Here is a 144,179-nt window from a genome sequence, read left to right as displayed (position 1 = left end):
GGGCCCCAGGCCTTTGCCAGCCCTGAGGCTCAGAACCCGGGATGTCAGGGCTGGGAGGGCGCTTAGAACATAAGGTGTTAAGGCCAGGAGAGCCCTTAGAACCTGGGATGTCATAGGTGGGAGAACACGTAGACCCAGGATGTCATGGGTGGGAGGACCTCAGAACATGGGATGTCAGAGGAAGAAGAGTCCTTAGAACACAGGCCATCAGAGCTCGAAGGGATCTTAGAACAGGATGTCAGAAGAAGGGTCTTTAGAACCCAGGAGGTCAGGGCTGGGAGGGTGGGTGAGGGTGTTTAGGACACAGATCAGGTTGGGGGGAGGTCTTAGAACAGCGCAGACCTAGCAGGAAATTTTGAGAAAATTATAGTCCAATATGGCCTCACTTTTCAGAAAAAGTTTCATTGAGGAGAAAGGACTTTCCCAAGGTCAAATAGCAAACCAGTGGAAGTTATTTCCAAGGTCTCTTCATCACCAGTGAAGGACTCTTCCTCCTCTACCACTCTATCTTTTGTCCAAAAACACTGATGGGGGCGGCTAGGTGGCGCAGTGGATAGAGCACCAGCCCTGGAGTCAGGAGTACCTGGGTTCAAACCCGTCTCACTTAATAATTACCCATTTGCCTTGCAAAAAGCTAAAAAAAAAAAAAAACAACACTGATGGGTTCATCATCTACTTTGCAGCCTCCCATTCCTCTCCTGTGCTTCCTGGGGCATCACTGGCCCTAACCATCTTCCTTTTCCCAGTCTCTCATCCCCCCCCCCCCCCCCCATGGATGTAACTCATAAAGCTCTGGCCAGGAAAATGAAGCCCCTAGAGAAGGAGCCTGGGATGCAGAGCTGAGAAGGGTGAGGTCAGATGTGAACACCTGCTGGAACTGGTCCCCAGGATGAATTGAGCTCACTCAGCTGACAGGGAAGGTCAGGGCCAGGGCAGACAAAGGCAGGGAGGTGGGTGAAGAACCTGCTGAGAGTCAGTCCTACCCCAGGGGAGACCCGGGAGGGTGGAGGGGCTGGATGGCGGGGGAGGAAGGTTACCTGGAAATTTCAGACATAGGAAGGTAAAGCCAAACAGATCTTAATTTAGACTGGCTAAGGGCTCCACCAGGAACCATCCCATCTCCCTGTTGAAGACCATAAGCTCACCCACTGCACCTCTGAGCTATGATGAAGCAAAGTCAACATTCCAAGGGATGCTGTGGGTGGGAATCCAGGGTAAAGAAGGGCAGATAGCCCCTTCCCAGGGAGGCCTTCTTTCCTGGAATCTATTTCTGAAAGTGACTGCACAAAATCCTGATCTCTGGGCAAAGATTCTCAAAGATCAGAGTTGGAAGGAACTGTGAGAACACATCAGAGCCATGGAACATCAAATTAGGATCCAAAAGTGTTTGGGTTCTCACCCAGTCCCAATCCTGCTGGCCACCCCTTCCCTCTGCCATTTTATAGAGTGAACATCTGGGCTCATGTCGACTTCTCCAAGGCCCTCGGAGTGCTTAAGAGCTAGCTCAAGGCAAGAATCTGGAACCCCTGAAGGCAAAGAACATGGGTGTGGGAGAGGGGTCCACTGGCCCCAGGTCTTTTCTACAGCTTGGAGAGGTCTCCAAAGTGGAAGGCCCCAAGCACCCATAAAGCTTTGAACCTAGCATGAAGAGCAGGTAGGATGAGGTCTAGGAAGTTCATTAGAAAGATCAGTGGCTCTAGGGAGGGTGAGCTCCCTGTCCAGAGGCCTATCGCAGGAAGCTTCAGTCAGAGGCTGCCTGGGAAAGTTGGCTTGGCTTGGAGATGCCCCACGAGGCCCCTCAGGCTCCCACCCAAAGCCTAGACAGGCCTTAGTGGGCAGCAGACCCCAGGGATGACAGCAGGAGGCGGGCACTTTAAACCAACCGTCTCACATCTTTATTTGAAAGGCACAGCTAGTACAAGCTTAGTACAGTGTCTCCATTCCTCCTTTGTATTAGGTTAATGAACACCAGAAGCCGACAAGTTTGTCTAAAGGACTATATACAAACACGAAATTGGGGGGGGGGGGCTTTTTTTTGGTGAATTTTTCTTTTTTTGTTTCTCCTTTTAAAAGACAGGCTAGCAGACTGAAAAAAACCAGACAAATGCGGTACCCTCATTTTTATTTGTGGGCATGGGGTGGGGGAAGCAGGTCTCCTAGGCCCTCTCCAGCCACCTCCCTTCCCCCACATGCCTGCGGCTGAGCTCCCCCCAAGGCCTGGCCAAAGTGAAAGGGCTCAGGGTAAGTGGGCAATGGCACAGACCCAGGAGGAGTCAGGCAGGCAGATGGTAGGAGGGATGGTAGGAGGGGGCAGGGCAGAGCCTCTACATGGGGGGCAGGGGGCACCCGGGGCCGGCTGGCATCCGTGATTGCATGCAGTACCAGGAGGGGACTGGGGAACTGCTGTGCTGGGTGCGCAGCAAACAGGCCGAACGGGAGGAGCGAGGAGGGGGTCAGTTACATATGTGCACGGGGAGGGGGAGGCGCTTGGAGCTAAGGTGGGTTCATTCTTTTCTTCCCTTGTGACCCGGCCGGTCCCATTCAACCCCAAGGGATTCGGGGGAAGGGGGCAGGGGGCTCAGGGGGCGGTCAAAGCTACGGGGCTGGGGGCCGCATCTCAGATGGGCCAGCTGGCTCCAAGGGGCCTGGGTGCCCGCAGCCACCACAAACCCCAAGCCTCTTTCCCCACCCCCAGGGCTGTGCCTCTAATCGGACTTGTCCCCGTCGTCGTCCTGGTGGGTATCTCCATCATGCCCGTTCTTATCCTCCTTGGAGAGGTGGGCCTGAGAGCCCAGGGCTGAGAGGGAGAGGAGGCCAGTGCCTGCGCTGACAGCTGGCAGCGATGGAGGCTGCAGGCCCACGGGCAGCGGAGTCAGGGGCAAGGCCAGGGCCTGGAGCTGGGACAGCTGGTGAGCCTGGAGCTGCTGCTGCAGGAAAGGAAGGTGAGAGATAAGGGCGGGAGGAAAATCTGGACTTGCATCCTACAAGGTAGTAGGGGATGGGGGCTGCAAGGAGCCGGCCAGTCAGCCAACTGCTGGGCAGGGGGCTGGATGCTAATCTTCCCTTCCTGTTCTATGCAGAGGCTCTGAACCAACTTCTCCAGAGATAGATGCAGGAACCCACTGGTAGCACTTTCCCTCCCCTCCAGCCAGCGGGACTTGTCTGCCCAAGTCACTTCCTTATGTCAGAAAAATCTATGTCCTGCTCCCATCTGGACCATTAAAATCAGCCCCTCTTAACATTCCCCCCTCAGATCCTCCCCCCTTCCAGAGGGGGGAAAACTCTAAATCTCTCTCCCCAAGAAGAGATGTTGTTCCTCTGCACCCCCAGAAGGCCTCTGGCTTAAGCAGATTCCTTTGGTCCATCTGAGGGGAAATCCTAGGTCTGTTTTGGTCCATCTGCTTGTCCAGGCGAAAACAGGACATGAACTAGACACTGGTCATCCGGCCTGACCCTCTATTTTCAGAGACCCACCAAGGGCTGGTGGTCTACCCACGGTCCCAAGTCCCCCAATTCCCCCCAAATCAAATGCTGCCCTTTTTCCAGTGCCATCCACACAGGGGCATTGTAGTTTTTTTTTTTTTTGCCTTCTTTCTTCTCCTGGCATGTGGACTTAAAGAGCAAACTTCCTCAACACCCACTAGATGGATGGATGGAGCGAAGTCAAGAGTGATCTGCTACAAGACTTGTCTGGGTGAGGGGCACAAGGTCCCATTTCTAGTCTGGTCCATCCTTCCTCAGATAGCTCTTATCAGCCCCCATTAGTCCCCTTGCAGATCAGCCAAGTGAGGTTGAATGAAATGCTGCTGAGTCTTTGAGCCCAAAGATTTTTCAGATGGGGAAACTGAGGCCCAGAGAAGGTAATTCACTATAGAGATCTCTAAGGTGGCCTTGGGCTTTTGGAAGGTCAGGGCAATTTTCTTCCTAGCGTGTGAATTAACATCTATTTTTGTCGATCCAAACAACCCTCCAAAGGTGGATATTACTGTTACCCCCATTTTGCCGCTGAGGAAGCTGCAGGAAAGTTAAGGAATTTGTCCAATACCACCAGCTAGGCATGGAAGGCAGGATTTGATCTGGGCTGTCCCACACCACCTCTCTCTCCGAGTCACCCCATGGGTCTGAGGACAAAAGACCAACTCTCATCTCTAGTTTGTAAGGCCCTGGGGCCAGAGAGACTGAGGCAGACTGAATGAGGCAGAGCTGGGCTCAAAGCCTCCCAGGCCCACCTCAGAAAGCTCAGGCTCCACAAAGAAGATGGTGAGGGATACTGGTGAAGGTTTCTGAAGCAACCTCCCACCTAGAGGTTAAATGAGGGGAAGGGGGAGCACTATGGAAACTGTAGCTAAGAGAGGACCTGCCCCCAAGGTTATGCTTGTTAAGACACATACCCGGATGATGGAGTTCAGCTCCGGAGCAGTTACCTGCTTGGCCCGCTCAATGGCCCCCAAGACCTGCTGTTGGTGCTGGGGGAAAGAGGAAGAGAGAAGAGGAATGCTGTGGATGGGAGCTGAAAGGGCACCAGCTGGCCGCCTGGGAGTAAGGAAGCTTTTCTACCACCTCCCTCACAACATACCTCACAGAGGACATCAGGTGGTTTCTTCTCCACCCCCCACAACTCATATTTCTACGGCTGGCGCCTTCAAGGTTTACAAAAAGCTTTTCCTCATTACCCTGAGAGGTGGCATCATTTCCATTATACAAATGACAAAATCTAGGCTAAGAATGGGCTTTTGACTAGCTCAACAACACACAGCTAGTAAGAGCTAGGACTCCAAGCCGAGTTCCACATTCTTTCATGACAGGCCCACTCTAAGTACCAGGAGAAGGGGTAGTTATCTCAGGCCCCAAAGTTGGCAGGATGCCCAGTAGAAATTCAGGAGAACCAGAAGCATCCAAGAGAAGATCCACAGGTCAGGGATCAATTTGGGGTTCTCATGACCCCCTTTTAAGAAATTATTCCTTTTAGAACAGAGTCCCCAATTATCATGCCCCACATTGCAGTGGTTTTACAAGGTAGACAGGAAAAACCCCCACAAAAACCTTCCCCTATGTGATAAAGTACCAGCCCTTTAAAGTGGGTGAAGCTTCCTAATGACCTTGAGAAACGGGTACTGGCCTCCCATTTAAAGAGAAAACTGAGACTCAATGGGACATAAGACTTAGTTCAGGATGACAAAGGCAGCAAGTGGGGGTGACCAGATCTGAACCCACATCTCCTTCCCACACTAGGAGCAGTGTCTTTCCAATACCAAGTGATTCCAGGGCCTCACACAGTGGTTGACAGAGAAGGCCCTTCACAAAAGTACAAATGATTGTTGACCAATTCTCTCAACAGATCACAAATTATCCACTGCAGGCTGGCCTGGGAAAACAAACTCTTCCTGACCCAAAAGCTAGACCAGGGTGGTCTGGGGTTCCTGGAGCCACTCTCTCTCCAGATCACCCACTCCCCCCCCCCCCAAGTGTCTTAGCCAGGGAGCTGTCCTCATCGACATTCCCCCGAAGTCTGTGGAAGGACCCTGCCCACAGTCTTGAAGGCTAACATCACCTAGGGAGGTAAGAGGGGGAGACAGCTGTGGCCAGAATCATCTTCATGGGGTCTGGGCTTCCTCCTGGGCTGGACAGCCAGACTTGGACCTGCCTCTATGTCCCTAGTAACATCAGTAGAACCTCCCATTTCCAGTGCTTAAGAATTACAAACTGTGTCTTGGGAGGAAGGCAGTTATTGACCCCCATTTTACAAAAGCGAGGCTCAGGGAGGAGGTAGTGACTGGCCCAGGGTCCCACAGCTAGTACTGATAATTTTTAAAAAGTTGTTTTCCTCTAACAACTTGAATGTTCATAAAGGCTCTTCCCTCAAAGTGATCCTGCAAGGTGGAGAGTGACACCATTACCATCTTCATTTGAGAGAGGACAGCAGGCCCAAAAAGGCCTCCCACGATCACCCCGCATGAATGGAACCTCTTGGGTTTGTTAAGCACTTGACACATGCCTCTTCTGATTTTCATAATAATCTTGGGAAACAGATGCTGTCATTATCCTTATTTTATAGATGAGGAAACTGGGCAAGTCACTTGCCCAGGATAACAGCTAGTGGTTGTCTGAGGCTGGATTTGACTTAATACTCATTCACTGGGATATGGAGCTAGTGAATATTCCCAAAAACAGGAAACAAGAATACCAAGATGGACAACAGACATTCCCCCTGAGAGTCAGAAAGCTGGAGTCCGAATGCTGACTGGCTCTCAGATGATCCCCCCTTCCCCTAGCCTCTTCCTGGTTTAGCTTAGTGGGTTGGGCCTGTGCAAGGTGATGTGCCCAGGGGGATGAGAGGTTGCAATGTGTGGTTTGATTGCCCCCTACTGGCCCAACTCCAGGAATCCTGGGGGCGAGGGGCTCCCCTTACCTCTTGTGAAAGGTAGGGCAAGACTTGAGCACAAATTCCATTGAGCCTCTTGACGATTTCAGCCTGAAACACAGAAGATCTTTGATAATGGGGGGAAGGATGGGGGGGGGGAGATGGGGGGAGGAGGCTGGAGGGGAGAGGAGGCAGGGCAGGAATCAGGAAAAAGTCTTCAAATTTGCAGCAATCCAAACCAACCAGGATTCAAACTTCCCTTAAAGATATGGACAAATAACCATCTGTATCCAGATAAGGAGCTGTGGCATTTGAACAAAGTACAAGGACTATTCCCTTTAATTTGGAAAAAAAAAAACAAAACCCCAGATGTCTTATGGTTTGATCTGGTTACCTCTGAGAATTCTGTTCTCTTTAAGGATATGATTTCTCTCTCATCACACCCAATTTGGATCGAGGTACAACATGGAAACAAAGTAAAGACTGACGGAGTGCTATCTGTGGGGTGGGGGTGGGGGGAGGGAAGCAAGATTGGGGGAAAACTGTAAAACTCAAATAATTAACAAAAATTCAAAAAATTAAATAAATAAATAGAAAAAGGATATGGACAAATATAATCTTTATTAGATTACCTGTTGTCTCAGGGAAGGGGAGGGAAGACAGGGAGGGAGAAAATTTCACAAAAATGAATGCTGAAAATTCTCTCTCCATGTAATTAGAAAAAATACTATTAAGATTAAAAAAATAAGATGGGCAGGTGGGAGGAGTGGCACCGAGACCCAAAGCCAAGGTATCTGTTCTCAGAGGGGCTGATTATGGGATGGCAGCATCTCAGAATCACTACTTCAGAGGTCAGTGGAGGTACCCTTCCTGGTCAGGAGCTGGCTAGTCACTCTGGGTCTCCCAGAGCTAATCCTCACTGGACTTGCCTAGAGAAAGTCAGAGAGCACTAGAGAAGGGTCTGATGGGGGTGGGGGTGGGGTAGAAGAGGGAGATGGTAGAAGGAAGAGACAGGGATGGTTAGACTGGAGAAGAGGAGGCTTCAGGAGGGCGGGGATGGCTAAGTGTAAACTGGGCCTGGAGATGCTCCCCCACAGGAAGACTGGCTTGGCTCAACTTGGCCTCAGATGGCAGAGCTAGGAGTTCCATGAGGAAGATGTGAAGGGGCCAACGGCAGCGGGACGCTGGGACAAGTCTCCTCACATGTGGAAGGGGTCTTCCTTCTGAGTGTGTCTAGAGGGAGTCCATTTCATTATGGGCTAGTCGATGGCTGAAACCCCCTCCAACTTAGCAATGTTGTTCTCCCTCTCAAGGATGGAGGTTTAAAGACTCGAGCTGAGGGGTACAGTAGGGATGGGTTCTCCGAGGACTCCATCCACTTGATATCACAATCTCAACCCAAAGACTTTTAGGGGGGCCCAGAAAACTTCCTTGAATCACATGCTGCCAAGTCTAATTGGCCCTTCAGATAAGTGAGAGCAGCTACCATGGGTGTCCTGGTCCTGGCCTCAGGGGCCTGAGGGCCAAACCCTGTGTGTGTTGGGGGGGGAAGCCTGGGTCTGAAGGGGCCCAAGAAATGGCCCATATTCTAGTGCCTTCACTATTGGAAGAAGCCAGGTTCTCAAAGCATCTACTAAGTAATCCCCTTGTTCCGAGCATGACACAAGAAATGGCAAAAATCATGATCCCTGCTCAGACTAGCAGACTTGCAAATAATTCCTTCTACACAAGATCTAGCTAGATAAAGGATAAAGGGAAGGTAATCTCAGATGACAGGTACTGGGGAACATCTCAGAGACCAGCACAGGGAAGACTTCCTTTCTGAGGGGGGAGGGGATATGAGCTCAGAGATCCCCATTTAATAAAGGAAAAGATCTTCCTAAAGACCTTTCCCTCCTCCAAGATCTTTCTGTGGGATGGGGGTGACCCTGAGATCTCAAAAGTTCTTGACAACCCATTGTAACCCCTAACAGGCAAGGACAGGGGACATGGAAGCATTCTCCCTCCATTCTCTCATTTGGTCTCACAACTGCCCCACTGGTGACCTGAAATTGTCACTATGCCCACTACACAGATGAGTAAACTGAGGCTCAGAGAGGTAGAGGGGATTATCCTAGGGTCAGGTAGCTCTGAGAAGCATGTCTGAGGGGGATTCAAGCCTGGGGCTCGACCAAGTCCTGTGCTCACTCCTATGTCCAGACCCTGCCCGTGGATAGACAGGCCCAGGTTACAGACTGATGCCTTATGTTTGCTCACATTGGTCATCTACAGCAACCCTCCATGGCCATCTGAGAAGCTGGGGAGCAAATCCTCACTGAGGAACTGGAAATCCCCAGAACAATGGAATAAATCAAGGGCAAGGGAATTGTGCTGCCTGAAATGGCTAGGAAGGCTGGCCATCAGGAGCCCACTCACCCAGGAGATGCTAAGACTACAGAAAAGATTCTATCCACCCAAGCCAAATCTACACCTGTTGCTCAGAGACCATTTGTCCAACTAGATGAGGGCTGGAGCAAGGAGAAAGGGTCAGTAGTGGAGTCTGTTCGGGAGCTGGGACTCAAATATACGACTCCTGTCTTCAAGTCTAGGACTCCTGAAACCTAATTTCCTTACTGAACCTTTATTCTCATCTATAAACAAGGTAGGAGAAGAGACATAACAAACGGAAATTTTAAAATGTCAAATATAGGGGGTGACTAGGTGGCACAGTGGACAAAGCACCAGCCTTGGAGTCAGGAGTACCTGGATTCAAATCCAGTCTCAGACACTTAATAATTACCTAGCTGTGTGGCCTTGGGCAAGCCACTTAACCCCATTTGCCTTGCAAAAAAAAAAACAAACAACAACCCTAAAATGTCAAATACTGGGTCTGGGACTGTAATTAAACACAACAAAATAGACTGTCCAGTTCTTTTTTTTTTGGGGGGGGAGAACCACAGGAGACTTAAAAAGTGAGGTTTAAGAGGGGAGAGGATATAGAAAGCAGAATGCCAGATTTGAGGGCAGAAAAAAAACGTTTGATGGGGAGGGGAACAGGAACTAGACCAATACTACTGAGCGGCTGATAAGAAGGACTAAGCAGCAGCCATCTAATCTAAACCAACCACCTCATTATATCTCTGGAGAAACAGGCCTGAGGAGCAGGGCCTGCCTACTTCTGAAGCCCAGGGTGGGAACTAGTCTGGCATCAGGACTAGAAGAGAAAAAGGGAGGAGGAATACCCTCATGCCCAGTAGAATAAGCTGGGCTCCTCAGAGCTTTTGTTGTAGATTAGTCTGATGGACCAGTACCCCAAGGCTTGGGTTCCCCTTCTCACTGGCCCATGTCAGAAGCAGGGAGAACCTCTAACCACATCGCCAGGTGTTCAGACAAGGAGTGCTTTGTGGGAGAGTCAGTTCTGAGGCCACTTGGCCACTGTCCCTGGAGAGACGCCCCTTGTCTCCCTCCCCCTTCCTATTGAGGGAAAATTCTCCAGGGGTGGCCAGAAAATCAACCCCAGGGGGCCCCAGGAACAGGGTGGAGGCACTAAGTAGAGCAGGGCTGGGGTGGCTGCCAAGGTGAGTGAGTGGTTCCTACCTGGAGGGAGGTGGGTGGGAGGGGAAGAGAAGGAAGGAGGGAGGGACTGATGGAGAAGGTTGAAAACCAGATCTTACCTGTTTGTGCATTTCAATGTTGAGGCCATAGGACATCTCATAATACTGCAGTAGAGATGGGGAAAGAAGCAGGCAACAGTTGAGGGCTGGCTCTTGCCTAGCCCCAGGAGCTCTGTCCAACAATCACAGGCCACAAGAACCCCAAGGGACCTGGGGACCACGCTGGTCCAAGCCTCTCTTCTCAGAGAGAGGCCCAATGGGACCAAAGGTCAGACACAGCTAGCTCACAGCAGAGCTTAGACTGACTTTACAACGGGGAAGTTGAGAATAAGAAAGGATGAGATTTGGCTGGGGCGATCCAGTGAGCCTGATAGGGGCATGCCTGGGATAATGATCCAAGATACCAGCTTCCAGGCCAGGGCTCGTTGCCTCCTACATGGGTATTTTTGATCAACTGTCTGGCACCAAGGGGTTAAGCGACTGGCAAAGGCAGGGGGGTGGTGGAGGGAGAGTGTGCTCAGACAGCAGAGGGCTGGCCCAGCAAGGTCTGAATTATTCATATCCGAGTGCCGGTGAGCTCACCCCACCCTGTCTCCGTGGTAGGCGGGCAGAGAGCCCAGCCTCCCAGGCAGAAAGGTCCAGGGTGAGCTGGCAGGCCTGCTCCACAGCCAGGCCCAGCCTGCCACGCCGTGGTTTGGCACTTGGGCCCAGGGCCCTACCCTGCTGCGCCAAGCCAGCCGGCTTGCCTGGGACTGAGGCCAGGGAGTGAAGGCCTGGGGTTTGGCTGGGGCCATTTCCTTCGACTCCTTCATCAGTGACTCCTGAAAACTTCCCAGCTCCCCCTCACCAAAGTTGATTCTACCCTCCTCTGGCTTTCTGGGGGCAGAGGAGAAGGCTCCCCAGGTAGGTGGCTGAGGCCTGAATCTCCCAAAGTCGCCCTTTGTTGTGCTGGGCCTGGGACTCTGAAATCCTCCCCTGGAAGCTCTGACTTAAATCAGAAACATCTGTTCCCACCACTGCCGCAGCCACCAGTGTGGGCCTCCAGTGTCGCCCTGCTCCTGACCTCACCTGAGGGAGGAGCTGGGGAATGACCCTGGCTCTGGGGGGGGGAGCCTGGGGGGCCTGGGACATACCATGACGTAGTGACGCTGCATCTCTGACTTCTCACTGGCCAGCTTGTCACACTCCAGTTTCAAGCTTTGGAAAGAGAAAAACAGGAGGAGGTATGGCAGTGGGCGCCATTTAAAAAGGACTCCCCAATCTACAAAGGTTTTTGAGGCAGGCCTCTGGTTTATAAAGTGTCTTGCTGGTTTACAAAGCACTTCATGGGATCTAGGGAAACTTGGAGTAAATTCAGAATGGGGGGAGTGGGGAAACTCCCCCAACAAAGCAGTGGGGGCTGTGCCAAGGATCTCTTGGATCTTCGGCAGGCCAAGCTCCTGAAGGCTTTCCTGGCATCAGAGATGGGTTCCAGAGCTCAAAAGCACCTGATGCTCAAGGAGGTGGGAGGGAAGCAGTCACCCTCTTATGGAGTACCTCCCCCTGCCCCAGGGGACCCTCGCTCCCCAGCCCAGGCCCTCCCATTTCTTTATTTAGAAATCAAAAAAGCCTCATTTCCATGTTATCCGGTGCAATAAACAAGCCCAGCCGTCTCTAGGGGCCCCTCCCAGCCTCTAGAGGACCATAATTCCTGGCCTTGGGGGGAGTGGAGAAGAGGAAGGGGGGGGAGAGGAGGGAGGCAGTGGGACACTGCTGCTGGGAAAGCCATGTCCTCTCCCTAAAATATATGTATTTTTTAACATAGGAAAGAAAGAGATTCTATTATCCTTGGGAAAATAACAACCCCTCATCAATTTCCTGGTAACCAAAGGGGGAGAGGGGAGCTTTCTATTGGTTAATCTATTTAAATTCAATAAACCAGGTGATTCTAGAAGCCAGCAGGGAGACATCTTCAGCTCTGGCCCTACCCAATTTGGCACAGGCTGGGGGTGGGGGAAAAGGGGAATATGATTAATGGTAATAATTTCATTTCTCTAATGCTTTAAAATCTCTAAAATGTTTTTCTAAACCCAAAAAAGGAGGGAACCTCAGGCTTATTATTCCATCCCTGTCTAAAAGACAGAGAAAATAAGACCTAGAGAGGGGAAGAACTTGTCTAAGGCCACAGACCTTGAACTCTAGGCCTCCTGAAAAAAGGAAGCTGAATTCACACCTGACCCTGAGTCCCTTCTTCCATCTCAGGACTCATCTCAGATCCTGGCTGAGCCGTCCCAAAGCCTGCTGCCTCCACTTTCCCTTCCCTACAAATGAGCTGGTCCCTCAGTGGTCCAAGCAAACAAGGCAGGAATCTGGGACTGAAGAAGGAAGATCTGCCCCTTAGCCCTAGGGTTTGATATGGGAGGCAAAAGGGGAGGAAAGTAAGAGGCTGGATGCGGGAGCATCACTCCCACCAGCTCCAGAAGTCAAAGAAGGTTTAGGTCAGACAGAAGAGTCGTCCTCTGGCAGCCTGCTCTAAGAATAGCAACATTTCATATTTATATAATGTTCCACACAATGGAAGGGAACCTTCCAAGGGAGGCGCTGGGAAGAGGGAGATGAGGACCTAGGCTTTAGATTCCTACTTTGTGACTCCAGACAAGTGTAAAGTCATTTTTGTATTTGTGGAAATAAGGAGAGGGTCAGACGAGCTGGCTTCTAAGGTCTTTTCCTGGCTCTAAAGCTCTTAAATCAGGCAACTTGAGGTCCAGGGAGGAAGAATCGATGCACCAAGGTCACAAAGCAAAGTCGAAAACCAATCCCAGTATCTGGAGGTCCCCTAATTCACACCCCCAGAGATGGGGGCCCCCAAGCTCAGGGACGGGACTGGGCCAAGGTCGCGCTCCCGGCGGGGCAGCCTAGCCCCGGGGTCTGTCCTGCGCTTCCTGTGGTCCCCACCGGGCCGGGGCAGCTGGCCGAGGGCGGGCCGGCCCCGCTGGGCTGCCCAGGCCGGCTCACCTGTGGTACTGAGCTTGCAGGAGCTGGAACTCGTCTTTGATCCGGTCGCAGGAATCTGAGGTCGTGAACTTGAGCTGCTGGGGCAGGTGTGAGGAGCCCTTGGGGGGGGAGGGAGGGTCAGCGGCGCCTCCCCTCCCAGCCGCCGGGCCCCGGGGCCATTCGGGGTGCGGGGGGGACTTCAGATTTCCGCAAGGGCAGCGGCTCTCCCCCCGAGGGGTGCCTGCGCGGCCCCGGGGCCCGGCGTGGGGGGCACTTCCTCCCCTTCCATCTTGCTTTCTTTCTCGGCGGGAGGCCGGCAGCGGGCGGGGCTGGGGGCGCCCCGGTCGGCCCCCTCCCCTCCCCCTCCCCGGCACTTCCTGGGCCCCGCCGGGGGCCCGTGTTTACACTCGGCGCAGCCCCCGCCCCCCATTTCCTGCTCCCCGTCCGGCCTCACCTCCCCCCAAGGCCGCGCACGCGGCGGGGGGGCTGCGGGGCCCCCCCCGCCGCGGCCCCCCGCTTTGTTTTGAAATAAAAAAATAATATCCCTTTCCCGACGGCAGCCCCCCCGCCCCCATCCCCCGGCGGGTCCCCACAGCGGGGGGCAGCGCCCGGAGAGGGGGTCGGGGTCTGCCCGGAGGGGCCCCACCCCGCCCCCGCCGCGCCCCCCGCCCCTTACCGAGTGCCTGCTTTGTGGAAACATCATGTCACTCGTGGGGGTGGGGCGTGGGGGAGGGGGGCCGCGGGCCCAGGGAAGGCCGAGGCCCGGCCCGGCTCCTCGGGCCCCGCCGCCGCCTTTGTCCCCGGCCCGGCCCCGCGCCGCCGCCGCCTCCGGGCCGCCCGGCCTGCGCCGCCTCCGGGCCCGCTCCCGCTCCGGGCCCCCGCCGGGCCGCCCGCCGCTCCCGGCCTCCTGCGGCCCTGCCCGGGCTGCCGCTCCTATTGTCCGCGGCCGGGGACGGGGGGCGGAAGGCGGCGGCGGCGGCGGCGGCTCGGGCCTGGGCCCCGCGGTCCGGCTCCGGCCTCCGAGCACCAGCGGCACCACCTGCTGCCGCCGAGCCGCGGCCTGCACTGGGCGCGTGCGCGGCGGGGCGCGCGCCGGCGAGGGGCGCGTGCGCGGCCAGGGGGCGCGCCGGCGAGGGGCGCGTGCGCGTGCGCGGGAGGGGCGCGCGCCCGCCGCCCCGCGCTGGGCCTCGGGCCTGCGGCCTGGGCCTGCGGCCTGGGCCCGGCCCCGCCGCCCCGGCCCGGCCCCGCCGCCTCCCCCCGGGCCCCCGCGGCCCTGGGCGCCGGGCCCCCTCCTCACCCCGCCCCCACCCTCCCGCCGCGTCCTCCCCGCCCCCTCCCCTCCCCTGACCTCATTCGGAGCCGGCCTCCCCTCCCCCTCCCGCCTCCTCCCTCTTCCCCTCCTTGCTTTCCCTCCGCTCCCCCTCCCCACCTTCTCCTCTCCCTCTCTCCGCGCCCTCCTCTCCATCGCTTCTTCCCCTTTCCCCTCCCCTCCTCTCCCTCCCCTTCCTCTCCCTCTTCCCTTGTCCTTCCCTCCCTCCTTGCCTTCCTCTCCCTCCTTTCCTTTCCTCCTTCCCTCTTCCCTCTCCCTCTCTCCATCCCTTCTCTCTCCTCCTCTCCCATCCCCTTCTCCTCCCCACCTTCTCCATTTCTTCCATCTCCCCTTTTTCTCTCCCTTTCCCCCCCCCTTCCTCCTCTCTTCTTCGCCTTCATCCTTTCCCTCCTCTGTCTTCCTTTTCTCTCCCTCCATCTCCTGACTGGGGCAGAATTCCATCACCCCAGGGCCTTAGATCCCAGGACCACAGAAAGCAAGCCTGCAGGTTTTCTAGTATCATATTTTCACCAACCACAGATAGGGACTTGAAGAAGGGAAAAGTCACAATATAAAAGTTAGCCATGGGGGGAATGTGGTGAGAAACTTGGTCTCCAGACTCTCAGCTCACTCTCCTGCACTCTTCCCAAATTATACCCTCATCCCAGCTCAATTTGCTGCCAGCCCCTCTTCCTGTAAAAAAAACTTGAAACCTCTCCCTATGTTGCAGCTGTGACTTCCCAGTGTTGATAGAAAGAATATAACAGGGTCTCAGAGCTGAAAGAGATGTTAAATGATAGAATGTTAGAACTGGGAGAGGATTCAGAAATACAAGGTTGGGGCTGATAAAGTCCTGAGAACATAGAACCTCAGAGCTGGGAGGCAGAGTTCAACCCCTTCATTTCACAGACAGGGTCCCGGGGAGAAAAAGAAGAACTCATATTTAAGGAACACAGACACATCTATTATCTCCTTTGATCTTCAACAGCAACCATGTGAGAAATAGGTACCACAGGCTTCATTCCCATTTTATAGATGGGGTAAGCGGGGCCCACAATGGTGAAATGATTTGCTTGTGGTCGTACAATGAACATCAGAGAGATTTGGTTTTTTTTAGATCTTGGTTCCTCTGATGGCAGGGGCAGCATTCTCTCTATTAGACTATACTGTCCATCAGGAGATTCACATAAGATCACAGGTCCAGGCAGAGATACAGCTGGAAAGCTTATCTGGCCCTCTACCCCAGACATGTCTGCCTTCCCCTTTCTAAAATTTAAGTTTGGGATTCATTCTAGAAAGCTGTCCTTCCCTAGGTCCCTAATAATGGATTTCTTAAGAGACAAGAGAAGTGACCCACATTTGAGGAGACCAAGACCTCCTTCACCAGCTTTTGTCAGATTTTTTTTTTTCTATCTGCCTGGGCCTAGGGTTACAAATTAAATTGGCTTCCTGGCAGGAGATCCCTGACTCCACTGTGGCTGGCTGTTAATAGATGGGTCCCTGGCTGGCTCAGAGAAGAGCAGACCCTTTAATCAGAAATTAGCAACTGTGCTATAACACCTAGAACAGCTCCTAGAACCCCAGCCGAGGGAGCCTGGCAGCAGAGGGATGCCTGATGACGTGCCTCGGCTTCCCAAGGACCCCCTTCTAAACTTCTTTGTACCTTGACTTTAACTATAGGCTCCTGTGCCTGCCCACCACCCCTCCCTGAGCTAAGAGATCTCTCCAAGCAGATTCCCTATTTCCCTTCCTCTAGGTCTACCTGCCAACCAGGGAATTCTAGCTAGGGACCAGTCCAGGGAACTCCTCCCCAGACCCACCTCTTTCTTTCCTTCCCATCTCTGTTTTCTATAAATTTATGGCAGCGAGAGGGAGGCTTTTTCTGTGGTTTATACAAACATACATTAAATGTCTTAGTAGATGTAGACATGCAGTTTAGGTAAGACAGAGTCCCTGCCCTTCTGGGCTTCACTTCTAGGTAGGGGTCAATCTTTTTTTGTGTGTGTTCTGAATTGCTTTCATAATCTGGTGAAACTCATAGACACCTCAGAATAATGTTATTTTATTTTATTTTTTATTTAAATTTTTTTTAGTTTTTTTTTTTTTTGCAAGGCAAATAGGGTTAAGTGGCTTGGCCAAGGCCACACAGCTAGGTAATTATTAAGTGTCTGAGGCCAGATTTGAACCCAGGTACTCCTGACTCCAGGGCCGGTGCTTTATCCACTCAGCCACCTAGCCGCCCCATGAATGATGGTTTTTAAATGCATAAAACAAAATGTGTAGTATTACAAAGAAACTAATAAGAAATAATTATCCTACTATTAAAAAAAATAAAACAAATTTGTGGACTCCAAGTTAAGAACCCCGGCCTAGTGGGACAACCTGACACTCAGTGGTAGATGAAGAATGCCTTGGAATAGGGCTCGATTCTTTTTTGTGGATCCTACAGCCTTTGGCAGTCTGATGAAGCTTATAGACCTCTTTCTGGAAGAAAATTTCTAAATAATCAGAGGAAATGTCCAATTTCAGTTGGAGGTCAGTGATAATAAAGATGTAATTTTTTTTTCTATCCTAGTTCCTGAAATCTATCCAGGTCCATGAACTTCCTGCCTTGAAAAGTTACAAAATAGTGTTTTCTGAAGTCTGATGTTAGCAGCTATTACTGAGAGGGCAGTATGAACAAAGGCATAGAGAGGCAAAGGAATAGTAGGAGCTTATGTTGGTTCAGTTTGGCTGTAAGGAGAGGCTAACCAGATGGTTAAGGGCCTTGAATGGCAGGGAAAGAAATTTGAATTTTACTCCTTGCGCAAAAGGGATCTAGGGTATCAGTCCTGGAGTCAGGAGGACCTGAGTTCAAACGTGAAATAGACCCTTACTGACTGTGAGACCCTGACACCCAAGTCACTTAACCTTGATTGCTTCGAGGCAAAACAAGGGGAGATATTGGAGGATTTGGGGTGCTTTTTTTGTTTTTTAGGTTTTTGCAAGGCAATGGGGTTAACTGATTTGCCCAAGGTCTCACAGCTCATTAATTGCCTGAGGCCAGATTTGAACTTGGGTCCTCCTGACTCCAGGGCCAGTGCTCCATCCACTAAGCTATCTAGCTGCCTCCATCAGAGGATTTTTGAACAGAGGAATGACATACTCAGATCTATACATAAGGAAGGGTGAGAGTGAAATAGATATTTATTGAGCACCTACCATGAGTATGAAGCACTTTTATCTCAATTGTTCTTATTTGATAAGAAAAATTATTCTAGCAGTGGTTTAAAATTGGGGGGAGCAGGGCCGCTAGGTGGCGTAGTGGATAAAGCACCGGCCCTGGAGTCAGAAGTACCTGGGTTCAAATCCGATCTCAGATATTTAATAATTACCTAGCTGTGTGGCCTTGGGCAAGTCACGTAACCCCATTTGCCCTGCAAAAATCTAAAAAAAAAATTGGTGGAGGAAGAAGGTGGAGAGACCGGGAAGGGTGGGCAGTGGATCCAGGAACCTACTTCTCTACACAGTTCTTCCCCTACCCAATCTCCAGCTTCTTGGTTCCAGTCACAGCAACAGAATGTTTCTAGTGGGCAAATAGTTTACATTTATACACTTTTTTTTTTTAGGTTTTTGCAAGGCAAATGGGGTGAAGTGGCTTGCCCAAGGCCACACAGCTAGGTCATTATGAAGTGTCCGAGACCAGATTTGAACCCAGGTACTCCTGACTCCAGGGCCAGTGCTCTATCCACTGTGCCACCTAGCTGCTCCTATACACTTCTTTAAGATTTACATCTCCCTTCTCAAAAAAAAGATTTACATATCTCTCTCTGTATGCACACACACACACACACACACACACACACACACACACACACACAAACAAAACATACATATATAATCTCATTTGATCTTCACATACACTTTAACCTCATTTTACAGATGAGGAAACTGAGACTGAGAGAAGTTCAGTTACTTGTCCAGGCTCATGACTCCTAACTCCAAATCTGGAGCTCTATCTACTCCCACCTGAAAGGGCATATTACAAGAGGAGGGATTTCAATCCCATGATTCTGGGATTAGAAATGATGCTGGGGGGGCGGCTAGGTTGCTCAATGGATAGAGCACTGGCCCTGGAGTCAGGAGTACCTGGGTTCAAATCCGGTCTCGGACACTTAATAATGACCTAGCTGTGTGGCCTTGGGCAAGCCACTTAACCCCATTGCAAAAACCTAAAAAAAAAAAAAAAGATGCAGCAGTGAGAAAGCTGATTTCTTGGATCAAGTCAGAGGAGACAGCTCTGGTGTGGGACGGCAAAGCCAAGCCCTGCTGTTCAGTGGGTCAATAAGCTTTTACTAAGCACCTACTATGTGCTCAGTGATACAAATTCCCCCCGCAAAAGTCAAAAGACGGGCCCAGCTCTCAAAGAGCTCCTAGATCTGTGATTTCATGGGCATAGAAAATTTCTTCTGCCAATGAAGGTTGTCACCTTCTCAATCCTTAAGAGTCTTAGAGAACTCCCTCAGAGCAGTGGAAGGTTAATCTGCTTGCCCTGACTATGTAGCAGAGGCTGGGCTTGAACCCCAGTTTCCCTAATGTCCACTCCCTATGCCACACTGCCCCTAATTCTGGAGAATCTTCTGGGTCCCTGAAGGTGCCCGGCTTCATTTTGGAGGCTGAGGGTACCTTGCTCCCAGATTTTTCCCTTTTAAGGAGAATCTCAGAGTGTTACAAGTCTGGAGTCATATACTGGTCTCTGAGGGAATAGGACTCACTAGAGAGGAGAGTTTGTTTTGACTGTTTATGAACTCAGGTAGGAGAGTTTTTTAAAAAGTTTTATTGTTGCTTTTTGTTGTCAAAGTGAAGTTATTTTCCCCTCATGCTCCTCTTCCCTCCCTGAATATTTTCCTCTAGCCAAAAAAGACATTTAAGCAAGGCCAACTTACATAGTGATAGTCTGAGAGTATATACACCTGGAGGTCATGTTTTGCATTTTCTCTTAAGGAAAATTAAGCTTGTCTATATGCTTAGTGTGTTGTTAACCTGGATGCTTACATGGGTGTAAGTGCCCTCTTTGACCTTTCTGGAGAGACTCACTGGTATCTACCAATTGTATTATGAGATTACCAGGAGGAGACACTCTGGGCTCTAGGTTAAGTCAAGAGTAATGTTTGGAAGAGGGTCCCCAAGTTTGTGGAAACTACCTAGGCTATGTATACTAGCAAAGTCTCTGAGTCATGGATCACGTAAACCCTCTAATCAAATCCTTGGAGCTTAAACTCCATTTTTTTAAATTTCTTAAAATTTTATTTATTTATTTAAGGCAATGGGATTAAGTGACTTGCCCAAGATCACACAGCGAGGCAATTAGTGTCTGAGACTGAATTTGAACTCAGGTCCTCCTGACTTCAGGGTCTGTGCTATAACCATCTAGCTGTGCCACCTAGCTGCCCCAGGAGCTTAAACTCCAAAGCTAACACAGTTCAGATTATAAATTCCATGAAGAGTAGAATTTTATAGCTCCTTCATCACCAGTCACAGAATTCTGTACACAGTAGGAGCTTGAAAAATATTTCTGAACTTTGTTGTTTTTATATGGACATTTGTCTCTGCTCCCTTGAAGAGTTCTTGGCCCTCAAGACTCTAGTAACTCTTGTTCATTGACTGACAAGGACACTTTAGAAGACACTCCCCTCCCTTAGCTCTTTAGTCCTCCACAATTGGAAGGCCTAGATCGAGTTTATTGGTCCATTCCACTATCCTGGGTTCATTCTTGGTCAACCTACTGATGGTCCACCATGCTTTTGGTTTGGGGAACCCATGCCTATTGCACCACAAGATTTAGTCAGCACCAATCAAAGACTGAATTGAAAGCAGATGTGGGCTTAAGGGTCCCTTTACACCTCAATCCCAAGCTTTAATCTTAGTTATCTCCTTCCTCACAACTATGGATTTATCCTATATCAAGTAACTTACTTTCTCAATAAGGGGAAATGAAGTGGGAGGAAGGGAGAGAATTTGGACCCGAAGGTTTTGGAAGTGAATATTGAAACTTGTTTTTTCATATAACAGAGAAAAAAATAAAATAAAATAAAATACATATAGCAACAGGACAAAAGTAATTATGAAGGAATAGACAGTGGGGAAAAAACCAACTATGGGTTTATATCCAATCAGTTGTGAAATGATGCCCAAGTTTTCCCTCTACTCCATTCCCACAGCCTGTCAACCCACTCCAGGAAGAATTCCCTCCTGGATTGCTTTCTTATTTCCCAACTGGACTGTCTCACAGTTCTCTCTTCCTCCATCCTTTCAGTACCAGTTAGCAGTTTCATTTTTTTTTTTAGGTTTTTGCAAGGCAAATGGGGTTAAGTGGCTTGCCCAAGGCCACACAGCTAGATAATTATTAAGTGTCTGAGACAGAATTTGAACTCAGGTACTCCTGACTCCAGGGCCAGTGCTCTATCCACTGCGCCACCTAGCCACCCCCAGTTTCATTTTCTTAAAGTTGAGTCTATCTTCCAGAGGCTACTCAAGGAGTTCAATCCAGTTTGAAGGGCCCCATTACTAACTAGATTGGAACTCCCTCTCCATATTAATTTCACACTATTCCATAAATCTAATTGTATTTTTCCTCTTTTTTTTTTGTTTTGTTTTTACAAAGCAATGGGGTTAAGTGACTTGCCCAGGATCACACAGCTAGTACATATCAAATGCTGATTTGAACTCAGGTCTTCCTGAGTCCAGGGCTGATGCTCTATCTACTGGGCCACCTAGCTGCCTCTTTAATATTCTCTTTTCTAATTCAAGCTCCTTGCCTTTTCTTGACACTTGAGCCAGGGTTAAATCTAAGGCAAAATGATTTCATACAGACAGAGGATGGGTAACCCATGCTGTTTGTTACTCCAAGGGTTGATTGAGGTTGAAAATATAAACAGCTCCCAAGTGGGACAGGGAAAATGTAGAACTAACAAAGCTGCTGCTGATATCTCAGGCAATCTGGACTGCATCTCATCTTTAGGATTGAGAGGTGAGGGGGGGATTTCATATTGCTGCCAGGTGAAAGAGGGCTGTGTGACCTCCAGGACTTGTATTTCTTTGTAAGTTAACTCAGAAGGTCAAAGCTGGAAGGGCAACTTAGAATATAACAGAATGCTAGAGGTTGGAGGGACATTAGAACATCAAATAATAGACCTGGGAGGGACCTTAGAACATCAAATATCAGAGGTAGTGGGATAAATCTTAGAACATCAAATTTCAGACCTGGGAGGGATCTCAGCACATAGCTTGTCAGAGCTTGGATGGAACTTAGAACATTAAATATTAGACCTAGGAGGGTCCTTAGAACATCAAATATCAGGACTAGTGGGATGAATCCTAAAACAACAAAATTCAGGAGTAGTAGAATGTATCTTAGAACATAGAATGTCAAGGGGCGGCTAGGTGGCCCAGTGGATAGAGCAGCGGCCCTGGAGTCAGGAGTACCTGGGTTCAAATTCTGTCTCAGACACTTAATAATGACCTAGCTGTGTGGCCTTGGGCAAGCCACTTAACCCCATTTGCCTTGCAAAAACCTAAACAAAAAAATCATAGAATATCAGAACTAGGGGAAAGAAACTCAGACTAAAGAAGGTCAGGGCTTGAGTATATGGAGGGGAAACCTTAAAACCAGAATGCCCTTGTAGTGGAAAGAACTGGCCTAGGTGGGAAACAGAGCAGGTTAAAGCTGCTGGGTAGGTCAGTATTGGGATTGACTGCACTTCCAGTCTGGACCAGATGGGAAGGCCCCAGCCTAAAAAAAAAAAAAAGAGTAGATGTACCTCACAAGTCCTTATGAGGAAAATTCTTTGTCAAGCTTAAAACTGAATGTAATAAGGAAATGGAAGCTGCTGTAATTGTTTGTAAATATTCCTAGAGGACTAGTGAAGGAATGTTTTTCTAATTCTATGGAACCCCCCCCCCATTTGCCTTCACTGGCCCCCTGGATTTCTGCTGCATGGTTGAGCTTTGGGGGAATTGGAAGTCCCTTTGATGAATGGTCTCTTGAAGTAGGCCATCTCCTGACATTCAACTCTGACTCTCCCAAGATTGGATCCCGGTACCCCAGTTTGATTTATTTGGCATAGGGGGAGGTGCCCAGCCTGTCTGGCCTCCTTGCCAGTTGTCCAAGAGTAGGCATCTGCCTTCCTTAGTACCCTCCCCTTCAGCAAGCACCAGGTGTCAAGGACGTGGCCCCTCCCTTCCCTTGCCCAAGCTAGCCCTCCTCCCCACCCAACAGATGCTCAGACCACAGGCATCTCCTAGTTTTCTACAGGCTTCTGGGCTGAACCGAGCAGCTTTAGGCCCTGGGGGAGTGATTAGGAAGGGGGGTTGTGTGGAAGAAGATTAAAGAGTGGAAGGCAATTGTTCTCTGTTCCATTTCTGCGGGCCAGTTCAGCCCAGTTTAGAGGAGGTGGCTGGGCAGGCTGACAGGCGGGCCACCACACCCATCAGCCTCCTCTCCCAGCAGCTCCCAGAGGTCAGCCGAGGACACTAGGCTAGTTTAACCCAACCCCAGCCTCACCTCCCTCTGACCCCCACATCCGGCAGGAAACCTTGAGGCAACCTCCAGACTCCCACGTTCCCAAGGATGGGGTGGACATGGGAGTTGAGGTTTGAGAGACAGATGGACACTGACCCAAAGTCCGAAAGGTCAAAGTCATATCTGCAAAGGGCAAGGGAGGTGGGCAAGGACAAGTCCAGGCTGATGGAAATAATAGCAGCAGCTCTCATTTCTTTTCCCTATAGGGGTTTCTAAAGTGATTTAGTTAGGAGCCTCAAGTCTGGGTGGTGGGTGCCCACCAATCCACTCATCTGTTTGATCCATCCTGTTGAATCTGACCCTCTATCTATGTGGAACAATGCCCTGGAATTTGAGACAATGTCTGGATTGATGAGAGGTTAAATAATCATAGCTATCAAAGTCCAGGGCAGCTTGGTGGCTCAGTGGAAGGAGTCCTGGGCCTGGAGTCAGGGAGAACTAACTATGAGGCCCAGAATAACAATTGATCAGTTACTCTAAGGTTTGTAAACTGATTTAGAAAGGCACTAAACCTCTATGCTCATTGTTGATCTTTTTTCAGTCATTTCAGACTCTTTGTGACCCTATTTGAGGTTTTCTTGGCAGAGATACTGAAGTAGTCTATCATTACAGATGAGGAAACTGAGGCAAACACAGGGCTAAATGACTTGCCCAGGGGAACTAGTTAGATTTGACCTCAGGAAGATGAGTCTTCCTGACTCCAGGCCTGGTGTTCTGACTGCTGTACAAGCTAACTGCCCAAATGTATATTATGTACTTGTATGTATGATACCCCAGTCTCTAATCTTCATGACAATCCTGGAAGGTAAGTGCTGTCATTATCTATTAATCTCTTTTGAGGTGACTTGCCCAAGAAAAGTTGAATGACTGGCCCAGAGTCTCACAAAGAGGAAGTATCTAAACCTGACTCCAAGTCCAGCCTTCTCTGTCACTATATCATAGCTGCCTTGAGTTAAGTGACTTGCCCAAGGTCACATAATCAGACAAAATAGCTCCAAAAATCAGGTCTATCCACTGCACCATGAGGGTAGGAGGTTAAGTGATTTGTCCAGGGTCACACTGGGTCAGATTCTGAACTGAAATCATAGAATTGGAAGACTAATAATCTAACCTAATCCCCTCATTTTGGAGATGGGGAAATTGAGGCCAGGGATGGGAAATGACTCATTCACCAACAGATTAGCTAGTGTCAAAGCCAGGATTCCAGTCTGGGTCTTCTAACTCCAAGACCAAAATTCTTGTTTGTTTGTTTTTGAATTTAACACTTCCCCCTTTTACAAGGGTTTTCTTTACTGTTTGAGTTTCTCAATCATTGCACCCTAGAACCCTAGAACTATAATAGATAGCCCTCTTCCACAACAGAGGGTCAACCAGGCCCTGCTCACACAATTCCAATAAAAACAAGCTCATTCCCTCCCCAGTCCTCCATCCCACAGTTGGACACCTCTCCAAGTGAGAAAGTTCTCTCTTTCGAGATAAATGTGGCAACCACATTTATCTTCTCATTTTCTTTTCTGGGGTGAATTCAACCAATATTTATTATTGTGCTTTTTGCTAGGTACTAGGGATACATAGGGAAAATCATCCCTGCCCTCAAGGAGCTTACATTCCATTGGGATAGTTGTTCTTACATTCTTACTGTATTTTGTTAAGAGCATGCAAGTGGGGCAGTAATTAGAAAACGAGGACTGGAGTTAAGAAGAAGTGAGTTTAAATTCTTCCTTAGACACTCTTTGTGTGACTCTAAGCAAGTCTCTTAATTTCTGTTTATCTCACTTTTCTCAACTGTAATTTCAGCATTTCCCTTTCAGAATTGTGAGGATCTGTGAGATAATGTTTATAAAGGTTAACACACATAATTTATAAGTGCACTAGCATTTAGAAAACTTGCTTGTTCCTTTCCTTTTGTGTCCTGGACTCATTTGGCAGAAGCCTAAAATAAAATGTGCATAAAATAAGATACCAAGGACTACAAATGAAATGGATTCTATTGAAACGTAACTATTGAAATAGTTCTACAAAGTTCAAAAAAGAAGAATCATCCTTATGTTAAGTGAAAATCTCAATGCCTATATTATTCATAAAGAGAACAATACAGGTGTGATGAGTGCAAAGGCGAGCTCTAGATGAAAGGGGGGTGGTGCAGTGGATAGAGCACCAGCCCTGGAGTCAGGAGTACCTGAGTTTAAATCCAGCCTCTGATACTTGATAATTACCTAGCTGTGTGGCCTTGGGCAAGTCACTTAACCCCATTTGCCTTGCAAAAACTGAAAAAAAAAATAATTAGCAACTTTAACAAAGTTGCAGGATATAAAATAAACCCATATAAATTATAAGCAATTCTATATGTTACCAACGAAGTCCAGCAAGAGAAATTCCATTTAAAATAACTGTAGATAATATAAAATATTTTGTAGTCTACTGCCAGGACAAACCTAGGAACTCCATAAACAATTACAATTACAATTACAAAACACTTTTTCACACAGAGAAAATCAAATCTAAATAACTGAGAAAATATCAATTGCTCATGGGTAAACTAACTTAAGACAATTCTACCTAAAGTAATTTATTTATTCAGTGCCATATCAATCAAGCTACCAAAAATTATTTTATAGAACTAGAAAAAATGATAACAAAATTCATCTGGAAGGACAAATGGTCAAAATTATCAAGAGAATTAATGAAAAAAAAATGCAAAGGAAGGTGGCCTAGTCATACCAGATCTAAAAACTATATTATAAAGCAGTAATCCTAAAAACTATTGTATTGACTAAGAAACAGAGTGGTGAATCAGTAGAATAGGTAATGTGCACAAGGTATATAATAAATGACTATAATAATCTAGATAAATTCAGACTCCAGCTTCTAGGATAAGAACTCTCACTCTTTGACAAAAACTGCTGAGAAAACTAGAAAATAGGAGGTATAAACTTGGCAAAGACCAATATCTCATATTCAATATCAAGATAAGGTCAAAATGTTTACATGATTTAGACATAAAGGGTAATACCATAAGCAAATTAGGATAACAAGGAATCTGTCATATTTCTGCTGAAGGAAAGAACTTGTGAACAAACAAGAGATAGAGAATATTATGATATACAAAATGGATAATTTTGATTACTTTAAATAAATGCTTTTGTACAAATAAAACCAATGCAATCAAGATTAGAAGAAAAGCAGAAACTTGGGAAACAATTTTAACAGCCAGTGTTTCTGATAAAGATCAAATTGCTAAAATATTTAGAGAATTGAGTCAATTGTATAAGAATACAAGATATTCCTCAACTGGCAAAGGATATGAATAAACAGTTTTCAGATGAAGAAAAGCTTTATAGACCTTTAAAAAATACTCTAAAAGATTATTGATTAGAGAAATGCAAATTAAAACAACTCTGAGATTCCAACTCACACCAATAAGATTAGCTAATGTTATAGAAAAAGAAAATTATAAATGTCAGAGAAGATGTGGGAAAATTGGAACACTAATGCATTGTTGGTGGAGTTGTGAAATGATCCAACTATTCTGGAGAGCAGTTTGAAACTATGCCCAAAAGGCAATCAAACTGTGTATATCCTTTGATCCAGCAATACCACTATGTGGTCTCTATCCCAAAGAAATTATATAAAAGGGGAAATGATTGAACATGTACTAAATATGAGAGTTCAAATCCAGTCTCAGACATTTGACAATTACTAGCTATGTGACCTTGGGCAAGTCACTTAACCCTGACTGCTTCACATCCAGGACCATCTCTACTCATCCTGATATATATCTGGCCACTGGACCCAGATGGCTCTGGAGGAGAAAGTGAAGTTGGTGACTTAGTGCAGTAGCTCCTCATTGAAGTCAAATATACTTGCTTGACATGACATCACCTCCCTTCTTCCAGAACAAAGGGCAAACATCATCAACATCATCATATACACATACTGGCAAAGAATTAGAAATTGAAGGAATGCCCATCAATTGGGGAATAAATTGTGGTATATGAATGTAATGGACTACTATTGTACTACAAGTAGGCAGGTTTCAGAAAAACCTGGAATGACTTACATGAACTGATGCTGAGAAAAGTGATCAGAACCAGGAGAACATTGTACATTGTAATAGTCATATTGTTTGATGAAAAACTGTGAAAAACTTTGCTATTCTCAGTCCCACATTGATCTAAGACAATCCCAAAAGACTCTTGATGGAAAAATGCTCTCCACATCCAGAGAAAAAAACAATGAAGTCTGAATGCAGATGAAAGTATACTATTTTCACTTTTTTTTGTTTTTTTTCTTTCTGGTGGTTTGTCTCTGTTTTGTTCTGTTCTTTCACAACATAACCAATGTGGGAATATAATTAATATGATTGTATGTGATAACCTAAAAAAAGAAAAAAAAGAAAATAGTGTATGGAGAGTGGTATTTTCAATTCAGAAAATATAAAGTGCCTACTATGTGGTAAGATTCAAAAAGAGGCAAAAGATAGTCTCTGATCTCAAGGAACTTTCAATCTACTGGAGAGACAAGTAAACATTATATACAAAATAAATTATAGACAGGATAAATAGGAAATAATTAAGAGAGGGAAAACACTGGAATAAAGAGGGGTTGGGGAAAGCTTCTTGCAGAAAGTGGGATTTTAGTAGGAAGCCAGGGAAGTCAATAGTTGGAATGGAAGATGGAGAATGTTTCAGGTATTGGGGGGGGAGGCAGCCAGAGAAAATGCCTAAAGTCAAGAGATGGAAGGTCTTGTGTGTGTGGAAGAGGCAGGAGGTGTCACTGATCAATGAGAATGTCTTAGGGAGTAGGGTGTAAGATTACTGGAAAGTAAGGTAGGAGGAGGCTAAATTCTGAAGGGAGTTGAATGCCAAACAACACATAGTATTTGTGAACAGGAATATTAAATAAGGCTGGGAAACAAAAGACTGAAGGGCATTGAATGCCTGCTGCAGATTTTGCATTTCCTCAAAGGCAATAACCACTGATTGATTTGGAACCTGGAAATAACAAAGTTAGGCTTTAGCCTTAGAGAGACATTTCTGGCAGTGCCATGGAAGTTGGAGCCTGAAGACCAGGAAATAATCTCCTGATAATGGTCTAGGAAAGAAGCAATGATACTAAACAAGCCCAGTTCCAAAGGACACATGAAACCAGATAGAGAATCAATGTTCCCAGAGTGCAGATTTCTTCCTTCCTTCCTCTTTCTTTCTTTCTTTTTCTTTCTTTCTTTCTTTCTTTCTTTCTTTCTTTCTTTCTTTCTTTCTTTCTTTCTTTCTTTCTTTCTTTTTCTTTCTTTCTTTCCCTTTCTTTCTTTTTCTTTTTCTCTCTCTTTCTCTTTCTTTCTTCCTTCCTTTCTTTCATTCTCTTTTCTTCTTTCTTTCCTTTTCCCTTTCTTTTTAAATGTGATAATGAGGAATTTGTTTTGCATCACTACACATATTTGCAATGAGTTCTATTTTTCTCAACTTCTTGATGGGTGGGGAGGAAGAAAGGGAAAGGAAGAGAGCTTGGTACCAAAAATAAAATATAATTGAATTTTTTAAATAGAAAGAAAGAAAGTTGATGAAGGCCTGAACTGAAGGGACAGCTGTTTGAATGCTTAGCATAGTGATTGACACGTGGTAGGCACTTGATAAGGGTTTATTATATTGCATTGAGTGGAAAAAGGATAGAGATATTACTGTCATTCATAACTATATAACCTCTGTGAATTCCTTTTCTGATCAAAGCTGCATTCTTTCCATCTCGGTCCTTCCTATTTCACCTTACCTCTCAAGCCCTCCCTCCTTTCTCATCCAACTTCCCTTCTGGTCTCATTTTCCCCCCACCACAACCTTGCCCTGTTTCCCCTTCTATTTTGCCAAATCCCATCCCTGGGTTATCTCTACCATCTTCTTTCCTTGTCATATTTGGATTCTTCTGAGTACCAATGGAAAAAGTCATACATATGTGCCAATTAGAGCCACTAAAACTTTATGTCCTCCAATGCCCATAGGGCTATGAAACTGGGCATACTCTTTGACCCAACAATATCACTATTATCAAAGAAAACGGGAAAGGATCTATTTGGACTAAAATATTTAGAACAGCTCTTTTTATTGTGGCAAAAAACTGGAAATTAAGGGGATTCCCATCAACTGGGAAATGGCTAAACAAAATATGATAATATGATTATTATAGACTACTCTTGTGCTATAGAAGTGACAAGGGAGGGTGGTTTCAGAAAAACCTGGGAGGATATATTAACCGATGCAAAGTGAAGGAAGCAGAACCAGGAGAACATTACCTGTGTTACAGTAATATTGCAAGATGATCAACTGAGAATGACTTGGCTACTCAGTGCAATAATTCAAGACAATTCCAAAGAACTCAGGATGTAAAAATGCTATCTATCTCTAAAGAGAGAACTGATGAACTCTTGAGTACGGACTGTATCATATTTTCAAAATTTCTTTTTCTTTTTAAATTTTTTATTTACATTTGTTTTATTTATATATTTTTTTATTTTCAACATGGATAATATGGAAAGGCCTTTTGTATGACTTCATATGTATAATCAGTATCAAATTGCTTGTCTTCACAAAGTCAAAGAGGAGGAAGTATAGAAGGGAGGGAGAAAATTTGGAACTCAAAATTTTTTTAAAGAGTGCTGGGGGCAGCTAGGTGGTGTACGGGGGCGGCTAGGTGGCCTAGTGAATAAAGCACCAGCCTTGGAGTCAGGAGTACCTGGGTTCAAATTCGGTTCTCAGACACTTAATAATTACCTAGCTGTGTGGCCTTGGGCAAGCCACTTAACCACAATTGCTTTGCAAAAAAAAAAACCTAAAAAAAAAGAGTGCTAAAAGTTGTTTTTACTTGTAATTGGGAAATATTTAATGAACTAAATAAAAATAATTAAAAACAATTTTATGTTCCTTGATCTCAATTGAGCCCTTACTGCTACATGGTAATCCCTTTATTCTTCCCAAATTGTTTCAAATTTCTCTCTTTTTTTTCAAATTTCTTCTCTCAACACAGTTTCTTACACTTCCCCCTTCTCCCCACCCTCTCAGCAGAGGTTTTTGAGTCTTAATTTTCTAAGAAAATAGAAGCTATCAGGGCGGCTAGGTGGCAGTGGATAAAACACCAGCCTTGGAGTCAGAAGTACCTGGGTTCAAATTCGGTCTTAGACACAATAATTTCCTAGCTGTGTGGCCTTGGGCAAGCCACTTAACCCTGTTTGCCTTGCAAAAACCTAAAAAAAACCCAAACAAACAAAAAAAGGAAATAGAAGCTATCAAGTATAAGTTTCCATAAAATGGAAATTTCTTAGTAGAGAATAAGTTCCTTGAGGGTAGGAAATGTTTTCATTTTTGTCTTGTTATTCTTGGTTCCTTCTTCAAGTGTTCAGCATAGTGGCTCAATCAATAAACATTGATTAAGTCAGGCCTGATTAACAAATGCTTGCTGATGGTTATAGATGTAGAGTCTATGTTACATTGCTTTCTGTTGAGGGAGGGGGGAAGGAAGGGAAGGAGGGAGAAAAATATAAAAAGTTGATTGTTGAAAACTACTCTTGCGGCAGGTAGTTACTACAGTGGATAGAGCACTTGTCCTGGAGCCAGGAGGACCTGAGTTCAAATTTGACCTCAGACACTTAATGATTTCCTTTGTGGCCTTGGGCAAGTCATTTAAACCCATTGACTTGCACCCAGAAAACAAACAAACAAAAAAATGCTTATAGACAAAAAGAAAACTAATCTTATATGGAGTTGGAAAAATAAAGAAATGAAAGTGAAAAAAATTGTTGAACTAAATTATTATGTTGTCATTTGTAAGTGATATTGTAGAGATACTATTTTCTAAAAATTTTATGTAAGGGGGAGGCTAGGTGGTGTGGTGGATAGAGCACCGACCCTAGAGTCAGGAGTACCTGAGTTCAGATCTGACCTCAGACACTTAATAATTACCTAGTTGTGTGGGTTTGGGCAAGTCACTTAACCCCATTTGCCTTGCAAAAAAAACCTAAAAAAAATTTTATGTAAGGCAATGGGGTTAAGTGGCTTGCCCAAGGTCACACAGCTAAAGCAATAAAGTGTCTGATGTCGAATTTGAATTCAGGTCTTCCTGACTCCAGGGTTAGTGCTCTATCCACTATGCCCCCTACCTGCCCAGTGGAGATACTATTGACAGGACTTCAAAATTGACTTGATGTGGAAGGTGAAGAAGAGAAAGAATGAATCAAAGATGATGTCATCAGCAGAAAGAGAAACTGAGGCGATGTGTGGAGCAGAATAAGACTAATCCCCCTTCTCTGATTTCATTAGACAGTTATATCGCTTTCTCCAAGTTTGCTCATCTCCAGTTATTCCAGCCAGGTCTCTGTTCTCACTCTACTCTCATCAGAGGATTCAGTTTGTCAGTCCTCCCTAAAGGACCTATTTGTATGTTCAAGGACAGGGGGTGGAAGAATCTTTGCCCAAATTAGTAGGCTGGTCCTAGGAGGGTCAGACTGAGTATCTTGATGCTTGGGTACTTGTACTTTTCTTCAATATTTTGGGATGGTTGACAGTTCCATCCATAAGCCTGCCTATAGCCATTGGCAGAAAAGGGTGCTTGTGTCTCCAAAGTGTGGGCAAGCCATGGTGTGGGCAAAGGTAAGGGCATTTGGGGGTTGTGGGTACAACTGAAAGGGAATGGACAGGACTGATTATTTATTGGAAGAAATGAATGGGGTTTTTTTTGTCATATTTCAGAATGTACATTAACTAGCCTGAAGGCATAAAGAAGAGGAAATTTAAAAAAACAGTTCATAGGAGAATCTAGTGTCTTTGGAGACAGATAAAGGTGTGGTTTAGCTTGGGAAAATAAATACTTGGGGGGAAAATAGGATAACTGTCTTCAAGTATTTGAAGGGCATCTTTGGGGATAGAGGGAACAGACATGTTCCACCTGACCTCAGACTAAGGAAGAGAATTGAAGAGCAATGTGTGGAGTTGCAAAGGGGTAGATTTCTATCTTTTGGAAAGAAAAAAGAAACAACAAAGAACCTTCCTAATCACTGGAGCCTACCCCAAAGTAGAAAGGGCTCTCTTCTGTCAGGGAGTCATACAAATGGAGATTGGTGGTTTTCTTAGAGGAAATCTTTGGTCAACTCATAGTTGATTCAGATGCCCCAAAGACTTTTTCTAAAAGAGAAATTCTCTCAGATGATTTTCCTATTTGGGGACAATTTCCCTCAGACCCTTTGTCACTAGCTGAACCAAGGTAGGAAGGGGTTTCCTCCCCAGGACCCAGTTCCTTTATCAGGGAGGCAGTAGCATGAGCTAAACCCTTCTGGCTATCTAGGTTTCTTTCCCCTCTTTCTCTCCTAAACCTAGACATCAGAACATAAAGAGGGGCTATTCCATAGGGAAGGGGGCAAGATCTTCACATCTGTCTATAAAGATTGGTAATTCTCCTTATAAAGAGGTTCTCCCCCATCCCCCTACTTCCATGCTTAGTTAGGAACACTACAATTTATTTTACATAATTAACATTCTTGGTTTTTTAGACAATTTGGGACAATTTGGTACCAAAAGCACACAGGTGCCTGAGGCTAGATTTGAACTCAGGTCCTCTTGACTATTCTAACTGCCTCCTTAGCATTCATTTAAAAATTTTGAGTTCCAGGTTATCTCCCTTCTTCCATTTCCTTCCTCAACCATCGAGAAAGCAAGCAATATAAAGCTCATTATATAGTTTTCCACAAGTTTTCTTTTTTATTTTATTTTTTTATTCTCATTTTTTACAAATTTTTTTTATACATTAATAAAATATTCTTGTTTAAGAGTAAACAAAATACCCCCTCCCCTCATGTATATAGACTTGCTTGAGCGATAAAGGGGAGAGAAAAAAATTAAAATTTAAAAAAAATAATAGTAATAATTGTAGGTATGGCCAGGTGGCGCAATGGACGAAGCACCAGCCCTGGAGCCACGAGCACCCAAGCCCACATCCAGCCCCATAGACCCAACAATCACCCAGCCGTGTGACATGCAAGCCACCTGATCCCCATTCCATAAGTTTTCAATCAAATCACAAGCAAATGTTTAAGTGTTTGTCACTTGCCAAGGGCAGCAAGGTGGCTCAGTGGGTAGAGCCCTGGACCTGGAGTCAGGTGCAGATCTGACTAGATCTGTGAACCTGGGTAAGTCACTTCACTTTGCTTCAGTTTTCTCATTTGTAAAATGATCTGGAGAAGGAAAGGACAAACTCCTTCAGTACTTGATCAAGAAAACCCTAAATGGGATCATAAAGAGTCAAAATAGCTGAACAACAAATAACAACAAATGATTGAACAAAAAAACCCCATTACACATCTGTACTGAGTCCTTGGTATACACAACCAAAAGTGAATTTGTCCCTGTCCTTAAGAAACTTATATTCCATTTGGGGAGACAGTAACCTAGTGAAGTAGGTATTGTCTAGATGTCTAGATTCCCCATTGTCTAGATGGGGAAACTGAGGGTCAGAGAAGCTAAGTGATCTGTCCAGAGTCACAAAGCTGAATAGTATCTGAGGCAGAATTGGAACCCAGACCTTTCTGACTCCAAAGCCTTATACCCTTATCAACTATGATGTGCTGCTTTCAATCTGAAAGTCATGGTGGGGCTAGACTCAACTGACTAATTCAGAGTTGAGCTCACATAACTCAGAACTCTTTATGTTTCTAAATATCTGAATGCTGGCCTATTTGAAACTCACCACAGTAAGCATTGCTATTCCCCAGTTTAACATGTGGGGAGCCTGAGACCTAGATCAGAGCATCATCAAAATTCTATAATTTGGTGGGGTAGAGCACTAGGTGGTACAGTGAATACAGCACCGACCCTAGAGTCAGCAGGACCTGAGTTCAAATATGATCTCCAATTGCCTAGCTGTGTGATCTTGGGCAAGTCACTTATGCTTTAAATTTTAAAAAATTCTATGATTTTTGGTGGTAGCTAAGTGACTCAGTGGGTAAAGCACCTGGACTGGTCTGATACTTAACTGTGTGATCTTGGGCAAGTCACTTAACACCACTGCCTTACAAAATTCACAAAAACCAAAACAAAACCACCCCAACAAACCCCAAAATACTCCACAAATTCTGTGATTTTTTGACCTAGATGAGGCCTTAGTGAATGAGAAGGTCTGACAATTCAGAGATGGAGAGGACTCTGGACATTTTCTAGGTCAATTCTCTTTATTTTACAGAGGAGGAAATTGAGGCCTAGGTTAGATGAATGATCTGCCTAAGGTCACACAACTAGGCATGGCACACCAGTACAGATCAGAAGGCAGCTGGCCTCTATTTCTGGCATGCATTCCAAGATCCTCCCTGCTACTTCCTCCATGAAGCCTTACCTGATTTCTCTGAGCTGATCTCCTCTCTCTCTTTCCTCAAAATTCCCCAATCAACTTGGCTGGCATCTCTCTTTTGCCCTTATCATAATAACTCTGTATCCTGGTTATTTGGGAGTCTGTTCTCTGCCCTGAAAATTGTTGCTTGAGGGCAGGGTTGATCTCAATGTTATAAAGTCACTGAACTGAATTGAACCATTGGATCTTTGGTGTGAACCATCCCTCTGAGACCAGTTTTTCCTGATAGGAGTCAGGGGTCCATTCTCCTGCTTGAACCAGGAGGAGACAGGTCAGCTCACCTAGGCTTCTAAACTGGCTCTCCTGCCTCTGAGCCCCAACTCTCCCCCAGCACCAGGTGGTGGATCATTTAGTCTCAACCTTAGTTGTTTTTGTCTCTCCTTTCTCCTCTGAGGCCCAGACTCTCCACGTGGTGTGTGGCCCAGGAGCCTGGGAGACTATAAGGTATTGAGCTAGGAGAGGTCTTGGGAGAATGGGAGCCCAGCTTTACTAAATTAAGCATTGTTGTGATATTTAAGGCCCTTTAAATCTTCCCCCCACCCCAATCCCCCCTCATTTACTGCTCTGCTGAGTAATTAGATGGAGCGATTGAACTATCTCAGTGATTAGCCTGCCCTTCTCCAGGGAGGGCTGGGGAAGCAGCTCTTCCTGCAGCAGCCTGGAAAACAGCTGCTTCTCCTGTTCAGATCTCCCCCATCCTTGCCTGCAGCTGCCGGGGCTCCCCTGCTCCCTCCTTCCTGGAAATGACTGCCAACCTTCTCTGGGCCAAATCGCTGGGATGGAAGGGCTAATCCCCTCTGGCAAAAACTGAGGCTGTGGAAAGAGCCCTGGGCTGGGAGTCAGGAGGGCTCTCCTTTTTTTTGGCTCACTCTGTGATCCCCAATGAGTTCCTTCCTCTCTCTGGGTCTCAATTTATCTTTCTTTAAAACCAGGAGCATGGGAGAAAAGATGGGGAAAAATACACCACCCTCTCTTTTTTTAGAGATGGGGAATGATGACTACAGAATAATGAATGCTCTGTCAGATATACTTGATACTGCCTTTCCTGAATTGCTTTTTCTTTCTTTTTTTAAAAATTATTTGTTAGGAAGGATGCTTATTCAGTAGGGAGAGATATATTCTGAAGGGATAATTATGGAAAAACAAAACTCAGTAAAAAAGATTTAAAAAAACCCACAGAGGGTCAGACTATTGTTGTAGATGCTTCATGACTCCCTTTGGAGTTCTTTGCAATCTTTTTTATCCCCCTTTTTTGTAAGGCAATGGGGTTAAGTGACTTGCTCATGATTACATAGCCCCATTGGGAGTTTTCTATGACAAAGAAACTGGAATGGTTTGCCATTTCTTTCTCCAGTTCATTTTCCTGATGAAGAAATTGAGGCAAACAGGGTTAAGTGACTTGCCCAGGGTCACCATGCTAGTAAATAACTGAATCCGAATTTGGACGGGGGTCCTCCTGGCTTCTAATTCTATGAACTTCCACAAACTAGAGGACCTCAATAAAGCCTCCCTGTTTTGATGGGCCATGGTCAAATGAAAGCTGTTCTGGCTTCTTAGCCTCAGTGATACATAAGCTCGGAACTTGGTCTAAGGTTGAATCATATATGAAATGTCTTGAATACTTATGATTCTAGTTCAAGCTATTTTATTTTCATTGCTTGTTGTTTTAAATTGAATTAATTTTTTCAGTTAACAAAAATTGATTCCCCTCCCCCCCACACCTTTGCTCACTAGCTGGTAGATGGGTAAACCCTTATAATTAATATACCCAGTTAAGCAAACAAATTCTTTCATTGGCAATGTCCCAAAATATATGTCTCATTCCAGATCAGCTACTTTGAAAGAAGAAAGGCCCTGGACATGGGCATTATCCTCTTTTATCTTTTTTTCTTTTTTTGGGGGGCATTATCCTCAATAAACCCCTCTAAGGACTGAAAGATGATTGGATGAGAGGCTGGTTGACTCCACCAAGTGACACTCCCAAAATTGGAAGAAATATGGAGCTTCCCAAGTAACCAGGATGCACAGATTCCCGATTCTGTACAGGGAAGGCTTGTGTCTCCTCCCTACCCTTTAGAATTGGGAGGCTGCCTCTTCCTCATCTACTACTTGTTAAAGTTCTCAGTCTCCTTTCTAAAACTGCTCTGTATAAAGTAATGCAGCTTTATCTGTGCATCTCCTCAGCAGAAAGGGAATTCCTTGAGGACAGGGTCTATTTCCTTTGGCAAACTTGTTGCTAGGTACTTCTCTCCCCACTTTCTTCTTCTTCTTCTTCTTCTTCTTCTTCTTCTTCTTCTTCTTCTTCTTCTTCTTCTCCTCTCTCTCTCTCTCTCTCTCTCTCTCTCTCCCCCCCCCCCTCTCTCTCTCCCCCTCCCACCATGTGTTCATTGACATAGGCAATTACTAGTAAGAAAGCTCTTATGCTTTCTACCTCTAATGCTCTACCCCCAGATTGGAACCTGTTCTGCACTTCTAGATTTAGAGAATCCTCAGGCACACCCAGGAGTGTTGACATGGCATGACCAGGGCTATATAGTCAGGAAGTGTCCTAGGGAGATTTTGAGCCTTGAAACTCCATCTCCCTGACTCCCAGGCCATGGACCAGATAGGAAGTGTACAATAAATTTTTGATGAATGGAATTGAATTAAAGCAGTTGGATAAGGTGATTTCTCAAGTCCCTCCCAGATCTGATCTTCCATGTTCTAAGTTTCCTGCCAGTTCAGAAATTCTGCCTTCTTGGTGATGAAGCAGAGTGTCATGACACCAGGTGGACTGGAGAAGGAGATGGGAAAAATGATTTGATTCCTAACCTCAGCCTTTATCAGCTAAAGCAAATCCACCCATCAATCAACGTTTATGAATAACCTACTATGTACCAGATACTATACTAAATACCAAATAAGGCAATCAATGAATCAGTTATTTATATAAATGGAATGAAGCAGTCTCTACCATATTGGAACTTAGACTCTAGCTGGAAGAAAGACACAGCCTATATATAGAAAGAGTACTGGACTTGGAGCTATGAGTTCAAATCTAACCTCAGATACTTACTAGTCTTGTGACCCTGGGCAAGTCAGTTAACTTGGTGGTAGGGAGCATATTTAGCTAAGGGAATTCTGCACTCTGAACCTGCAGGACCCCATGTTCTTTCCCGTGATCTATCTCCCTTGGCCTACATCTCTGCTGGACAGGTTGCTGGGGTTCCTGGGTCTGCAGGTTCTCAAAAGTCAACTCTCATCTTGGAGGAGATATTTTCTCTCCAATGGAGAGGAGGGGGGCGAGGAGGAGCCAAAGACCTGCTCTAGTCTATACTCTCACTCTGATTGCAGGGCTGGCTGCTTTAGCTATTCAATCCTAGCCTTAACTCTAAATGGACTCTAACCCTAACATTCATTTGTATATTTATTTCTTTATCTCTTCATTATTTATTTTTTACATTTTAATCAAATTTTATTGTTTATTGCTCTTTTTTGTTTAATCATTTTTTTCCCAGTAAAAAGATTTTCAGATAAATTGCCCTCTCAGTTGGATCTACCTTTATAACAAAGAAAATACAATTAAGCAAAACTAACCAACAAGATGATCCTACATTGTATGTAACATTCTAAACCTATGTTTACTTAATTTTTTAAAAATGTAAATTAAAATTTTTAATGAGCAAAAATGATTTTCTCAATTTCCCATTTCCTCCATTTCCCCACTGGGGGAAGAAAAGGAAAAACAAAACCCTTGTAACAATCATAAATAGTCAAGCAAAATAAATTCTCACATTGTTCATATCTTAATTTGCACCCTGAGTCCATTAAGTCTCTTTTAGGGAGGTGAGTTCAGACTTAGACATTTAAAGACCTCTAGTGGTTTAGATAATTTTAAGCGAGTCAATCTAAAACTTCCTTTTCAATTATATCAAAGAAATATTTTCACACTTTTATTTTTTTATTTTAGTTTAGTTTTTTCAAGGCAATGGGGTTAAGTGGCTTGCCCAAGGCCACACAGCTAGGTAATTATTAAGTGTTTGAGGCTAGATTTGAACTCAGGTCCTCCTGACTCTAGGCCTAGTGCTCTATCCACTGTGCCACCTAGCTGCCCTTTTCATTCTTTTAAGGACAGGATATCAGGAAGACCTGAGTTCAAATTCAACCTCAGACACCTCCTAACAATGTGATCCTAGACAAGTCACTTAACTTCTAATTGCCTAAAAAATGGATCCACTAAAGAATGAAATGGCAAATTCAATGTCTTTGCCCAAATGGGGTCAAGAAGGGTCAGACATGACTGAACAACACCACCAATAAGGAAACACAAGGCACTTAGTAGACTGTTAGTTCCCTAAGGTCAGGCAACATTTTTTTTGCCTTTTTAATCCCAATGCTTAGCACTATATCAGGCATAGGTAAATGCTTAATAAATTACTTGCTGATTTTACTTCCTTCCAATTAAAAACTAATTATCACCTCTACATATCCTTTACTTTCTTATTTATTTTTCTAATTTTTATTTATTTATTTAATTTAATTTAATTTTTTAAATTATTTAATTTTTATTTATATTATTTAATTAGTAATGTCATTTTGGTCTTTGATAGCAAAGGACAAGAACAATATTATTAAATTACTTTTAAAGTTTATATTATTTTATTCATTCATTCATTCATTTTTTTTTGAGATTTATTTATTTTCAGCTGAGGGGTCAGGGGTGTAGTAAAGAAATCAACTGGCCAATAGCCAACTACACTCTTTTACAAGTAAAGTAGAAGGCAGTATCTTCAGCTGGGAAGATAACAGGCTATGGAGAATGTTTTAATTTTATTTTATTTATTTAAGGCAATGGGGTTAAGCGACTTACCCAAGGTCACAGCTAGGCAATTATTAAGTGTCTGAGGCCAGATGTGGAATGTTTTAAGAAGAAAAGAAGTTTGGGATGTAGGGAATAGGAATGTGACCTGAAACCAAGTGTGTGATCAACCAACTGGGAGCTAGGAAGTCAAGTAATACCTCACTCTGATAGTGCTAGCCGATCTTGGGGTCAGTTTCCATCACAACCACATCTATGTAGCATAAATCTAATCTCTCTACTTCAGAGTTGTGTTGGCCCCTTAGGGCAGTTATAATCTAAAAACTAGCTACTTGAGGGAGGCTTGGGGGATAGAGCACCAGCCTGGAATCAGGAGGACCTGAGTTCAAATTCAATCTCAGACATTTGACCCTTGCTAGCTGTGTGTCTTTGGGCAAGTCACTAAACCCTTTACTGCCTCAGATCCAGGGTCACCTCTAGCCATCCTGATTCATGTTTGATCACTGGACTCAGATGGCTCTAGAAGAGAAACTGAGATTGGTGACTTAGCACAGCAGTCCCTCATTCAAATCCAATTAATGTGCTTGTCATGGCATCACCTCCCTGATGTCATGGTCTTTGAGAGTGCAATAACTGGGCTGGTGCCTTTGGGAAAATTCTTCTTGCAATCCTTGACCCCAGATCATCTTGTGACTGACAAGAATCCCTTAGAAATCAACTCTGTGCTTGAAGGCTATTGAAAAAGAGCTCCACTCTGCCCTTTAAATTTTCATGGGACAGAGTGATTCACATAGGATGACTATAGTTTGGATAATATTAAGTTATCTTCTCCCTGCCCCCTATTACTATCAGGGTCAATACTAGCCTTCTATTCACCTAGGTTTTCATGAACTCAATGTCATCCTCCACTCCTCACTCTCTCATCCCTCATCCACATTAGTTGCCAAATATTGTGGATTCTACCTCCAGATTTCTCACATCTATCTCCTTCTGTCTGCCTATGAATCCACTGCCCTAGGATAGGCTCTTCTTACCTAGACTCTGAGCTATTCCATTAAGTCTCCCTACCTCAAGTCTGTCCTTTTTGTAATCCAACCTGTCTTCAGAGGCCAAAGTGATTTTCCAAAGCATAGATCTAACCACATCACTTTGCTACTCAGTAAATATCAGTGGCTCCTATTCCCTCAAAGATTAAAAATAGTCTTAAGCTTTAATCATTTCAGAAATACGATAAATGCTATAAATTTACAAAAAAGCATAATTTGAAAGTTTATCTCTTTAAGTTTTTTTATACTTATTTAGTTTGAAGTTTTGATTTTTAAATTTTAACAATCTGGAGCACTGTGTAATTATATGTTACATGTAAGATAGTTTCTGGATGACACTTTCTTGGACCAGTGGATCAGTAGAGGAGGTCCTCTTGTTTGGTCACCTAGGGCCCCTGAAATATCATTATTAGATTTCTTCTTGTGGGGTCACATCAAATTTATCAAGTATGTACCAAACATCATTGTTTGAATCATCCAAATACAAGGGTTAAAAATGCTATCCTTTTGGTCACTGAGGAATGACTGATGAAAGAAAGTCCTTACAAAATTTGAAAACTAACTGGAGCACAAGTCAAAGTTATGTTGGATTTTAATAAGAATCATGTCAATATTTTTAAAAATTGAAATAATTAACCTTTTAAGTGATATTTTTGGTTAGAGTAGCATTTATGTGTCCTAAGCTATTAAAACTTAAAATGTCCTAGGAGTTTTTGAAACCCTTATATAATTATATCTTGATGGCAATCTTTTTAAATGCTTATTTTTTGGTGTGAGTTTCATAAGGTACATAATTATATAGTTATTAATTTATATAATATTTATATAAGTAATATGTAAATGTTGAAGGTTCATGCTCAAAAATGCTTTACTGATAGAGGTGCTTGCTCAAAAGAGCACAACGGTCACTAGGATAAAGAATTGATTAGAAAAAAGGATCGCTTTGCTGTAGGAAGCAAGAATAATTTGGGGAATAAAACAAAGGAAAAGATATAAATATAGGAGGATATGATCCTTTAAGGATGACACTTCTATCCCTATCTCAATTAATGCAGATCACGGGAGGTCTAGACATTTCCCTTGAATAAATCAATCAAAAGGGTAAATTAGGTATGAACAACCACTTAATCTGTTGGAAAGGTTCAAAGGCCATTTTGGGGGGGGCCTTTGGATATAAGGCAAATGACATCACACAGGAGGTATCCGGTGATTGGTTGAGAGGATCTAGTCTTGAATCTTAGATTACATATAAAAACATAAAATTAGTTTGAAGTCAATCAGTTCAATTGGAACAGGGCTCCCATTTGAGAGCTGAAGATTCTAGGCCCTGATAGAGAATCACTCTTTTTTTTCTTTTTTTTGGCAAGGTAATAGGGTTAAGCAACTTGACCAAGGTCACACAGCTAAGTAAGTATCAAGTGTCTGGGATCAAATTTGAACTCAGGTTCTCTTGATCCCAAGTCTAGTGCTCTATCTACTATACCATCTAACTGCCCCCCTGGGGAATCACTCTTAAAAAGGAGAGAGTGCCTCTTTCTCTTCTCCCTTCTCTCCCCATTATTCATGTTCCTATAGAACTGAGACTAGTAGGAGGCAAGGAGTTTAGCTGGGAGTAGAGAGACACATGACATCCTGAGAAAAGATAAGATAGTAGCAGAGATGGAATTCATCTTAAAAGTTTATAAAATCAGGGCTGGCTAGGTGGTGCAGTAGATGGAGTACCGGCCCTGGAGTCAGGAGTACCTGAGTTAAAATCCGACCTCAGACACTTAATAATTACCTAGCCGTGTGACCTTGGGTAAGCCACTTAACCCCATTTGCCTTGCAAAAAAAAAAACTAAAAAAAAAAAATTATAAAATTGAAAGCCCCAGAGATCTCATTTGGCATCATGAGCAACATTTTCAGAGAATTGGTTGACTGACAAGTGACCCACTGAGGCTAAACTAGACTCTCTAGTATCTAGATACACTAGAATACCAGAATTAGGAAGGATAGTGTCAGGATTCTATAAAGGGGACCACCCTTGGAACCTAGCTGAGAAATATACCTAAGGGAAACTTTATTTATTTATTTACTTGTTTATTTATTTTAGTTTTTTTTTTTTTGCAAGGCAAATGGGGTTAAGTGGCTTGCCCAAGGCCACAGGGCTAGGTAATTGTTAAGTGTCTGAGACCGGATCTGAACCCCGGTACTCCTGACTCCAGGGCTGGTGCTTTATCCACTGGGCCACCTAGCCTCCAGGGAAACTTTATTTAGACTACACAAAGGAAGAAAAAGTTATGAGTTACTCCTTTGCTTTCTATAATTTCCTACAAAAATACCATTCTTCTGTCTTTTAAAGTTTGAGCTCCCTCTCCCCAGTGATCTTTGTTCAAGGAGATAATGTCCCCTTATATTTGTTTCTGAAATAATATTCCGTGTTAAACAAGTATCTGTTTAGTTAATACTCTTTCCTTTTTTATTAAAAAAAATTCTTTTGTTTTCAGTACTCTTTCTAAAAACTAATAAAATCTAGGTGACAATGAATGGGAAGCGTACTAGTGGGGACTCATAGGTAATAGTATTAGAAAACCCTGAGAACCTTCGGTAGTTAGCTGCCCTTTGAGGATTCAGACTGCTAGTGTTACCGAGAGTTAGGGAAGTAGTCCCAGAAAGGAGAGAGGAACTACAATTAGATAAAAGAATTTCACAATTCTTGATTTTATAGTAGAATACTTGTAAATGATGTCAAGGTTATGGTCATTCCTGTGTGTAACTGAGGTAAAAAGAGGAGCTGTGGATATTGTTTAAGGGATCATCAATACATAAGGTTGGGATCTCCTATAATATAAAGGGACCTTCAGCCTCTTCTGTAAAATAGGAATAAATAACCATATCTGAGTGTTTCATAGGGGTGAGACAATTGTGTAACCAAGTATGTCAAGTGCTTTGTATCATTATTAGGATGGTATCTTCCTGCTCTGAATGTTTTTTCTGTGTTCTGACATCTCCTTATGCTCTAATTTGATTTAAATCTCTGTCTGGTCTAATAAGAGAGGGCCCTGCCCTTGACCATTGTTCATTCCTTACTTGAGGTGGGGCTGGCTGTCTTACATACAGGGATAGAGTTGAATAGGAATAGACCTGAGGTACATGAGGTACAAACACAACATGCATCCATAGATGGACTTGAATATTTGCATAATATTCAGGTACAAGTCTACACACAGAGACATGTGTATGTGGACATCACAAATATGGAGACATGCACATACCCAGAAATATAGATATAGGGGAAGCTAGGTGGCGCAGTGGATAAAGCACCGGCCTTGGAGTCAGGAGTACCTGGGTTCAGATCCGGTCTCAGACACTTAATAATTACCTAGCCGTGTGGCCTTGGACAAGCCACTTAACCCCATTTGCCTTGCAAAAAACCTAAAAAAAAAAAGAAATAGATATAGACAGATCCTCCTATGCATGCCCATATAATGTCATATAAGCAGGCACAACACACAGACAAGAACATACCTATGGAATCCTCAATGCGTGTGGGAACAGTTATGTGCTGATATTTAATCTGCTCAAAAATCTAGCCTCCCACTCCAACAACCAAAGAATTTCCAGGGTCCCCCAGTCCTGGGACAGGGGCTTCTCTTCAGAGGCAGTGGTATAGCATGTGTCCACTGGGAGGCAGAGTCTTCCCAAGAACAAGCTGCCAGGGCTGGGCTCTACAAGTTCTTTCTTCCTTCCCTTCTTTCGATTTTGGACAGATGCCTCCCTGCTCCTCCAGGATTCTTCTTCAAGGCTCAAATGGGATGGGAATAACAACAGAAGTCCAGCCTCTTTGGGGTAGGGCCTGGTCTCAGTTTCCCCCACACCACCTTTTTAATTTTCTCAGTTCAGATATAGCTAGCAATCGTGCCTCCTGGAAGCCTTCACAGATCGAACAGAAGATGGGAACCACCCCCTCCCTTGATTGATCACTCATTATATCTGAACATTAAACTCTAGTATTCCCTGCCTCCATCCTCACAGCCTCCCTATCCTGAACACACCTATTGGCATTCGCCTCTTCTCACTAGAAGGCAAATTTCTGCTTCATATAAAAAAAGATCAGCTGTGATCCCATTTGGGGTTTTCTGGAAGTCATTTGCCAGTTCCTTCTCCAGTTGATTTTACAAATGAGGAAACTGAAGTAAACCAGAGTGAAGTGACTTGTCCACAGTCGCACAACTAGTCAGTATTGGAGGCAAAATTTGAACTCAGCTCTTCCTGACCCAGTGTTCTATCAACTGTGCCACCTTGTGGCCCCAAAATGACTTTACTAACAGTAATTGTTTCATAGATCTGGAGCTGGAAGGAACCTCAGAAGTCATCTAATCCAATACCCTTATTTGTACAAATCAGAGATGTTCATTAATGAAACTAAGTTTCATCAAAACTTGAATGGATTGGGGAAATAGGCATGATCATGAGTTTCATGGCACTGGATAGTTTCTAAGCTCTAAATTATCTTTGAAACCCTAAGGATTCTATGTTCTCTGTTATCAGGTTCCTTCTAGCTCCAATATATAAAGTTCTGTGCTCTGGTGTCTCTCTTAGCCCTGACCTTCCATGTTCTAAAGGCTCTCTCAATTCTCATATCCTGTGTTCTGAGGATCTCCCAGCTCTGACATTCCATGTTCTAAGTGCCCTCCCAGTTCTAACATTCCATGTTCTGAGGGTCCTCTAGTTCTGACATTCTGTGTTCTAAACTGTGTCCTGGTTCTAATTTTCTATATTCTAGCGGCCTTTTCAATGCCAAGGCTCTTGGAGTCCTTCCTAAACTCAGAGACCAGTGGTACTTCACTCTGAGACCAGAGGGAAGTAATAGGCAATAGTTGGAATATATCTCTCCCCTCAGGAAGGAAACATCCCTGGGCTTTGGTATTCCTTCCTGAGTGGCTAGGTCTTGTTGGGACAGAATTGTTCGGACAAGAAGCCAACTAAGGCATAGGATCCTGTGAAGTGTATCTGTGTGCATGTGTGGTGTGGTGCTGGTTTGGGGGAAGATAATTAGTAGAAGGAATCAAGAAACTTAGAATAGGATTCCTAAGATCTCTTCTAATCAACCACCCAGGCTCTCTCCTATCTTCCCTCCTTTCTCTCAAGAAGAGATCTGTCCATGGCTCATTTCCAGGTCTACCACACTTGTGATCATGACATAATTTCCTATGATTCCAATAGCTACTGAGGGGATTTACTTGTTGAAGTAAAGTGTCGTTTTTTTTTTTCCTTCATTCAATTTCATAGATCCCCTAAAATTAATCCCTGGACCTTCCCCAAGGCTCCTGGCTTAGTAACACCTGATTTAGTCATTTAAAGCTCTCCCTGGCCCAGGAAACTCTATCAAGTCTACTTCTCTATTTACATGTAAGCACCCACTTTGGGAGATACCCCAATTATTACTTGTGGGTTGAGTCTCCCAGAATCACACCAACAAGACTTGGCCCCAGGTCTTCTTGACTGGGACAACTCTGTCTCCCTCTTACTGTCATTTATTCTCTGTTTGCAACTTGTTTATACAAGCATGCCACATCTCTATGCTAGTATAGACAGGCAGGAAAGTCAGATGTTCTTTACCTCTCCCCTGACCTGACCAGGGTTCTAGGCTATTGCAGAAATCCTTAAGTTGCTCGTCTTCCCTCTCTCCCTTCTCCTGACTAATAAATCTAGACTTTGATCTTCAATAACCCTACTTTATCTAAAAATAGTAGGGCATAGTGTGTAAGGGCTGGTCCAAAGGTGACTGCCTACTCAGGGAAAATGGAACCTTGGCAGGAAGAGGAAGGTACTTGGAAACTGGAGGACAAATCTGGGATGGGAGAGGAGAGGGTGTGAGGGATACATGAGACCAAGGTACAGGCAGAGGAAACGACCCTCCCTGGGAATCACAAAAGTAGCCAGTGTTGCCAGTGATGCAGTAATGAGATTTTGAGCTGGTATTTTCTTATTCCAAAACCTCAGTTTCTTCATCAGTAAAAGGAGGGATAGGGGGCAGCTAGGTGGCGCAGTGGATAGAGCAACCGGCCCTGGAGTTAGGAATACCTGAGTTCAAATCCGATCTCAGACACTTAATAATTACCTGGCTGTGTGGACTTGGCAAGCCACTTAACTCCATTGCCTTGCAAAAACTAAAAAAAAAAAAAAAAAAAAAAAAAAAAAGAGGAATAAATAAAATAAAATGAAGGAGGGATTCCAATCCTTAATCCATTAGGTCAGAGGTATTTAGCATTTTTTTTATGCTTTGTATCTCCTTGGTAGTCTAGTGAAGAATAGGGACCACTTTCTGGAATAAAGTTTTTTTATGCATAAATCAAAACACATAGATTTACAAAGGAAATCATTTTTATTGAGATACTTATAGTTGTCTTTTTTTTTTAAGTTCCCAGAACCCAAGGTTAGGAATTTCTGGATGAGATAAAGTTATGCTTTATGAAAATTGGTTACAAGAACTCAGGCTATGGAACCTGAGGAAGACAAGATTTAGGAGAGATGAAATAATTGCATTCAAGTATTGGAAGGGCAATCTCACTGAAGAAAGCAACTTATTTTGTTGACCTACTGTAGGAGCAAAGATTGCAGAAAGGTAGACAAAGATACTTGGCAGGAAGTATAGCACAGGCTGCCTCTGGGGAGGTCTTCAGACAAAGGTTGGACCACAAGATCTAACATGATTCAGGCATCAAGCTAGCTGAGTAGCTAGAGGAGGTAAAGCCAATTCTCCCCTAAAGCTTTTCTAAACAGATCTAGAAAACACAACAGACTGAAACTGTATGGGGGAAAATACAAGAAAAAGTCTCAGGGAGGCATTTTCCCACCTAGGTCAGCATAGAGAGACAAAGAGGTCTGTGGATCCTGGAAATGAGGGTCTGGTCAGGAGCTTAGGTCTGAAAGAGCACTCCATTGTCCAAGGAGCTGTGAACCAGGGTAATAGGAGGTACTAGGATCACCTCTTGTAGGGTACAGAACAAGTGACAAATGGAGGCTTTGTTTCCTACTGCCCCCTAAATACCCCAAGAAAGCAGCTAAAGAACCAGCTTGCACCTTCCCTCTGGAAGTTCTTAGAACCCAGCCCTAACATCAGGACATCAGGTCCAAATACAAGAAGGCTGAAAGGATGAGCAAACAAACAAACAGATTCCCTCCATAAAGAGATTTTAGGATAACAAGGATGCTCAAGACACACACACACACACACACACACACACACACACACACACACACTAAATAAGAGAATGACTTCAAACAGTTACAAAAAAGCCTTAAGGAAAAACAAAGCTCAAGTATAAATTCAAGTAGAATTGCTAGGAAAGATGAATCAAGAACTAAAAATGTTTCTATAAATAAAATGAGGGGGGGGAATGGAAAAGAAATGAGAGCCCTAGAAGAACTGGAAAGTGAATTAACAACTTGGCACAAGAGGTCCAAAACCTTGGCTAAGCAACAAACTACCTGAAAATTGGAATGGATCAAACTGAAGTCAATGACTCTGAGACAATAAGAAGGATTAAAACAAAGTCAAGTGACTGAAAAAGTAAAGGAAATCTTATAGCAGAACAACTCATGTGGGAAATAGATTGAGAAGTGTGAGGAATGTAGGGTGTTTGGCTTCCATAGAATGTAAGAGGAGATTGTTAGTTAAAAAAATTTATATATACATTACAAAGACTAGAGTCTTTGTGCTATTTGTGCCTATGTGTAGATATGTGAGTATAAGACAAAAGAAATGAATTTGAACAATCATTGAGCTGAGTGAAGTCCCCTCCCCTGACATCAATTAGCTTTACTGGGGGAGCATCAAAAACTATCTCCAACTAGTGGAGGGTTGACCCAATGTCCCTGTCCTCTACAAGTGAGCTTGCTTAATGAAGTCCATACAGATTACTGGACACCCCCACCCCCCCTCCGTGTTCATCAGGATAATGATCAGGTCAAGGAAAACACTGGAGAATGGTATGAAGTAAGTGTATGGATTAGATTGCAACCCTGTTGATTCAGACCTATGGCTGGCTTGAAGGGGAGGAGAAAACATATAAGAAGACTAGACATTGTTGCAATTTGGGGCCTTTCTCACTGGGGAAATGTCCCTTTTCTGCAGAAAAGTTAATTAATAAAAAGCTATTTTAATCATTCTGGACTAAGTTTTTATAATTATGAACCATTTATAACAAGAAGCAAGAATTTAAGAATCAATGGTCTATCTGAATGCCATGACTAAAAAAAAGTCCTAAATCTCACATTTGAAGAACTCTTAAAAAGAAAATTGTCCAGATCTCTCCAGAACTAGAGGGCAAAATGGAAATAGAAAGAAACCACCCATCACCTCTGAAGTAGGGGAAATATTTGGCAGAGAAATATGTTTTATAATGATTAATTTGTACCAATTTGTACCATCTGTATGATCCCCCCCCATCTCATTGTCCAAGCTATGATGTCAATGAACTTTTAGTTAAAAAGTTGCCCCTTTCTGGCAGGGACTCAATAAATTCTTGCTCCTGGGCACAAAACAAGCCTCTACCAACAAAACAATGGATCCCAGCCTTAACCTTCAAGGATTAAGTCTTTGATCTACCACCCTTCATTACCTTTCCTTTCATTACCCCACTATTGCTCTCTGAGCTACCCACCCCACCTACTTAAAAACTCAGTTTACACCTCAGCTGAACTGCTTCTCCTATAGCCTTCCTTACTACTTATTATACCCTGTTGCTCATCCATCTTTGGAGGAGCCCCGTTTTGGGAAGTGTTATCCCTCAAATAATGTTTCATACCCCTATGCCCTTCTGTTCTATTTATCTTGTCTACTACTTATTCTTGCTTGTCTTCCTGTGAAGGCAGCTGCTCTGTGGAAATGTGATTTTCCAAATAATCTCTCTCTTTCCCCCCCTCTTAACTGTTCCTGATGTTCTCACCAGCCCAGTTTGTGGCAGTTTGCCTAACTGCACTTCTACTGAAACTTAATATCTTGCTGCTTCTCCAAAAGATTTAATCTGTGAACTTTACAGCAACTTGTGAATTAAAATTTAAGTCTTTTCTTACCCCCTTCCCCAGTCAGAGAACTTGGTGAATTCTTCACCAAATGAACCCACATCTATCCTCAAGCCCTACTTCCCCCAAGTTCATGTCTCCAGTCTTCACCTCCTCAAAGAAATGCCAAAATGAAAACTTCTAGGTATATGATAGCCAAAATTCGGAGTTTCTAGGTCAGAGAAAAATTTCTGCAAGCATCCAGAAAGAAGGAATTCGAGTACTAAGGAGTGTCAACCTCTGTGAGTTTTGCCTTAATAATTAAATTAAATGTGTTAACCTCCAGTTTCTCTCCACAAGGGACAAAGAATTATGCTCAGCTGCATTACTCTGGAGTTTGGATCAAGAAAGAACAGACAATATTAGATTAATATATCTGTTTATTAGATTTCTCTAAACTTACAGATTACACATGGATCTGGTTAGAAAACTGGACCCCCAAATGGAGTTTTGGTGAAAAATATTTATATAATTCCACAAGCAGAAGGTAGCATCTGATAAAGCTGCTTCTGTGTTTATCCATTAAGGACATGGACCTCAATTCAGGATATGCTCCATGTCAAGTTCTTTAGGGGCAGAGTGTGCTATCAGAAATTCCATTTGGGGATGACTAGGTGGCGCAGTGGATAGAGCACTGGCCCTGGAGTCAGGAGAACCTGAGTTAAAATACGGACTCAGACACTTAATAATTACCTAGCTGTGTGGCTTTGGGCAAGCCACTTAACCCCACTGCCTTGAAAAAAAAACTAAAGAAAATAAAGAAATTCCATTGGAAGTGCTCCCTCTCAACTCAGGTTGCTCCTTATCAGTTATGTTAAAGACATCCACAAAGCATGGGGATCTTGCTCTTCTAGGATGACCCTTGATACAATGGGAAAATTCATTTGCTATTGAGAAAAAAAGCAGACAAAATTTATATTTGTTTTCATGTGATATCAACAGGAGTTACTACTCATGTATCATGATTACATGTGTTTAAGCAGCTTCTACTGCAAAGGGGTGGGGAGCTTAGAAGCTGTTATCCCAGAAGGCAAAGGATATATAGGCTTATGTCCTAGAATAATTTACCCAGTAAATACAATGTCACTGGGGGGAAAATGAACCTTCAAATGAAATGTTTTTAGCATTCCTGGTGAAAATACCAGAGATGTAGAGAAATTTTGAAGTTCAAATACAGGAGTTAAGAGTAACAAAAAGTTAAACTTGAATAAACCTTAACAAAGGACCAAACAATGATAAACTATTCCCATTCTAAGGGGAGATGAAACATATGTATCTTATGATCCTTCTGAGTTCTTGTAGGGAGTCCAATTAGACAAGGCCTAAGATTTGTCCTGCAATGTCTTGATGATCTTAAGAGAAGAATGGAAAGAGAAGGGAAGAGGAATACATTATGGGGGAGAAGGGAAAGGAAGGTTAGGGGAAATTACATAAGGAGGATATATAACTAGATAAGGAAGAGGAGATGGGAGAGACTGGATGACATCTGAACCTCTTATCTGAATGAACTGGTCCAGGTTGGAATATAAATATACACATAAAAAGGTATACAAATACATTTCACTCAATGGGGAAACAATAATAAAATAATAATAATAATAATAATAATAATAATAATAATAATAATTGTTTGTCCTTCATTTTTGAAAAATGACCATGATATCAGGGAGGTGATGCCATGACAAGCACATAAATTGAATGAGTGAATGAAGGGGAGCTGTGCTGAGTCACCAGCCTCACTTTCTCCTCCAGAGCCAACTGGGCTCTGTGGCCAAATATGGATCAGGATAACTGGAGATGGCCCAGGATGTGAGGCAATCAGGATTAAGTGACTTTCCTGAAGTCAAGTAACAGTCCAAGTGTCTAAGGCTGGATTTGAACTCCTGTCCTCCTGACTCCAAGGCCAGTGCTCTATCCACTGAGCCATCTAGCTGCCCCCAACAGGGAAACGGGAGGTAAAAGAAAAAAGGGAGAAAGTAGAATTAGGATAGATTAAGAATAATTAACAGAATGACAAAAATATGATTAAAGACAAAAAAATGAAAGGATTAGGGACTCTGATCAACCATAATTACAGAGGACTAATTATGAAGTATTACTACCACTTCCTGAAAGAGATATATATTTTTATTTTTGTGCAGCAAAATATACTATATATATAACCAACGATACATATTTTATTATGTTTGTAATGCAGAGGGGTTATTTTCTTTTGTTCTCAATTGGGGACTTAGGTTGGGGTGGGAGGTATAGAAGGCAAATTTTTGCTTATTGAAAAAAATAAAATTAAAATTGTTTTCAAGTAAACAGGGAAGAAAGTTACTTCTCCCATGTTATAAATAGCTCATAATTATAAAGACTTAGTCTGGAGTGATTAAAATAGCCTTTTATTAATAATTGATAATAATTATTATTTTATTAACTGTTCTACAGAAAAGAACCATTTCCCTAGCCTAGGGAGAAAAACTTCAAATTGCTACAATGTCTAGTCTTATACGCAGTTTGAAAGACTTTCTTCTCCCCTTGGGACCAGCCATTGGTCTGAATTTACAGGCTTACAAACTAATCAATATGCTCACCCCATATCACTTTCTACTATCTGGTCATTATACTGATGGGGGAGTAAATAGTAATATATATATATATATATATATATGGATTTCATTAAGCAGACTCACTTGCAAGAGGTCAAGGACCTTAGGGCAACTCAGGACCAGATAAAGCAGGCCCAATCTAAGATCTAATCTCAGGTCTGATCAGGTTGGGGTCAATTTTGTTTTACACTCACATACCAACACTTAAGGTACTACAGTCACTGACAGACCCTATTCTACATTCCTCACATCCATCTCTTCAAAGCTCTGGGACACAAAGGGTGTGAGTTCTTGGTTATTTTTGAGTAGTCAAAGTGAGTGATATGCTACTGAGCTTCCCTGAAATTAGTTCCTTTTTCATAGTGTTCCAAGTTAAATCAAAGTTTAAAGCCATATTTAGACTTTTGGGACACCCAATTTTTAAATTTAATTATTTGATGATATTCTTTGATAGACTATAACCTCCCCTGAGGGCAGGGGTTGGCTTGCTCCTTTCCTTTTGTCTTGGTATTTCCAAGGTCTAGTATAAAGCCTGGCAGAGAATAATGGTTTCATAAATGTTTGTTGACTGACTGATCAGTCCTAAGTCTGGAGAGGTTAAAAACAAGAAAAGATAGCAAGAAGAGGTAAATTTGGGGAGATTTATTTTTTTTTAAGCCAGGGATTTGATAGCCTTTTCTTCATATCTTAGAATAATTGGATTTTTAATATAAAGTATTATTTTGTTATTACTTCACTTTCATTTTCAAATTTGAATGAATAATAATGCACATATTAGATACTTGGAATTCATTCTTATCTGACTCCTTATAATCCTAATAGAGGTTTTCTTGGCAAAGATACTGGAGTGGTTTACCATTTCCTTTTCTAGCTCTTTTTACAGATGAGGAAACTAAGGCAAATAGGGTTAAGTGACTTGTTCATTAGTGATGCAGCTAGTTCACATCTTGAGTTGAATTTGAACTCAGGTCTTTCTGATAAATTTTCTTTTAGACCTCTTCTTTGGTTATTTCTGGATGATACCGCCAATCTGGCCACCCCTTCCATTACTGGCTGTACCTTCTTTTATACCCCCAACTAACCAAAGGTAGTGGAAGAGTTATATATAAGCTTTTCTTTGAGTGGAGTTATAAATAACCTCTGAATTTGGGCAGCTGGGTAGTACAATGAATAGAACACTGGGTTTGAAGCCAAGAAAGATTTGATTTCAAATCTGACTTCAGACATTTACTAGCTGTGTGATCCTGGGCAAGTCACTTAGTCCCTCTTGACCTTAGTTCATCATCTGAGTAAAAAAAAAAATTAAATGTCATAAAATAGAGTCTCATTGGAGAAGGAAATGGCAAATCATATCTTTGCCAAGAAAACTCCATAGATTTTTGGGCCCATAGGGTCACAGAGTTAATAACATCTGAACAATGACAATCTCGACATTATTACTCAATTCAGATTCCAGTAGCCATTATCTACCAACATGCAAAACAAATTCCTGCATTAACCACATACAAAGAAAAAAAGATTTAAAGAAAATAACATACTCTTTAATCCTCATTCTGGGTTCATCACCTCTTAGGAGGAAGGTATTATGTTTCATCATGAGACCTTTGGAATCCTGGTTGGTCATTGTGTTGATCAGAGTTCCCAAGTCTTTCACAATTCATTTTCCTTAAAATATTGCAGCTACTGGGTAAAATATTCTCCTGATTCTGTTCACTTCATTTTTCATCAGACCATACAGGTATTCAGGTTTCTCTGAAACTTTTTTCTTATAGCATAATGGTTTTCCATTAGTAATATATAACAACTCATTCCCTAAGTGATGGCTGTCTTCTCAGTTTCCAGTTGACACCACAAAAAGAGCACATTTGTATATATGGGTCCTTCTTTCTTTGATGTCTTCTTCCTTTCTCAATGAGGTCAGCTCCTATTTTCCCTCTCCTCCCCAACTTCTGCCTTTTTATTATATTTCAACATATTTTAAGTCTCTTCAAATACCTTAACTTCCTACTCAGCTCTCATGACCTACTTTCCTATTCCATTTCTGCTACACACTGGGATATGTGGTCACACTCTTCTTGTCATCACCCATAAGTATTCTATCTCTAAGTGTAAGGACTCTTAAAAGTCCTTTATTTGATCATAATTTTTTATCATTCCATCTCTTCGATGCCTATTCTTATTCTTCCTCTTCTATCTTGGTGATGAGATGACCTTGTAAACTTTAGAAGGCCATGAGAGCTGGTGTTCCCATTGGCTTCTATAATAAGTTGAAGCAATGTTCCTAGAACTACAGTGATTGGCAATAACTGCAAGAGGGGCTGAGATAGCTGAGGAAAGGCTGCTACAGGATGGTAACAGCTTGGAGCTCAGTAGAGAGCTTCTTAGTGAAGCTTCCAAGGCGGGAAAGGACATCTGGTAGCCAGGACCTGAGAGATTATTACCCTTTGGCCACAGGCACACTTTTAAGTTTGAGCTCATTTTCCCCAGAGGCTTAGGTATGCAAGGGAGAACACACCCATCTTGAAGGGATCTTTCTGTAACACCCATTCCTTGCCATACCAGCTGAGTAAATAACCTTTCTGAAAGCTAATTAAGTCTGGTTTATAATCAGTGGGAAGTGCACTAGGGAGATCTCCTGGCAATACTAGAGTCTCAGGCCTGAGGGGAAAAGTAGCCTTCTATCCCCAAAGGAAACTGTCTGTGGTAGGAGTGGGGAAGTAGCCCCGGAGGGTGTTCTACAAGTGTCTGAAGCCTTGCTTTTTTATATCACTCACATAGCTTTTACCTGAACTATTACAATAATTTTCTTACTATTCTTCTTGCCTTGTCTCCTCCTACTTTAATCTCCTCTCCAAAAGGACAGTCAAAAATTATTTTCCTAGAGGGCAAGTCTGACCATGTCAGTCCTTATTCAAACTTCAGTGGTTATCTATTTTTGGAGCCTCCAGAAGGCACAGTGGGTAAGAGTGCCAGCCCTGAAGTCAGGAGGACCTAAGTTCAAATCTGGCCTCAGAACTAGCGATGTGATCTTGGGCAAGTCACTTAACCCTGACTGCCTGGAATCCAGGAGGGCTATCTTCAATCTTCCTGATTCACATCCAGCCACTGGACCCTCTGGAGAAGAAAGTGAGGCTGATGACTTAGCACATCACTCCCTCGATGAAATCCAATCCACACGCATGTCCCTGATATGGTCTTCTTCAAGAGAAGGAGAGCAAACCTCATCATTAGGGCAGAAAAATGGTTGGACTGAAAGAAACATGATCCTAGGGAGCTCAGGATTGAGATAGTTCCCTGGAGGTCTTTTTTTTTTTTTGCTAGGCAATGGGGTTAAGTGGCTTGCCCAAGGTCACACAGCTAGGTAATTACTAAGTGTCTGAGGCCGGATTTGAAGGCTTTGAACTCAGGTATTCCTGAATCCAGGGCCAGTGCCACCCAGCTGCCCCTTTTTAAAAAAAAATTTAAATATTTTATTTAATTTCAGTTTTACAATTTCCCCCCTAATTTTGCTTCCCTGGAGGTCTTTCTAAAGATTCCTTTGCAACAATGTAAAGACTAACAGACTTGCCTTGTGTGGGGGGTGGGAAGCAAGAATGGGGGGAAAAATTGTAAAACTCAAAATCAAATCTTTCTAAATAAAAAAGAGATTCCTCCTCAGTCACTGTGTTGATCAGGGATCAAGGGATAACAAGGACTGAGTTCCGCAAAACTGGCCGTCCTATCTGCTGAGTCTGACAGCTCATATATCCCAGGTAGGATACCCACTTCTGTATTGTCTCTTTTCCAGGACATTGATAATTACATAGCAGTCGGGGATCAAGAATTTTTCAAAGGTGGGAATCTGAGTTCACCAAGTCCTCAGAGATAATCTAGTCCCCTTTTGGATTCACTAAGTATTTATAAAGCTCCTACTATGTGCCAGGCTTTGGGAACGCAAAGACACGGTTTTTGTTTTTTGTTTTAGGGCTCTTCACCTTCCATAAGAGGAGCTGATGATACCCAACCTTCATGGCCCTTTCAGGGCCATTATCTCATTTTCTATTATCTCCTGTGATCTCTACAGCCCTGGGAGGTATAGACTCTCGTGACCCCTATTTTTCAGTGGCTCAGAGACTTCCTCGGGGTCACCCAGGCTGGAACTCAAATGCAAAGGTCAAGCACGACTGGGCTCTGCTCTGCAGCCCGGGGTCTCGCGGCCAGGGAGGCTTGTGGACTTGACTCCAGCTGACTGTGACTCGGTGTTTTCCCGGCATTTTCTTCCGTTTCTCAGAAGGAGGAAACCGAGGCATATTAAGTCCGAGAAATCATTTTTTTAAAATTTCCGACCAAAAAAACCCAAACAAACAAGTCCTTTAAGTATGAATGGAAGAAAAAGCGGCGGAGGAAGGGAGGCGGCTCTGCGGGCTCCTCCGCCCCGCCCCTGCGCGGCCCCGCCGCGGCTCCGGGAGCGGCCCCGGGCCGGCGGCGGAGCGGGAGGAAGTGGCCGCGGCCCGTTCCCGCTCGCGGGGCTGGCACGGCCCTCCCGCCCGGCCTGGCCTGGCACGGCCCTCCCACCCCTCCCGCCCGGCCTGGCCCGGCCCTCCCGCCCGGCCTGCCCCCGGCCCTCCCGCCCGGCCTGGCACGGCCCCCTCCCCCCAGGCCGCGAAGGCGGCAGCGGGCGGGTCCTCCACGTTCCCACAATCCCGAGCGGCCACGCCCCGGAGCTCCGGCCTGCGCGCTGCCCCTTCCCCTCCCGGCCCGGGCGCAGCCCCAGCCGCCCGCAGCCCGCGGCCCCGGCGGCGCCCTGCCGCCGCCCCTCCCCCTCCCGCCCCGCGCGGCCGCGGGCACCGCCGCGGCGCCCCGCCCCGCCCCAGCCGTCGCCTCCCGCCGAAGGCCCGCCCCCGCCCGGCCGCTGGGGGCCGCCGCCGGCTTCCTATTGGCCGGCGCGCCTGCCCGTTCGCGACGAGGTTGTTTTCAGCGCCGCGGGGTTAGGCTGTCCGGCCCTGCTCCTCGGCGGCGGCGGCGGCGGCAGCGGCGGCGGCCCGCGGAGGGGGGAGGAGGACGGTGGCCGCGGAGGGCACGGCGCCCGGGGTGGGGGGAGGGAGGGGGCCTGTGCTGGCCTGAGGCGGCGGCGGCGGCGGCCGCGGGGTCCCCCCTCCCGGGCTCGGGCTGAGGCGGCGGCGGCGGCGGCGGCGGCGGCGGCGGCGGCGGCGGGGCCCGGCCAGGCCAGGCCCCGGCTCAGGCCCAGGCCCCGGGCCCGGGCCCGCGAGGGGGGGCGCCGCCGGCAGCGGGGGCGGCCCCGCGGGCCTCGGGACGATGACTCTGGAGTCCATGATGGCGTGTTGCCTCAGCGACGAGGTGAAGGAATCCAAGCGGATCAACGCGGAGATCGAGAAGCAGCTGCGGCGGGACAAGCGGGACGCCCGGCGGGAGCTCAAGCTGCTGCTGCTCGGTGAGCCGCGCGGCCCCTCCGGCCCCAGGGCCCCGGCCGCGGAGCCGGCCCCGGGGAAGCGCCGCCCGCGCGCCCCGAGGGTCCGGCGGGAGTCCGAGGGTCGCGGCGGGTCTCGCCCCCCCCCCCGGGCCCCAGCCCCCTCCCGCGCCCCGCGTCATCCGGGGCCCTGGAGAGCAGCCCCCCCTCCCCGGCACACCTGTTGCAGGTACCCGGCTTTGCCACCTGCCTGACTTGTCAGTGGAGATGAGGGCGAGGGGAAGGACTGAGCCCCCAGCCCCGGCCCAGACGCGAGGCCGCAGAGGAGGCTCCTCGTGGGCCGGCGGCCCCGCTGGGGGGTCTCTGGTCCGCCGCGGACGGAGCTCGGGAGGGCCGGGGTCGGAGCGTGTCCGGGGACGCCCCAGTCCTGGGTAGGCCCGAAACCAAAGCCCGCCCGGGCTGAAGGGACCCTTGGAGGCCGCCCTGGAAGGGCCTCGGGGCTCCGGGGTGCACCCCCTCGCGTGGTCCCTCCCGGGTCCCTCCCCTGTCCCTGGTGCTAGAAGGGAGCCCGGCCGGGCGATGGGCCAGTGCCTGCGGCCCCCTCCGGGCTCGGGGGGTGCCCCTGGCGGCGTGCTGGGCACGGGCTTGGGGGCTTCTCCCGAAGTGGGCCGGCCGCCTCGGGCAGCCCACCCCTCCGGGGGCTAGCCGGCCGCGCTTGTCGGGAAAAGCTCGAGTTGGTAGCCAGACTGCGTCGTTACTCACTGAGAAGAGGGAGTTTCTGAGCCTTGGGAAAGACACCTGGAGCTGCTGCTCACAGAGTAACGCCGGCTGTCCTTCCAAAGTGAGGTTCCCAGGAGACGGAGGAAGTGTGGGTGATGTGGTTTTGTTGGAACTTACTGCTGTCTCTCGCATGTGCTTTTGGCTTAACCTGGTGGTCCGATTCGGCCATTGATTTCTGCAGCCCTGGTGGGTGGCTAATGATGGGTCCACATTTGAATTGAAGAAGAGCCTCATAGAAAAAAGCTAGAGGGCTTTGGTAAGTAGAGTTGATCATGGCATCTTGAAGGATCTCTTGGAGTTGAGCGTAGCCAGCAGTGCCATTACCTGGTAGTGGGGGGGGCCCAACGGTTCAATTTTCTTTGGATTTTTATCTTCTCCCAGCCCAACAGGAAGACGGGTAATGGGGCCCATTAAAAAACAACAACAAACTAATGGCAGCATCTTAGGAATTGGGTTTCAGTCCTGATAGCCCGATATTATTGCTACCTTAATTGCTCCCTCATTTCCAGCAGTTTAGTTCCTTCATTTCCTCTCCTGAACCGAGTGGTGGATCAGGATGTCAGAGATGCTGCTTTTTTTTTCTCTCCAGGTGGTTGCATTAGTGGTTAATGGAACTTGTTTCACTATGCATTTTCAAGTCTCTATTCTTGAGAGGAAAAAGATTATAGAAATGCATTAGGTTAGTTATAGAATTGATGGTAGCCTGTTTTGAGATCAAAATGGAATAGATTCTTACAACTTAGTTTTCCCCCCTTCCCTTAGAGGCAGCTAAGCTGGGGAAAAGGAATGAACAACACATCATTGGTTTTAGGATCAGAAGAATCCTTAATATTCATGTGTGACTTAGGGAAAGTTGCTTAGCTTTATTGGGACACACTTTCCTCTTCTGAAATGGCCTACTGATAACTGTCAATGTTTTAGATAGTTCTTGGTATGTGTACTGGGCACTGGACATTTTATAAAGCCCAGGAAATAGGTGATCTTATTATCATCTGAATTTTACAGTTGAGGAAACTGAGGCAGACAGATTTAACTCATTTGCCTAAGATCATGCAACAACATAGTTTCTGAGGCTGGATTTGATGTCCAGTCTTTCTGACTCTCGACCCATTGCTCTAGCACATTGTGCCACCACCTTCATCACAGTGTGGTCTAGATGACCAAATGAGATGATATATGTTAAGTGCCTTATGTTGGGTCACGATTGGGTCTGTGATTTTGTGGGTGTAGGGAATTCTCAGGTGAGAACACTTCCTTGATCATTGAAAATTAGACTTGAGTGTTGCTTGGGGTTGTCCTAGAGCCAGTCTGGATCAAAAGCAAGACTTGAACTAAACTTAGTTCTCCACTGTACCAGGATACCTGGATAGAAATGAACTTTCATTTTTTCCTCTCTTTATGGTTCAAGGGTCCATATGTAGAAAACTTGCTTTATAGCTTACAGAGTATTGTTTTCATCAACACTGAGAAAGGTAATACAAATTCAGTTCTGTCATTTTTCAATTGTGTCAGTCTTTATGACCCCATTCAACATTTTCTTGGCAAAGCCCCTGGAATGGTTTGACACTTCCTTTTCCAGCTCATTTTACAGATGAGGAAATTGAGGCAAACAGAGTTACGTGACTTGGCCAGGGTCACCCAGCTGGTTAGTGCTTGCAATTGGATTTGAACTCAAGAAGAGTTTCCTGACTCCAGTGCCATCCCTCTATCTAGCTGTCCTGGTAATGTAAACATTGTCTCTATTTTTTTAAATGAGATATTTGAGGCTCATAGCTAGGGACTCATAGGGGTAGTCATGGTCAGAACTGGGACTTGAATCCAGGATTCTGAGTCTCTGTACTCCTTACCCTGTTGCCTGAAATGGTCTATTAAAGATTAAAACCGTTCATTGGAATCATTACTGATTCACTGTTTTATAACTTGATTATATTTTTATGTAACTGATCATTATGAGCTTAGCATTGGCATTCAATAGGTAAGGAATGCTGTTTCTAGGTTTCTACTAGTCTCAAGGAATGCTAGTTTCATTAAATTAAGTATTCTAATTAGTCTTCTTTTAGTTCCTTGTACTACTTTCCCTGGTTCCTCCTGAATACTAAAAAACATGGAATCTAGCTTGGGGTGTGGTTGGCCTAATAGGAAGGATATATATCAGAGGAATTTTTGGAGCCAGTAGTTTGCAGCCTTCTACCAAAGAGGCCATACTCTTCTTTTTCTTCCTCCTTTCAGTGTTTTTCCAAAGTAGTTCTCTTTTGTTAGTGTAGTCATAGTAAATGTTACAGAAATATCTATAAGCTGCTTTCTGACTATCTTCAGTTATGGGCAAATCATTCTTTCCTTGCTCACTTTCCCCTTTGGTAGTTGGAATGGGACCCTTAAAATGATTAGCCAAATACTCCAAAAACGCTGTGTTTTGTTTTCTTGAATTCATTCTAGGGCTCATAGGCTAATTAAGCTGGAATGATACCTTTTTTCCTCTTGTCATTTCAAATATAGTTCTGACCCTTAGAGTCTGAAACTCATAGCCCAAGCTATTGATATTTACCAATATCAATAATAGCAGGGCATTTAAGAATGTTGTGTTGGGTTTTCATTCAAAACAGTCCAGTGACCCAGCCCCAAAGTGAATTTTGGTGAATTATTCAAGCACTTTGGAACTCTGGGTCTGTTCTTTGCGTTTTTTTTTTTTTTTTTTTTTTTGTTCTGGGGTGGTTTTTGTGGTGAGCACGTGAGGAAGTATGTGCCACTAGATATTTAACCACAGAGGGTTTCATTTTCTGATTTTTGTGGTGTAGCTGTTCCTCTAAGAGACTAGGATCATCAGTAGCATTGAAAAGACTTTCAATTACTTTTAATTACCCTTTCTAGTTCTGGGAATTTGGAGGAGTGCTCAGTGAAATCAGCATTCCCTTGGTAGTGGTGCCTTCATTGTGCTTTTTTGATATCTTCTAGGTTTTGAATTAAATTTCAAATTCAATTACATATGCATAAAAATCAGGGAGGGGTGACTATTGGGTTGACAGAAATTCCTTTCAATTCATACAGAAAGTTCATTTCAATCAGGTATTTATTAAACCCCTACTGTATTCCGAGCACTACACTAAGCTGCTGAGGATCCAAAGCTTGGGGATGTTGGATGTAGAAGAAACTTGTCTGTTGTCAAGCAGTTTATATTCTGTTTGGGGCCAGGAAAAGCAGAGAGAAAATTAAATAGAAAATATATTTAAAGTGATTTTTTTTTGGGGGGGGGGAGAGTACTAGCCACTGAGTTGAATCATGATAGACTTCCCATAGAAGATGGGTACTTAACCTGACCTTTGAAAGAAGCTGAGACTCCTAAGAGGTGATGTTGAACAAGGAATAGATTTCAGAAATGGAGGTGAGCACATGCAAAGGTTCACAAAAGGAAGAGCAAGCAAGCCAGTTTGACTGGAATATAGAATATTAAACCTAGAAAGGCCAACCAGAAAAATTTGAGTTTAGAGGCAAGAAGAGATATTGAAGTTTCTTAAGCAGAGGGCAGGATGAGCACCTGAGAACTACCTTGCATATCTTCTCTTATTCAATCCCTGTGTATGGATTGGACATGATGACCACTGAGCTTCCCTTCCAACTCTCAAATTCTGTGATTCTCTAGTGACATATTGGTCTTGTGCTTTAGGGAATATCATTGAGAATGGATCGGAGAGGGGGAATATTTGACTTGGAGAAATCAATGAGGAGGCTGTTAGATTCTTTAGGTGGGAACTGATGAGGACTTGAAGTAGACAAGTAGCTTTGTGAATAGAGAGAGAGAAAGGGATGGATGGATGGATGAAGTTGTATGTATTATGAAAGTAGACTTGACAACTGACATGCTTTGAGAATTGAGGGGAGGAGGAGGGAAGAGTACAGATTTGAAAACCTGGATGCAGTACCTTCAACAGAAATTCTAAATTGCTAGCCTTCACATCAGTACCTTTCCTGAATATGTTGGCAAACATTCACATTTTGTTTATAAGCGTTCACTGAAGTGTTCCTTTTCCTGATTTGTGTTTTGTTTTCTTTTTTTCCTTCAGTCTTTTTAGTATCTAGTCTCTTTAGGCATTGGTAATGACCAATCTCCATAGCAAAGTCGTTAGTTTGCCTTAATACATTTGATTAACCTCTCTCCTCGAGCCATAGTTCCTAAATGTGGTTGAATGTGAACCCCATCCAAATTTCATTAATTCCCAAATAATCTTTTTTTTTTTAATTTTTGCAAAGCCATGGGGTTAAGTGACCTGCCCAAGATCACACAGCTAAATAAATATTAAGAGTCTGAGGCCAGATTTAAACTCAGGTCCTCTTGACTCCAGGGCTGGTGCTCTGTCTAGTTCCCAAATATTTATGGAGCATCTTTGGTGTACTGAAAGTGCTTTGCATGAGGAGTTGAAACCTGGATTTTAGTTAAGTCATCAGGTATTTATTTATTTAGTATCTATAATTAGCCAGGTGCTATGCTCATTCAGGTTATACAAAGAAAGGGAACAGTAGAGTTCATGGTTGACCTCTGAGAGCTCACAATTGAAAGGGAAAAGATACTATGCAAGCATCAATTTACAGACAAGATTTATGCAAGGTAAATTGGAGGTGGGGGTAGCTAGGTGGTGCAGTGGATAGAGCGTTGGCCCTGGAGTCAGGAGGACCTGAGTTCAAATCTGACCTCAGACATGGAATAATTACCTAGACCTAGTTGTGTGACCTTGGGCAAGTCACTTAACTCCATTGCTTTATAAAAAAAACTGAGGGGGAAATGAAGGTAAATTGGAGGTAATCTCAGAGGAAAGGTACTGACATTAAGAGGGACTGGGCAAGGCATAAGATGGGATTTTTGTCAGAGACTTGGAAGTTGCCCCAGAAGTAGAGGGAAAGAGATGAAGAGGGAGAATATTCCAGGTGTGGGGAACAGCCAGGGAAAATACCTGGAGTTTGGAAATGGAGGATCTTGTTGTGAGGAAGAGCCAGGAGTCACTGGTTCATAGGACACAAAGAAGAGTGAGGTGGGAGTGGACAGGTGAGAATGGCTGTAAGAGTTGAGCCAGGTAATAGAAGGCACTAGGGTTTATTTGACTTGTAGATGATTTGATCAGACAAAATCAGGGGATTTGTTTCTGGAAGATCACTTGAGCAGTGACTTGGAGGGGAGGACTTGAGGCATTAGTCCTTTTTCTGCTGCTTATTAGCCATATGTCTCTAGGCAAATCATATAATCTCCCCTCCCCTAACTTCAGTTTCTTCACTTGTAAAGTGGAGCTTATGACCCCTGTCTATAAATGATTATTTAATGAGATAATATGTATAAGCATTTTATAAATGAATACAAAGGGTTATTATTGCTAAATGCAATGCACACACTGTGTCAGCATAATGAATTTTCATTATAAATAGTAGTTTGGGGAGCTGTTGACAGTACTTTTGACTCAGACTATTGGAAATGAAAGGGACCTCAGAAGGGAGAAGTTACTATTTGCGTGTGAAGCAAATTTCAAAGGCCAGGATAACTCCTTCACTTGATTGGCAATTGATAATAGTAATAGTTAGGATTTATATAGTTAAAATTAGCATTTATTAAGTTCCTACTGTGTGCCAGCTAGTATGCTTTGTATCTAAAGGTGAAAGATAATCCCTGCTCTCAAGGAGCTTTTAGTCTATTGGGAGAGACAACATGCTAACAAGTGTGTACAACCAAGCTATAAAATATGATGGAAATAATCAACTAGAATTGAGGGGAATTGGGAAAGACTTCCCATAGAAGGTAGGATTTTACTTGAGATTTGAAAGAATTCAGGGAAGCCAGTTGGTGGAGATGAGGAGAGAGCATTTTGGGAGCCGCTGGAGTGTGAGGTAATTGACTTGAAAGGGAAATTTCTTGAGCTTTAGGAAGATCACTTTGGCAGCAGTACTTATGAAACTCCAGCTATGTGCTAAACTCTTTATTTTTTAGTTAATTTTATTTTAGTTTTAGCTTTTGCAAGGTATTGAATGGGGTTAAGTGGCTTGCCCAAGGCCACCCAGCTAGGTAATTAAGTGTCTGAGGCTGGATTTGAACTCAGGTCCTCCTGACTCCAGGGCTCTATCTACTGTTCCACCTAGCCACTCCATAATAGTGTCTCTTTTGATAGGAGATAAGTGCTGTTATTCTCTCCTTTGTATAATTGGAGAACCTAAGGCAGAGGCTAAATGACTTGCCCCAGGGTCATACAATAGCTGCTTAGTATCTGAGGCAGGATTCAATTCAGGCCTTACTGACTCCAGGCCTGTTACTGCAGTCACTTTGCTTGCTAAAAGAAGTCTCTGAGTAGAGGAATGATTGTATTGGCGGAGAGAATGGGGTCAGTCCTTTCCATAGTTGAACTGTGAGACAAGAAGGGGTGTGTGTGTGTGTGTGTGTGTGTTTAAAGCGCTTAAATATATATATATCAATTCACTGTCATTTGAGGAAGAGAGTTTCCACCAGCAGTGTCTGGATTGGATTAGTGTATAAGATCTGAGCTGAGCTTTTAAGAGATGAATTGGGAGAGCAGGTTGTGCCATAAGGAAGGTAGAGAGACCCTTAGAGAATGGTTGATGTGCTAGAATTTGTCTGGAGTGGAAGTATAAAAGATAGTAATATGGAAGTATTTTGGAACTATCTGTCATTATGCTAAATGCTTTAACAATATGATCTCATTTGATCCTCACAATAATTAGAGGTAGAAACTAGTATAAGACTCCTATTATACAGATGAGAAAACTGAGGCAGAGGTAAAGTGACTTGCCTAGGGTCACTCAGCTAGTAAAATATGAGATTAGATTTGCACTCACTTCTTCCTGACTCCTAGCTCAGTTTATCTGCTATACTACATGGAAATGTAGATCTAGATCTAGGAATGTAGACTGAATACCCTAAGAAATTATGATTGAAGAATTCAGAAAAGTAGAGGAAAACTTATGTGAACTGAGTGAAGTACTTAGACCCTAGGGAAAAAATATGCACCATGGCTGCAACATAAATGGGAAAGCAAAACTGAAAGCTATGAAATTTATTATTTGGCCCCAGAGAAGAATTATGAAAATGTACTTCCTCATTGTAGAGGTTGGGGATTATAAGTGTGGAATATTGCATATGCTATCAGATATAGTCTGTTGGGTAGGTTTGCTGATCTGTTTTTCATCTTTTATAAATCTTTGTTATAAGGAGAAGGAATATATTAGCCATCTGTAACCCTTTTAGAAATGAATGTGATGGAATATAGACAGCACTATACATTTTTTTTAAAGGTACATTAAAGCTAGACTTTGGAGGACTTTTAAATGTGCACCTGAGGATGTTGTATTTTTTCACAGAAACAAGGAAGATTTTGGATGGCAAGAGTGATATGAGAAGATTTTGGATGGCAAGAGTGATATGATCACTGATTCATAGACCTAACGCTGAAAGGGATCTTATATGTCATCTAATTCAGTTTTCTCTCTCTGTCTCTTTTTGTCATACAGGTAAATGTCAGATGCATGATTTAAATTCAGCTGTTTTCACTGTACATATAGTAGTATGTTACATCTGTGTTTTAAGATTTGTTTGGCAGGCAGGTAGAAGATGGATTCAAAGGGGGCAGAAATTGGAGGCAGAAAGACCAATCAAAAGGCTAACACAATAGCAGTATTTAGTATATTTAGAAGTAGATTTAGAACCCAGGTTTTTTGATACTCGGGCCAAGGATTTTTCTGCTATATCCCACTGCCAGTTAGAATGCTATAGTGAATACTGTGATACCTTGGTTGGCTTGTTTAAAGTTTTTGGCCTCTCTCTCTTGAAATGGGACCTGATAGTATTATCAATTGGCGAATTGGGCAGCCAGGTGATACAGTGGAATGCTAGGCCTGGAGTCAGGAATATCTGAGTTCAGATGTAGGCTCAGACACTTAGCAGCTGTGAAACCATGGTCAATAATTCTACCTCAGTTTCCTCAACTATGGAAGGAGTTGGAGAAGGATATGGCAAACTTATTCCAGTATCTTTACCAAGAAAACCCCAAAAGGTAACACCAAAAGTGCACACAAACAAAATTCTCAACCATCATAGAGTCTTAAGATTATTAAACTAGAAAAGTCTAAGAATGTGGTATCTTGGGATAGCAGCAGAAACTATAATAAGTGTTGAAAAAGAGACTGTAGGGTAGTATAGATCTGACTGAGCTTTTGAACCTCCTTGCCTTGGCAGACTCTTGACACTGCTCTAGGTGATAAGATTTATAGAGGTCAGAGGTACAATCCTTATCATTGGTCCTTTACCTTTGACTTTCATATCACCTGTAGGGGCAGGGAGTTTTTCCTAACTTGGTTCTTCTTTCTTATAATTCATCAGTTTTATCAGACTCTGGTTAGACAGGATTTATCTTCCCTGAACCTGCTTAGACAGTGACTGGAGAGTGCTTAGTGCCTGGCAGATTACTAAGGAAGATTTTTGTTTTCTTGAGAATGCTAAGGAGAATAGTCCTGATTAGAGTGTACAGAAGATACCCAAAAGGCATTGTGGAAGAGTGTACATGTGATCTCTGAGTAGTCTATGTTGTGTTAGCCTGAAAGCAGGCCTAGCTTTTAGTCCTTTTTCAATGGTCATGATGATGTTAATAGTGTTAGATTTCTGGGCTTTGCTTATAAGGGTTGATATCTTTAAAAAAAATTAAACCTAGTAAGTTAATCCATATTAATTCTGGCCCGAATTGTCTTGTTAAAGCTTAGCCTTCTTCACATCCCTTCCCTACTTAGTCACTTGTGAGGGCACTTTACTGTTGCTTTCAGAAGAAAGTCCAAACTTTTCAACTCAATGCTCAAGGTTTTCCAGTCTGGTTTCAGTTGGTTTTTCAAGTCTTATCTTCTGTTACTTCCTCTCAAATATTCAGCATTTCAGCTCTTTAGCTTTTCTATAGCTGGCCCCCTTATGCAAATCCTGTAGACTTTCACCTTTGCCTTTACTTATCCTTCCTTCCTCCCACCTCTAATTTAGTAGGCTCCCATTTTGTGGGGAGGGAAAGTTTTAAGAAAAAACTTCCAACAAACAGTTGGAGCTAATTAACTGTATGGTTAGTGAATTCCCCACCACTGAAGAAATTCAAATAGGGAAGTTTGGGACTCTGAAGAAGGGATTCCTACTTCAGGTTGGATTAGACAAGATGAACCTTAAAGTTCCTGCCAGTTTTGAGACTGGTAGACTTCTTGTCTTTGTATCTTTAAAGAATAGAATGTGTAATGAGCCTATGAATGGTATTTCAAGAAGAGGAATATGTAACAAATGTGAATCATAAAACACAATAATTAATTTTTATTTAATTCACCAATTGTTTGTTGTTCTCTGTGCACATGACCCAGTGCTAGTCTTAGTAAGAGACACAGAAATGAAGGACCCTGCCACATGGAGCTGAACTAGGCTAGTAAAACACATTGTACACTTTAGTGTCCTTTAGACTTTCCTCTGCCTCCACCCTTCCTGCTCCTCCCATTTTTTCTTGTAACAGGCTAGGAAGGTGTTTACCGAGAGCTCAGGGCTTTGACTCAATTCCTCCTGGTTAGTTCTCTTCCATTTTGACTCAGTGGCGGAGATTCTGAGAAATTTCTCACTTTCTTCAGAAGTTCTGTGTATTTTTACTGATAGAAATTAACTTTTAAGAGGAAGACTGTGGAAAATAGACTTTTTCCTTTCTCAGCTGTTGGATTTCATTAGTCATAGAATTTATTCTTTAAACATCAAATGAGTGAGTGCACAGAGAGTATATGACACTATACTGAACATTTATATTACTTAGCTAGCCCAGCTATCAGTGCAGTTATTCCTATATAAGGAGGGGCAGAACATATTGGAGGCAATTTATTGTCCCTAAGAACCATATAGATTTATAGTCTGAATAGCTTGATTTCAGCCCTTGTTTGGCCACTTTCTAGATTTTAACCTTGGACAAGAGATTTTTGCCTTTTCCAAAATGGGATAATGATTATTGTACTACCTGCATAACAGGATTGTTGTGAGGATCATTTCAGAATGAGAATATTTAGAAAAAACAGGAGTCTTAGACTTTTTAATGTCACTTAAAATGGACTTAAGAGACCATTCAGTCCCACCTAATCATTAAAAAATTATTATTTTCAATTTTCATATCTCCCATTTCTAAACCTATATCTTCTTTCCTTTACCCATTAAGCTATCACTTATAAAAAAGAATCAAAAAGAATATATATGGGGGTGGGGTGGGAGGGAGACAAATTTAGTGAAATCCGTCAATTTATCACTTAAGTCCTCTGGTATATGCAGCATTCCCCACAACATGTCAACACCAGTGCAAAAAAAATACCTTTTCAATTCTTCTTGAGGCTGACCTTGGTCACTGTAATTACACAGCATTTGGTAACAAATTTGTTATTTTTATTTACATGATGGTAGACTTATAGGTTGTCTTTGGGATTTTGCTTAATTTCGCAACACTTCATATAAATCTTCTCATACTTATCTGAATTCTTCATATTCACTCTTATATAGTACAATTTGTTTAACCATTCCTGAAATGATTTTGTTTTTTATTCTTTGCTCCCACGAAAAAGTGCTAGAGTAACTATTTGAGGGTACATAGGGTCTTTCTTCTTGTCATTGATGTTCTCTTTGGAGATATATGCCTAGTAGGGAAGGCTCTGCTTCAAAGGGTAGGTTCAGTTTGATGATGATATTTGTCCTTTGTCCTTGAAAAAGACCATGACATAATGGAGGTGATGCCATGACAAGCACAGGAATTGGATTTGAGTGAGTGAAGGGGAGCAGTGCTAAGTCACCAGCTTCACTATCTCCTCCAGAGACATCCAGTGGCCAGATATGAATTAGGATGACTGGAGATTCGAGGCATTGGCTTTGGAAGTCAGGTGGAGATTGCATTTGGCCTCAGACACTTGATTCTTACTAGTTGTGTGACCTTGTACAAGTCACTTAACCTTGATTGCTTCACCATCCAGGGCTATCTCTAGTCATCCTGATTCATCTGGTCCAGATGACTGGAGGAGAAAGTGAGGCTGGTGACTTAGCCAAGCACCTCTTTCACTCACTCAAATCCAAAGGTCAGTTTAGTTTCATTTCAAATTATTTTCCACAGTAATTGGACCAATTCACCACCAATTTTCTCATTTTTAAAAAAATGAATTGGGGTGGCTAGATAGGGCAGTATATAGGCTTTGGAGTCAGGAGTACCTGAGTTCAAATCTGGCCTCAGACATTTAATAATTACCTAGTTGTGTGGCCTTGGGCAAGACATTTAACCCCATTGCTTTGCCAAAAAAACTTTAAAAAAAAGAAAAGATGAATTGCTGCAACCACATAGTCAGTCAGTGTTTCAGCTAGCACTTGGGCCCTGGTGTCTTGATTTGTAGTCCAGCTTTCTTTCCATTACAGTAGGCTGACTTACATCAGAGCAGAAAATGTGAAAGTCCTTTGTAAATATAAAATATAATATAAAAATTATTCATTGCAAAAAGATAAAATGGATTTGATAGAGTTAACATGTGGGCCTCATAGAATTTATAGATAGCACAAATAATGTATGCCAACATGTATGTAATGGAAATATGTAAAAGGGGTAAATGAATCTGATGAGGGGAAAGACCATACCACATCCAGACTGAAAGAACTGGGAAATTATCCTGGAAAAAGAGAACTTAGGGGAAATATGATATCAATCTTCAACTGTTAGAAGGACTTACATGTGAGAGGATTGTTTGCTTGATTCCAGAGGACAGAAGTAGGACTTGTATATGTGTAAGCTGCAAGGAGATAGCTTAATTGACATTAGGACACATTTTCTTATATCCATAACCAGCCAAAGAAATGATTTGCCTGGGAAGGAGCAAGTTCCTGGTCACTGCAAGTCTTAAAGCAGAGGCTTTAGTCAGAGAAGATAGAGGTTTATTCATATTAGGTTTGGGCTGGACTAGATTCTATAAAAAGGAAAAGCTTCCTGGAGAGTAGGAATTTAAAGGAAATTACATTCTTAAATGGGAAGAGGAGTGTCTGGGATTCCTTTTAGTGTCCATCCATTTGGGAACTTTCCATGTGAGTGACTTTGGAGGTTAGAAGAATCTCAACAAAATATTTTCAAGCCTAAATAAATACTCAACTTTTTGGTACACATATATGAACTTCAGACATTTAGGTCTTGTTATAGTAAAGGCACACGATAGCTGTTTACTTATTGAGGTCTTAACTTTGGAGGGTCCCAAGGATCTGTGAAGGGTTACCTTTTGGATTGAAGAAGAGGGTTTAAAGGGCCTTAGTCTGCCACTTAACTTGGAATAATTGGCCTAAATTCGTGACTTGTTTTCCTTTTTGTAAAATGAGTGGACTAGGACTAAAGTTATGAGATACGAGAAAAATCATTGCATTTGGAATCTAAGAACTGGAAATCAAATCTCAGCTTGACCACTTCTATGTGACCTTGGTCAAGTCACTTCCTGTCCTCTGACCTTCAGTCCCCTCATCTATAAAATGGATGGGGTTGGACTAGGCAGACTTCACAAGACTTTCAACTTTAAATCTATGATCCTGTTTTTGAATTTTTTTTCCTTAGAGGACATTATTTAATTTTTAAAGCTCTCCATCTCAGATGAGGTGTTTTCTTTTGCCTGAAGATAAGAGGATGTGGTTGAGATGACCACAGGATTATTGATTAAGAACATTTCTAGGTGATAAAATCTTTATTTTTAAAATAAATGTTTCTTGATACTTTTTGTTTTTATGTCTCTTCTATTTCTCACTACAGTGGGTTTCTCCTTAACCCTTTCCAGAAGGCCATTTCTTATAGTAAAGAATTTCATTAAAGAGGAAGACAGAAAAAAGGTTTTTTCAAAATTTACCAACTTATCAAAAAGTCTGACTTTATATGCAGTATTGCCCACCCACTTTGCCTGATTTCTTCTGAGAAGCAGGGTAGATGTTTTTTCTTACTTCTTTTTTAGGGCCAGGTTTTTTGTTCATTCTAATTTCTCAAAATTTGGTTTAGATTGTGTTGTTTCCATTTACTTTGTGATAGTCACCTTGCCTCCTTTTTTTCCATCTGTAAAATGAAAAAACTGCCTTTATTGCAGAGATTTCATGAAGATAAAAATAAAGAATATACTTGGAACTCACTAGAGAAGCTGAATTGAAATTTTACAAGTTATCATTTTATGGAATATACTGACTAATATAACCAGAAGAAGGAAAAATGTACACCTTTTAATAGATTCAGATTCCATAGGATAAAAAGCTTTTGGCCATCTCAGCTCTGTTACATACTGTTCATATGACCTTTGATAAGTCACTGTTCTATAGACTTGTTTCCTCTTCTATAAAATGGGAGCAGTGAACTTGATTAAGATTTCCTTTAGGAAGCAATCTGTAGAAAGTTAATAAAATGTTTATACTCTGACTCAGGGAAGGGCAGGGGAATAAGTATCTATTAATCACCTACTATGTTTCAGATACTACGCTTTACAAATAATATGTTATTTGATCCTCATAACAACACTAGTAAGAGTCTGAGATGGATTTAAACTCAGGTCTTCCGGACTTTAGGTCCAGGGCTCTCTCTATTGTATTACCCAGCTGTCTCAACCCAGAGACTCCATGACCACAATGAAAAAAAAGCCCCATATTCACCAAAATATTTTAGAAGCAGGCTTTTGCATAGTGGCAAAGAACCAGAAACAAAAAAGATGTCCATCAATATGAAAATGGCCAAACAAGCTATAGTAATTAAGAAGCAATGATATGATAATACAGAGAAAGATGGGAGGATATAATATGAAGTGATAGAAAGTGAGGCAGAGCAGGAAAACAATATATTTTATGATGGTAAATTTTGAAAAAAACCTTTTTTTTTCTTCTTTTGAAAGGGTAGGGTTGGGGAGAAACCATTGTAATGAGAGGTAGAAATGACATAAAAATAAAAAGTAGTATCAATGAGAATTGGTTTTAAAAATAAAGATTCTATCACCTAGCCTCAGTTACCTCAAAATGAGCATAATAGCATCTAGGTCACGGGATTCTTCTTGTGAGGATCAATTGAGACATGTAAAGTGTTTTGCAAACTTTAAAGAACTATTTAAATGATTGCTATCATTATTATTATTATTATCATTATTATTATTATTATTATTATTTTACTACCTTCCTGGGAAAGCACTGTGAAAGTCATAGAGCACTCTAAAAACCATAAAACACTTGAGTTATAATTATTTGGTATTAAGAAATGACCCTTAAATATTTCAAGGAACATTATAGGGTTTTAAAGTTGTTTTTTTTTATATTTTGTAAGAGGTCACTCTACTCGGGAAAATCTGGTGCTAGGAACCAGGCTTGTATTCTTTTTTTTTTTTTTTTTTTGCAAGGCAAACGGGGTTAAGTGGCTTGCCCAAGGCCACATAGCTAGTAATTATTAAGTGCCTGACACCGGATTTGAACCCAGGTACGGGGTGGGTGCTCTATCCACTGAGCCACCTAGCTGCCCCTAAAATTGCATATCTTACCCTAGATCCTATCTGTCAGGAGATTGATGATATGCCTTATATCAGCCCTCTGGAATTGTGATCATTATGTTGATAAGAGTTGTAAAGTCTTTCAGAGTTGTTTTTATGTATAGTGTTATTAGGGTATAAAATGTTTTCTTGATTCTGCCCCCTTCCACTCAACACTGGATCATATAAGCCTTAATTTTTTGCTGATATCATTTATAATTTCTGTGACTAAATAATGTTTCATTAATATATTGCATTGGTTATAATTTGTTTAGATACTTCCCAGGGGATGGACACTCCCTTAATTTCCTTTTAATTTTAACTACAAAAAAACTGCTATAAATATTTTGATTTTGTTGGATTGTAAAGTCTAGTAGATTGTCAGTGGATATTTTAGTGATTTTGGGGATATAGTTCCTATAAATAGTTTCCAGTATGGATTAGTATGCATATTTCCCTGTAGTCCCTTCAATAATTGCAATTTTCCTTTTAAAAAGCTTATTTTGCCACATGGTCAAGGTGGGACCTCAAACTTGCTTTAATTTGCATTCCTTTAATTATTTGTGATAAACATTTTTTATATTGTTGATAGGAGCTTAGATTATCTTCCTTTGAAAACTGCCTGTTTATATCATTTGACCATTTCTTTTATTTTTATTTTTAATTATTTTTAAAGATTTTATTTATTTTGGGTTTTACAATTTTTCCCCTTATCTTACTTCCTTCCCCTCACCCCCCCACAGAAGGCAATTTGTCAGTAGTTACATTGTTTCCATGGTATACTTTGATCCAAATTGAATGTGATGAGAGAGAAATCCGATCCTTCAGGAAGAAACGTAAAGTATAAGAGATAGCAAGATCAGACAATTTGATATCAGTTTTTTTTTTCTAAATTTAAGGTAATAGTCCTTAGTCTTTGTTCAAACTCCATAATTCTTTCTCTGGATACAGATGGTATTCTCTGTTGCAGACAGCCCAAAATTATCCCTGATTGTTGGCAGTGATGGAATGAGTGAGCATTTGACCATTTCTAATAGGGGAATGGCTCAGTCTTATAAATTTGAATCAGTTCCTGATGAATATTGAATATGAGAGAAGTTTGCTGCTAAGTTTTTTTCCCCTCCCTAGTTACTTGTGCCACTTTAAGAAAATTTTTAAAATTAAATTATTTTTCATAGTCAACAAAATTTAGCCAGGCAGTTTTGCTAACTATTTAGGGATACAAAGGAAGGAAAGACAATCCTTGCTTTCAAGTTTACAGATGAATATGGGAGACAGCATGCAAACAAGCATGTACAGTTAAGCTGTATAAAGAATAAATTGGCTGCTCCCCAGGGTTGGAGGGGCAGCCGGTCAGAGGGGCGGCCAGCCAGAGGGGTGGCCTGCCAGAAGGAAAGAACTTCAGCCTCCTGGAGGCAGCCCCAGGGCGCTGGGAGCCACGGCTCCCAGCAGTGGGGGAGTCTCCTGAGCTATACCCTGGGGAGCACCAGGCACAAAGTGGGAGAACAGTGGGGGACCTCTGCCAGAGCAAGCATGTGAAGCCCAGCCCTCAGGGCACACAGTAAGCAACATGGTCTTTCAGCTGCCCAGATCCAGTAACAGAAGCAGGTGGAGCCCTAAGCAGGAGCCCCCAGGGCATGAGCCCATTGAACCTAGGGAGGGGAGGGGAGGGGAGGGAAGAGAGAAAGAGAGAGAGAGAGAGAGACAGAGACAGAGACAGAGACTGCAGAGCTCTGTCCCTGGAACAGGACTCTGGGGCTCTGACCACATTCAGATCCTGATTGCAGTCTAGGCCCCCCAATAGAACAGCAGGGGCCCCCCACCTCGCCCCATGGCAGAGGGGGCCGCTTATGGTCATTCAGAGACCAGGAGGGAGGACAGAGCCTCACACACTGAGACCCTTGTGGGAGTGTCCCAAAAGCTCAGGAAGCACCTGAAAACCAGGCCCAGGCTGGGAAAATGAGCAAGCAGAGAAATAAGAGGAACACCATTGAGAAATATTTTGCAAATGAGCCCAAGAAGGATCAAAACACTCAATCTGAAGATGAGGAAGCACAAGCTCCTGCATCCAAAGACTCCAAGAAAAATAGAAATTGGGCTCAGGCTATGACAGAGCTCAAAAAAGACTTTGAAAATCAAATGAGGGAGTTAGAAGAAAAACTGGGAAAAGAGAGAGATGCAGGAAAAACATGAAAATGAAGTCAGCAGCTTAGTCAAGGAAATCCAAAAAAATGCTGAATAAAATAGCATGCTAAAAACCAGCTTAGGTCAAATGGATAAAACAGTTCAAAAAGTTATTGAGGAGAATGCCTTAAAAAGCAAAATTGGCCAGATGGAAAAAGAGATAAGAAAACTCTCTGAGAACAAATCCTTCAGACAAAGAATAGAATTCAGGGAGATTGAATTTACCAGAAATCAGGAATCAATACTTCAAAACCAAAAAAATGAAAAATTAGAAGAAAATGTGAAATATCTCATTGAAAAAAACTGATATGGAAAACAGGCTTAGGAAAGATAATTTAAAAATTATTGGAATAGAGGAAAAGAGCCTTGACATCATTTTCAGGGAATTACTACAGGAAAATTGCCCTGATATTCTAGAAGCAGAGGGCCAAATAGAAATGGAGAGAATCCACCGATTCCCCCCGAGAAAGGAGATCCCAAAACACCAACCCCTAGGAATATTATAGCCAAGTTCTAGAACTCCCAAGTCAAAGAGAAAATATTACAAGCAGCCAGAAGGACACAGTTCAAATATTGTGGAGCTGCAATCAGGTTCACACAGGACTTAGCAGCAACTACATTGGAAGCTCATAGGGCTTGGAATACAATATACCGGAAGGCAAAAGAGCTTAGAATGCAGCCAAGAATGAACTACCCAGCAAGGCTGGATGTCCTCTTCCAGGGAAAAAGATGGACTTTCAATGAACCAGGGGAATTTCAAATGTTCCTTTTGGAATGGCCAGAGCTGAACAGAAGGTTTGATCTTCAGATACAGGACTCAGGTGAAGCATGGAGATTGGAGGAGAGGGAAATATGAGGGACTTAATGAGGATGAACTGCATGTATTCCTGCATAGAAAAATGACACTGATAATACTCACAGGAACCTTCTCAGTTAATAGAGCAAGTAGAGGGAGCTTTTATAATTGAAGCACAGGAGAAAGCTGAATTCGAAGATAAAATATGGTGTAAAAATGGAGTCAATAGGAAAAAAAGGGAAATGGAAAGGGAGAAAGAAAAAGGAGAGGGGGAATAGGCCAAGATATTTCATATAATAAGATTTTTCTTTATTACAATGAGCTATTGCAATGATATGGAAGGGGGGAGGCAAGGGGGAATGAGGGAACCTTTGCTCTCATCAGAGGTGGCTAGGAGAGGAATCAGCATATATACTCAATGGGGTATAGACATCTGGAGTAAGAAAGGGGGGAGCAGGGGGAAGGGGTGGGGATGTGAATGAAGGAGGACAGGATGGACCATGGGGGGAGAGTGGTCAGATATAACACATTTTCTTTTTTACTTCTTGCACGGGGCTGGGATTGGAAGGCCTGCCCAGGACCATAGGGCCAGGTGGATGCTGGACCTAAGGGGTGGTATGGGGGCTCAGGGCTTCTTGGCCCCAGGATCAGTGATCTGTCTGCTGTGCCACTCAGCGACCCTACAGCAGAGTCAGAGTGAAAGGAGAGAGAAAAATACGAAAGGAGGGTGTTGTGATCAGCAATGGCAACGGTGGAAAAATATGGAAGTAATTTTTGTGATGTTTTTATCATAAAGAATGTGATCCACTCACGACAGAGTTGATGGTGTTGGAACAAAGACTGAAGCACATTTTTCATTATTATTATTATTTGGGGGGGGGTGCAGGGCAAATGGGGCTGGGTGGCCTGCCTGGAGATGCATAGCAGGGTGATCTTTGGTTGTCTGAGGCCAGATTTGGACCCGGGTGCTCCTGGCTCAAGGGCCAATGCTCTGTCAGCCACCCCTACTATTATTACTATTTTATTTTATTTTGGGTCTTTTTTTTTCTTTTTTCTTTTTTGGTTTTTGCAGGGCAGTGGGGTTCGGGTGGCTTGCATGTCACAGGGCTGAGTGATTGTTGGATCTACGGGACTGGATGTGGACTCCGGTGCTTGTGGCTCCAGGGCTGGTGCTCTGTTCATTGCGCCACCTGGCCATACCTACAATTATTACTATTATTTTTTTATTATAATTTTTTCTCTCCCCTTTACTTCATCGCTCAAGCAAGTCTATATTTATGGGGGAGGGGGTATTTCGTTTACTCTTAAAGAATATTTTATTAATGTAAAAAAACCTTATTTGTACAAAATGAGAATAAATATTAAAGACTGATTAAAAAAAAGAATAAATTGGGAATAATCAACAGAAAACAATAGAATTAAAGGTTATCAAGAAAAACTTCCTGGCTGGGCGTGGCTAGGTGGTGTGGTGGATAAAGCACCAGCCCTGGAGTCAGGAGTACCTGGGTTCAAATCCAGTCTCAAACACTTAATCATTACCTAGCTGTGTGGCCTTGGGCAAGCCACTTAACTCCATTTGCCTTGCAAAAACCTTTAAAAAAAGCTTCCTGGAAAAGTTGGAATTTTAGCTTTAGAATTGAAGGAAGCCAGAGGGAGAGCATTCTAAGTAAGCCTGGGGGCCTAGAGTTGGGAGATAGAATGTCTGAGAAACTGCAGGCCTTTATATCTTTCTTCCTGTTTCATTAAGAAAAAAAAGAAACCCTTGCTTGAAGTCTACATAGTCAAGTAAAACAAATTCTTACATTGGACTTGTAAAAGTAGAGTGTCCTTTTTGTTTCTTCCTTAAGGGTATGATTTGTCTCTCACCACACTCATTTGGATTAATGTACAACATGGAAACAAAGTAAAGACTGACAGATTGCTTTCTGTGGGGGTGGGGTGGGGGAAGGGAAGTCAAGATGGGGGGGAAATTGTAAAACTCAAATAATATCTTTAATAAAAAAAAAAGTAGAGTCTCATTCCTCATCTTGAGTCCATTACTTTTCTGACCACAGGTGGATATGTGATCTTCTGGAATCATCCTTGGTCATTGCATTTGATCAGACTTCTGAATTCTTTCAAAAACAGTGTTGTATAAATTGTTTTCTACTTGTTTCCTTCTGCAGCTGTTCATAGAAGTCTTTACAGATTTTTCTGAGACCATCTCTTTTGCCATTTCTGTGGCACAATGTTATAGCATTCATATACCATTATTTTTCAGTCCTTCCCTACTTGATTGACACTCATGTTTCATCATGAGTCATCTTGAATCCGATTGGTCATTGAGCTTTGATATGGTTTCCCATCCTATTTTTAAAAATTTTTAAATTTAATTTATTTTTCCATCTGTATGCAATGGTAATTTTAAACAATCATTTTTTGCAGGGTTTTGAATTTGATATTTTTCTCCTTTATTTCCCCCTTTCCCTGACAGTAAGCAGTCTAATATGGGTCCAAATGTATAATCCCCATCCTGTCCTTAAAAAGGATAATATGGTAATGAATGAGAAAAGAATTCAGTACCTGTGAGTTAGGTTTGGTATAATTTGCTTCTTCTCCTTTACCTCTCTTTTCTTTCCTCACCCAAGACCTAATCATAGTTTCTTATCCTTTCTTTCCTTTTAAACTCTTTGTCAGTGTTTAGAGTTTGTTTTTCTTAGGACAAATCCCACTCTTAATTTACTGTTTCTAATTCCCTTCTTCCTTTTCTTCCTTATCTCCTGTTTTTCTCTTGTATGAAATGTATTGTGTGGTGTGAATGTATGCATATGTACACTTATATATATATTTTTTGCATTTCAAATTAAAGTGAATTTCAGGCATCTTCCCCCCTTCCAAACCATACCCCCCTTCCCCTTATTTGTAAAGGATATACCAAAAGACAGTACAATTTTGAAGATATTAAAGCTTAAAACTGCACTAAGACTTTGGGAACACCCTTTATAATAGTCTTCTACTTGTGGACCCAAATTACCTTCTCCTAATCTTCCTTTGTTTTCTCTACCTAAGGTATTCTTTTGCCCCGAGTCATTAAAACAAAAAGAATATTTCCAGATTCTCTGTCTTATTAGACTTCTGTGATGTCTGATGATTTAATAAAATTCAGAGGGGGCATGTATTATCTCTCCTTATTGTAATATAAACAGTTCATTCTTGTTTAGTCTCGTAAGATTGCTTGTTCATATTTCATTTTTAAGTTTCATTACTGTAACTGCTGGGCATTTGTGGTCTTTCATCAGGAGGGTTTAGCGACCTATTTAATTTAAAAAAATTTTTTATTTGACTTAAATACTGAATTTTTGCCACAGTGTATTGGAGATTTCTTTCAGAAGATAACTGGTGGATTCTTTGTATTTTCACTTTTCTCTCTGGTTCTAAATGATTTGGATAGCTATGAGTTTTTAAAAAAAACGTGTTCCTCCATCTCCCCCTTTTTATAGGGCTTTGACTTTCAAGCAGTATGGTGATTATTAAGTTATCTTGCCTTGATCTGTTTTCCAGGTCACTTGTTTTCATTTGACATATTGACTTCTAATTTTTCATATACTTAAACTTTTATTTGTTCTAATTTTCTTTCTTTCTTTTTTTTTTTTTGCAAGGCAAATGGGGCTAAGTGGCTTGCCCAAGGCCACACAGCTAGGTAATTATTGTCTGAGACCGGATTTGAACCCAGGTACTCCTGACTCCAAGGCTGGTGCTTTATCCACTACACCACCTAGCCACCCTTATTTGTTCTAATTTTCAAGAAATCTGTTACTTGGGTACAGTTTTGTTGCTTGAGTAAGTAAAATTTTATACTTCTTGTGCTGAGATGTTATTCCCTTTCCAATTTTTCTATAATTCATTTCTAGTTTTTTTCCTCTTTTCCTCATTTCTTTTCTAGTTGGTCTCTATAGTCTTTCAGTTAATTTATGAAATTTATTTTAATTCTTTTTAAAAATGACTTCTAGGAATTCTGGTTGAACTTGTGTACATTCTGAGTCTTCGCTGGCAGATGTTTTGGAGTCATTCTCTTTTTTTAAAATTTATTTTTGAGACATCCCTGTTACCATTAATAGCTCTTTATTAGGGAGAGTCTTTTTTTTTTTGAATTATAAAGATTTTATTTATTTTGAGTTTTACAATTTTTCCCTAATCTTACCCCCCCCCCCCAGAAGGCAGTCTGTTAGTCTTTACATTGTTCTATGGTATACATTGATCTCAGCTGAATGCGATGAGAGAGAAATCATCTTTAAGGAAGAAACATAAAATATAAAGAGACAACAAGATCAGACAATAAAACAACTTTTTTTTCCCCCTAAATTGAAGGTAATAGTCCTTGGTCTTTGTTCAAACTCCAGTTCTTTCTCTGGATACAGATGGTATTCTCCATTACAGATAGCCCCAAATTATCCCTCAAGGTTGATCATCCCCCTCATGTTGCTGTTAGGGTATACAGTGTTTTTCTGGTTCTGCTCATCTCTCTCAGCATCAGTTCATGCAGATCCCTCCAGGCTTCCCTGAATTCCCATCCCTCCTGGTTTCTAATAGACAATAGTGTTCTGTCACATACATATACCACAGTTTGCTAGGCCATTCCCTAATTGAAGGACATTTACTTGATTTCCAATTCTTTGCCACCACAAACAGGGTTGCTATGAATATTTTTGTACAAGTGATGTTTTTACCCTTTTTCATCATCTCTTCAGGGGTATAAACCCAGTAGTGGCATTGCTGGATCAAAGTGTATGCACATTTTTGTTGCCCTTTGGACATAGTTCCAAATTGCTGTCCAGAAAGGTTGAATGAGTTCATAGCTTATTGGGGAGATTCTTTATGTTTTCCTATTTTTCCAGCTTTACTTCCCGAATTTGGACTTAAGGCCAGGCTACACTTAGTTCTAGAGTGAATGTCTGGATTTGACTTGGCCCCATTTTGTGTTATTCCAGAATCTCAGAGATAACTCATGGTAGGGTGCTGCTACAAGTTTCCAGTGTACAGTCTGGTCTCCTGGTCTGAGGTTTACAAGTTTCTAACCTCAGTTTGGATCTGAACAACAGAATTGTGGACTTTTCCTTGTTTGGAACTCGAGTAGACTGTTACTAGACTCAGGTCTGTTCAGCCAACTGGAAAGCTCTGCAGGTTCATAGTGATGGAACTGCCAGTTCCACTTTGGTCCGGGCTTCTGGCCCTGGTTATTCAGTTGCACACTTCAGATCAGCCAAAGGATTTATGTGCGAGACTCCAGTCACAGGCCCAGAGTTGTTGCTTGATCTTTGCTTAGTATAAGGCCTAGGGTCCTCTATCACTCCTAGCTCTGGACCATTTCTTCAACAAACGTTTGTTAAATGAATTTTTATTATTACCTAGCTCTATTTAATATATTCACACTTTCAAATAGCTTTTAGCTCTTTCTAGGATAGCTGTATTATTGCTTATAATTAGACAAAGGTCCCTTCCTCAGCCTGGTCTGGATCTGTGACTTAGCACTAGGGATTGATCAACAGTATTTTTATTTCACATCTGTTCCTGCTCCCTATATAGATTTTTTCTTCTTTCAGTGAAATTGGGACTTGTTCATGCTCTGGTGTAGTGTTAGGCAAGGCCCTCATTTATCCTGGAAAAGCTGAGAGCTTGACCTCTCCTGATTAGATACTGTTCCCAGCATCTGCAAACCTCTCTGTCTCCCTATGTAACCTGAACTAGAAAAAATGAATTGCTGATTCTTTTTCTCTTAAATTTCCAATCTATTTGATTTGGTGCATTTTTGGGATCTCTAAGGTATAGTTGTTGGAGAGATCTTGGCTCTCCAATTTCCAAACTTTGCTATTTTGACTGGTAATTTCTCTTCTAATTTTAGCTGCATTGATTTTGAATTTTGCAAAAATCCATCCATCAAAATCTTCTGTGATTTTCTCTTGTCTTTTGTGTGGATGTCACTTCTTCCTCTGACCATATATCTGAAAGGTAATTTTTACCTTGTGCCTCTATATTTGCTTATATCAGTTAAAAAACTAAGCCAAACTATCCTGGAACTTATTTTGATATATAAGGTATTTGTCTACACCTACTTTTTAATCAGACTGATTTCCAGTGTTTCTAGCGGTTTTTATTGTCCCTATCCTAGAAGAATGAGGTATTTGGGGTTTATTGATGCTACTGTGCTTGTTGGCTTTTGAATCTTGTATACCTTATCAGTTCTTCTGTTCAAGGTTTCAGTTTTTTAACTGGTCCTATATTGTTTTCATAATTATTGCTTTGTGGTACAGTTTGAGATATGGTATTGCTAGGTTCCCCTTATTTCTCACTTTTTCCTATGGGTTCTTTTGAGATTCACCTTTTGTTACTCCTGATAAATTTTTTCCCCTAGTTTCATAATAAGCTTTAGTAGCTTAATGACAATGTCACTAAATAAGCAAATTCATTTTGGTAGTATTATAGTGCTATGACCTACACATGAGCAGTGAATATTTCTCAAATTATTTTGGTTTGCCTTTATTCTTTTAAAGTGTTTTGTGGTTGAATTCTCATAATTCCTCGATAGTTTTGGTAAATAACTTTTTTGGTATTTTATATATTTTATAATTATGATAAATTGGTTTTCTTATTTTGTCTCTTCTATGTTTTGTTGGTAATATATAGAATGCTGATGATTTATGTCTTATGCTGCAGCATTACTAATTTGTTTCAGATAGTTTTTTAGATGTGATTCTATAGAGTTTTCTAGATAGAATATTATATAATCTGCAAAAAACCCATTTCTTTGCTTGTGTTTATTTTCTCGATTTCTTTTCCTTGTTTTATTGCCATGGGTAGTATTTCTAGGGCAATCTTTAAATAGTAGTGATGGTGGTGGGCATCTTTGAGCTAGCTCTCATCTTACTAGGAAGGCCTTTAATTTTTCCCCATGACATAAAAAGTTTTCTCATATATATATATATATATATATTTTTTTTTTTAAACCTGATAGACACCATTAAGGCGATACATCCTCCATGGAATCAAATACATTTTTATAGTTAACAAATTAATATAGTGAGATCTTTTATTAACACTCTTTGATCAGTTCTATCTGTAAAGGTGTATTTTGTTGTAGAACATCATTTGTGAAAGTCTAACCTATTCTCACAAGGCATACTCCCAATGTGGATAAAAATTATTCTAAGAATATTTATTATAGAAATTAGAAAATAAAGGTTAGTTTTTGATATTTTTCTTCATGACATTCCTTTGGCAATAATAAGGTAGTTTTTTTCTCCCTTTTTCTTTTTTTAACTCCAAATATTTTGGCTGGCTTCAGAATTGATCCTTCTATGACCTCCAATTGTATTTTTTTCTTTAATTTACTTATATTAGTACATGAAGGGTTCATTGTGACAGTGTCTCTTTCAACTCTCATATTCTGCTTCTTCTGATTATTTTTTCATTTACTATGAAATAGTATTCTTTTTATCCACTACCTTAAGAAGGTAGTTGGAAGATTTGTGTGTTATCTAGAAAGATTAATCTCAGCTTATAAACGCTCTGTTATTCTGCCCTTCTCTTCTGAATGATGACTTGGCATGCCTACTGAAGTAGGAGTTCCATGAGGACTAGAATCTCTTATATTCCTTTATAATCTTCCTCACCACTGAGCACAAGGGCCTCAATTCAATATTTGATTCAATTTCAGTATTCGTAGTATTTTCATAAAAGCAGACAAATTATTGTATACTTAAGTTGTAGTGGAGTGTAAAGAACACCATACGTGAACATTCTCAGAACAGATGTTTGAGTACTGAATTGGCTACTTGGTTTATTTATCTGCAAAATAGAATAATAATAATACAGAAACTGCCTCACAGGGTTGAAAACTAAACTTTTATAGGGTGGGAAACTAAAGGGCTGTATGAATGTAAATTATTATTTATGCTAACACAACACAAGTGATACCTTCAGCTATATCCATTTTTTCTTTAAAATTTTTTTAAATTCATTTTGAACTTAAGTACAAAAACACAAAAAGGGAACATTTCCATATAATGATGATGTTTGTGTTTGTCCATTCTCGAAGAAGACCTCAACATCAGGGAGGTGATGCCATGACAAGCAGATAAATTGGATTTGAGGCTGGGGCGGGGGTGGGGGGGGTGGGGGCTGTGCTGAGTCACCAGCCCCACTTTCTCCTTTGGAATCCTTTGGGTCCAGTGGCTAGGTATGAATCAGGATGACGGAAGATAGCTCTGGATGCAAGGCAGTCAGGGTTAAGTGATTTGCCCAAGATCTCAGGCTAAGGTCCTTCTAACTCCCAAACCAGTACTCTATCCACTGCACCGCCTCATGGCATAGCATAGAAAGAGGATTCAATATAAAATCATGGATTTCCATTTCATACTATTAAAAAAAATCTCTTCTTTCTACACACACACACACACACACACCCTCCCCCCATATATACATACATACATATATGTATATTCACATTGTTTTTAGCTGCCCTGTTTTATTGGGTGTGCACCATTCTGAGTTAACTTTTAACCTCTGCTGTGCATTTTTTTCTCCCTCTCCATTCTGTCCAGAGACATAAATGTGTAAATGTGTGTATGTATGTCAAAATATATACTTTGATGTGTCATTTCTTTTTCTAGATGTGGATAGCATCTTCATTCATAGGTCCTTTGTAATTGAATGTTTAGAATACTTGAAATGACGTAGATGTTCTTAGAATAGTATTGTGTTACTATTAGAATTTCATACAAGTCTTTAGTGCTAGTATTTTACAAATACCCTAAGTTGTGTAGTTATTCCCTAGTTGATGGGTGTCCCCTCAATTTCTAGTTCTTTGTCACCACATAGAGAACTGCCATAAATGTTTTGGCACATATAAGTTCTTTTCCTTTTTCTCTAATTACCTTGGGAAACAGACAATAGGGGAATTGCTAGTTTTACAGTTTTATAACTCTGAGCATAATTCCAGATTGCTCTCCAGAATGGTTGGATTGGTTCATAGTTGCAGCAGTAGTGAATTAATGCCCCAGTTTTTCCACATCCCTTCCAACATTTGTCACTTTCCCTTTTTTATCATTTTAGCTAATCTGACAGGACTAAGATGATATCTTAACATTGTTTTAATTTGCATTTCTCTAAACAATAGTGATTTGGAGGATTGTTTTCATGTTTTCCTTTATTCATCAAAAAAGCCTGCCTTTTTGACTATTTGAATTTGAATATACCTATTAATTTGCTGGGTACTTTAACTATGGTCTGGTGTTGGTGATAAGGGATACCCCATTTACTTTATTGTAAGAGAGATGTGTCTGAGGCTTTGGGGTTGGGGATTTAATCTGTGGTGGCTAGGAATATGCTTCAAAGGAAGATTTTGCTGACATTTATTAAAATGGCTTTGATATTTGTCAGAAGCAATTCCCAACCTTCCTTTCATAGAACTTTCAAAATAATGTCACATTGACATAGCATTTTATAGATAACAAAGATATATAAAATTTGATTCTCCTAACACTTGTGAGATATGTAATATAAGTGTTAGTTAGCCTTTCTTGATAGATAAAGATATGAGGGTCAAAGACTTGCCTTGTAACAGTGGACCAAGAATTGATGGATTTTGATTTCCAGTTCCAAGTGTTTGATTGTTCTCAACTGTCAGTTGTTTCTTTTTTTTTTTTGTAGTTCATTTATTTTGTATGATGATTAAATTATGTAGACTTTTTGTTAGCTAGTGAACTCCTTGAGAACTTAGACTTAAATGAAATTCTTCCCACCTTTCAAATTAGTAGGTCTCAGATGATTATTCATTTGTTCTAAAAATATTTGCTAAATTAATTTTATGCCTAAGTTGTTTATTTAGTTGTATTTGATAGTTTATATTTTCAAATAGTTTTGAGTTGGTTTAATTACATCTTTGTTGTTCATGTGAATTTGTTTCATTCATTCAGCAACAGACCTACTCTTACAGAGTCTGGTGCTAGTGGATATAAAGATGCATAAAACAGGCTTCATATTTTGACTAAAATCAAGTAAATGGAATGATAGAACATATATGTAAATCGGTATGGTAGAACAGAATTATGTAAGAGATATGAATAAAGAGGAACAAGACTATTCACCTGGATTTGGGACTGGCAATCATCAGAAAGGTTTTCTGGTTCATATTTTAGCAAGTTCTTGAATGGGTAGGATGTTTTTTTTTTTTTTAGGGTTTTTTTTTTTTGCAAGGCAAATGGCCACCTAGCCGCCCCAGAATGGGTAGGATGTTAACAGGCAAAAAGACACGAGGCATTGTGGCATCTATTCCAGGCATAGGGAACTGGGCAAGCAAGGTGGGAAAACAAGTTTTAGGGTAAAGTAATCCTCTCCTAAAGTAGTGTATTAGAAAGAAAGCAGTGAGTCAAGGTTGGATTCATTTTGTTTGAGGACCTGAATTTTGAACTTTCTACAGCTTTCAGACTTATGTCCATTGTTTTAGTTACTTTTGTTTACCTCCTCTGATTCATTCCTAGGTTTCCAAGCCTTTCCTGTTGCTGCTTTTTGATGTTATTGCTGTTGTTTGTACTTTGATTCTTTATTTCCCCACAAGCTTTAATTGAGGCATCATATTTTTCTTTGGATCCATTTTCATTTTTAGTACAGACAATATTTTACCTCCATGATCTTTAGAGCAACCTTTTATGAAGTCATATGTTTTTATTTGGTTTTAGCCTACACCATTCTTCTGAAGAAAAATGATTATATTTAATTATGTGTATATTCCAGTTCTCCTATAGTCTCTATCCTTTTTGTATCAAATTTAGTAATTCTCCTCCCCAAACATTTTAATTTCTCTATGGAGAAGGATTGTGTTTCACTAGTCAAGAATATGGTCTTATTGGGTCAGCTAGGTGGCACAGTGGATAGAGCACCAGCCCTGGAGTCAGGAGTACCTGAGTTCAAATGTGGCCTCAGACACTTAATAATTACCTAGCTGTGTGGCCTTGGGCAAGCCACTTAACCTCATTGCCTTGCAAAAATGCCAAAACCTTAAAAAAAAAAAAAAGAATATGGACACATAAAACTAGATATAGCAGGTGTCATTGTCAGAACCCTGGATTGTAAATGAGAGCTGAATTCTAGTTCCACTAATTAGCTTTGGGACATTGATCAAGTCACTCCCCAATTCTGAGCATTAGTTTTTTTTTCCTTTTCAAAAATGAAAGGTTAGATTAGGTGGTCTCTGAAATCCTCTCAGTTCCTTCATTCCACGATTTATGATGTATGTTTCTTTTTTATGTTTTTTTTTCCCCCCGCAAGATAGTGGGGTTAAGTGACTTGCTCAAGGTCACATAGCTAGGTAATTATTGTCTGAGGCCAAATTTGAACTCGGGTTCCCCTGACTCCAGTGCTGGTGCTCTATTCACTGCGTCACCTAGATGCCCCGTATGTTTCTTTTTTGTTTAAAAATTAAAACTAAATTTATTTGGCTTTTTAATTATTCTTTCTTCCTATCCCCTTTGTCCTGGGGGATGGCTTGTGAGTGGAAGAGCAGAACTCAAGCAAATCAAATTCCCACATTGACTGTATACGGACTGTATGCCTCATTCTGTATAGCAGTCCAAAACCTCTCTTTCAGGATGTGGAATGACAGGGTCCTTGGGAATCATGAATGTGTGATGTATTTAATGTTTAACTTAGTGACCCCCTGAAACTGATCATCAGTCCCAACTCTTTCAGTAAAATGAGATAGGGCTTAGCCAAATTGCACAGAAAATAGTCATAGGAATTAACTATTTTTATGATATTTCATGAGAGTAAGAGCTAATATTTATAGTGTTTTAAAGTTTGCAAAGCACATTCATTACATGTTATCTCATTTCATCCTCACAACAACTCACTGAGATGAGTACTATTATAGTTATACCTATGTTAGAGATGAGAAAATAGGGGCACAGAGAGGTTAATTGACTTACCCAAGCTCTTACAGCTAAGGCAATGTCTGAGGGAGGATTTAAAAGTAAGGTCTTCCTGACTCTCAAGTCCAGCTCTCAGTCCCATTGTGCTACCTAGATACTTATGAGACTAAAATGATTTGTAAAAGTAGGACCCTCTGTCTTTCAATAGTATGATGGACCTTTCTGATTTTGTGAAATTAATTTAAAAAATAATTGAGTAGAAAAGTTCAAATCCATGCTAACCCTCAGGTCCATTTTCTTCTGTTAACTTGGGAAGAATATCTGCCTTTTTTATAGAACTTTTACAGAGACAAATATGTGGATATGCCACAGAATTCAAGTCCTTATTGTTGTAGATATTTAAGATATTTCTGGATCATGGTATATTGTTTTAGTCTCATAGCCTCTTTTTAAGTAATAGTTTTTCCTGATTTCCTATTTGAATCTCAGAACTATTGAGGTAGATTCCTGAAGCCATGATTTTGTATGTTTTTGAACTTTTCATAAATATGAGTAGTTATTTACTAACCTAGTGAGTTTGGCTGCATGCTTTTTCTAAACCATTGATTCTGTTCAGTATTCTTTTTTTCTTTTTTAAAGGATTTGGTCTTTCTTACTGGGAACAGTCTTGTTGAATAGCTTATGAAGAGGATGAGTTTTTTTTTGTTTGTTTTTGTGATGCAATGAGATTAAGTGACTTGCCCAAAGTCACACTATCTGAGGCAGGATTTGAACTCAGATCCTCCTGACTACAGGGTGCTCTATCCCCTGCACCAGTGTTTATGTTTTTATAGCACTTGATGTCTTCTCTTCTCCATTCTATTTAATCCTCACTGCTACCCTATGAGGGAAGCTGGGCAAAGGCTTATTCTCCCCATGTTACAGGTGATGAAACTGTCCCAGGGAGGGACTAAAAAACAGGCCTTCTGGGTAATTCACTGTTTAGTTCTTGTTCCACGTGTCCATATTGTTACTTTCTTTAGATTTGGCACAATTTGTAAGGTTCAGTTTGGAGTAGTATTTTGTGTTTCTATGTATTAAGATAAAGGTACAAATTTCTTTTCCCTATCTTAGAAGAGGTGGCTCAAGTCTGTTAATTTTAGTACCTGGTGCATCATGGATGCTTTATATGAGCTAATATTTGTCATCTGGGAGGCATCTGGCTAATTGGAACTAGAGTAGCCTTGATTTCTGTGACTTAGGGTACAATGAATTTCTTTTTTTTCCTCCAGATTGGACCTTCCATGTATCAGATTATAGATCAGATTGCTCTTGTGAATGCTGTTTAAATATTTATGCTGTCCACACTCAGCCCTGACAAGGACCCATGTTCATGATGCTGCTACATTCTCTATTATTTCCTAATACTGGAATCCTCATTTTCATTTTTACCATTGGACCCAGATTCATCTAATTACAATTGAATTGAATATCTTGCCATCCTTCAATCTGTTCCTACTTTTTTCTTTGGAAATATTTTATCCATAGGACTGTTCCTTTCACATTTGGCAGCACCATATGTCAGTCTTTCCTCAAGGGATGTATTTCTTTGTTGCCTCCTGTTTCTTCGAATAGGAAAAAAGCTGAAATTCCACCAAAAACCTCAGTTATCTACAATCATAGACTTAGGGTTGGAAGTCATCTAATCAACTTCATTTTGCAAATGAGGAACCCTGAGATGAATTGACTTGTCGGAGCTCACACACAGGTGGTAGATTTGAGATTTGAACCTAAGTTCTCTTGACTCCAGATTCAGGGTTTTTTCCCCACTGTACCATGCTGCCCCTTGGCAGTAATAAATTCAATGTAATTTAGTTACACCCCAGCACCCAGAACTCTTGTGATAATATAAATTTTTGCCATTCATTTATCAAACATGTACATATATAGTAATACAATATACTTTATTCAGCTCTGGAGGGGTCCAAATCAAATTCCTGCCCTCATGGAGCTCACAGTCTACTTGAAAAGAAAAAAATCATGTTCTTATTTAACTAAATCTTTCATTTGTAAGAGGAATACTTAATATCCTGAGGTCAGATAAGAAAGAATTTAAGATTTGAAGCTAAAGAACAATTTTATTGAGGCAAATAGTGAGATATTAGCATTAAATGCTTGTCAGATCTGCTGGTGGTTAAAGGGTCTGTCACTTTATTAGAAATAACAGACACAAACCTACAATTGTGGTCTGCCCCAGCAGACTGCCTGATTTTTGAAAAAAAAATTTTTGATAGTATTTTATTTTTTCCCAGTTAAGTGCAAGAAAATTTTTAGAATTCATTTTTACAAGATTTTGAATTCCAACTTTTTCTTCCCTTCCTTTCATTTCTTTTTCTGTAAATGTTTGGCAGTTTGATAGAGTTCATACATGTGCTATCGTGTAAAATGTTTCCATATTAGTCTTTTTTTTTTTGGTTTGATTTTTGCAAGACAGTGGGGTTGAGCGACTTGGCCATGGTCACATAGATTGAATTTGAACTTCGGGTCCTCCTGACTCCAGAGTTGGTACTCTCTCCACTGTGCTATCTAGCTACCCTCTCCATATTAATCTAAGTTGTGAAAAAAGAAGCAGATCAAAAGGGAAAAAAAAATCCACAAGTAAGAATAAAATAATTGAAAGAAATGCTTCCATCTGCTTTCAGAGTTCTTTATCTAGATATGGATAGCATTTTCCTTCAGTGAGTCCTTTGTACTTGTCTTGCATTGTGTTGCTATGAAGATAAGAGTATTTATCACATAGTGAGTTAATCATCACACAGTGTTGTTGGTACTGTGTACACTTTTTTTCTGGTTCTGCTCATTTCACTTTGTATTAGTTGGTATAAGTCTTTACATATTTTTCTGATATCTATTTGTCATTTCCTTTTTTTATTGAAATTTTATTTTATTTTTCTAATTATATACAATGTTAGTTTTTGATTTGCAAATTTATGAGTCCTACCCTTCCTTCTCTCTCCCTTCCCCATGGCTGCAAATAATCTGGTAAAAGGTCTGTGTGTGTGTGTGTGTGTATTTCTGTTCAACATATTTACATACTAGTCATTTTGTGAAGAGGAATTAGTACTAAGGGGGAAAAAAGATAAAAGAAGTTTTAAAAAAGTGAACATAATATACTTTGCTCTGCATTCAGACTTGGTAGATTTTTCTCTGAATTGTGGATGGCATTGTTTATAGCAGGTCTTTCAGGGTTGTCCTTAATATCTGAACTGCTAAGAGAAGCTTAGTTTTATGTTATATAATTATATGTCCTTGTTAAAGTGTACAGTGTTCTCTTGGTTCTACTCACTTAATTCAGTATCAATTTATGTGAGTTTTTCCATGCCTCTGTAAAGTCTGATTGCTCATGATTTCTTATAGAACCGTAGTACTTGATTACATTTATATACCATAATTTGTTTATCCATTTCCCACTTGATGGACATGCCCTCAATTTCCAATTCTTTGCCACTATAAAAAGAGTTACTATAAGTATTTCTGAACATGTGAGACTTTTCCAGTTTTTATGACTACTTTGGGATATAGACCTAGTATTGGTATTGCTGGATCAATATGATCAGTTTTATTACTCTTTGGGCATAGTTCCAGATTGCCACCTACAATGTATTAATGTCCCAATCTTCCCACATTCTCTTCCACATTGATCATTATCTTTTTTGTCATCTTAACCAATCTGATAGATTTAAGGTTCTACCTCAGAGTTGTTTTAATTTGCATTTCTCCAATCAAAAGTGATTTTGAGCACTTCTTTATATGCCTGTCTGAAAACTGCTTTATCTGCCTGATTCTTTTAGTCTGTTTTTACTGTTAGATTACAAAGTTAGTCTTTTCCCTTAACTTCTTTCTTAAGTGCTGATACTCAGTCATGGATTGTTTCCTTTCAGTGCAATTCTACAGTTTTTTTTTTTTTTTTTTAGATTTTTGCAAGGCAAATGGGGTTAAGTGGCTTGCCCAAGGCCACACAGCTAGGTAATTATTAAGTGTCTGAGGCTGAATTTGAACCCAGGTACTCCTGACTCCAAGGCTGGTGCTTTATCCACTAGGCCACCTAGCCTCCCCTCTACAGTTTTTTTTTTAAGAAAGATTTTATTTATTTTGAATTTCACAATTTTCCCCCAATCTTGCTGCTCTCCCCCCACCTCTGACAGAAGGCAGTCTGTTAGTCTTTACATTGTTTCCATGGTAATTCTACAATTTTTATTTCTTTAATAAACTTAATAAAATATCTGCTATGTATAGAGTACTCTGCTTTTATAATTTAAAATTTTTTTTATTTATTTAAAGCAGTGGGGACTTGCCCAAGATCACACAGCTAGGTGATTATTAGGTGTCTGAGGTCACATTTGAACTCAGGTCTTACTCCAGGGCCAGTGCTCTATCCACTGTGCCACCTAGCTACCCCAGAGTACTCTACTTTCATTGAAGTAGGCTTAAAGATAAGAACTATTATGAATTTTATGGCTTTTGTTGAGGGTGGAATAAATCATGCACAATTCTACTACTTAGAATTACAAAATATGAGATCAGTCTGTATGCATTTATTGACCTGGGCTAAGGTAAAGACGGGGGAATACTAAGAAATACAAAAACTAGTTCCTTCTCTCAAGGAGAATGAAGGAAGACATCTATAGAAATAGGTAGATATCAGATATATATGTTGAAGATGGATGATAACCTTTGAGAAGGTTCTAGTAGCTAGGGAAACCAGGAATAACTTATTGTATGTAGAAGGTGGCTTTTAAACTGTGTCTTGAATGAAAACTTTTAAGTTTGAGGTGTAAAATACATTCCAAGCTAATGGGACAGCCATGAAGAGACAAGGAATAGAGTTCATGTTCAAAAAACAAATGACCAGTATGAATGGATTGATAAGAGTACTTGGAAAGAAGTAGTCTAAGAAGACTGGAAAGGTAGGGACGGGGCTAGGTTGTGAAGAATTTTATTTGCCAAAGATTTTTTTATTTTTATCATGAAAGTAATAGGGTAGAGCCTCTAGAGTGAAGGTGAGATGACATGGTCAGAACTATTGAGGAAGGAATGCAGGCAGAGTATCAGTAGGTGGGGGAGAATCTGTTGAAGGAGGCAAAGGCAAAATTATTAGACTGTTCAAGGTCATATTTGACCTCATGGTAAATGATGGCGGTATCTTGTGAATCCTAAAAGTCTTTTCTCACAGCAGTACAGTCTGGAGGAATTTTGGCCAGGGCAATATGGGAGCCCTGTTAGGAGGTAAGATGTGGCAATGGTTTGAGGGGAGAGCTTGGGTTGTTGTATGGGGTTAAGGTGACCACCAGAAGATTGGTCTGGAGATAGAATGAAGAAAACATTATTGGATAGAGAGAGATAGTTATATCTCTATATATAATTGTAATTTTTTTTTTTTTTACTAACCTCACCTGGTATTATAAGGTTTCTTGTTAAAATACTTGTCAGAAATAGTATGAATACATACACTTTTCTTCACAATTAACTCAATGAGGGATTATTAGTATTTCCATTTTCATATGTGAAATTGAGAGATTCCTAAAGTATCTTGCTTTTGATAATATATCCATTGGGTGAGAGAGAGAGAGAGAGAGAGAGAGAGAGAGAGAGAGAGAGAGAGAGAGATGCCCTCATCTTCTCACTGAGGCTAGCATATTATATTACATACTCCTAGTATGCTGACCTATGTTAATTATTTCCTATTTATCCTTTGTGGAGCTTGCTCTGTTCTCCACTAGATTGTAAGCTCCTTGTATCCAGAAGTCCTGTTGATAACATGTATATACTTTGTCTAAATAGATTTCACCTGGTTTGTGACCAGAACATATTTATGTGGGATTTGTTATATAGAATTTGTTAGCGAGCTATCTGCTGCTTTCTATGAATAGTTTGGTGATACAGAAACCTTTTGATATTTCTTGTCCTAGCGTTAGGGAGAATAGGTAAGGTATGTGCAAAGGTAATCTCCACACTTGATTCTTGATGAATTCACTTTTTTCTTTTCCACTCTCCCTTACTTCATTCCCACCCCCCACCCCCAGCTTTTTCCCCAGAGCTACTAAAAAGAACAGATGACTTTTTTAGTTTGACTTCTTTTCTATGTCACTTGGTTTCTTCTCTTGTTTATATTGAACTGAGAAATCAACAAGAGTCCAGACAGAATTGGGACTAGCAAAATGCATAGATAAGTTAGAAACTGTGTTATCTTTTTGTAGGCAAGTAAGAATAAACTAGAATTTAAAGTCCATTTGCCAATTTTGACCTTTTCCCAGGGTGGTTGTCTCTCATACAGAATAGTCCCTTAGATACTTGCATACTTGCACATCTGAGATTGAGATTTTGGTAATTTTCTTCACTGAAAATTCAACATATGGTACTTTTAAGTTGAGTAATTAGAATCCTGTCTGATAGAGTTGTGGGGGAGAGGAAGAAAGTCTTTTGGGGGTTTTTTTGAGGTCCATTAGAATAACTTGAGAGCGTAACCAACTTGATTCTGGATTAGAATATAAGAATTGCCTTGGCTATTGTTGTGACCAGCACATTTTTTTCTTTTTTGTTTATTTTTTTCTTTTATGTATTTTTAAAATTTAAACTTAAATACAAGATTAGGAAAAGAACCTTGATGTGTGCAGCAATATATGAGAGAATGCATAAAATGAAGCAAAATATTTCCATTTCAAGAAAGCCTTTATAACATACTATGCATTGTGTTCAGAGTTGTCCATCTTCTCTTCCTTGTAGGTTTTCTTCAGTTCTTTGCTGTGCATTGGTGTTTTTCCCTGCCTTCCCTTCATTTAAGCATGGATATAGCCTACATATATATAACTCTAAATACATACATACATACATACATACTTATACATACCCACATAGACATTTATATGCCTACATATACATATACACATTCACATACACATAGATACATAAACACACACATACATATACATACACATACACACATACACATACATACATACATACATACATACATACATACATACGTGGCCCAAGGCCACACAGCTAGGTAATTAGTCTGAGGCCGGATTTGAACCCAGGTACTCCTGACTCCAGGGCTGGTGCTCTATCCACTGTGCCACGTAGTCACCCCAGTGTGTATCATTTTTATAACTTTTTCTGAAAGCAACTCCTCCTCACTCCTTGACATTACTTCTACTCTCTCTACTTTACCCTCCTTTTCCTTAACCTTCCATCCTTCCAAGAATCCCTCCCTTACACATCCTTTCATACCCCCTTCCCATTGATCTACATACCCTCTTAATCCTATTCCCTCATTCTCTAACTCAATACCTTTCCCTGTCCCCTTCTCTTATTTATTTCTAAATTTAAAGTTTTTATACCTATGTATGTATGTATATATGTGGTGTTCCCTCTTTAACCCATTCTGAATGAGAATAAGTTTCCAGAACTATGGGCTCTCTTTTCCATCTTAATTCCACTATATTAGTTCTTCTTCTTAGACTCTTCTCCTACACCATTGTACTTTAAAGAATCCTATCCTATTCAGCTCTACCTCCCTCTTTCCTTTGAACTACCCAATTACTAATAACAATATTGGACATGTGGTTTACATTTCCATGTATAAATAGTAAACAATTTGTCCTTATTGAGACCCTTGTAATTAGTCTTTGATGTTTGCCATATTTCTCTTAGTTCTAATATGTCAATTTTTCTGTTGCTATCAGATCTTTTTGCAACAAAATCCTGGAAGTCTGTCAGTTCATTAAATGTTCTTCTGCTTCCTCCCCCCATCCACCTTCAGGATTATTTGTGTTGGGTATTTTTTGGCCTCAACCCCAGTTCTTTTGCTTTTTGAAATATAATATCCCCAGACATGCTGCCTTTTATTGTAGTGGCTAGCACATTCTCTCCTCTCTCTCTTTTTTTGTTTTATAAGGCAGTGGGGTTAAGTGACTTGCCCAAGGTCACACAATTAGGTAATTATTAAGTGTCTGAGGCCAGTTTTGAACTCAGATTCTCCTGACTCCAGGGCTGGTGCTCTATCCACTATGCCACCTAGCATATTCTTTCTTGAAAGAACTTCCTGCAATTTCCTAGGTTAGAAAGAGAATTTCATAGAGTCAACTGGGAACCTCACCCGAATTATTTAATAAGGACGGCAGATGGCATATTTTTTTCCCCCCAATACAACATCTTCATAAACTGTTTATATTCTCTTATTTAATTATCCCTCCCCCTCCCCCTTTTTTTAGGTACTGGAGAAAGTGGAAAGAGTACATTTATTAAGCAAATGAGGATAATCCATGGTTCGGGCTACTCTGAAGAAGACAAGAGGGGCTTCACTAAGTTGGTCTACCAGAACATCTTCACTGCCATGCAGTCCATGATCAGGGCCATGGAGACCCTGAAGATTCTTTACAAGTATGAGCAGAACAAGGTGAGCAGAGACAAGACATCCTCTCCTTCAGAAACTCCATTGTAGATTTCTTTCTTTATACCTATGTTTTGGGGAGTGAAATTGTGAAGAGAGTGTTTTGAGATTCTTCAGTTTCCTGGTTTCCTGGTAGTTAGTTCTTCTGGGTAATTTGATTTTCTCCCTGTGAGAATGAATAACCCACTCATAACTATGGGTTACAGAGCTGGTAACCTTGTTAGTGCTTGTAGTGACATATGCCACAAACAAGTTGAAAATCCCAGTGTCAGCTCAAATCCACAGAGCAGCTATAATGGTCTAGGGAAGACTAGAGGTATGTCATTTCATTTGTTAGCAAACTTCTAGACCTGGAAATGTGGACAAAAGGCTAAGGGAGGCCAAGTACTTGTGGGATGCTGGAAAACTTGCTAAAAAAATCACATTTGGATGACCTATCTCTCTTGGCTGTTGCTTATTGGATTAGTTTCTGTTGAGGGTAGGGAATGTTAGTGAGCTCCAAAGCTTCCTGAGTCTTAGGAAGTGAACTGTTTGGCTGTCTCTGAATGAAGCCAACTTTTCTTTCAACATTGGGTAATGCAGACTCTCTTGAATTAGGTGCAGAATTTCTTTAGTGTCTACCTGGAAACCCATAAACTCTTTTCAGACCCATAGACCCATAGTTAGACAGACCCATAGTGACACCCACTTGTACAGCTTTATTTAAGAGTATTCTCTTGCTGCTTTTATTGATCTTTTTTTTAAGGGCATATAACTCAACCATAAACATTTGCTCCAGGCTGAAGCTTGGCATAGGAGGAGTGAAATTTTTTGTGCAAGTATGGTTTAAATTAATCTAATTCACTTTAAGATTTGAGAAGGCCAATAAACTAGATTTCATTTAAAGCTTTGGTCCTTCCCCCTCTAATGCAGACCAAGTTTATAACCTTAAACAAAAGCATTGACTCCTTTCCCCTCTTGCAGCTGTGTTTAGGTTTTGGGCTAGGGATTTAATCATAGAACTTTTCTTAAATTCAGTTCAGTTTTGTATTAGGGGATCTCACATTGTAATTCTACTTTACCAGTATCTAACTCAGTCTCATTGAAATGAATTTACTGTCTTGATCTTTTGTTCATTTTGCCAGGTTTGCCTAGGGGTACGTCATACCTTTTAGAGATTTGTTTATCCAAACTAGACTATTGAGAAAGGAGAATGGGATATCATAGCTTGACATTTGTGCAACTACACATAGGTCAGATGGGTCATGAAGAAAAAGAGTCTCTACATGCATGGTAAAGGGGGCAGGTTTAGGCGGGTTTTTGAGTAAATTCCTGAACTCATTTGAGATTCATCACTATTATCAATGTCTTGAGCCTGTTATTCTGTCTCTTGGCTCACATACTTCATGCTCTCAGCCTCAGCATTGTTGATTTAAATAAAACCCCAATAAGTTAACAGTGTCAAAAAACTAATTCCATCTTAGGCAACATTAAGAGTAATCCAAAGACCAGAACAGAAGGAGGACAAGTGACAGTTCTGGGCAGACAGGGAGGAATTTGTCTAAGTTGTACTACACCTGAAGGAAGGTGGCCAGGATAGGGAGGAACTAAAAAATCAAAAAAGCTTAATATGAAGATAAGATGGTTAATGTAGAAACAGAGTCTGGAATTTCAGACTATAAGTCAGAAGGGATTTCAGCAACCATCTAGCATAATATTTTATATAATTGATTTACAAGTTAAATCCTTATGCTACTTGTACTAATAATCATGCACATTCTAAAACTTAACAGTAGAAATTTTTAAAAGGATGAGAAAGAAAACAATATTTGATACTAGCAGCAATAAATAGTCATAGGATTTTTGGGAAAAGCTGCTAAGTCAAGTAAACTGAGCTTAGAGTCAGGAAGATCTGACTTTAAATCTGGCCCCAGGAACTTATTAGCTATGTGACCTGGGCAGGGTGATTAACCTCTGCCTGCCTTAGTTTCTTCATCTGTAAAATAGAGATGAAAATAATTAGCAACTACCTCCCAGGGTTGTATTTAAAATTTTTTTTTTTAAAGGCAGTGTGATTAAGAGTGACTTGCCCAAGGTTATATAGCTAGGCAATTAAGTGTCTGAGGCTGATTTGAATTCAGGTCCTCCTGAGTCCAGGGCCAGTGTTCTATTCTGTCCACTGTGCCAACTATCTGCCCCTGGTTGTTGTGAGGATCCAGTGAGATAATAATTGTAAAGCACTTAGCTCAGGGCTTGGCATATACTTGCATATAATGTTATATAGGAATCAGGAAGACCTAAGTTTGAATCCAGCCTCAGATACTTATTTGCTTTGTGACTCTGGGCATATCACTTAACTTCTCTCAGCCTTAGTTGTGAGGGATCAAATAATAACAGGTGAAGTGTTTTGCAAATCTTAAAATGCTCATATAAGTGCTAGTAGTCATCATCATCATCATCATGTAAATAGGGAATGACTTGGTTAGACTCAGACTTTTTTAAAATCACTTTGGCATTTATGGATTATGGATTAAAAAAGTGAAGAGATTTTGAGTCATGGAAACCAATTAGGAGGCTGGTATAAAGAGGCTTGCTGACAGAGGATGAGGACCTGAATTGGTGTGATAGGTGTGACAGAGCCATGGAAGCAGAACTGACAAGATTTGGCAAATGATTGGATGTAGATTTGGGATGGAGGCAGCCTGTGGAGCCAGCTCCAGCCAGCTCTAGATTGTTAAATTTTCAGTATAAGCATTTATACATTGGAATAAGCAAACAATACAAATCATGTCTTGATGTACTACTTTGTTGAGACTTCAGAAATATAGAGAAAATTATTAATAATTCAGATTAAAATTTAAAAACTCAGAGCTGATTTCTAAGCATTTGCTAGTACTCTCCTGTATGAGGGAAGAGTGAAGAGTGAAAAATGACCCTGAGATAGTGAAAGACCCCATGTAATTAGAAGTATGATGGTATTCTCACAGTAATAGGGAAATCTATAAGATAGGTTGGTTTTGAGAGAAAGATAATATCTATCTGATCTAAACCACAATCATTCTAAACCTCCTGATCATTCTAAGTAGCTCACTCTCCCTTACCTTAAATGAAGTGGAGGGAGGTAAAGGTCTTTATCTAGCTTTCATTTTCTTCCTCTGCCAAGGAGCCTTTTTACATTATGTCCTGAGTCAAAAGTTGTAGGTAGAATTTTCTCAATAGCACTTACATAGTTGGGGTTTTTTTTAGTATATAATTTTTTCTCAGATACATGAAAAAGCAATTTTTAATGTTCATTTTTAAATGAATTCCAAATTCTCTCCCTTCTTTTCCCCTCCAACCTCATACCCCCACCCCATTGATAAGGCAAGCAATTTGATATAAGCTATATATGTGTGTAACCATGCAAAACAATTTCAAGAAAAGTCATGGGAAAGAAAACATAGACCAAAACAATTCTCAAGAAAAATAAAATTTAAAAAAGAATGATTCAATCTGTTCAGACACTATTGGTTCTTTGGGGATGGATACCATTTCATTAACCTTCAGAGAAGTCTTGGATCATTGTATAATATTGCTGTTACAGTGAGTGTACTTTCTCCTGGTTCTATTCATTTCACTTTCCATTAGTTCATGTAGGTCTTTCCAGGTTTTTGAGAGAATTTTATTCATCATTTCTTGATCTTAATGTATCATGTGTTCAGCTGTCTTCTGATGGGCATCTACTCAATTTCCACCACAAAAAAATTTTGCTATAAATATTTTTGTACATATAGGTCCTTTTCCTTTTTGTTTTTATTTCTTTGGAATATAGACCTAATAGTGGTATTGGGTCAAGGGGTATGTCCTTTGGGTATAGTCATAAATTACTCTCCAGAATGGTTGAATCAGTTCACCACTTCACCAGTTCTGCTTTAGTGGATCAATTTAACCATATCCCTCCAACATTAGTCATTTTCATTTTCCTTTTCTGTCATAGTAACCAATCTGATAAACATGAGGTGGTATTTCAGAGTTGTTTTAATTTTTATTTCTCTAATAAAGTGATTTAGTGCTTTTTTTTTATAAGAATATAGGCTACTTTGTTTACTTTGTCTGAAATCTGCCTATTCATATCCTTTGCTTAAGAGTTAAGGAAAATTTTTAAAATTTGATTCAGTTCTTTATATTTGAGAAATGAAACCTTTATTAGAGAAACTTATTCTTTCCATCATCCCCCCCATCCTACTGTCTCTCCTTTCATCCTGTCTTGTCCTCAAGTATTTTGCTTCTGACTACTTCCTCCCCCAAATTACAAGAGGAGGGATTCTAATCCCATGATTCTGGGATTAGAAATGATACAAGGGGTGGCTAGGTGGTGCAGTAGATACAGCACTGGCCCTGGAGTCAGGAGTACCTGAGATCAAATCTGGCCTCAGACACTTTTTTTTTCCTGTGCACAAAATGATACATTTATTGAAAGAGTATTTTTTTTTTTTAATACAAAAGAAAGCTGTGTACATAGAAGACTGTGATCATGTCCATGAAATCCTGGGTCAGCATCGTGGGGATGTAGAAACCACTGACACTCAAACACATGCCACATACCACACATATACACACACCCACACACTCACACACCCAGAGCCACGAGAGGAGGGGGAAAGCTAAGGATCACCACACAAAAAATGCCATCTCATCCCTGAAGCACACATGTTCTTACAGTGGCCTCAGACACTTAATAATTACCTAGCTATGTGGCCTTGGCAAGCCACTTAACCCCATTGCCTTGAAAAATTCTTAAAAAAAAAGAAAAAGAAAAAAGTTAGAATTGGGCAAGTGGAAGCTAATGACTTCATGAGACATCAAGAAACAAACAAAATCAAAAGAATGGGGGGAAAAAAAGAAAATGTGAAATATCTCATTGGAAAAAACACCTGGAAATCAGAAAGATAATTTAAGAATTACTGACTAGTGGCGACCAGGTGGCGTAGTGGATAAAGCACCGGCCCTGAAGTCAAGAGTACCTGGGTTCAAATCCGGTCTCAGACACTTAATAATTACCTAGCTGTGTGACCTTGGGCAAGCCACTTAACCCCATTTGCCTTGCAAAAACCTTAAAAAAAAAACAATTACTACCTGAAAGCTGAAATCAAAATTTTTTAAAAAGCCTTTCTGTAAGCCACACCACCCATTTATTTTCCCTTCCACTGTAAAAGCTTTTCTATGTCTTCTATATCTCTTTTTTGTAAGATAATTTACTGCATTGTCTCTCAGTGCATTCCTTTTTTTATCACCCTTTCATTTAATTTTATTATTTTTGGATATCATTCCATCATAGCCAACTCATAATGATAAAGTTCTTAGTTAAAAGTATTCTCTTTCCCTGTAGGAATGAAAACAATTTAACCTTATTGAATCCTTTATAATTTTTCTTAACTATTTACCTTTTTATGCTCTTTTCTAGTCATCTGTTAGAATGACAAATTTTCTATTCAGTTCTGGTCATTTCCCCCCTCCCAAGATTATACTCAGTTTTTCTGAGTAAATGATTTCTTGATAGTAAGCCAGTCTCCTTTACCCTCTGGAATATAATATTCCAAGCTCTTTGTTCTTTTATTGTGGAAGCTGATAAATCTTGTGAGATCCTGACAATGTTCCTTTGTGTGTTGTATCTTGACTCTTTATGATCTCATGATCTGGAGTGGTTTGCTGTTTCTCTCTTCAGCTCATTTTATAGATGAACAACTTAGGTAACTTGCTCACTTGCTCACATGATTAGTAGGTGTCTGAGATCAGATTTGAACTCTGGAAGATGAGTCATTCTGATACCAGTCCCAGCCCTGTGGCTCCATTACATTTGAATTATTTCTTTTTGGCAACTTGTAAACTTTTTTTCTTCACCTGGGAGTGCTGGAATTTGACTGTACTATGTTCCTGGAAGTTATCATTTTGGGATCTTTTTTAGAAGGTTGTTATATTCTTTCAATTCCTATTTTATTCTATGATTTTAGAATGTTTAGGACAGTTTTCCATGACAATTACTTTAAATATGATGTTCAGGCTTTTTAAAAAATTTTGATTTCAGCTTTCAGGTAGTCCAGTAATTCTTAAATTATCTTTCTGATTTCCAGGTGAGTTGTTTTTTCCAATGAGATATTTTCCATTTTCTTTTTTTCCCCATTCTTTTGATTTTGTTTGTTTCTTGATGTCTCATGGAGTCATTAGCTTCCACTTGCCCAATTCTTACTTTTTTTTCTTTTTCTTTCTTTTTTTCTTTCATTTTTTTAGGATTTTTCAAGGCAAATGGGGTTAAGTGGCTTGCCAAGGCCATATAGCTAGGTAATTATTAAGTGTCTGAGGTCTGATTTGAACTCAGGTCCTCCTGACTCCAGGGCGGGTGCTCTATCCACTGTGCCACCTAGTTACCCCCAATTCTAACTTTTAAGGAATTTTTTTCCTTCAGTGTGTTTTTGTACTTTCTTTTCCATATAATCAATTCTACATAAAAGAGTTCTTTTTTTTCCCCCTTAGGTTTTTTTTTTTTGGCAAGGCAAATGGGGTTAAGTGGCTTGCCCAAGGCCACACAGTTAGGTAATTATTAAGTGTCTGAGGCTGGATTTGAACTCAGGTCCTCCTGACTCCAGGGTTGGTGCTCTATCCACTATGCTACCTAGCTGCCCCAAGGAGTACTTTTCTTCAGCAAATTTTAGTTTATCTTTTTCCATGTGACCATTTCTTTTTTTTTGTTTTTTTTTGCGTCACTTTTTGCCTTTGACTTATTCTGTTTTTTATAGTTATTTCCTTAAGTATGCATATGTGTTTGTGTGTGTGTGTTGTGTATAATATATAAATATTTTTGATGCCTCCTTCACCAAGTTATTGATTCATTTGTCATGGATTTTTTTTTGCATTATTCATTTCTTTTCCAATTTTTCTTTTTCCTCTCTTGATTTTTAAAATCCTTTTTGAGCTCTTCAAGAATTTTTGGGGTCCAAAAAAAAATCAGTTTTTGTTGAGGCTTTGAATATAGTAGTTTTGACTTTGTTGTCTTCTGCTTCTGTCTTTTGATCTTCCCTGGCATTATTGTAAATTTCTGTGATCAGGTTCTTTTGTTCATTTTTCTACTACTTCTTGACTTTAATTTGACGTTGGGCTCTGCTCTTGCGATAGAGAGGGCACTGCCCAAACTTCAGTATTTTGTGTAGTTGCTTTTAGAGTTAGTTCTGGGTGTGGTCTATATGCTTCCAGAGAATCATTGTTAGATGAGATTGAGTTCCCACTTTCTTTTCTCTTTTCAAGACCTCAGGTCTCTGAAGGTTGAATTAAACTTTTTATCCTACTGAACCCTACAAAAAATCTCTGGTCTTAGTTGAATTCCATTCAATCAAGCTTGGGTGGAGAGAGATCCTTATGTGTAGATGACCCAAGGTGGGGTGGGGAGGATATATGAAGGGATAGTGGGGTAGTCTGAATATATTTCTCTATCCAAGGGTGACATGATATCACTCTCAGCCCTCTTTTTTTTTTCTTTTTTATCATAGCTCACCTCCTGTTGTGTTAACCAACCATAGTTGATTGCCACTCCTTTTCAAAAAAAAGCAAAACCCCCTAATTTTTTTTTTTTAAGTTTTTGCAAGGCAAATGGGGTTAAGTGGCTTGCCCAAGGCCATACAGCTAGGTAATTATTAAGTGTCTGAGACCAGATTTGAACCCAGGTACTCCTGACTCCAAGGCCCGTGTTTTATCCACTATGCCACCTAGCTGCCCCAAAACCCCCTAATTTTTGAGCCTATACTGTGATTGTTTTTGGTCTGAATCATTCTTTTATTAATTAATTTATTTAATTAATTTATTAATTTATTAAATTACCCAGAAATTATGCCCTTTGAACCTTTTTAATCATCACAGTTTTTAGTTCTTCCAAAGTAGTAAGATCTTTTCCTGTGTTCTGATCTGTGTAAATACCACAAGCACTCTTTTCTACCTTGAATTGTGACCTGTTCCCTTGTAGCTGCAAGCCCTAGAGCATTAGTCATCCTCCTTGCCCTGGAACTGTGACACACATTTTCAGCCTGGATCTGCATGTGGGCATTGCAACAGAATCATATACTCAGTGCCAGCAAAGGATCCCCTGTAATCTCCTTCTGACCTGTTGTCTGATCCCTTTACCATCTGTGGCTCTGGAGTTCTGGAAGCTGCTGCTGCTTATCAGTGGAAGCTTTATTTAAAGTTTCTTGGAGGAGAATTTGGGAGAGCTTGGGAGATCTTTTCTCTCCCTTCTTCGCTCTGCTTAGTCTCTCCAAATCTTTTACAGTTGATCATTATTTTATTATTCCTGTAAATGCACAATGATATCTCACTTTGTCTCATTTTTTTTTTATTAGTTAGTATAGTTCTTTTTATTTATTTTTTTGGCAAGGCAGTGGGGTTAAGTGACTTGCCCAATGTCATAAGCCAGGTAATTATTAAGTGTCTGAGACTGGATTTGAACTCAGGTCTTCATGACTCCAGGCCTGATGCTCTATCCATTATGCTACCTGGCTCCCAGTTTGTATAGTTCTTGATACATTTTTTTTTTTGCAAGGCAAATGGGGTTAAGTGGCTTGCCCAAGGCCACACAGCTAGGTAATTATTAAGTGTCTGAGACCGGATTTGAACCCAGGTACTCCTGACTCCAGGGCCGGTGCTTTATCCACTGCGCCACCTAGCTGCCCCTCTTGACACATTTTTTAAAATCACTGCCTTGTCATTTCTTAAAATATGTAGTACTCCTTCACAATCATATGCCACAACTTGTTCAGCCATTCCCCACTTGATTAGTATTTCCTCATTTTCCGATTCTTTGCCACCACAAAGGAGCTTTTATATTTTTTGTACAATTAAGTCACTTTGATTTTTCTTTGATTTTTTTGGGATACAAATCTAGTAGTATTTTGGGTCAAAGGGTATGCACAATTTTCTAGTCCTTTGGGCATAGTTCCAAATTGATCTTCAGAATAATTGGATCAGTTCCCTCTTCTACCAGAAGTTCAATAAGTGTACCTGTTTCCTCTCATTCCTTGCAACATGTGTCATTTCTTTTTTTTTAAGTTTTTTTGCAAGGCAAACGGGATTGAGTGGCCTGCCCAAGGCCACACGGCTAGTGTCTGAGACCAGATTTGAGCCCAGGTACTCCTGACTCCAGGGCCGGTGCTTTATCCACTACGCCACCTAGCCGCCCCAACATGTGTCATTTCTACTACTTGTGAAATATGGTACCTTCATTTCTCTTATCTACATGAAATTTAGAGCATTTTTTCATATGACTTTCAAATGACAGCTTTGAATGCCTCTTCTGAAAATTGCCTGCTTATAACATTTATCAATTGGAGAATGGTTCTTATTTTTGTCAGTTTGGCCCTGTCCTATACTCTGTATATAGTTGAGAAATAAGATCTTTAATCAGAAAAACTAGCACAATTTTTTGATGGTGATTTTTAGAATAGTTATTTTCCCTAATTATCTCTTTTTTAAAAAAAAAATTTTTTTAGGTTTTTTTGCAAGGCAATGGGGTTAAGTAGCTTGCCCAAGGCCACACAGCTAGGTAATTATTAGGTGTCTGAGACTGGATTTGAACTCAGGGACTCCTGACTCCAGGGTTGGTGCTCTATCTACTGCACCACCTAGCCACAACCCACCCCCCTCATTATCTCTCTTAATTAGATGTTTTTGCTTTTCCTTTTTCCAAAATTATGATTGCTCCCTCTCTGTCTTTTTTTTTTAGTTTTGCAGAAGTATATTAGATTCTGCTTCAGCCTTTGATTTTTAATTGTGTGAGTCTTCCTATTTCAAGTGTGTGTCACATAAATGTTTTTAAATTCGGTTTTCATTCGTTCTGTTGTTGATTTCTGTTTTATGAATGAGCTTATTCCTTCACTTTCACAGTTATGATTGTGTATTTTTGTTCACCCCATTTTCTTGTTTTTTCCCCTCCCCCATTTCTCTGTCTCCTATCCCTCCTCAAAATTCTATTTTTTTTCTAACCACTGCTTCCCTTAATCTTTCCTTCCTTTTATCATTTTCCCTACCCACCTACCTCCATTTCCCTCTTGGTTATAGTCTTCTGTCTTTGGACCAGTTAGAGTGGAAGTGATGTTCACGCAATCACCTCTCCTCCACCCTCAAAGCTCTTTATTAAGTGAGAATATTTTTCCCACTACCTCTCCCTTCTCTTTTCTCCCAGTGTGTCCTTCTTTCTCATCTCTTAATTTTTTTTTTTTGAAATCGTAATTAGCTCACTCCCATGCTCTCTGGCTATGTAAATTACTTTTTATTGCCCTAATAATGATAAAGTTCTTAGGAGTTTCATTTGTCATCTTCTCATATAGGAATGTAAACAGTTTAATATTATTGAGTCCTTTAGATTCCTTTTTTCTGTTTCTTTTTTATGCTTTTCTTGAGTCTCCTGTTTGAATATCAAATTTTCTATTCAACGCTGGTATTTTTATCAGGAATGTTTGAAAGTCCTCTTATTTCATTAGCTATCCATTTCCCCTCCAAAGTTTAACTGTGTTGTTTTTTATTGTATTCCTATCTCTTTGCTCTCTGGAATATCATATTCTAAACCCTTTGCTGGAAGCTGCTAAATCTTATGTGATCCTGATTATGATTCCACAATATTTTTTCTTTGATCTGAGAGCTCTGGATTTTGGTTATAAATATTCCTGGGAGGTTTCATTATGGTATTTCTTTCAGGGGGTAAATTCTTTCAGTTTCTGTTTTACCCTCTGGTTTTAAGACATTAAGGCAATTTTCCTTGAAAATGCCTTGAAAAAATTATTTTTAGACCATTTTGGCAGAGAAAACAAGAAGTGAGCCCCTCTTCTTCCTTGCTGTAGCCTTGTCAAACAGTGATCCTAGTTTTTCTCTGTATTTGCCTTTTTCTCCCATACAGCTGTGGGAAAGTTCCTCCCTGCTCTTAGCTTTAGCTAAACTCATTTTGAGCTTTAGCATTTCTGGCATTGTTTTTAAACATCATGCTCTTTATTTCCTTTTTTTTTTTTTTTTTTGCAAGGCAGTGGGGCTAAGTAGCTTGCCCAAGGCCACACAGCTAGGTAATTATTAGGTGTCTGAGGTCAGATTTGAACTCAGGTCCTCCTGACTCCAGGGCTGGTGCTCTATCCATTGTGCCATCTAGCGCACCCCCCCCCTTTTATATTAGTCTCTTTAGAGAAATCCCACATTTTTTCTTCAGAATAATTTTCCCTGGGTTTTTGGAATTTCATTCTTGAGAGCTAGACTGATATCCTTTGTAGAATTTTAGTCCTGAGATTTTATCTTACCACTGCACCCTTAGAATCTATCTTCCTCAAATCTAGGGAGCTCTTACTAAACTATGCCCAGCATTCTTATTCTTTGTCACAAACTTTAGAAGGGAAGTGATCATTTCCCATAATTTCCAACCTAGCAACCAGCTCCTTCCTGTTAGTGAGAATCAGATCCAGAATAGAATTTCCCCTTGAGAGTTCCTCTCCCTTTATAAGAATGAATTTTCATTAAGGTATTTCAAGAAATTATAAGCTGTTTTATTTAAAATCTGTATATATACTCATTATTAAATATTTCCAATTGCATATAAAATATTTAACATTCATTTTTTAAAACTTTGAGTTCTAAATTTTCTCCTTTTTCTCCCTTGCCTTCCCACACCCACAGAGAACAACAGTGTAATGTATACATGTGAAGTTATGCAAAATATTTCCATACTAGACTTGTTGCAAAAGAAAACACAAAAACCAAGAAAAATAAAGTTTCAATAAAAGTATGTTTCGGTCTGCACACAGTTTTTATCATTTATAACATTTTCCCTCATAAGTCCTTTGGAATTGTCTTGAAACATTATCTTGATCAGAATTGTCAAGTCTTTCCCAGTTGAGTAACCTTACAATATTGCTGTTTTGTATATAATGCCCTCCAGTTTTTGATCCAGCTTTGCATCAATTCTTATAAGTCTTCCCAGGTTTTTCTGAATCATCTTGCTTGTCGTTTCTTATAGCACAATAGTAACATCATAATCATATACCCACTTTAATTTATTCAGTAATTCCCCAATTGATAGATATCTTAATTTCCATTACCACATTGGAAATTTGTTTCCACAAAAAGCTAGCTGCTTTACTTTTTTCATTTTTTCTTTTTTTTTTGTGAGGCAGTGGGGTTAAGTGACTTGCCAAAGATCACACAGGTAATTATTAAGTGTCTGAGGTTGGATTTGAACTCAGGTCCTTCTGACTCCAGGTCCCTATCCACTGTACCACCCAGCTGCCCATTAGCTGTACTTTTGAGAGAAAAGAAAACTTCCGTCAGTTATCCAGATAATTGAAGTTCCCTCCACCATCATATTATTTCTCTTTCAGGCTTGTGATCTTTTTATCAAATTCCTTCTTTATATCTAGGTGGTCTGTAGGCAAAATTTCTTCTTTCTATCTTTGATCTTCAACAAACTGCTTCTGCTCTGTATTTTTCATCTCACTCCTGAATTATCACTCTTTCTGATTATTTCTTTTAAATGAGATATGCCCATTTTGAAGCATATTCAATTTATGGATTTCTTTCCACCAAATAAATCTCTGGATTGAATTTACCTTTTTTATGTTAGACTTATTTAAGTTTTGATGTCTCTGGCTAAGTATTTGAGGTCATGAGTTTAACTCCTGATTTCCTTTATTGAATTTATATTTCTGTGAATTCCTAGGTATTTTAGTTATTTTTTCATTGTAGCAATTCTGTGATGTAGAAAACTTAGGAAGTTTTCTTCCTTTCTTATCCTTTATTTAAAAACCTATTTAATTAGATTTGTAAGACACCATTCAAATTTTCAACATATTTTGGAAATACCCCCTTTCTCAGAGCTAAGACCCAGGGAGCAGACTATGTTCCCTGAGATTAATAACAATAAGCCCTTGTTCTCTGGATGATCTCACCCACCTACAGATGAACACTAGCACCAAGTATTCATTAAAATGTTTTTATTGTGAATTTAATAAGTAACAGAATGAAAAAACGAATGAAAAAGTAGATTGTATATTAAATTGTATTTGCATTACATATTGTTTTTTTTTAAAGGTTTTATAGTTTTTTTGCAAGAAAATGGAGTTGAATGACTTGCCCAAGGTCACACAGCTAAGTAATTATTGTCTGAGGCTGGATTTGAACTCAGATCCTCCTGACTTAAGGGCTGGTGCTTTTTCCACTGCACCATTTACCCCTAAAATTTTTCTTTTTTTTGCAAGCCAATGGTGTTAAGTGGCTCACCCAAGGCCACACAGCTAGGTAATATTAAATATCTGAGGCCAAATTTGAACTCAAGTACTCCTGATTCCAGGGCCTGTGCTCTATCCACAGCGCCACCTAGCCACCCCTACCCCTAAAATTTTAAAGTTTATCTGACAAGGTAGTAATGAAACTATTCTGTTCATCATATCCCTCTTCCAAAGTTGTTCTTGTCTTCTGTGCATTTAAAAATTTTTCATTGACTTTCCCCCTTTGCTTGTATTATTACCTATACTTCAAGAACCCCTCACCTGTGTAGTTAAATGAAACAGAACATCACATTGGTTATGACTGAAAATGTATCTTATTTTATATACCAATTAGTTCATAAGCTCTTTGTCAGGTGCTGGGAGCATGCTTCTTTGTCTGCTATCTGAATTCTTATTAAACAATAAATTAAAAATTAACCAGTAAATTCTTATTAACTCTGGTCAAGAGTCTATCATTTCTGTATTTTAAGCTATGATCTAGAGATCCAAGCATCATTCTGAGACAATTTTTTAAAATTAATTTTTATTAAAGATATTTGAGTTTTACAACCCCCCCCCATCTTACTCCCTCCCCACCCCCCCCACGGAAAGCACTCTGTCAGTCTTTACTTTGTTTCTATGTTGTACCTTGATCCAAATTGGGTGTGATGAGAGAGAAATCATATCCTTAAAGAAGAGAAGTCTAAGAGGTAACAAGATCAGACAATAAGATATCTGTTTTTTTCCTAAACTAAAGGGAATAGTCCTTGAACTTTGTTCAAACTCCACAGCTCCTTATCTGGATACAGATGGCACTCTCCTTTGCAGACAGCCCCGAATTGCCTGATTGTTGCTCTTATGGAATGAGCGAGTCCATCAAGCTTAATCATTACCCCCATGTTGCTGTTAGGCTGTACAGTGTTTTTCTGGTTCTGCTCATCTAGCTCAGCATCAGTTCCTGCAAATCCCTTCAGGCTTCCCTGAATTCCCATCCCTCCTGGTTTCTAATAGAACAATAGTGTTCCATGACAAACATATACCAGTTTGCTAAGCCATTCCCCAATTGAAGGACATGTATTGATTTCCAATTCTTTGCCACCACAAACAGGGCTGCTATAAATATTTTTGTACAAGTTATGTTTTTACCCTTTTTCTTCATCTCTTCAGGGTATAGACCCAGTAGTGGTATTGCTGGATCAAAGGGTATGCACATTTTTGTTGCCCCTTGGGCATAGTTCCAAATAGCTCTTCAGAAAGGTTGGATGAGTTCACAGCTCCACCAACAGTGTAATAGGAGACACAATTTTTTTCTCTCCTGGCTCTTTATTTCTCAGATCACTTTTTCTCTTTGGCATATTTTCCCTTCTTTGGACAACAGTGAGAAAGATAAACTGGAGTTAGAAAGACCTGTGCTGAGATCTTACCCTTTTACTTAGAAAGTATATGATCCTGGGAACTTCACCTCTCTAAAGACCCTTCAAAAGCTTATTCTTTGACCTTTTAACTTGTGGCCCTATGGTCTTATGATCTATTTCCCAAACTATTTCTCTGTATTGATTTTATCTAGGTGGTCTGTAGTAAATGTGAATGAATTGTTTCTTTTTCTACTTAGATCTTCAGACAAACTCTAACCTTACATGGCATTCCTATATACCAGGCACTGGCTAAAAAGTGTTGGGTACATAAAGAAAGATAAAAGATAGTTTTGTCTTCAAGAAATTTATGGTCTGACATTGGACACAACATGCAACCAACTGTATACACATCCCAGCACCTCCAGACTCCCAGCCCACAGATGGTAAGGGGCCTGAGGGGCACTGCAGAGATCTCTCTGCTCTCCCTAGGACAGGATTCTGCTGTAGGCCCACACTCAGATCCAGGGTGCAGTTTAGGCCCCCATATCACCATTGTGGAGCAGAGACTGTCACAGCTCCAGGGCAGAAGGGAAAGCCTGTGGTCATCCACATACCAGAGCACAGGCAAGAGAACATTCAGAGCCTCTCCTACAACCTTGGAGGAATTGTGGACCCTGTGGGGTAACCCCCAAACCCCCCCAAGTCTTGGAAGTGCGGTAAATCAGTTATAGGCTGAGGAAATGAGCAAACAATAGAAAAAGTAGAATCTGACCATAGAAAATTGCTTTGGTCCCATGGAAGATTCAGAAGATGATAAACTCGAATCTTCTGTATCCAAAGCCTCCAAGAGAAATAGAAAATGGGCTCAGGCAATGGAAGAGCTCAAAAAAGACTTCGAAAAGCAATTAAAGGAGGTAGAGGAAAAATTAGGAGGAGAAATGAGAGCCATGCAGATAAATCATGAAAATCAAGTCAGCAACTTGGTGAAAGAAACACCCAAAAAAAGAAAGAAAGAAAGAAAGAAAGAAAGAAAGAAAGAAAGAAAGAAAGAAAGAAAGAAAGAAAAAATGGAAGAAAATAACATGTTAAAAACCAGTTTAGGCCAAATGGAAAAAACACCCCAAAAGGGAAATGAGGAGAAGAATGCCTTAAAAAGTAGAATTGGCCAGTTGGAAAAGGAGATAAAAATTCTCTCTCTGAAGAAAAGAACTTGGGGTGTCTAGGTGGTGCAGTGGATAGAGCACTGGGCCTGGGGTCAGGAGTACCTGAGTTCAAATGCAGCCTCAGACACTTAATAATTACCTAGCTGTGTGGCCTTGGGCAAGTCACTTAACCCCATTGCCTTGCAAAAACTACAAAAAGAAAAAAGAAAAAAAAAAGAACTCCTTCAAATGTAGAATGGAATTAAAGGAAGCTGATGACTTTATGAGAAATCAGGAAGCAATAAACCCATACTAGAAGAACCAAAAATTAGAAGAAAATGTGAAATATCTCATTGGAAAAACAACTGACCTCAAAAGCAGTTCCAGGAGAGATAATTTAAATATTACTGGGCTACCTGAAAGTCATGACCAGGAAAAGGGCTGGCCTAGACTTCATTTTTCTTCTTATTTTCTTTCCTTTTTTTAGGTTTTTACAAGACACCTAGCCGCCCCTAGACTTCATTTTTTAATAAATAATGCAGCAAAATTGCCCTAGATCCTAGAAGCAGAGGGTACAATAGAAATTGAAGGAATTCACCTGTCACCCCCTGAAAGAGATCCCAAAAGAAAAACTCCCAGGAATATTATAACCAAACTCCAGAACTCCCAAGTCAAAGAGAAAATACTGGAAGCTGCCAGAAACAAACAATTCAACGACCATGGCTTTACTGAGGGTTACACAGGATTTGACAGCGTCTACATTAAGGACCTATAGGGCTTGGAATATATTATTCCGGAAGGCAAAAGAGCCTGGATTACAACCAAGAATCAACTACCCAGTAAAACTGAACATCCTCTTTCAGGGGAAAAGATGGATTTTCAATGAAATGGGACCTTCAAACTTTGCTATTGAAACAACCAGAGCTGAACATAAAGTTTGATCTTTAAGTACAGGATTCATGTGAAGCATAGAGGGGGTGAACAGAAATGATGTTGAATTGGTTATATTCCTACTTGGGATGAAGTTACTTATAACTCACATGAACTTTGTCATTTATAAGAGCAGTTAGAAGGAACCACAGACGAGGCATAGGAGGGAGAGGATTATAATGATTTAATATGATATAAAGATGGAGTCAAGGGTTGATAAAGGAAAGTACTGGGAGTTAGGGAAAGGAGAGAAAGAAGGGCTAAGATATTTCACATAAAAAGTAAAGAAAAAATTTTTGCAATGGAGTGGAATGGGGGAAGGTGAGGGGAATGAGTGAGCTTCATTCTCATCAGAAATCACTTAGAGTGGAAATAACATACACACTTAATAGAGTCTAGAAATCTATCTTAGAGAAAAATGAAAGGAAAGAGATGGGATAAGGGGGAAAGGCGAGGAGGGGAAGATGCTGGGAGGCAGTACAACATACTTCTGAGCATGGACAGGGTGAAAGGAGAGACAGAGAATACAATAAATGAGAGTGGGGAGGAATCGAATGGAGGGAAATACAGTAATAATAGCAACTGTGGGAAAAATATTGAAGCAACTCCTCTGGTGGACATATGATAAAGAAGGCAACTTGTCCTAGAGACAGAGCCTCTGGAATCTTTTTTAACATTTTATTTGTTTTCCAGTTATATACAATAGTAGCATATACCCATCATTTTTTTTTTGCAGGCTCTGAATTCTACAATCCCCCCCCTTCCCTTCCTCCCCCCACAGAAGACTGTCTGACAGTCTCTACATTGTTTCCATGCCATACATTGATGTAAATTGAATGTTATAAGAGTAAACATAAGAATAAACATAGACTCCCTCCCCCCAGAAGATTAGAAACCTCAGGAATAGAGAGAGGGAAAAAAAAATTTTTAAAAATTGTACTTCAGTCTTTGTTCAGATTTCAGTGACTCTGTACCTCCACTCTATTCCTTCCCACTCTCATTTATTCTATTCTCTTTCCTTTCATCCTGGCCCTGTCCAAAACTGTGTTCCATCTGAGTGCCCTCTCCCTTGATCTTTCCTCTCTTCTATCACCTATTCCCCCCCTTCCCTCCCCCCATTCCCCTCATCCCATTCCTTTCCTCCTATCCTCCAGGGCAAGATGGATTTCCTCACCCTATTAAGTATGTATGTCATTTCCTCCTTGAGCCATTTCTGATGAGAATAAGGCTCACTCATTCTCCCTTGCCTCCCCCCTTTCCACTCCATTAAAAAAGCTTTTTCTTGACTCTTATGCGAAATCTCTCAGCTTCTTCATCTCCTTTTCCTTCCTCCCTTCACCCATTGACTCCATCCCTTTACCACATTATATCATTATATTCCGCTCCTTCCTGTGTCCTGTCTATATATGCTCCTTCTAACAGCTCTTATAAATGGGAAAGTTCATATGAGTTATCAATATCTTCTTCCCGTGCAGGAATACAAACAGTTCAACATCATCAAGTTCCTCATAGTTAGTCCTCTTTCACTCCCTCTAAGGTTCACCAGAGTCCTGTACTTGGAGATCAAACTTTCTGTTCAGCTCTGGTTGTCTCAGTAGGAAGGTTTGAAAAGCCCGTTTCATTGAAAGTCCATCTTTTGGGGTGGCTAGGTGGCACAGTGGATAGAGCACTGGCCCTGGAGTCAGGAGTACCTGAGTTCAAATTCGGCCTCAGACACTTAACAATTACCTAGCTATGTGGCCTTGGGCAAGCCACTTAACCCTGTTACCTTGAAAAATAAAAAAAAAAAGTCCATCTTTTCCCCTGAAAGAGATGTTCAGTTTTACTGGGTAGTTGATTCTTGGTTGTAAACCAAGATCTTTTGCCTTCCAGATTGTCATATTCCAATCCCTGCATATTCCAATCCCAGTAGATGCTGTCAAATCCTGTGTAAATCTGACTGGAGCCTTGGTAGTTGAATTGTTTGTTTCTGGCAGCTTTTAAAATTTTCTCTTTGATTTAGGAGTTTTGGAATTTGGCTATAATATTCCTGGAAGTTTTTCTTTTGGGATCTCTTTCAGGGGATGACCAGTGAATTCTCTCGATTTCTATTTTACCCTCTGCTTCTAGGATCTCAGGGCAATTTTGCTGTATTATTTCTTGAAAAATGCCGTCTAGGCTCTTCTCTTGGTTGTGGCTTTCAGATAGCCCAATTATTTTTATTTTTATTTTTATTTTATATATTTTTTTTAGTTTTGCAAGGCAGTGGGGTTAAGTGGCTTGCCCAAAGCCACACAGCTAGACAATTGTTAAGTGTCTGAGGCCGGATTTGAACTCAGGTACTCCTGACTCCAGGGCCAGTGTTCTATCCACTGCGCCACCTAGCTGCCCCGGTCCAATAATTTTTAAATCATTTTTTTCTGGATCTGTTTTTGAGGTCGGCTGTTTTTCCAATGAGATATTTCACATTTTCTTCTAATTTTTCACTTTTTTGGAAGAGTTTTATTACTGATGTCTTGCAAAATCATCAGCTTCCTTTAGTTCCATTTTGCATTTGAAGGAATTATTTTCTTCAGAGAGCTTTTTTATCTCCTTTTCCATCTGGCCAGTTCTGCTTTTTAAGTCATCCTTCTACTCATTTGCCTTTTGTTTTGCTTTTTCCATTAGGCCTGAACTGGTTTTTAACATTATTTTCTTTAGTATTTTTTTGTATATCTTTCACCAAGCTTTAGATTTGGTTTTCATGATTTTTCTGCATTGCTCTCATTTCTCCTCCCAATTTTTCCTCCACCTCCCTTAATTGCTTTTCAAAGTCTTTTTTGAGCTCATCCATAGTCTCTTGGAGGTTTTGGATATGGAAGCTTTGATTTTTGTCATCTGAGTATGTGTTTTGATCTTCCATGGGACTAAAGTAATTCTCTATGGTCAGAGTCTTCTTTTTTTGTTGTTTACTCATTTCCTCAGCCCAAGACTATTTTACAGCACTCCCAAAGCTTTGGGGGGGCTACCCCACTGGGACCTTTATTCCTCCCAGGTCTTATGCTCTCTTGCCTGTACTTTGATATGTAGATGACCCTGGGACTTCCCTCTGCCCTGGGGCTATAAGGAGAGATCCAGCTTGGTTATTTATCATAGAAGCCCAAAGTGCAATATCTGAGTGTAGGCAAACAGCAGAGAAGTCTCTGCAGACTTCCTTTACTGTCTCTGGGGTGCCGGCTGCTTTCTCCCGATTCTCACAATCTGCGGCCAGTGCTCCTCACTCCACACTCATTCTGGTGGAGCAGAGTTCTCTCACTGCCCCTTCAAGCTGTTGCTGCTGATTGCTGAGCTGGGTTGGGCTGGGGTCCGCTGCTCTGCTTTTCTAACCCCAAACACACTTTTTCCATGGAACTTCTAAGTTATCTTGGACTGGGAAAATGTATCACTCAGTCTTTCTGTGGGTTCTGCCCCTCTAAATTTTGGTTAGAGCAATCCTTTGTTTTTTGGGAGGTTTGGGAGGTGGGAGTTTCCAGGAAATGCTGCCTTCACGCAGCCATCTTGGCTCCCCCCTAGCCTTTGGAATCTTAACACACATTGAAGTACGCTGTTTTTTTAATCTCTCACTATTCTTGCGGTTTCTCAGTCTTTTTGGGAGGAGGAAGAGGTTTATGTTTACTCTCAAAACAAGATTATTGTAATAATATAAAATAAATAAACCAAATTGTCACTCAAAAAAAAAGGAAAATGAAAATGAAAAGGCTTAAGAGTCAGAAGGTAGATTGTTGTGTTCAAAGAACAACAAAGATGCCACATCACGAGATTGAGGAATTAGTGGAGGGGAATTCAGAACTCAGGAAAGGAAAAAATAGGACCAGATTGTGAAGGACTTTAAAAATCAAATAGAAGATTTTGTATTTAATCCTAGAGATAATAGGAATCATTGGATTTGGGGTATGATACTTTAGGAGGATCAATTTGATGGCTTAGTGGACAATGGACTGAGATAGAGAGAACTTGAGTCAGGAAGACCAACTGGAAGACTTTTACTGTAGTTGAGGCCTAAGGTGGTGAGAGTACTCACCAGAATGGTAGTAATGTCAGAGAAGAGAAAGAGGCAAACACAGGAGATTTATAAAGGTAAAATCAATGGGACCTGACAGCCTATTGGATGGGTTAGGTCAGAGATTGGAGAATTGAGAATGTCACCTAGGTTGTGAGCCAGAGTTAGAGATAGTATCCTTGACAACAGGAAAGAAGGGAGGGTTTGGGGGAAAGATAATGAATTCAACTTTGGATGTGTTGAGTTTAGAGTACCTACAGGAAATCTAGTTGGAGATATGTAATAAGTAGTTGAAAATGCAAGACTGAGCTTATGGCTGGTCAAATAGATTTAAGAATTATTAGCGTAAAGATCATAGTTGAATTGAAGGGAGCTAATGATATTGCCAAACCAGTTAAGATAGAGGGAAAAGTGAAAAGGGCTTAAGACACATAACCTTGAGATTTGTTAGTGGAGGGGAGTTTGAGATTATACTTAGAGTTAGCAGACTGAATGAAGAACCAGCAAAGGATTCTAAGAGGTAGAATAATCTGGAAAGAGCACTGTCATGAAAACATAAGGAGTATCAAGGACAAGACAGTGATTAGTTTGGTGATGGTAAAGGCTGCAGAGAAGTTAAGAAGGAAGAATTGAATTTGACAAGGAAGACAGGAGAATGCAATTTCAATGGAATGATAGAGAAGTCAGATTGTGGGGACTTAAGAGAGAGAGGAAAAGAAGTGGTGGCACAGTAAAACTCTCAAGGAGTTTTACTAAAGAAGGGAGGAGGGAGAGATATAGAATGAAAGGTCATGGGATTAGATGATCGTAAATGTTTTTGAGAATGGAGATCTATATATGTTTGTAGGCCATAAGGAAGAAGCCTGTGAGTAGACAGGGAGACATTGAAGATTAGTGAGAAAGTGGAGATACAGAGGGTACTACTGTTTACTGGAGAAGATTATATGGGTCATTAATACATGTGGAGAGGTTTGCCTTGGCAAACTTCTTTGTTGTTAGCAGGGATAAAGGAAGTGCTACTGAAGGAAGATTTCTGAGTAGTGCGACAGGTGGGGAGAGTGGACACTATGTTTGAGGAAGGATGAAAAAGTGTGGAAAACTTGGGTGAATGAGATTGTCAGTTGACTTAGGGAGATGTGAAAGGATTTGCTTGCCACAGTGAGGGCCCATTTGAGATTTTTTTGCTTAAATTTGTTTGTTTGGTTTTTTTAGGTTTTTTCAAGGCAAAAAGGGTAAAGTGGCTTGCCCAAGGCCACACAGCTAGGTAATTATTAAGTTTCTAAGACTGGATTTGAACCCAGGTACTCCTGACTCCAGGGCTGGAGCTCTATCTACTGCACCACCTAGCCACCCTTAAATTAATTTTCTTCAGAGCAGGAATTCCAGAGAGCACAGTGGGAGGCATGAGTAGGATCAGGAGTGAGAATGGGGGGAGAGATTGGGTTCTAGGGAAGGAGAATAGGGGAGTGGTTAGTGAAGGATGGAGGGCTTGAAGGTTAATAGCTGGGAGTTCAGAATCCCTGGGGTAGAAAAAGGTCTAATGGGATGGAACTATGTTAATCGTTCAACCTTCCTCAGTTTAAGAGACCTTCTGGGGTTTCAGAAAGTAATAATAATGTTTGTCCTTCATTTTTTTTTTTTTTTTTAGATTTTATATTTTCTTTGCAAGGCAATGGGGTTAAGTGACTTGCCCAAGGCCACACGGCTAGGTAATTATTAAGTGTCTGAGGCCGGATTTGAACTCAGGTACTCCTGACTGCAGGGCCGGTGCTCTATCCACTGAGCCACCTAGCTGCCCCTGTCCTTCATTTTTGAAGAAGACATGACATCAGGGAGGTGATGCCATGACAAGCACATGAATTAGATTTGAGTGAGGGGTACTGTGCTAAGTCACCAGCCTCACTTTTTCCTCCAGAGCCATTTGGGTCCAGTGGCCTGGTAAGAATCAGGACAATTCGGGGTGGCTAGGTGGCACAGTGAATAGAGCACCGGCCTTGGAGTCAGGAGTACCTGGGTTCAAATCCGACCTCAGACACTTAATAATTACCTAGCCGTGTGACCTTGGGCAAGCCACTTAGCCCCATTGCCATGAAAAATCTTAAAAAAAAAACAAAAAAGAATCAGGACAATTGGAGATGGCCCTGGATGTGTGACAGTCAGAGTTAAGTGACTTCTCCAAGGTCACACACTAGTTAGTGTCAAACATCTGAGACTGAATTCGAACTCCTGTTCTCTTGACTCCAATGCCAGTACTCTATCCACTGAACCCACCTAGCTTCTCCGATTTCAGAAAGTAGTGTGAAGCTGGAGAGGGAAAGAGGAATGAAACAACTGTTATGAAGTTGCTTTGGATTGATTCATTATATTTATCTCATTGAATTCAGTGCTTGGATCATTTTTGTCTTAGTATCTTCAGTACTTATTAAATAGCTGCTTAATAAATGCTTATAGAATTGGTACTTCCCTTCTCCTACAGCTTATCATCATCTCCTTATTTTCTGTCTTAATGATTCTGTCTCTATTAAATTGAGAATCCCCTTTGCCAACCATCAGTCCTACACTCCTGTGCCCTTTTCTCTTTTATTGTGCTTTCTAGAACATCTGGTCTGTTGTTAACACATTTTCTCCCTCCTAGACTTTTCCCCTTTTCCCTCAACCTGGATTCTTGCATTCAAGGAAAACTTGACTCCTGCCTCAAGATGGTGCCACTTACTCTAGGATTGGGTTTGCCTCTCATAATCCTAACACATTGGGTAGATGTACTTTTTCTTGCTTTTTACTTCCTCTTCTACATCCTTCTGCTACTGTTACTCTTTGAGTGTTGTTTCAGAAGTTTCTATCTCATTTCCAAGATTCTTATTGTAGTTATATACTAGCTTCCAGGTCACTCTCCTTTCTTTCTTAAGGAGTTTAGAACTTGACTTATAGTCTTCCTCTTTACCCTAGCCCCTATCCTTTTACTTGGACCTTTCAGCATACATGGTGATGTCTCCTCAAACATAATAGTCTTCTAGGTCATCAAATTCCTCAACATCCATAATCTATGTTTTTGTCAAATATTGTCAAACATTCCATCTCACATCACCTCTCTGTTGTCTGTCTTGATCTGTAACTACTGAAATTTCCCACCTAGACCATGATTTCTGCTATTTTTCCCTGTTTTACTACTCTTAACCCCCTTCCTCATTCTAATTTCTTTATCCCACCCCTTTTCCCTAGTACGTCACTTCCTTTTACAGTCTTGATCTTATAGTTGATCATTTTAACTATAACCTGTGTTCTGTCCATGAATCTCATGTCCTTTTTTCTATTGCTGTTTCAGTTAAGTCCAATTCCTCGACTATATATCATCTACTCATTTGGAACTAATAGTTAACTACTGTTGAAGTTGGTTTAGCTGTTCCAACTGAGTCCAGTAAAATTTTGTTATTTAATCTCAACTAGGCCTTCCATTACTGTAGGGTAACCCTTTTATTCTTCCCTGAGTGCCTCTCTCTCTTTTAAAAGATTAGTTTTGTTTTTACATTCCTTCATTTCTCAATATATTCTTCCCTTCTCCCCACCTCAAAGAATCAACCTTTTCTCAAGAAGATCTTTTCTCAACTCTTCCCTTGAAGTTGTGAGATTGTTTCCATTTTTGCCCCACACCTAATAAGTTCTGGCCTTAGGAACTTAATAGATACTTATTTATTTGAAATGTTTTCACACTTCCCAAAACACTTCCCAAAATCCTGTTTACATGTATGTTCTCATTTTTTTTTTTAAGGTTTTTATAAGGCAAATGGGGTTAAGTGGCTTGCCCAAGGCCACACAGCTAGGTATATTAAGTGTCTGAGGCTGGATTTGAACTAAGGTACTCCTGACTCCAGGTCCGGTGCTCTATCAGACACTGTGCCACCTAGCCGCCCCTATGTTCTCATTTCTGATGGCACATCTAGGACCTGAAGGAACTCAAAGGTCATGGAAGGATAATTCCCTAGTCTTTCCTTTTCATCTTTATTGTCTGTCTGTCTCTGTCTCTGTGTCTGTCTCTCTCTCTCAAGTATCTAGTGTGAAGCCAGATTTGAAGGTCCTCCTGACTCAGGCTGGTGCCCTATTCAGTGTACCACCCAGATGCACGTGCCCGCCCCCCCCATTTGCATCTTTCTTTATCTAAAGGATTATCTGAAGGATTGTCATTCCTATGCTTTTGTTCTTTTAGCTACCTTATTATATCAGCCATTGTTTTTTCTTCCTTTTGAGTTTCTAAGATATGAGTGACTACCATTTTTTTTTTTTTTTGCTATGGCCTAGATTCCTACTTAGGCCCTTAATCCCATGACCTTCCTCTTGCCTCTTTTGGGAGTTGCTTCTTCAGTCAAGCATCTTTCTCTTTAATCTTTTATCTTTACCTATTTTCTCTCCCTTTTTCTGCTGCCTTCAAGTATGTCCTAGCTTTTCCTATCCTCAAACTTTGATTTGACCTTACCATAGCAATAAGTTATTATTCTCAAAAAAGCCATCCACATGTTCCTCAAAAATGTCCAGAACAGAAGTCATCATGTTCTGCTTCAAGCTTAAATTACTTTTAAATTGCCCCAATCACTTTGTTGTTCTTAAAGGTCTTACTGTTTTACTATAGGGCTTCACTTTCAGCATCAAATTATCCTTGACTTTTCACCCTTCCTCAGTCCACCTATTTAATCAAATGTCATCTTGTTCATCTCTCAGATCCATCCTTTTATTTCACCTTCACGTGACTTCTAGGCCATCATCACTTCTGTAATGCTATTCTAATAGCCCCCTAAGGAATTGTCCCTTTTCTGGTTTCTCTTCTCTCCAATCCATCTATCACATTCCTGTCAAAATACTCTTTCAAATAGATCCTGGTAATGTTATTCCCCAGTTCACAAATCTTCAGAGGCTCTCTGTTGCTTCTAGTATAAAGTATAAACTCTCCAACCTCACATTTAAAACTCTGCTTAGTCATACTGTTACTTCTTGTTTTCTGTATTCCTGTCAGACTTGTCTGCTGGCCTATTGGCTTGCTAGTTGTTCCTTGAAGTATTTCAACCTTTCACCTTGGTGCCTTTTCTTTTTCTTTGTTTTTATTTGACAAAAAATTTTTTAGTTTTGAAATTTTGAATTCCAAATTCTCTACCTCCATCCAATCTTTCCCAAAGACAAGCAAAAATGCATGTGAAGTCATGTAAAACATTTATTAGTTATGTTTTTTAAAAAAGCAAGAAAGGGGCATCTAGGTTGCTCAGTGGATAGAGTATTTGAGGAATGAAGGAAAACTGGAGCCTGGAGTCTGGAGTATGGAGTCCCCCTGTGAAGGGAGCAATGAGAGCAGTGCAGAGACGAAGGTGATGGGGGATTCTGGGAGCAGGAGGGAGAGGCAATTTAAATCAGGTATAAGAAGATTGTAAAGGTAGGAGCAGGTCAGGCTGTGAAGAGCATTAAGAGTCAAACAGATGGGGCAGCTAGGTGGTGCAGTGGATAAAGCACTGGCCCTGGAGTCAGGAGTATCTGAACTCAAATCCCATCTCAGACACTTAATTACCTAGCTGTGTGGCCTTGGGCAAGCCACTTAACCCCATTTGCCTTGCAAAAACCTTTAAAAAACAAAGCAAGAAAGTGAAAAAAACATGCTTCATTCTTCTTTGAGTTCATTGATTTTTTTTCTTAAAGGATATATTATTTTCATTATGCATCCTTTTTACAATATTGCTGTCAACTGTGAACATATTTCTCCTCATTCACTTTGCATCAGATCATGTAAGTCTTCAGAAAAACCTGGGAAATCATTTTGCTTTTCATTACTTACAATAATATTTTGTCAGTCACCTACTTGTTCAGCGATTCTCTAATTTTTGGGCATTCTCTTAATTTCCACCACTTAATTTCTTTGCTACCACAAAAAGAACTGCAAAAACAAAATTTTTTTTTGTATGTATTTTGTACATCATTTCTCTTTTATCTTTGATCTCTGGAATACAGACCTAATAGTTTTATAATTCTTTGGACATGGTTCCAAATTATTGTCAGGAATGATTGGATCAGTTCACAACTCCACCAGCAGTATATTAATTTCCCTATTTTTCTACATTCCCTCCTGCATTTTTCATTTTTCCTTATTTATCATAACAGCCAATCTGATAAGTATGATAGGATACTCCAGAGTTGTTTTAATTTACATCTCTCTAATTATTAGTATAGATTTAGGGCATATTTTCATATGAATTCAGATAGCATTGATTACCTTCTCTGAAAATTATCTATTCATCTCCTTTGAGTATTATCAGTTGGGAATATTTCTTATTTTTGGCTTAAATTTGGCTGTTCCTAATATATTTGAGAAATGAGACCTTTATCAGAGAAACTAACTAAAAATCTGCTCTTCATTTCTACTTTCCTTTATAATTTTGTCTTCATTGATTTTATTTGTGTAAAATCTTTTTTGATTTCATATAATCAGAATTATCCAGTATACTTCCTGTCATCCTCTTGTTTGATCATAAAATCTTCCTTTACCCTTAGATCTAACATAATTCTTTCCATATTCTCATAATTTTCTTATGACATTCCTTTATGTCTAAATTAGATGCCCAATTTGACCTCTTTGTGGATGGTGGGAGGTGTTGATCAGGGCCTCGCATCTGCTTGACTGCTTTCCAGCTTTTCCAGCAATTTTTGTTGAATAGTGAGTTGTTCCAGAAGCTTGGCTCTTCGGGTTTATCAAACACTAAATTACGGTAATCATTTGCCTCTGTGTACCTAATCTATGTACCTAATCTATTCCATTGCTCAGCCACTATATTTCTTAGCCACTACCAAATTGTTTTGATGATCACTGCTTTGTAATATATGGTATCTGAAACATGCTACTGCTAAATTCCTTTTCTTGATATTTTTTGATTCCCTTGATATTCTTGACTTTCTGTCCCTCCAAATGGAAATAATAAATTCTGTTTTTTTTCCCCTAGCTTTATAAAATAATTCTTGGGTAGTTTAATTGGTGTGACACTGAATAAACAAATATAGATAGAATTGTTATTTTTATTGTATTGGTTTGGCCTACCTTATGAGCAATTCATATTTTTCTAATTGTTTAGATTTGTCTTTATTTGTGTGAAAAGAGTTTTGTAATTATGTTTTGTTTTGTTTTTTTAGTTTTTTTGGTGGGGGGAGTTAAGTGGCTTGCCCAAGGACACACAACTAGGTAATTATTAAATGTCTGAGGCTGGATTTGAACTCAGGTACTCCTGACTTCAAGTCTGGTACTCTATTCACTGTGTCACCTAGCTGCCCCTTGTAATTATGTTAATAAAATTCCTAGGTATATCTTGGCAGATGACTCCTAGTATTTTATACTCTGCAGTTATTTCAAATGGATTTTTTCTTTTCTGTCTCTTCCCACTGGATTTTATTGATAAAATAAAGAAATGCTAATGATTTCAATGGGTTTATTTTGTTGTCTTGCAACTTTGTATCAGATATCAGATAATTTTTTAGCTGGTTCTCAAGATTCTTTAAGTATGCCATCATATAGTCTGCAAAGAGGATTAGTTTTGTTTCTTCTTTACCTTCCTCTGCCTATTCTATTCTTTCAGTTTTCTTTTTTTTTTTTAGGGTTTTTTTTTTTGTAAGGCACACGGGGTTAAGTGGCTTGCCCAAGGCCACACAGCTAGGTAATTATTAAGTGTCTGAGACTGGATTTGAACCCAGGTACTCCTGACTCCAGGGCTGGTGCTTTATCCACTGCACCACCTAGCCGCCCCCAGTTTTCTTTTCTTACTACTATTAGGAAGCATTTTTATTTTATTTTATTTTTTTGTAGGAAGCATTTCTAACACTACACTGAATAGTAATGGTGATATTGGATATCTTTATTTCACCCCCTGATCATTCTGGAAAGGCTTCTAATTTATCCCATTATATATAATACTCACTCTTGGTGTTAAGAAAAGTTGCATTTGTTCTTATGCTTTCTAGTGTTTTTAATGAGAATGGATATTGTAGTTTGTAAAAGTCTTTTCAGTATTGATATAATCATATGATTTTTGTTGTTTTAGTGATATGGCCAATTATACTTACAGTTTTTCTAATATTGAACCAGTCCTATATTGTTGTTATAATTCCAACCTCATGATACCTTTTCACAGGATTTTCCAAGGTGCATGAAATGCACTCCTTCTATTATTCCCTCTTAACATTCTTAACTTCCTTTAAGACTTAATTCAGGAGCCACAATCTCTCTGTGGAGCCTTCCTTGATTTATCTGTATCCTCCTCCAGTCCTCAAATCCTTTGTTTTTATTTTTCTCTGTAACTGTCTATCTCCCCAGTATGGTATAAGCTCTTTGATAACAAAAAAAAAATTTATTTTTGTCTTTGTATTGTATTTAATGGCACCTAGCACAGTAACTTTCACATACTAGATTTTTTTTTTTTGCAAGGCAAATGGGGTTAAGTGGCTTGCCCAAGGCCACACAGCTAGGTAATTAAGTGTCTGAGACTAGATTATCCACTGTGCCACCTAGCTGCCCCTACACATACTAGATTTTTAGTAAATATTTTTGCTAAGTATTTGTGCCTTTACTTTTAAGATTGCATGAATGAGGAACCAGGTTTATTTTATGTGGCACCCAGAAAGCAAAAACTAGAACTGATGAGTAGAAATTAAAGTAACAAAAGGATTTTGGCTCAGTATCAGGAAGAATTTTCTAAATATTTTCTACTTGTTCATTCAGTGAGTATTTATTAACTCTCTACTATGAAGTTAAAAGGATTGAGTGCTAGGAAAACAAAAGACAAAATGAAAAACAGTCTTTGCCCACCCAGAGCTTACATTCTGCTGCTGGCTTATAGTGGAGATGCTGCATTCTTGTCACTGAAAAGTTTCCAAGCAGAAGCTCTGTTAAGAACTTTATAATGGCGTTGGGAACTTGGTCTTAAAGATGACTTTCTTTGGCTTCTGCCTACATGTTTCTGGGAGGGGTTGGAATAGATGACCCCTAAGGCTATTTTTGGAGGGGGGATTGCAAGGCAATGGGGTTAAGTGGCTTGCCCAAGGTCACACAGCTAAGGAGTTATTAAGTGTCTGAGGCCGAATTTGAACTCAAGGCCTCCTGACTCCAGGGCTGGTACTCTATCTACTATACCACATAGCTGCCCTTTATTTTTGAGGAATTATATTGAGCAGATTAGAACTGAACAGGTCTAAGAAAGGGAATTGAATGTTCTCCCTAGTAAAAATGACATCTGGTCCTGCCCTGTTAGATTAGGGCAGAAATTCCATTCAGGACTCTCTGTGGGTTTTTAAAAAAATCTGCTTGTGTGTAAGAACAAAACCTCATTTGTGGAGCAAAACAAAACACCTCCCCCCAATATCTCCCCCCCCCCAAAAAAAATCACAAAAGAAATTGGGTAAAAATGTCCTTTCTTACTGTTATGCTAATTTCTGTATTTAGTCATCTCACTGTAGAGACTTTGTGTTGGGAAAATCTTATTGATATAATTGCAATTACGATTTACATAGTAATGACTGTTCCTTTTAGTTGTTGAATATTCAAGTGAAAATGGAGTGATTTTGGAAATCTTCAGTTTTTAAATTGCTTCTTAGTATCTTCGAAGATATTTATGTTCCCAGCCTGTGAGATTTCTACCTGGGTTGGAAAGGGGCACAGTGTGGTCAGGCCTGGAAGCAGTGAACCCTCTTTTTTTTCTTGTTGCTTTAGGCCAATGCGCTGCTGATTCGAGAAGTGGATGTTGAGAAGGTCACAACATTTGAGCATCAATATGTAAGTGCAATTAAGACTTTGTGGAATGACCCTGGAATCCAGGAGTGTTATGACAGGAGGCGAGAATATCAGCTCTCCGACTCAGCCAAATAGTAAGTATGGGATCTGTCTGACACTTAGTAGAAAAACGGGAACTGTGACAAATGAAACTGCCTGAGCTGTAGATAGATCTCTGTATTTGGCTGAATTTGTCTGAAAACTCAAGTAATTGTCCTACTTTAATTCTGTTAGAACAGGCTTTTGCCTCTTTAGGACAGGCCCACATCAGGTCTTGTCTGTTTGGTTTGTGGAATGACTGGAACAGGTAGATTCCTGTACAACTCCCAAAGGGATAGAAAGCTTGGAGATGGGGGATAGGGTGGATTTTTTTGTTAGTCTATCACTTTCCAAAACTTGGGATGCCTATGTAAGTTGGTGGTTATTAATATGGCCATATCTGTCAATGCTTATGTGGCCTTAAATACAGACTGACTTTTTCCTGAGACTATTCAACTAGGTATCTCAAGATTCCTAGCATTCCTGAACTCTGTCCCTTCTCTCAGCTGCCTGCTGAGTTTACAGCTGCCTTCATTTAGAAGACAGTGGGTAGCTTTGACATGGCACCAATTCCTTTGGAAATGATTCCTGGTGGCCAAATGAGAACATCAGAGAAACTAAGTTGGAGAGCAAGAAAAGCTTTTTGGTCACTTTGACCATCCCTTCAGTCATTTCATGTTTCTGTATTAGTCTGATTGGGAAATTGTATTAACGTAGGTGCTGAGGGTTTTTCTTGATATGGGGAAATAAGATGACTGACTTATTTGAAGTCTTGTTTCTAAGGTCATGATGCAAAGATCACCTCTTATGTATGTTCTTGAAAGACCTGAGCCCCAGGAGTGAACAAGTTGTTTTTTTCTTTGAGGTTTTCATTTCATGGTCCCAGGGTCCCTGTACTTCATAGAGACACTGCAACTTTTCTCCTGTCAGTTCTCAAAGAACTGGTTTGTAGTATCTGTCCTCAGAAAAGTCTCTTATAGGAAGGGAGAAAGTAGAAGTGTTTATTTCTCTCTTTTTATCATTTGGTTAAAAATATTTAGAAAGCATAGAGCTTAAAACCTAGCAGAGAGATGAAACAAAATATTGTATGAGATTACAAGAGAGGAGTATTGCTATCAGGAAAGAAAAGACTAGATCTTGTCAAGGAGGCAGCATTTGAGTTGGGTCCTAAAAGACGGACTTTCATCAGGTGGAGACAAACAAGCAAAATGGGGCTGAGGGATTCTGAGAATGTGGACTTGGTTTGAAGAGAGGAATACATAAAGTTGTATAACGGGAAAAATGGAGTCTGCTTTGGATAGTGTGTATAGAGATAGATAGTGTTGAGGGAAGGGAGGGTAAGAGAAAAACTTGAAAGGTAGGGAGTGACCAGATTGTGGATGACCCAGAATACTGGACTCAGGAATTTGGTTTTTATCCTTTTAGCAGTAAGGAGCTAGTAAAAGCGTTGAATAGAGGAATGTCAGAACCAGAACAGTGCTTTAAGGAAGAATGATTTGTCATTACATGAAGGATGATTTAGAGAAAGGGGAAATGGTGGCTGGAAGGTGGGTCAAGAAGCTGCTGCAGTTGTCTAGATTGGGTGGTAATGAGGGTCTACAAGGGGTAATAAAAAGAAGGGAGTAAGAAGAAAATATTAGACAAGTAGAATGATGGCTCTTTGTGACTGAATGTGAGAAATGACTTACAGAGAAAAGAATTTAAGATATATCTGAGATTTTGAACCTGGGAGACTAAAGATAGTACATTAGTGCTCCCATTTCTGATGGCACATCTTGGACTTTGAAGGAGCTTATTAGAAAGGTAATTCCCTACATTCTCCCGTTCCTATTTCTTTACATTGCTTACCTAAAAGGATCCTCCTTCCTGTGCTTTTGTTTTTGCTTTTGTTTTTTAGCTACCTAACTGATGTTGACCGTATTGCCACCACTGGGTACTTACCCACCCAACAGGATGTGCTGCGGGTTCGAGTCCCCACAACTGGGATCATAGAATATCCTTTCGACCTGGAGAATATCATCTTCAGGTACCTAGATCCCATCTGCTGGGTGGGTTGACAGTGCTGGAGTTGAACTTTGTACAGGGTGCTTCCAGAACCTGGTGAAAGGGATGAAGCCGAGACTTAGAACTATGGGACTGTCAGCATCCCAACCTAAGCTAGACTTTAAAGTGGAAAATTAGGCTGGAACTTGGTTATTGGCGTCAGTGCCCAGCAAAATACCCCTTCTTCCTCCCACCATAGTATAACAAAGACATTGATTGGGGAGTTGTAACTCAGTTTTCTTGCCACCCTGGGGCACTTAGCTTATTTGATCTACAGTGCCACCAGTTTTAGAAAATGGAGCAAGAGAACTCTTGTGAAGTAGGCTTTTCTTTAATCTAACTTTCAATTGACCCTAGAGATCAGCTCTTTTAAAATGGTTTCTACTTACTACAACCATTTTTTTTTTGCACTTCTGTGAGTGATGCCTCTTCATGGCTGGTTATCTCAGCCTGGCCACATGTTCCTCCAGAGGGCTCAACTGCTGGCACAGTAGACATCCATTACCTTGGAGCTCTCAGTTTATTTCTACTCACAGCTTTAGAGCGTAGGGTCCAGTAGGGAACTTTAATGAAGGAAAGCTTAATAAAATTTGTTGAACTTACTTTCAAAAACATTTTCTCTTTGAGTACAGAACTCTAATATATCATGATGACATAGGCTAACTGGCTAGGGGAAATTTTTAAGCTGTTATAGAGGTTGTGATTTGAACTTGGTACTTCCTTTATTAACCATGTTACAGAAGGACACCTGGGATTCTAGAATGGTGTGGTTGAGTATCAGGTCTGTTCCTGCTGGAGTGCCTGGGTGCCTTTCAAGGGTCTTTACTTGGGCAGCAGAGAGGGACACTGTTATTTAAAAAAAAAAAACTGATTCCCTTCTTGAAGTTATCACAGCTGTGTTGAGTGCCATCCTTTGGGGAGGAACCCATTCAACCTTTAAAATGGGTTGGCTTTGGGTAGTTGATTTAATTGACTGTGCACTTATCTGAGTTCTTTTAGATCAGGCTCTGGGATTCAAAGTGCTTTAAAAAGGCACCCAATCCCACCTCTGCCTGAAACCTGAATTCTTTCTCTAGGGTCCTGGGCAAGTGGTTGTCTGGGCTTGTGTCTTAGCTTTTTAGAACCAATATTCAAGGAACATTACCTCTTTCTTTGAGATAGAGCCCTCCACTTATTGAGCTCAATAGTTGGTAAGAAAATATTGCATTGTTTATGGATTCCCAAAGGGGAAGAGCTGGGGCCAGACCTTCCCTGATGTTACTGACCACTTTCTGGTATGTGTTTTCCCTTCTTAGAATGGTGGATGTTGGTGGACAGAGATCAGAACGAAGGAAGTGGATACACTGCTTTGAAAATGTGACATCCATCATGTTTTTAGTTGCTCTTAGTGAATATGACCAAGTTCTAGTGGAGTCTGACAATGAGGTAGGTGAACCTTTGAAACTAGGGAATAGGGGTAGGGAGAGGGCAATATAAAGAACTCTAGCACCCCATTATAACTATATATTTACAAAGGAAAATGGAATTGGAAGAGTCCTTCAATGATATTATGTCCAACCTCTGCCTTTTTGCTTTATAAATTGTTCTCCTTATATCAACTTTATAGGTAGAGAATAATGAAATAGTATTCTTCAGATTTGTAAACATATGGAGAATTTGAGACAGAGGTAAAATTACTTACGTCAAAACACATGGCTAGTAAGTAAGTAAGAGATTAAAACCCATGTCTTCTGAAACCAAATTTGTACTTTACACAAAACCAAGGCTTCTTAACATTAGGTCTGTAAAAAATTTTTTTAAAAAATATTTTGATAGCTAGTTTTCAGTTTGTTTTCCTAATGTAATAATATAAATTTTATTCATATATTTAAGAACATTATTCTGAGAGGAGATTCATAGGTTTCAAGGGGTCTATGACATTCTGAGGAGGTTCATAGGTTTCAAGAATCTGACAAAAATGGTTAAGAAACCCAGATACTAGAGGTAGTGAATTTTGAGAAATAAGCCCTACTCTGTTAATTTTTCTATTTGGGTTCAAACACCTAGAAAAAGATACTGTGTAGAACACAGAACTTTGTCCATGTGAGAATGTGGGGTTTGTAGAGTATTATGGAATCCTTGTGAGAGCAGTATTACTGTGTTCTTGATAGCCAGAATGTGGTTTTCCCTGCCCTTGGCGGGGAAGGAGCTATCAGATGGATGTATTCCTTGAGACTGCTTACCTTGCTCTGACTTGACCCTTGCTCTATCTCACCCACTTTCTGGTCCTGAGATAACTTTCTCTTGGTAACCAATGGTGATAGTGGTTCTACTATTAAATTAGGAAAACCAGAAAATAAGCTCTGATTTCTATTGGCATCTTTTAGAACTCTGGTTCCTCTGTCAGTTGTGATATAGTAGCTGAGGACATGGACCAGAAAGAACGAACTGATGGAAAGGATGACTGTCTGGTGGATGCTTGCTCTTCTGTGAGCTTGTCATTAGGAATTCCCAAAGAACCCAGAGAGCTGACCAAGGGATTGACCCTTTATTAAGATGTTTCCAAAGTCAGTCATCAGGCATTAGGAAGTGCCCACTATGCTAAATACTGGGAATACAAGTTAAAGCCAAAAGGAAAAAAATGATCCTTTAACAAAGTGGGTTCTTTTCTTCTTTTCTCCTTCCTTGGTTAGAACCGAATGGAGGAGAGTAAAGCCCTTTTTCGGACCATAATCACCTATCCCTGGTTCCAGAATTCCTCAGTAATCCTCTTCCTCAACAAGAAGGATCTGCTGGAAGATAAGATCTTGTACTCCCATCTGGTGGACTATTTCCCAGAGTTTGATGGTAAGACTGTAGTTGGGGGAAGGGTTCATTGGGCTTACCATCTAATTAGAAAAATCTTCTCGCTTAGACTGACCCTCTCTTTGACCCTGAGTAATAGCCCTGCTCTAGCTGAGCTTCCTCTTGAAGCCTCTGGGGAAGCAGTGTTTACATCTGGCATCAGTTGATTATTAAATGAAAGTATACTATAGAGACACATTGATCTGACCTCAGGCAGAGGATGGCAGGCTGGGAAGTCTTGGGTCATTTTAGCTCAGCCAGTCTGGGGGCAGACTGGTGGGGGGAGTGCCAGGGGGCAGGAGGGACTGTGTTGCATCGAAGACTCCCTCTGCTGGCTGTAGTTGGGCAACCACAAGGCTGTCAGGTATCATGCCCGACTTGGTGTCCAGTGAATTACTGTCACTCAGTAGTCTGCCTGCTTCCTTGATGAGAAAGGAGCTTTGATTCATTGTGGATGAGAGGCTGTCATTAATGTGCAGCCCTTCAGGTGCGACTCAGAGGGAGAGAGTGTCTGAGGTCAGTGAGAGAGAGAGAGAGAGAGAGATCACCTCCAGTTCTCTCATCTGGAGCATGGTTATGCTGATACTAGAACACAAAGAGGATTTAGGCCGTTGCTTTTGAACTTCTCCCATCAACCACCTTTTTTAATCCAATACTCAGAATTAGTAAAAAGGAGAGACCTGCATGTTCTTAACTTTTCTCTTATCAGAGAATCTGGTAACTGAATAGGGAGCTAGCCTGGGAGCACTTGGAAAGGGGAGAGAAAAGAAGCAGAGATGGAGTGCTAATTGCAATGTCAGGAGCTGGCTTTGGATCACTGCTACCTCATCCTGTGTGCATCTGCTCAGGAATGTGAAATCCAGTTCTGTTGAAGAATTGATTTGATTCTAGACAGATGTCTTGGTTCCCTTCTCTTCCAGGCAAATTGCCTTGATGTGGTGTAAAAGCAGCATGAAGGGTTTCTAGGCTTAATGTAGCATGGGGTTAGATAATTAGAATAACAACAATACCTAATGTTTCCCCTTTGAATTATTATTTTAAAAAAATCATAAATTGCTTGATCACTTAGCTCCCCTCTGAGGTAGGGAATACCGATTCCTTTTTCTTTGTCTTGAGATACAGTGGAAAGAGATAATGGCTGGACTTTTCTCAGCCTCATTCTTTGAATAGGACCATCCTCCTTAATGATAGGTCAGTTCATTGGAGATGGCACTTCATTTATTATTGCCCTTTTAAGATAGATTTTTCTTGGGGCAGCTAGGTGGCGCAGTGGATAGAGCACCGGTCCTGGAGTCAGGAGTACCTGAGTTCAAATCCGGCCTCAGACACTTAATAATCACCTAGCTGTGTGGCCTTGGGCAATCCACTTAACCCCATTGCCTTGCCAAAAAAAAAAAAAAGATGGATTTTTCTTGGATATTGCTTGGTTTTCCTTCCCCTTTAATTCTGTCTTCTGTCTTCTCCTGGAAATGGAGGTCAAAAAAGCTGTTCAACCCATCCAGAGAGCCTTTACCTCCTCTCTCTGCAGGGAGAGAGGGACAGGTGTTCAACTTTTCTCCAGGATCCATTTTGGCCATTAGGATTATATACAGGCTTGATATTGGTTTATTTTGTGTTTTCTTTGGGGGGGGGTTGTTTTGTTTTTGGACCAAGAAAGCAGGTTTTATAACTTGTAACCAGTCTTTCAGTCTGTAATGGGTAGTCACCTTTCAAGTTGAACAGAGATTTTTTTAATTACCTTCCTATTCCCAAAGCACTGAACTAGATAGAGATAAAGACAAAAAACTTTTAAACAGTCCTTGGCTTCAGAGTGTATATCATCTTTTCTGAGGTTTGGATGGTGTCTGACTCTGGGCAGAAGGCCTGGCTTACCTGGACTGTCTCCTCTTTGTCCTTCTTTCTTAAGCCATCTCTTCCACTGGGGCTCCTGAGCCCAGCTCCTGTTCCAGGGCTGCTGCTTCTGGAGACTGGGACCTGCCAGGGAGGTTCTTGTTCCCTCGGTGCCACTCGCCCCCTAGTGGCTGGAGTAAAAGGAGCTTGTAGTTGGGGCTTCCAGATACTATGGACTGTGTACTAGGGGCTTCAGCTTCTGTGCTTTCCTCTGTGGAATTAGATCTTACTTGCTCGGACACAGACACGTGTGTGTGTGTGTGTGTGTGTGTGCGTGCGCGCGTGCGCACGCGTGCAAATAGATACGTATGCATGTATAACTATGTACATGTATGTTTGTGTATGTATGTATATGTTTAAAGAGCAAGTCCAGTTTATCATGCACATGTCATACATGAAAGTAGTTGGTCATAGTTTTCTCCTCTTCAGGCTAACCATCCTTCCTTGTCCTCCTTCTGGAACTTATTAGTGGTCGTCTAATAGTAATTAAGATGTGGTTTGGTCAGAGCTGACTACAGAGGCACTGTCACTGTAGGAGTAGTCAGAGACTATTGTTTCTCAGTGTGGGCTTAAAACTCACTAAGCTTTCTTTGCTTCCATATTATATTATTGTCTTAACATTTTCACACAAATTTCTTAGTCACACCTTCCCCATCTTGTATTTGTTAAGTTGATCATTTGACTCTTGAGTGTGAGGCTTCACCTTTATCCCTATGAAATTTGTTGCTGTTGATTTTGTCCCAATATTTTAGTCCATCGAGAGCTTTTGGGATCTGGATTTTGTTTCCCAGGGTGTAAACTGTTTTGCCAGTGCATGCCCTCTAGGTCTTTATCTAAGTCATTCATAGAAATAATCAATAGCACAAGGCCTGGTCCAGATCCCTGGGATTCACTGGAATCCTTCCAAGTTGACATCAACAAATCATTACTATTTTTTGAGTATTGACCTTACGGTAGTTTGAAATCTGTCATTGTGTAGTTACCTAGTCTTTAACAAGAATAGCATGAAGATTTCATCATGTTTTGCTAATATCTAAGTGTGTCACACACACACACACACATGCATATTCTCATTCTCTTTCTCTCACACCTGGTTTTTACTTTTACCCCTTAGATTCCTTCTACATCTTTCCAAGTTCAAGGGAAGTGCAGGTCTCAGATATTTCCTTTTATTGGTGCACTTCTGCAATTTTCTTGAATTGATTTTTGTAATTAATTATCTGAGTACATTTTGTCCAAGTCTCCCCCCTCACAATGTAGTATAAACTCAGGGTCAAAGGCTAGTTGTTTTTTGGTTTTGTTTTGTTTTTTTCTTTGTATCCTAATGCCTGGCCAAGTTTCTGTCCCATAGTAATTGTTTCTTAAATGCTTAATGGTTGAATTAAGGACAGTCAGTATTTTCCTCTTTATCTTGAGTATAAAATCCCCTTATTACCATATTGTTTTGTCCTTTCCCATACAAAGAATTTTCCTTGGAAGACAAAAAACTTAAAAGATTTATGTAACTTAGCCTTTCTCTCTCATAAGCTATCACTGTCTATTCATATTGAGCCATGGTCTATTCCTTTTCTGATCTTCATTTCTCCAGTATACCTAAAAATATCTCCCTTTCCACCCTCCAAAGTAGGAGACTCAATTTTCTCTTCCTCCTACTCCCCTCTCCCACTGGACAAAGAAAAAACTAAAATCCTTTGCTAAAATCCTTTTAGCAAATATGCATTATCAAGCAAAACAAATTCCTGCATTGACCAAGTCCAAAAATGTTTGTCTCCTTTTTGCACCTCAAGTCAATGACTCCTTTGACAGGAGGAGTGAACAGTTTTCTCATTGGTCCTACCAGTCTCTACTCAGTTTCAGCTTTTAATTCTTTTAATACTGCTCTGTTGAGATCATATCATACGTTTGGTATTTATCCTCATTTCCTGTTGTTTCTTCCAACAAATGTATATAGATTTTTTAGAAATCTAGGTTTCTTAGGGGCAGCTAGTTGGCACAGGGGATAGAACACCCACTATGGAGTTCATAAGACCTGAGTTCAAATCCAGCCTCAGACACTTAATAATTAACCTGTGTGACCTTGGCCAAGTTACTTAACCCCATTGCCTTCCAAAAAAAAAAAAATCAGGCAGCTAGATGGTGCAGTGGATCGAGTACCAGCCCTGGAATCAGGAGTACCTGAGTTCAAATCCCACCTCAGATGCTTAATAATTACCTAGCCATGTGGCCTTGGGCAAGTTATTTAACTGCCTTGCAAAAAAAACAACCCTAAAAAAAAAAAAAGCTAGGTTTTTGGTGAATTCTTGGTTTGTCTGTATCATTGTCTGTAGACAACTCCCTCTTTTCTTTATTGGGATTTGATTCTTGAGAGCTTCTTATTCTTTCTAGTCTGAATTTCCTTGTAAAATCTAAGGCCCTGAGAGTCTACTTATTCTTTCTCTGAGCCCATTGAAAATTTTATCTCCCCAAATCCAGGAATCATATGAAACTATGCTGTGCTTTCCTCTCTCTCATAAATTCTGAGATGGAATGGTTGTTTTCCCTCAGGGTTCTCATCACTTGCATCCAGTTAACTAATTTTTCCTTTATGAAAATCAGATTCAGAATGTAATTTTTTCTTATTGGTTCTTTTACTTTTTTAATGATGAAGTGATTACTAATGCAAATCAGTAATTTTATTTTCTGCTCTGTTTTGGGGGAGATTTCTCTTTGTGCCAGTCTTTTATTTATTTTCCAAGTTCTTCATTATACTTCCTAGTTCTAGCTAGGTGGTCTCTGATTATGGCACAGTGATAAAAGTGCTTTGAACAAAGTGGCATTAAACAAAGCACAACAGACACAAAAGCAGTGTCCTTGGACTTCCTTATAAAAAAAATCCTTTTATTATATAGAGCTAATCTTCTTCCCTCTGCCCTACTTTTTAATCTCTCCTGTTCTTTTTGAATAAAGGCTGTTCTTCCAATTCCATAATCTTGTCATGGATCTCATTTGACCAAGTCTCACTGAAACCTGTTTATGAAGTCATCTGCTTTACTGCATTCAGATTTCTAGGTCATGTAGCTTGTTTTTCATATTTTAAAACTATTCTCAGTGCTTTTACTTGAAGAGGCCCAAAGAAGGGAGGAGATGGATCAGAGAAGCAAGTTCCAGAGAGGTGACCTGAGAACAGGACCTAACTGGACAACAGTTCTCACAATAATAGTGTCAAGATAAAGTGATTTCTTGGGAATGGAGAAGTGAAGTGGAATCATTAGAGACAGAGACAGAATAGTGGTACTTGGAATAAACTGGAGGAGATTGATAAAATTCAGCTATTTATGGAGGATAGGAAGGAATTTTTGAGCTGATGTTTAGAAATTAGAAATGACTATTATAGAGTTAGATTTTTGAAAAAATTAATAGAAGATTTAAAGAATGTCAGTTTACTAGAATTTCACAAAACCTTAGACTATGTTAGATTTGATCCTAGAACATTGAATGTTGGTGCTCAAAACATGGGTTCTTAATGTAGAATTCATGTAAAGGATCTGTGGATAGAATTCAGAATAGAGTTCACTTGAATGGGGGAAAAGGTTATCATTATTTCATTAATATCTAACTGAAATTTAGCATTTCCTTCAATAATTTAAAAACTTTTTTCTGAGAAGGGTTCACCAGATTGCCAAAGTGTTCCAAGACCAACCAAAAAAGCAATCAAAGAGGTTAATAAACCTTGCCCTAGAATAAAGAATTAAAAAAAAAATAAAGGATTAGAATGTTAGAGGCAAAAAGAACCTTAGAGATACCAAATTCCTTCCTTCATTTTATAGATGGGGAAATTTGCCACCAAGATGGTAAAATGACTTAATCCAATTTAATGGCACAATCAGGACTAGCTCCTAACATGGTCTGTGCTTAGAAAAAAGTGTTCAGCATACACATCTTAATGACTTTTGAACTGAGTGGAATTGAATTATTGATACATTGGAAATCCAGAGGGGCTTGGTACTTGTATTCCTGGATCCTTGTCTAGGGCCTACAAGCTCACCTGGAGCAACACATTTGAATAGATTTTTGTGTTGTGGATCCAACTGACTCCTTTACTCTCTCTGCTTTATCCTTGTTTTAGGACCACAAAGGGATGCCCAGGCTGCCAGGGAGTTTATCCTCAAAATGTTTGTGGATTTAAACCCAGACAGCGACAAAATCATCTACTCTCACTTTACATGTGCCACAGACACGGAGAACATCCGCTTCGTCTTTGCTGCTGTCAAAGACACCATTCTACAGCTCAATCTGAAAGAATATAACTTGGTCTGACCCTGCTTTCTCCCTAAGAGGCCTCAACGTGAAGAAAAGACCAAAAAAAATTTTTTTTTTAAAACAAATTACAGGAAAAATATCTTTACTTTTTAATGATGTAATGATTGCCAATTGTCTGATCTGTGGAGTGGCGAATTTTGCTCAGTGTTACCTTGGATCTCATGTCTCTGTCCACAGGAGTAGTTGATTTTTTTTCGTATTTTTAACAAATGGCTTTTATTTCACAGTTATCAGGGGATACACTTCACTCTTCTCCACACCTTGTGCACCTCTTCACCTTTTGCCAACAGCAAAGGCGGCCTTCTCGTGGGCTCGATTTTTTGTCGCTCGCTTTTTTAAAAAAAATACAACAAAACAAAAACTAAGCAAAAAACTCTACCCTATTTTCGGTTACAAGTTCCCACCTCTTGGCCAAGTTTTATGGACTCACTGAACTTATTGGGGGGGTGGGGGGAGCCAATACCTCCCCCTCCCTGAGCTCCAGGGGACCTCTGACAAGATCACCAAACCTGCTTGCTTCCCTCTTCCCTGCTTGGTCCAGGCTCCACAGCCCACTGTGATGATATTGGGGTTGGGGAGTGGTGTTCCTCCCAAGAATGGAAGCAAAAGACCCCACCCATCCAATGACCAACAGACCCCAATAAGCCATCTCCCCTGTCTCCTTCAGTACATCATATAATATAGTCTGGGTTTTTAAAAGTTTTTTTTCCCCCCTTTCTTCTTGATTATAAAAGATATGGAGACTGTGATTTTTCTTCTTTTTTTTTTAAGTTATTGATGTTCTATATATAGTTTGCTACAGGCTGTATTTTTGTTCAATGGGCTCTGAAAGGTGGGAGCTTGGCCAAGCAACAGCTGCCAACCCTTGGGAAGTGCCTGACTGTATCTTTTTGGGTGGGTGGGGGAAATATTCATATATGCTCTATTCATAGAAAAGGATCTCCCAAGCTGTGCCCTCCTCCTCTATAAGTGGGTAGCAGCCCCTTTCCCCCATACCTTCCCTTTCTTGGTGTGGTGAAGATGTTCCAGTGTACCGAATGACTCAGCACATGCATCACAACACCAAAGTCTTGTGGTTGGTTTGGAGGTTTTCCTCGGGATACCTGAGCTTACCCTCTCTGCTTCTGGCTTTTTAGCATGCTGCTGCCCATGGCAGGGGGATCAGATAGTTCACTTGCAGCTCCACAGATGGCTTCTGCTCTGCCCAGGTCAGGGGTCCCTGAGAAGGACCTGCATCAGATCGCTCAGCTGCACCAATCCCAGGGACTCAGGCTGGCCCATTGAGGGGAGATGAGCAGCAGTGTGTTTTTTTTAAGTGATCTTAAGGGAAGGAGGAAGGAAGGGGAGGACCTCTTCAGAAGCTTCTCAGGCTATACTTGAGAGTCCAGCTCAGGAGCCCGAAGGTGACTCCTGTCCAAGCACTTGCACAGATGACTGTCCAGAGCTGCCCCATGTATGGGGTTGAGGGGCAGCACAGGCACTTTTTTTCCCAGGGGAGGTGGGTCTACAGGCATTGCCAAAGTCAGAATCAAGCTGTTAGGCAAGAAGGCTGGTTGCTCTAGGATCATGATGGACACCCAGACTTACAGATCAGCAAGAATTCCAGGTGCCAAAGGAAGTGAGTGTTCACTTGCATCCTTTTGAAGCTGAGGCCATAGAGGTGCCAAAATGCCACAGCCTCCTTAGGTTTTTACTGAGGAAGACAGAAGCACCCAAATACCCGGGACATCTCCGCTGGAAGCAATGGGAAGTCGAGCCCTTTGCTGCCGGCAGGATTGTGCCCTGCCCTTCTCCAGTCCTGCTTCAGTAGCACCTAGGACTGAGCCTGGTGGATGGAGCATGAAGAACCCTCCCCCAAAGCAGACTGTATGAAAGAAGGCATCCCAGTCTGGGTTTCTTTTCTCTCTTCTCTTTTTTTTCCTTTAGGGGAGGGAAGGGGAGATTGGCTTTATCGTTTTATTGTAGACTGAACACTACTTCAGTGTTTTTTTGCACAAAACGTAACGGGAAATGAACCGCCGGAGATGCCTTTGATCCATAACACTAAGTCTGGAGCTTATACTTCAAGTAGTCTGTTGCGTGGTTTGTTTCAATTCTTTTGCTTGTCATTTTTTTCTCCTTTCCTCATTCCTCCTCCACCCCTCTTCATCTCTTCAGTCCTCCTTCCTGCCTTTTGGTATATATGAGGCAAGGGACATCAGCGTTGTATCTCAGCACTATGGGAGGCAGCACACCATCAGAGCCTGCCTAGAAGATCTCAGCCCTCTAGTTAGGTAGTCTCTGGCCTAAGTACAAGAAGGCCGGCATCTGAGTCAACAGCTACGTTCCTGATTGTCTAGTTTTAATCCTATTTAGGGGTGACTAGCTGCTTGGAACCAGTTTCCCTCTCGTGTCTATGCCAAAAAAGGTCTTTTTGTAGCATGAAATCATATAAGAGGATTTTTATCAGAAACCTAAACCATACACCAAACAAACCCAACTTCTTGGGGTGAGTCCAAATAGCTTCCTTAGGAAGCAGATGGTGCTAAGCCCCATTCCTTTAACTCTTTTTTGTACCAGTGGCTGGCATGGGGTCCATTGCTGGCGGTGGACCTACACCAGGAAACTCAGGACCCCAAAGTAGAAGGATAGCAAATAGGACAGGTTGCCCTAAGCACTCAGGCTCCTGAGTGGTTCCAGAGAGGGGCCCCTTGATGCAGTAGAGATTTAATGATTCTTGAAGGAAATTGGATGAATGCTATGTATTATTTCAGTACTATTTGCCATCTAGAGAAATGATAGAAAATTTTATGGGGGTCCTGCTACCCAAGGGAAGAAAGGGGGTAAGTGTTTAGTTCTGGTCTAGATCATGTGTCTCTGGGGATTCTCTAAGCATATTCTAGGGACCAAAGTCTGACTGGTTGGTAAACATTCTTACCTCACTGGTGCAGCCCCTTTTTGAGTTACTGAATTTTCTAATATGCCCACTCATCAGAAAGTGCCAAACTCACAACCAGACACCTGTTCTTTTCCAGGCAAGAGGAGGTGGAGAGTATGCATGAAGAGAGGAGTTGGAATGTGAAAGACAGTCATAGAGTGGGAACAGATGACCACCTTCCAAACCGTACTTTCTGCTGTTTGCTGGATTCCTTCCCAATATCCCTTTTGCCCTACTAAGGACATACAGTCTAGCTGGCCACCAATGCTAGCATGCCAGTCTGATCAGGGAAGGAGGCAGGAAAGAAGGTGACCCACTGTGAGGCCAATCTATTTTTCCACATCATTCCATAAAAATCCAGTGCCCGAGGCTCCAGATTGTCCATCTCTGCCAGCTTCTCTTTGTTTCTCCTCTTGCCCAAGCCAAACCTTTTGACTTTTTGCCTCTCAACAATGTTGGCTTTGCTTTTAGTTGGGTGGGGCACCACTCTGCCATACTGCCCCTCCCAGATACCCCGTTTGTGTGTGTGTTTGTGTGTGTGTGTGTGTGTGTGTGTATGTGTGTATGTATGTATGTGTGTTCTTGTATCTGTTTTTTTTAATCACTTGATAAACTGCATTTTTCTCAAATGCTTCTGGAGTGTGCTGACCATTTTATTCTGTCATTGCTGAATCCAGGTGTTCCAAGTTCCCAACAAAGATAAAATCTACTGCAGCACCCCCTCTTTTTTCTAAAGAAGAATAGTTGTGCCAATGCCCCCTCATAGTAGTGCACGAGATTCTTTAAAAGTGCCAATGTGGTGGAAATTATTTGGTAATACTTGTATATTCTACAATCCTGATTTAAGACAATTTAAACATTAACCTATTTAAAAAGATACTATATAAGATGCTGTTTTTTAAACCTTGTCATTTGAAATGCATGTATTGTTGTGAGTGTTGGGGTGGGGGGAGGGTAGAGGGGCGGGGCAGAAGGGATGGCCCCAGTGCCAGCCAACTAGCCACGTGGGTGCCTGTGGCTTCCAGCTAGGTGAGATAGCAGGAGTTTGCTCTGATGTCAGGCCCTGACTCCTTATTCCAGAAATACCTGATGGAAATTGATTTTCATATCTTTCTCCTGAAATAAATTCTCTGTTTCAAATTGGAATAAATTTTGTTCCTAAATGTTCTGGCCACTTTGGACTTATTTCTCGACGCTGGCAAAATAAGAATGGGGAAGAGGCTGCCAGAGGTCAGTTGTCAGATGTCAGGAATCACATTAGTGAAGAAAGACCTGAGGGAAATGTTTGGTATTCTGTCTGGTGTGACAGGTGCAGTGATTGGCCTTGACTGTGGGGGAAGGGGTCCAAGTGACTAAGGTCCCAAGGTACAATAGCTGAGCCAGTTCATTAAGTAAAAAAAGAGCTAAGAATTAGCACCCTGTACTAATTATTCTTTGTTGACTAGTAAGCCTGCATCAGTCATAAACATTTACTGAGCCTGTTTTTACTGTTTACATTTGCTGTTCTCAAGGAGTTGTCATGTTAATGAGGGAGACAACAACATAGCAGTTAAGTACCATAATCAGTGGAAGGTGACCTTAAGAGAAGACTCACTGCAAGAGATAGTGTTTGAATTTAGTCTCAAAGGAAACCAGAGTCTAGGAGGAGGTAAAGGTAAGGAGGGCAACGGGGAATTCTCAACTGTGTCACCAAATTACAGAAAATCAATTTCGAGTTGTAATCTTGAAACTCTTCTTTGGGAATTAATTGATGGAACTGGGAGTATTGAACCTGGGTAAAGATCACTTTCTTCAGATTATCAGAACTGGAACATAAAAGAGTGAGCAGATTTGTTCTATAAAAGCTTAAATACCAATATTTTTTTCCTAAATTAGTTGAGTTGTAAGGGGTATCCTCAAACTCCAGGTAAGTGAAGTGACAAGAGTTAGAATTCAAAGCCAAGAATTCTGAATATATGTCCAGGATTCCTAGTAGACTGCATATTTAGGCAGAAAAACACTCATCAATAATTACAGGAAGGCAATTTCAGCTAAGTATGGAATGAATTGCCTTGGGGGGTAATGAATTGTCACTGGAGATGAAGACTAGGTAGTCACTTGGATATTTGTGCATTGTTCAAGGGAGTTGGATACAACCTCTAAAGTTTTCTCCTGAAGCTTAGGTTCTCTGAGTTGGCAAGAGGGGAGTCTGAATCCCTGGTTAGCATTTTAGTTACAGTACAACAAAAGACTGAGAAAAGCCTGATTAAACCCGAGTTGTGAACTCAATTCTTAATAGCTTCACATGGCAACCTGGCAACTGACCATGTTCTAATCCCTTTCCAGCTGTCTTATCATGTGTAGGTGTATGTGTGTACATTTGCATATATGTGGATGTAGATATCTTTATGTAATCACACATATACATGCGTGGGATCAAGATGAAGGAAATTGAGAGCCTGGGTACTTCATGTATCAGGGGTTGACTCCAGTTGTCCTCACCAGGTCAATTAACAAGTTTGGACTGCTTGCTGGGAGGAAATTTCCCCTAATGGCCTTTAGGTGTCACCCTGGGCCATCCTTGACAAGGTCCCTCCCATATAGATCTGGGGTATTAACAAGAATTCCTGTAAAACCACAGAACTGGAGGAATCTTAGGATGTAAAAAGCCAGAATTGATAAGATCCTTACTCCTCCTCCCCCCAAAAAAACATAGATCCAGGAGGAGGAAGTGACTTATCTGGGGTTACTTGGCAAGTCTGATCCTGCTGATACCCAAGAGGATTGGTGGAAAAGACAGCATTGGAATGGAAAGGATGCCAACTTTCCAGTCAGGAAAGATCCTGCTTCCAGCCCTAGCTGTGTGTGTGTTATAGTGAAACTTCTGAGCCTCAGTCTCCTCTTTTGTTAAAATAGAGCTGGTATTCATTTTACAGGTGGTACTGGGTAACCATAAGAAACATTGAATATACAGAATTTTGTAAACATTTATATAGTTTTTGGGAAACTGGGTTGGTGGTGTGATAATATGCTGTCCAAACCCTAGTAAAAGTCAAGAGATAGCAGCTCTTTTCTGTGAGTTTGTTACAAGAATCCAAGATTTTTTTTGGTTTTCAAATCACGGTGGGCTAGTTCCATATCTTGGAAATTGACTTAATTTCTGTTCCAATCCCCTAGACCCTGGCTAGCCATGGTTACTTCCTTCTCTCAATTTTATGGTTTAATTGGGGTAGATATTCACTCTTGGAGGGATCACAATCCATATTTTGCTTAGTAAATCACCTTCATGAGGTGCTAAGATAAAAAAGATTCGTCCTGCTGTAATCACTTGGATGGTGACCCTCTCTGAGCATAGGTGACCTGCTCCAGATGAATGACAGAATCCAGCATCCGGATCTGTATTTCGAACTATTGCCATTTTGATAGATGGGATCCAATGGAAGTAGTACTCCTCTGTCTTGGAATCCAAAGTCAGCTACACAATACGTGAAGCAGTGGTGGAGGACTTTGGTGGAGGCCCTCCCTCAATGTAAGTACAGACATTATAATGTTTTGTATCATTATAATAGTTCTGTGAGGTAGGTAAGGGTACACCTACTTTGTGCAAGGCAGTAGGTTAGGTGCTGGGGCAAGCAAAGTCAAAAGGAACTTTAATCCTAATACGGGAATAGAGGGAGAACAGTGACTACTGGGGAGAATAGGAGAGGCCTTTTGTGGAAGTTGGTAGCTGAGCTGGCCTTGAAGAAACTAAGGATTCTACTAGGCAGAGGTGAGGAAGGGAGTTTCCAAGAAGAGGAAGGCCTCTTTTGTCAGGGCATGATGGCATTTGACAGAAGAAAACTGATCCAGAGAGGTGGTGCACAGGTTGCCTGGGTTCGTGTGGCATCTAGTCTCCAGTGCTCTTCACTCTACCTGGCTCCCTTTTAACTCTTGACTGACATTCAAGGTCTTCCAAGCTTTTGACTCCAACCTAACTCACCAACCAACCGTATCTATACTCCCAGAGAACATAGGGAAATTGTGGTTGAATAAATAGGTT

At 41.0% G+C, this 144,179-nt stretch overlaps 2 protein-coding genes and 1 long non-coding RNA gene across 5 annotated transcripts; 1 reads left to right on the top strand and 2 right to left on the bottom strand.

The window, feature by feature from the left end:
- Positions 1–921: 921 nt before the first annotated feature.
- TLE5 (TLE family member 5, transcriptional modulator) lies at positions 922–13,987 on the bottom strand. 2 transcript variants are annotated; one of them, XM_074204906.1, is made up of 7 exons: positions 13,604–13,987; positions 12,949–13,046; positions 11,088–11,151; positions 10,015–10,059; positions 6,410–6,472; positions 4,392–4,466; positions 922–2,924 (listed from the first exon to the last, which is right to left on the bottom strand). In XM_074204906.1, exons 1-7 carry the CDS (start codon positions 13,628–13,630, stop codon positions 2,706–2,708), a joined length of 591 nt encoding a protein of 196 aa, XP_074061007.1. In that variant the 5' UTR covers positions 13,631–13,987; the 3' UTR covers positions 922–2,705. The 2 variants fall into 2 exon arrangements, with proteins under 2 accessions (XP_074061007.1, XP_074061006.1); XM_074204905.1 differs by having other exon boundaries at positions 1,136–2,927.
- Positions 13,988–56,878: 42,891 nt separating this feature from the next.
- On the top strand, positions 56,879–141,328 carry GNA11 (G protein subunit alpha 11). 2 transcript variants are annotated; one of them, XM_074204903.1, is made up of 7 exons: positions 56,879–57,093; positions 95,508–95,692; positions 126,091–126,245; positions 128,087–128,215; positions 129,528–129,657; positions 130,905–131,058; positions 137,051–141,328. In XM_074204903.1, exons 1-7 carry the CDS (start codon positions 56,958–56,960, stop codon positions 137,239–137,241), a joined length of 1,080 nt encoding a protein of 359 aa, XP_074061004.1. In that variant the 5' UTR covers positions 56,879–56,957; the 3' UTR covers positions 137,242–141,328. The 2 variants fall into 2 exon arrangements, with proteins under 2 accessions (XP_074061004.1, XP_074061005.1); XM_074204904.1 differs by lacking the exon at positions 56,879–57,093 and adding an exon at positions 94,024–94,331.
- LOC141501170 (uncharacterized) lies at positions 95,427–101,231 on the bottom strand. Its single transcript, XR_012472165.1, has 3 exons — positions 101,089–101,231; positions 98,767–98,848; positions 95,427–95,852 (listed from the first exon to the last, which is right to left on the bottom strand). It is a non-coding gene; the product is annotated as an uncharacterized LOC141501170 (long non-coding RNA).
- Positions 141,329–144,179: the final 2,851 nt, after the last annotated feature.

Source organism: Macrotis lagotis, chromosome X, assembly GCF_037893015.1.
Source record: "Macrotis lagotis isolate mMagLag1 chromosome X, bilby.v1.9.chrom.fasta, whole genome shotgun sequence".
In the NCBI taxonomy this organism is placed as follows: Eukaryota; Metazoa; Chordata; class Mammalia; order Peramelemorphia; family Peramelidae; genus Macrotis; species Macrotis lagotis.
This window is presented reverse-complemented; position numbering and strand designations above follow the sequence as displayed.

Excerpts from the sequence above, each read along its gene's own strand:
- TLE5 (XM_074204905.1), bottom strand. The coding sequence starts at position 13,630 with ATGATGTTTCCACAAAGCAGGCACTCG. Across the intron at positions 10,060-11,087 it reads TGCAGCGTCACTACGTCATG|TATTATGAGATGTCCTATGG; the intron begins GTATGTCCCAGG and ends TCTCTACTGCAG. Across the intron at positions 2,928-4,391 it reads AGCTGAACTCCATCATCCGG|CAGCAGCTCCAGGCTCACCA; the intron begins GTATGTGTCTTA and ends CCTTTCCTGCAG.
- GNA11 (XM_074204903.1), top strand. The coding sequence starts at position 56,958 with ATGACTCTGGAGTCCATGATGGCGTGTTGCCTCAGCGACGAGGTGAAG. Across the intron at positions 57,094-95,507 it reads GCTCAAGCTGCTGCTGCTCG|GTACTGGAGAAAGTGGAAAG; the intron begins GTGAGCCGCGCG and ends CCCTTTTTTTAG. Across the intron at positions 131,059-137,050 it reads CTATTTCCCAGAGTTTGATG|GACCACAAAGGGATGCCCAG; the intron begins GTAAGACTGTAG and ends TCCTTGTTTTAG.